Below are 121,896 nucleotides of genomic sequence, written 5' to 3'. Positions count from 1 at the left end.
CCCACTCCACCCCGGCCCACCCTCACACAGCCCTCCATAGAAAACATTGAAATATAGCAGGAGTAGGTCATTCAAGCCAGCACTGCCATTCAATTATGATCATCTAAAAAAATCTCCACCCTCACACAACCCCACCCACTCCGCCCGCACGCAGCCCCGCCCTCACGTAGCCCCGCCCCCACGCAGCCCCCGCCCTCGCGCAGCCCCCGCCCTCGCGCCCCGCCCACGCGCCCCGCCCTCGCGCAGCCCCGCCCTCGCGCAGCCCCCCCCCTCGCGCAGCCCCGCCCTCGCGCAGCCCCGCCTCCCTCGCCCACGCGCAGCCCCCCTCGCCCTCGCGCAGCCCACCCTCGCGCAGCCCCGCCCTCGCGCAGCCCCGCCCTCGCGCAGCCCCGCCCTCGCGCAGCCCCGCCCTCGCGCAGCCCCGCCCTCGCGCAGCCCACATGCAGCCCCATGCGCCCCCCGCGCAGCCCCGCCCTCGCGCAGCACCGCCCTCGCGCAGCCCCGCCCGCACTAAAGATCCGACAGAAGAGAGCGCTCTGCTATAGGTCTTTGCTGAACAGCAAAGATCTTCCAGTGCCAAACAGACGTGAGCAAAGACGTGAGGGTGGTGTGGAGTAAATAAGATCCTATAGCGAATTCTATAGCTATACGATCTTTGCTGAACAGCGGCTGCTGCCGGGCGGATATTGCCGTCGTCAAGGGGAAGTCTGTGGGCGGGCGAAAGAGCGGGCTCTGGCGAGCGAAAGCTCTTTGCTGGGGAGCGAAAGTCAAGACAGTCGGAGACGGCGTTCCCGCGAGCGGCAACGACTCTTCTATCTCCGTCCCGTACACATGGGCGGGCGAAGAGATGACAAACACAAGAAGGCTGCGGGTTTGCGAGCGACTGGATTACCGGGCCATGGGATCCCCCTCAGCGCAGTGAGTGGCCTCGACTCAGCCCCCCATCGCTTCCACCGCCTTCTCCACTTGCCTCCACCTAACTATCTCCTCTCTTGTGTTTATTCAAACAGTTGAGCCCCAACTTCCTCCACACAAACTCCACCAGTCATACTTGGCCCTTCAGTGCCGTGGCAGAGCTGATAGGTGAGTGAGTGTCAGTCCCCAGACTGTGGGCTGTTGCTTCAAATGTAGTTTATATCAAAGATCATAGAGCGGAGCTCTCCCCCCCCCCCCCCCCTCCCCCCCCCCCTCCTCCCCCCCCCCCCCCCCTCCCCCCCCCCCCCCTCCCCCCCCCCCCCCCCCCCCCCCCCCCCCCTCCCCCCCCCCCCCCTCCCCCCCCCCCCCCCTCCCTCCCTCCCCCCCCCCCCCCTCCCCCCCCCCCTCCCCCTCCCCTCCCCTCCTCCCCCTCCCCCCTCCTCCCCCCCCCCCCCAATGCATGGACTCTGCACTTGGGAAGGACTTGTTAGGACATGCAAAATGAATGGTAGAGTTCAAGAGAGTTTTGAGGAAACGAGGGATTTGCGGTGCAGATCTGTTGATCCTTGAATGTGTTAGCGCAAGTAGATAAGGGTGATGATGCTTCCCTTTATTTGTTCGATTACTGAATATAATTGCATGAATGTTATGGTACATTTATATTTTAGGGGAAAAAAAAGGTTAGGCTATAGCTGAAATACTGTGCAGTTCTGGTTGCCTATTAGAAGAATGCATGGGAGAGATTGCAGAGGATATTCACCAGGATGTTCCCATGGTTGGAATGCTGTCAGTTAAATAATAGTGTATAGTTACAGGACCTTCCATTAGTATTAATCTCACATTATGAATGGAAATGGTTTTATGGTGTTCATTTGTATTGAGCGTTTGACATTGTGAGTATCTTTACATGCTCAAAGCTCATGTTAAGTAAACTGGAAAGTTTATTTAGTGCCCAATGTTCTTGGTAGTAACGTCACAAACAAGCAATTTTGGAAGTGAATTTTTTGTATGTGCCCTGAGTAAGTACTGAGATGTATATTGTCTCGTGTACAGGTACTTCTTCTGCAACCTGATGCATTCCTAAATAACTCGGATTATAGAAATTTGCAGATAGACACAAGAGGCTCGAGTAACTCAGCAGGTCAGGCAGCATCTTTGGAGAAAAGGAATTGGTGATGTTTCAGATCGTGATCCTTCAGACACATTCAATGGGAGGAAAAGGGGGTTAGTGACCAGAGAGTTTCAGACTTGCAATAAAAAACGTTTTTCCTGCAAGATTGTTAAAATTCAAGGTATTTTTAATAGATATTTAAAGCTATCAATACGTTGCAAATGCTACTTTGCAAATGTCAATGCAGGCGATTGTTGTCAATTGTAATGACCACCAGCACAGTAATAGTTCTTCAGAGATGAGGGTATCTATAGAAACAGTACATTTTTCTCCTAGACATTTTTAAACCTAGATGGTTATATTTTTCTACTTGCCAATTTCTAAAATATCTTTTAAGTGGTTCTTCAGTTCCTAATTTAGTGCTCCAAATAATTTGGCCCGCATAATACAAATGTAATTTCCCTTAATTCCTCAGTCCTGTTATCCAATTAGTCATAGAATCTTATAGCGTGGAAGCTGCCTTCAGCTCAAGTTGCCCACACCGGCCGACATGTACCATCTACACTAATCCCACCTATTCTTATTTGGCCCGTATCCCTCCAAACCTGCCCTATTCACGTACCTGTCTAAATGTTTCCTAAACGTTGTGATAGTATCTGCCTTAACTACCTCATCTGGCAGCTTGTTACCTCGACAGAGACGCAATTTGTTTCCGTATAGTATCTCCGTCCCTACGGCGGCCTAACATCATGGAGTTTGCGGCCTTTCCTGGAGACTGACCCGGCGCTCCAAGCCACGGGAGTCTGGGGGACTCTAACATCGCGTAGCTTGAGATCACTTTGCCAGGGATCGAAGCTCCAGCCACGGGGCCTGTGTACTTTAACATCGTGAAGTCCGCAGTCTCTGGTCTCAGGGGCTTCGATCGTCGGCTGCAGGCACTTTGATCGCCCGACTGCGGATGGTTTGACTACCCTCACCGCAGGAGAACATAGAAAGAAGATTGAACTTTATTGCCTTCTATCTGAGGAATGTGGTGGATGTTTATGTTAATATTTATGTGGTTGTGTGTCTTGTTACTTTTCTCTTAGGATGGCGGTGACAATAAACTGATCGTGAAACCTATATCCACACCACCCTTTGTGTGGAAAAAGTCACCCCTCAGATTTCTATTAAATCTTTTCCCCTTCACCATAAACTTAAGTCCTCTGGTTCTTGATTCCCCTATGGGCGAGAGACATTGTGCGTTTAACCGATCTATTCCTCTCATGATCTGAACACCTCTCATCACTCCTCATCTTCCTGCGTTCCAAGGATTAGAAACCTAAATTGCTCAACCTCTCCCTATAGCTCAGGCCCTCGAGCGCACATCCTCGTAAATCTTCTCTGCATGTGTTATGAAAACATGCATTGTAGCATACCTGTAATGCCCTGATTGATCTCTGGGCTGTTCCTCACATTTGTACTTTTTGAGATGTAGTCGCCATTGTAATGTAGTTAATGTGTCAGCCAATTCTCCCATGTACAGCAACATGTTAAGGACCAGAATTTTTTCTAAATATTATACTTGTTGAACGATGATTTGGCCAGGACACAATGTGGAGTACCAGTCCATAATATTGTTGAAACTTGCTTTTGATTGCGCTTCGCTCCACATAGATTTTATTTCCCCCATAAGTTTTAATTATGTTGGATCATTGGTTTATTAACTAAATTTAATTTTTTGTTAATAAACCATGACCTGCGTGGGTTTTCTCCACGATCTCCGGTTTCCTCGCAAACTTCAAAGATACACAGCTTTGTAGGTTTAATTGGTTTTGGTAAAATTGTAAATTGTCCCTAGTGTGTATAGGATAATATTGGTGCGTGGGAATTGCTAGTCGTCGTGGACTCGGTGGGCCAAAGGGCCTGTTTCTGCACTGAATCTCTAAACTAAGAGAGGATTAATGTGTGCAATTGATGTACCTACCTGGACCTTTAAACATTGTTCAACAAAATGCCAGAAAATGGTAGAAATTAAAGATGTGGTTAAAGATGAACATGGATATTACAGTTCAAGGAAACCAGCAACATAGAATTATCTTGCATAGTGTGAGACAGTAACATATATTTGGTTGCTTGCAGACAGGCAGGCATACTTCCTATCTCCGGGGATATGCCTCTTAACTCCAGGGACCTGTGCTATACTCTGATCTCAGGTGCTGTCTATATGGAGTTTACATAGAATCCCCATGATGACTTGGTTCTCACCCACATCCTGACAATCTGCTGGTAGGTTTAATTGGCTGCTGTGAATTAGTCCTGAGTATGTGGTAAAAGAATTGAGGCTTGGGCTTGTGACAGAATGAGCCGTTGGCTATATTCTAAAGAGGTGGGATGTGATTGATGGAAATGCTCTGTCGAGTCATGATCACATTGAATGGCGGTCGGTGCTGGCTCGAAGGGCCAAATGGCCTAATCCTGCACCTATTGTCTATTGTCATTTCATTTTCATTGGTTCCCAACACATTGAAGGTGTGCGCGTAACCTGTGTTTCTATTTCTAATAATCCTTGATTCTCATGGAAATGTTATTTCTTGTTTTTTAAGCACTTTGGTACAATACATTATCGTATCGGTTAGACAGCACATAGTCTCACCGTTGAACTTTCATCCATTTTTCACATGTGAGGTTGTTAATAAAATGTTTCTAAATCTTTGTGTGAAGTGAATGGTTTCTTGGAACAATTAGAACTTGTAATAAAATGACGTGCAAAATGGGTTTATATTACTATATTTCTATTCATGTTGCTCTCGTTTTGCTTTTTAGATAATGCATATGATCCTGATGTAAACGCAAAACAATTGTGGATTGATAAGACCACAATAAAAGGACATATTTGCCTGATATTCCTTGACAATGGCCAGGGAATGAATCATGACAAGTTGCACAAAATGCTAAGGTAAGTTGTCTGTTGGTTATAAATTGAGCATTATTGTTTGCCGCTAGGTCTTTGCGATGGTGTTGCTGGGATATTGGAATGGTTTGTGTGGCTTTTTACTTTAGAAAACTAGAGAATCTCCAGCAATATCACTGTTGCTTTTGAGAGAATTGCTATCAGACCTGTGTACAGTGTGAAACTGCACATTTGTGATGCAATGTAAAGGCAGTCCTATGTTGTCCTTCAATCTCTGGCACTGAATTATGAAATGGCCTGTGAAATTCATGTGATACTGCAACATTTTACTTTACTATTATTTACAATTAATTTTGTCATGGAGTCACACAGCAGAGAAGAGGCCTTGGGCCCATAATGTTTATATTGTCCTGATACTAATTCAATTCATCAGCACTCAGTTCACTGCCTACCATGCCTATGTGATGCAAATGGTTGTCTGGATGTTTCTTAAATATGTGAGATTACTTGCTTCCCCTACCATCTCAGACAATACAGGTGGACTTCAACTACCCTCTAGGTGAAAGAGTTCTCCCTCACGCCTGTTATTCATCTGTAAGAGTTAATTGCTATTCTATAATTTGCTGCCTTATTGAACCATTTCTGTAATGAAAGAGCTAATTACTATTGCACTGCTTACTGGGATACTTGACTTTTTTTTTTTGTAGCTTTGTATTTCTTCTCTCGAGCAGGTTTTCTCTAGTAAAAAAGGACTAGCAGATAAGAGAGGCCAGTTAGGGAAGCCAGTACTGATAAGGAGACATACACAGACTAGCACAGAAAAAAACCCTCCATGATACGGGGCTGCCAACAATGGGTGAGAGTTGGGAGTGAGAAATTGCGAGAGACCAAGCCCGAGGGAGCGTAGTGACTGGGGAGGGGAGGGGAGGGGAGGGGAGAGGCGGGGGCGGGGGGGGGGGTCTCCTCCCCTTGGTACGGGGCTTTTACATCTTTTAGCTTGAAATTGTGCAATATGATGCATATTGTAGCGAGTCTTTTAACTTACACATGAATGCAATACATATGCTTTAAAGTGGATTAGCTATGAATAAGGTTAGACTAAATTACATTCCACAGTAGAGCCCAGGCTCTGATCAACACGTGCAGCACATGACTGATCTTAGTATATTCATGTATGGAAATCAGATTATAATCAAACACGGCCCATGTTGACCAACCTGGGTCTCACTGCACACCAGGTACTACTCCTGACCCTGACTCCAGTTTCATACCTTCTCTCATTCCTGACCCCGAGTCCAGCCTTACACCTGCCCCCTTCCCTTCCCCCCCCCCCCCCCCCCCTTTCCCTTTCCCCCCCCCCCCCCCCTATTCTACCCTGATCATTGCTGCTTACCTGCTTAGGTTCCCAGTGGTGAACACTCCCCTGGTCCCAGCTTTGACTGCACACCTAGTACTATTCCAGACCTTGACTCTGGATGCACACTTGGCCTTGCTCCTAGCCCCTCTGCACTGACAATATATCTGGCTCTCACATAAAGCCCCATATCTGACCCCCTGGACTTAACCTATTACGTTCAAGTCCACAGGTGCTTATCTAATGTGGTAATCTTTTATGGGGCACTTCACAGACCAAATTAACTATGACAAAATTTGCTACATCCATTGGCTTCCTTGTTATCTAACATGCTCGTTACTTTGTCAAAGAAGTCATCAATTGGTTGAACACAATTTATCATCCATAAAATTACACTCACTCAGCTGTATAAGTATTCTGTTACCATTTCTTTCGTTTTCCTAACAAACTGTCCTGAAGTCATTTTCACCCCCAATATTTTCAGTATTTTGCTCTCTTCCTCTCAGCTGGGAAGTCCAATAACTATATATTTAAGTAATATTATTCTATTAAATGTGATCTTGAGAGTACATAATATTTCTGTGGTATTCATAACACAACAATGATAAAAAATATCTTTGTTTTGATTGCACCTACCAACATGCATACATTATTACATTACAGTTAATATGAACAGAGGGCAAATTTTTGTTCCAATGCTCCCCATTCCCAATTACTTTTACATTGAAGTGATTGAAATCCAAGTGAAGTTTAAATGGCACTAGAAAAATAAAACCTCCATAATGGATGATATTCATTACGTGGTTGGTTGGAGTCAGTATCAGCACAATTACTATATTAAACTTTGAATCTTCAGATGTCCTGGTTCAAGCTAAAACTAAAAACAAATAATAATCTCCTCACACATTCCCCTGCAAGTATTTCTGTCACTCCTTTAAAATATTCCCCTTCTTTGAAAATATCGCATCTGAATCCGTTTCCATCTGATTAGAATTTCCGCTATAATTTAGAAGATTGAGGGGGGATCTTATAGAAACTTACAAAATTCTTAAGGGGTTGGACAGGCTAGATGCAGGAAGATTGTTCCCGATGTTGGGGAAGTCCAGAACAAGGGGTCACAGTTTAAGGATAAGGGGGAAATCTTTTAGGACCGAGATGAGAAAAACATTTTTCGCACGGAGTGGTGAATCTCTGGAATTCTCTGCCACAGAAGGTAGTTGAGGCCAGTTCATTGGCTATATTTAAGAGGGAGTTAGATGTGGCCCTTGTGGCTAAAGGGATCAGGGGGTATGGAGAGAACGCAGGTACAGGATACTGGGTTGGATGATCAGCCATGATCATATTGAATGGTGGTGCAGGCTCGAAGGGCCGAATAGCCTACTCCTGTACTTATTTTCTATGTTTGTATGATTACACTCCTTGAGGATGTTCATCTACGTGTTCAATTAATAAAACAATGAGATTGGGGACATTTCTATTCAACCTGTCAAAGGAATTTAGGTTGTGGGGGGGGGGGGGGTGGTTAGAAATAGTCAGTGAGGTAAACACACATAATAGTTGAGTGGCAGTGCAGCGTAGGCAGAGGCAGTGCAGCGTAGGTTCATGAGATTGATCTCTGGGATGGCGGGACTATCATGTGAAGAAAGATTGAAAAGACTAGGCTTGTATTCACTGGAGTTTAGAAGGTTGAGGGGGGATCTTATAGAAACATATAAAATTATAAAAGGACTGGACAAGCTAGATGCAGGAAAAATGTTCCCAATGTCGGGTGAGTCCAGAACCAGGGGCCACAGTCTTAGAATAAAAGGGAGATCATTTAAGACTGAGGTGAGAAAAAACTTTTTCACGCAGAGAGTTGTGAACTTATGGAATTCCCTGCCACAGAGGGCAGTGGAGGCCAAATCACTGGATGGATTTAAGAGAGAGTTGGATAGCGCTCTAGGGGCTAGTGGAGTCGAGGGATATGCGGAGAAGGCAGGCACGGGTTATTGATAGGGGACGATCAGCCATGATCACAATGAATGGCGGTGCTGGCTCGAAGGGCCAAATGACCTTCTCCTGCACCTATTTTCTATGTTTCTATGTAACTGACAATAGTGCTACCTTCCCAATATTTAACTGAAGGAAATATTGGGTTATCGGAGATGTATGTTGTGGCAGACAGCCTGACACCTTGCATGTAATTTTAATATTACACATCCAATCCCCCTGGATATTCCAGATTAATAAATTACGGTTTTGTCAACTAATTACAAATCGGGCTAATTACAAATCAATAACATTAGCCAAATCCGAAACCTGAAGGGTTGAGCATTGGGATCCAGACATCATGGACAACTGGCCTCAGTTCCCCGCTCACATCTGGCAGTGTTCTCCGTCTGAACCAGGGACCACGGAGCGTTTTTGAAAGTGGGGAGGCTGAGCGATCACTGATCACTGGCTTTGGGAGCACCTGGAGAGGGAGTGGAGCAACCGAGTGGAGAGAGGGTGTGGACGTGGGGTGTCCCTCCTCCCAGGGTAGGGACCTTTTGAAATTTGGTGTATTAAAATCATGTTTTAGTGCATTGTAGAAGTATGATTTCAATGTTTTTTGTATGAATTATTTTTAAGAGCTAACTTTTTAAGGGGAAACTTTATCCACACAAAGGACACAGGGACTCTCACGGCAGCGGCGCAACGCTTCCGACGCCGCTGATGGCCCGGGACTCTTGCACTGAGGCTGCTCCATGGCCGGAGTTGTAGTGAGCGACTCGCCAGCCCAGCAAACACTCGCCATCCCCGCTCCCCGTCCGCACCTGTCCCCGCCACTGCTTCTGATTACAACTCCCGTGGCCCATTCAGTTGATATTAGTTTTGAAATTTTCGGTGATCACATAATTTCTCACGACAGAGCGTGAGAAATTTGTGATCAGCGTGTGAATTTGGCAAAATGCGTGATTCTCACGCTCAATGCATGGGAGTTGGCAGCCCTGCCTCTTTATCCCAATCCAAGCTCAAGGGAAAATAAACCCAGTTTATCCACATGACTAATGGATTCCATTCCAGGCAACAACCCGGTGATTCTCTTCTGCACTTTCCCTGGTGCAATCCTTCTCTTCCTGTGGTGTGACGACTAGGATTCCTCACAATATTCCTCCTGTAGCCTATCGAATGCTTTGAGGTTGTACCAATTTCATTTTGCTCAAAGAGAAAGCCTCGGCTAATAATGTTTTGCATCTATATGCCTTCTTCGCCATCTATTAACCTGTGCTACCGTCTACAGACACAAAGTGCTGGAGTAACTCAGGGGAGTCGGGGAGCATGTCTGGAGAACATGTTGGGTCGGGCCCCCTTTTCTTTTCAGTTCAATTTAGTTTATTGGCAAGTGTACCGAGGTACAGTGAAAAGTTGTTGTGTGCTATCTAGTCAGCGGAAAGAATACATTATTACAATCGAGCCATTTACAGTGTATAGGTACATGATAAGGGAATGACGTTTAGTGCAAGGTAAAGTCAGCAAAGTCCGATTAAGGATAGTCGGAGGGTCACCAATGAGGTAGATAGTAGTTCAGACTCTGAAAGAGGATCCTGACCCAAAACATCATCCATCCCAGTTGTGGAGACGCTGGTATCGTTGTTTCGTTGTAGGACATTGATCATTCTTTTTTATTCTGGATTTTAATTCATGTGTTTTTTTTAAATATATAATTTATGATGCTTTAATAAGTGATATACTAAGATTTATTTTATGATTTTATATGCAATGTGTTTTTATGTAATGTTGTCCCTTGTCTGGACGTTGAGTCCGAAATAACGTTTATTATTATCCACGTTCTGCAGAGATGCAGCTTGACCCACTAAGTTACTCCAGCACTTTATGTCTTTATTGGTAAATCAGCATGTGGTTCTTTTTTTTTCTGCCATATCCCAGCTTCTTTGGACTTGTACAACAAATTCCCTTTGTTCTTCAATACTCTTCAGGGCTCTGCCATTCACAGTGTATGTCCTACCCTTATTTGTTGTCTCATAGTAGATTATCTCACACATGTCAAGTTTTATTTCCATCTGTCAAACCTGCATTACCCAATTTACCAGCTGATATCTTCTTTGACCATCAATTTCTGTTTCATTAAGGATATCAATATTGCAACCCTCTGCTGCAATACTTAATGATTTATTTGCATTTTATATTGTTTTGGGATTATCCAATCTTATTATTTAAAGTATTAAAAGTAAATGCATATTTTAACATGAATCCCTTTAAATATTTTGATTTTAAAGCACATTTTTTTCTTTCCAGCTTTGGATTCAGTGACAAAGTTACGGTAAAGGGGCACGCTCCAGTTGGACTTTATGGCAATGGTTTCAAATCTGGATCAATGCGGCTGGGAAAAGATGCAGTAGTTTTCACAAAAGATGGAGCAACCCGTAGTGTAGGCTTCTTGTCCCAGACCTACCTTAAAGCAGTGAAAGCAGAAAATGTGATTGTACCGATCATTTCCTACGGCCATAATATCCTTTTGTTTAACTGCTATCTTCATTTCAAAGATGATTCAATGTTTATGGTATTGTATTTTCCATGCATTTGTTTTCTGATTGTCTTCGTACCCACCTACAGTGGAGTGGGCGAGTGGGGCTGTTTCTGTGCTGAACTAGTCGCTAGGAAATGTGGAGCGACTGTTAGTGCATGTTTGACATCTCTGTGATATTTTACGATTGGGGAACAATGTGCTGCATGTTCATAAGTGACAGGAGCAGCATTCGACCCATCAAGTCTACTCCGCCATTCAAACATGTCTGATCTATCTCTCCTTCTCAAACCCAATCTCCTGCCTTCTTCCCATAACCCCTGACACCTTCATGACGCCCAAATTCATATGTTGTATATAGGTATGTTGCAAAGCCTACCTGAAGATCGCTGAAAATCTGTCCTAGCCCATGTGCGCGATTTTGGCGCCGTTTAGAGGGGGGCGGGTTTAAAACTTGATTTTCCCTAGGCTGTTCAAATCGAGGTTTTTCAGCCTAGTTAATTATTTACGAAAAATCGCTGGAAGATTCCGTAGCTGGAGCTATTTTTAGTTTTAAGGGCTTTCTTTACTTGTTATAGTAGGTTAAAAATTAACCTCTAAACCCGCGACCGCCGACAACGGGTCGGATCTCATACAGGGGAAAACGGAAGGTAGGCTGTTTATTTTTACGTTAAAAAGGGCTTCTTAAGATCCCTTTATACAAAGTTTAATGTTGCGAGTAGCTAATTTGGGCCCCATTATATCCCGCAGTATTTTTCTGGGCATTTGAGGGCACAAATCTACCGCAATGTGAACGTTCTAAACCAGCGCGTTCACAGGATCTCACTAGAAAGCTGATTTAAATGGACTTTAATTTACAGCAATTGAACACTAAATTCCTTCCATTTGGCCTATAAATTAATGTAAATGAGATTTAAAAATCATGTTTTATTGTGAATTATTTGTGAATATTATTTGGACACTTGGGCTATTTAAAAATTTTAATCATTTATTAAGAAATGGATAGATGTTTAGATCTAGTAATTGAAGTTTGAAATTAGCTCCAATTGGGTAACTAAGTAATTATGTGCTTTAATTTCAGGTCATCCAAGTAAGATTATTTTATATTTGTTTCAGAATGCTTCAATCTATGATAACTGAAAATTTCATTCGGTTCTCTTAATTTTCAAGAAAGTTATGTGCTTTTGACTGTCCACGATCACAGCTTTTTTGTTATGTCCATAGAAAATCAATAGGGAACAAGATGCCAATTTCCAAGTATGAAAATGGCCATAGCTTTTTAAATACTTGAGATATGAAAGTGAATTAGGTGTCAAATTAAACTTCTTTTTATGCTTTATCTGATGGGATAAATTGCAGGCTTGATTTTTAAAATCTCAAAATTTTGTAACATTGCTACTGCATATGAATTCTCATTCCGTCGACCATAATATTTTTGGCACATCAGACAATCAGTGACGTTGTTATTTAGTGCAATCCTGCAGTTTTCTCTTTTCCCTCGTCCTAGAGATGTGAGTCCTTGTTATTATGGTTTCATGCACAATGATTGATCTCTGAGTTAGATGGAGCTCTAGGGGCTGGTGGAATTGGGGGATATGGGGAGAAGGTAGGCACGGGTTATTGATTGGGGACAATCAGCCATTATCACAATGAATGGCGGTGCTGGCTTGAAGGGCCGAATGGCCTCCTCCTGCACCTATTTTCTATATTTCTGCACCTCCATAACAAGTCACCACTTCAATCGTATTGCATGATCGAAGTAGAAATTTTGTAATAAAAGTGATCAAAAGCTAAAAGATTTTATTTTTTGGATTTATAATTTTACAAGTTGCATATATGATAAAAAATTATTGTATTGGAACATTTCTCTTAATATTTACACTTCAACAGTTTGCCCATGTTACTAATATTTATATTCATTTGGATGATTGGATCATTGTTTTCTTCCCCAGGTGAAATGGGGCTGAAGAGAGATGTTATTTTCTACTTTGTTCTCGGTGGGGTTCAATTTCATTTGCATAGGAAGCATTTTCAATTTGAGAAATATTGTTAAATCTTCTTACAAGAAAGCAGCTCAAGGGATGGAATAGGGATTGGGATTTGTCTTGGGTCAGGCTGTCAATTTTCATCTATTATTTCATATTCCTTTCTTTAATATTCAAAGTTGTATGAAATGTTGGGCAGTGGATCTGATCCTAGGTGAAGTAACAAAATCACGTGAATTTAAAAAAAATCACGTAAAATATGTTTTTCTGAATTTGGTTTTATTCCTTAACGCAGTTCTCACAAAAGCTTTTAAATGAAGACATGCAATTAAGCTTGAACGCAATTTTGTCCCATTCTTTATTCAAAACTGAACAGGAGCTTCATGCTGAACTGGATGCTATCTCTGGAAGAAAAGGAACAAGGATTATCATTTGGAACATGAGAGGGTAAGAATGATTTTAAATGCATGCGACACATTTTTGCGGTAAGGAGATGAGAGCAAAGATAGGATTGAACACCTCTCGCTTGCCGTTGTAAGACACTCGGTTGTAGAATTCAATGTTTTGCTTAAGTGGGGGATTGTCTAACATTGACTTTGGCACCCAAATTCAGAAATTACAAAATCATTCCCTGCCCATGTAACCTTGCAAAAATCTTATTCAGAAAATGCCTTGGATTGCAATCTAAATTTGAAGAGTTATCCCATGGATTAGTCAAGAAATTACGTGATATGCCATTCACAGTGTGTGATAGACGCCTGGTTTACCTGGCCTTTAAAATTCTTAGGAAGGAACTGCAGATGCTCGCTTAAACTGAAAATGCTTGAGTAACTCAGCGGGACCGGCAGCATCTCTGGAGAGATGGAATAGGTGCCGTTTCAGGTCAAGACCCTTCATCAGACCCTTAAGGGTCTCGACCCGAAACATCACCCATTCCTTCTCTCCGGAGAAGCTGCCTGTCCTGCTGGCAGCATCTATCTTTAAAATGCTTAAACTGAAGTTTGTGTACTCAAAGTTTCATGGTGTTAATGTTAATTCTAGAACCAAGGATGGAAAGCCAGAGTTTGATTTTGATAGTGACAAGTATGATATCCGAATCCCTGAAGAAATTTTGAATGACAGCACGGAGAAGAAAAAATACAAAAGGCAGGATCGGGTGGATCAGTTTACGCCGGAAAGCGATTATTCATTACGGGTAAGTTCATTTCCCTTGCACACTTGCACATCATAAGTGGTTAAAATGGTGCAGTATCGTCATGCTTCTGCTTCACTTCTAATGCACAGTTTGGAATTTTCATGCGGCTGATACGGGAACACCACAATCTGAAAGTTCCTGACAAAGTTACATGTATCCTGACTTTATCACCTTTCTACCTCTCTGGTGACTTGATCGGACTTTGCTGGCATTACCTTGCACTGAACGAACGTTATTTACTCATTATGTATCTATGAGAAATGGATCAATTGGAATCATGTATTGTCTTTCTGCTGACTGGTTAGCACGCAACAAAAGCTTTTCACTGTACCTCGCTCGGTACTCGTGACAATAAACCAAACTGAGGTTTTCTCCATTGCTGGATCTAAGACTCTGAATTCACTTACCTAATAGTACTTCACATTAAGTTCAACAACACTAAGAAAATAACTCACCACTGCCTGGTTGAGGGAAATTAAGGATGTGGCAAATTGTGGTCTTCCAGCATCACCATCCTGTTACTGATTCAAAAAATCCATTACAAATAAACTTCTATTTGGGAAAAAGTTACCTCTTAATTAATTTTTATATATATTTTCCACTTGTTGGATTATTTTGCGTAAGAGTTTGAAATTAAATTAGAATTGAAATTCACTGACTTTATATTCCCATTAAAAAGTTGTAATTTTTTTAAAGCATAAATCTGAGATGATCGTTCAAATTGTTTTTATCCATCGTTGCATTTTATTTTCAGGCTTATTGTAGTATTTTATACCTGAAGCCACGTATGCAAATAATTCTTCTAGGAATGAAGGTTAAAACACAACTTATTTCCAAAAACCTTGCTCATATTGAACACGATACATACAGGCCATCAGCAGTTGTATCCTTTTTGAAAATATCTTTGAACTTTAGCATAGTCTATTGTGCATCCATTTAATGTAACATCTCTTAATCGGGAGCACATATTTTACAGTATTTATGTTTGTAAAATCACAGGTTATTGCACAGGTAGTAATTTACACAATTTAGTAATCTTACTTCACTGGCCTCTTGCTAGAGTTGTCCAATTTTTCCTTTTGTGCATCTGATGTCCCCTTGCATCCCATCCCCCTTCAGGGCCTGTCCCACGAGCATGCGACTCCATGCGGCAAGCGCCACCTAAAGGGCCTGTCAAAGGAGCATGCAACTCCATACGGCAAGCGCGACCTAACGTGGTCGCTTGAGCCGTACGGCCTCGCGGGGCCGGCCCCACTTCGATCACCGGAGCCGTATGTAGTTGTGCGGAGCTGGTCCCGACATCGCGCGGGGCTCCAAAAAAATTCCTCGCGGCAACGACCTGCACCACCTCGACGCTGTACGTCACGAGCGGACTTCGCTTGAACTTCATGTCACTCACTCTACCTCCGCGCGGCCCCCGCAGTCGCATGCTCGTTGGACAGGCCCTTTAGGTCGCGCTTGCCGCATGGAGTCGCATGCTCGTGGGACAGGCCCTTTCCCCTCCACTCTGCCCCGATGGTCAATTTCAGTTCCTAACTACTTGCTACGTTTTTCAAATATCCTTGGATCGCCCTTCCTCTCTTGGTTTCTATTCAGTTTCTATTCAATTTGCTTTGGTTCTTGAAAGTTAAGGGCTCTTCCCGCAACGGCAGAGGGGAAGCCACATTCACTGAAGAAAGGTGGCATCTCAGATATAGAATGCCTTACCTTGGGAGATGCGGTGGAGTTGGAGAAATTGAGACGTCTAATACAAACCAACTGACTCCCACAGCTGCTGTGACTATACATCCTCTCACTTTGCCTCTTGCAAGGACACCATCACTTACTCGCAATTTCTCCATCTCCTGCTGAGGTATCCTCTTTCTGCAGTAAATGTGGTTTCTCCCCAGATATTGAAGATGGAGCCATCACCTGTGTCTCCTCCGTCCCATAGAAGTGCTCTCGTCCCATCTCCCCCTCAGCTGGAACAAAGATATTCACCTGGTCCTCGCCTTTTATTCCATCAGTCTCTGCATCCAGCGCATTATTTTTTGGCATTTCCACCGCCTTCACTGGATCCCACCACCAGTCACATCTTTCCATCCGCACCCTTTTTTACTTTCCACAGACCATTCCTTCCTCGACTCCTTGATTCACTCATCGTTTCCCATCCATCCTGTGTCCACCCCCCACCCCAGATACATTCCCCTGCAATTGTATGAAATTAGGAAAGTGTCTCTCCACTTTCTCTCCTGCTACCATCCAGGGAACTCTTCAGCCCTTCCAGACTCAAGTTCGCCTCTTCCAACTTTATCTATTGCATTCAGTGCTCCTAATGTGGCATCCATCACACCGGAAAGACCAAGCATAGACCAAGCGACTATTTTACCGATCACTTGTGTTTTGTCTGCCAACATCTTAACCCCATCTTCCCATTCCCATACTGACCTTTCTTTCCTTAGCCCCTCTCCATTGCCAGATTGAGGCCACACATAAACTGGAAGAAACAGCACCTCGTATTCCTCTTGGGCAGCTTACAACCCAATGGTATGAACATTAAATTCTCCAGTTTTAATTAATACCCCTGCTAATTTCCTTTTTCCCCAGCCACAACCTCACCGCCCCCAAACTGGTAGGCAGACATTTCTCCCACCATCTCAAATGCAGAAGTTTCAAGATATTTAACACAATTCTCTGTGTCTAGTTAAGATATATGTACCCCTTTGCTCGAGTGGAGAGGGATTCCAGGAAAATGATAAGACGGGTCCCAGAAGTATGTGTGCTAAGTTTCATCAATATGGTGGGACACTAGTGTAATTTGAGGCAAAAATGCAGACTGTTTAGTGTTAACTCAAAAGAGCAAGAAAACGATTGTTGCCTATTTTTAATTTCCAATGTAATTATGACTGGACTACAGTTTCCTTAATGCTCTTTGAAGAAAAGAAACGTAAAAATAACGTTTGGCTTCAATTGGAGAAACAAGGAACATTATGGGATAATGATGTATCACAAAAACCGTTTGATTAAACCCTATGAGAGAGTTGGTTGTCAGCTTCTTGTGAGTGTATTCCGAAATTATAAGATCTATCATCGTTTAAAATTATTATTTACTTTTGACATCCAAAATCAGAATGGTTAAATTCAATTGTCATTTTCTTTTTCAGACAAATGATGTGGGAGTGGGTGTCATTGGAGTTATTGAATGTGACTTTCTCAAGCCCACACACAATAAGCAAGACTTTGATTATTCGAACGAATACAGGTGAAAATACATTTGTGTGTGAGCTACCTTTTCACAATATGTAATATGCTTAATCGTGCCTTAAAATTTAATATACACACAAATGCTTGAGTAACTCAGCAGGTCAGGCAGCATTTCTGGAGAAAAGGATTAGATGACGTTTCGCGGGCAGGTGGGACCAACGTAGCTGGGACATGTTGGCCAGTGTGGGCAAATTGGGCGGATGGGCCGGTTTCCATGCTGTATTACTCTGATTCTATTTCTCAAACTTAAATGAAAGTCTTGTGTTTAGTAGTGTTCGGGCATTCTCAGTTGACCATTAAATAGTACACTTTGTTTTAATACCATACCATGAAGACCATTTGCCCACCTGCGTTGATTTCATTGGCTGACATTAGTATTTGTCTTTCAATGCCTTGCCGATGTAAGTTTAGCTCTAAATGCCTCTTAAACATGGTAATTGGGCCTAATTTCATCACCATCTCTGGCCGTGCATTGCAGATATCAACCACTCACCGTGTTTTAAAGACAACTTGCCCGAAGGTCCCCTTTAAATCTATCCTACCATAAAGCTATATCCTTTTGATTTGGCTCTGTAGTTTAGTTTGTTTGTATATGGCTAGCTCAGTGTAATGCTGTATTGGCACCTTTCCTATTTTATATGTATTGGAAAGAACTGCAGATGCTGATTTAAAACAAAGATAGACACAAAAAGCTGGAGTAACTCAGCAGGATAGGCAGTATTTCTGGAGAGAAGGAATGGGTGACGTTTCGGGTCAAGACCATTCTTCAGACGGGTTAGGGGAAAGGGAAAGGAGAGATATAGACAATGATGTTGAGAGATCAAGAACAATGAATGAAAGATACAGTGCCCTCCATAATGTTTGGGACCAAGACCCATCATTTATTTATTTGCCTCTGTGCTCCACAATTTGATATATGTAATAGAAAAAAATCACATGTGGTTAAGGTGCACATTGTCTGATTTTAATAAAGGCCATTTTTGTACATTCACCCCCCCCCCCCCCCCCAATATATTTCAGGGCACTTTTATGTTTGGGACAGCAATTTTATGTTTTATATGAGTGGGGCTGTGTGAGGGGAAGATGTGGAGTGGGGCTGTGAGGGGGTGGAGATTTTAGGTTAGAGGGTACTGATTTTAAATGATCAGCCATGATCATATTGAATGGTAATGCTGGCTCGAATGGCCTACTCCTGCACCTATTTTTCTATGAGGAGCTGTGTGCGGGTGGGTTGGAGTGGGGTTGTGTGGTGATGTGAGGGTGGGGGTGGGGGCCTGTCTGAGGGTGGGGCGGGCCTGTCTGAGGGTGGGGGGGGCGGGCCTGTCTGAGGGTGGGGCGGGCCCGGGCGATCAAACCTCGCATCGGGGCTGGTCGAACCTTCCGTGACGTTGGAGCTCCCGACTCGGCCTCACCCGAAACTGCGAGCCCTTGATGGTGATTCTGCGGTGGGTGCGATCCCAGGCAAGAGATCCACTCTGATGTTAAGTCCGCGCCCTGCAACGGGGCTCACGACAGTCTGAGGAGGCCTCCAGCTCCATCGATGTTAGGCCGCAGAGCCCGGAGAATTAGATCCGAAAATTGATCACATCTCCGGGAAGGCAGGAACTTGAAAAAAAGTTTCCCCCCTCCCCCCTCCCCCCTCCCCCTCCCCCCCCCCCCCCCCCCCCCCACATAAAACAAACCGAAGAACATTAAAACAAAACTTTTTTTACAAACTAAAAATAACAACAAGAAAAAACGAACAGACTGCCGGCAGGGCTGCCATCTCCCCGGCGCCCCTGGTGGTCAACCTGCATTAAGGATTAAACACACCTGAACAATTACAAACGACTGTGAAGCCATGTGTCTCAAACATTATGGTGTCCTGAGATGGGGGAACTATGTATAAACACAGCTGTAATTTCTACATGGTGAAACCAAAATGTATAAAAATTGCCTTTAATAAAATCTGACAATGTGTACTTTAACCACATGTTTCTTTCTATTACAAATCTCAAATTGTGGAGCACAGAGGCAAATAAATAAATGATGTGTTTTCGTCGCAAACATTATGGCAGGCACTGTATGCTAAAAAACTAACGATGACAAAGAAAACAGGCCATTGTTAGTTGTTTGTTGGGTGAATATGAGAAGCTAATGCGACTTGGATGGGGGAGGGATAGGGAGAGGGGGTTACTTGAAGTTTGAGAAATCAATATTCATACCGCTGGGCTGTAATCTGCCCAAGCGAAATACGAGATGCTGATCTTCCAATTTGCATTTAGCTTCACTCTGACAATGGAGGAGACCTAGCACAGAAAGTTCAGTGTGGGATTGGTAAGGAGAACTAAAGTGTTCGTAGGCTCAGGCGGACTGAGCGAAGGTGTTCAGCGAAATGATCGCCCAGTGTACGTTTGGTCTCGCACAAGAGTTCACATCAAGAACAACAGATGCAGTAGATGAGTTTGGAGACGGTGGAAGTGAGCTTCTGCATGACCTGTAAAGACTGTCGGGGTCCCTGTACAGAGTCTTGGGAGGAGGTATAGGGACCGGTGTTGCATCTTCTGCGGTTGCAGGAGAAGGTACCTGGGGAGGTGGTTGTTCGGGTGGGAAGGGATGAGTTAATCAGGGAGTTGCGGAGGGAATGGTCTCTGGAAGGAGGAAAGGGGTGGAGATGGGAAGATGCCTCGGATGTCTATTTTATATGTATGTCATTCTGTTATCTCCGACAGCAGAATTTTCTGTAAATTGTTTGCATAAACTGATATACCACAATATATTAATAATTTTGGGCTATGCAGAGCGCACGCCTAAGAAACATTCCTATTATTGACAGTGTAATATGTTTTCAGTGGCATTTTGGTATTGCTGCACAACCTATATGCAAACTGAATATAAGACTGGAACTTATTTCTTGGAAAAGAATGTTAACATTTTTATTTTTAACTTAAAGACTGACTGTTAAGGCGATTGGTATGAAACTTTCTGATTACTGGAATGAGAAAAAGAATAGACAGCGTGACTTATCGAACGTTCCTGTTGAAGATTCTCTGTAAGTACTTGCAGTATTGCTGCAAAAATTCACGTCCTAATTTGACTTTAAGCTGCGTTATCATTTACCTCCAATGCTATTCGATAGCTTTTTTTGTAAAGAGTTTACATATTGTCGTTCTCTGGTGTGGGGGGGGTTTGTGCTGTGGCCATTTTCTACTCTTTGGGTGGCTGTGGAACTAGATTGACCATGTTGAATCTTTGACCTGCCAACTCCAAGTGAGAAGATCTGGTAAATGAGATGAAGCACTTTTATTTTTGCAATTCAATATTTCAACACGGTGGCACAGTGGTAAAGGTGCTGCCTTACAGCGCCAGAGCCCCTGGTGCGATCCTCACTAAGGGTGCTGTCTGTATGGAATTTGTACGTTCTCCCCATGGCCACGTGGGTTTTCTCCGGGTGCTCCGGTTTCCTCCCACAATCCAAAAACATACTGGTTTGTAGATTAATGGGCGTTGGTGACATTGCAGATTGTCCCTAGTGTGTAGGATAGTGCTAGTGTACGGGGTGATTGCTGGTCAACGTGGAGTCCGTGGGCCGAAGGGTCTGTTCTCTCTAAACTAAACCTTTTTAAATTCGTAATCTGATATTTTCTCAAACTTATATATTGTTTCATTTTTATTTATTTGTTTTTTTACAGGAAAGTCCCTGATCAAGTATGGGTTCAATGTGATGGCTGCTTGAAATGGCGAAAGCTTTCAGATATGGCAAACCCAGATATGCTTCCTGACAAGTGGTTCTGCGGTATGAATCCAGACACAAATTATAGGTAAACAGACTGACTTTTTGGTCTATCACGTGGATTTTTATCCTTTCACAGGCACATTGTATTGCACCTTTTGATCAACCAAATCCTGAAAGTTAAGATCTCATCTGCTGTACCAGGTACGGACTCCTATATATCGGCGAGACCAAGCGAATGCTTGGCAATGATTTCGCCTAATGCCTCCGCGCAGTCCACCTAAACCTACCTGATCTCCCTGTAAATATGCTCTTTTCAAGCTTACTCCCCAGTCTAGTTCAGTCAAAAACCACTGAGTCAAGCACTGGAACAAATTTATTTTTAGATTGAACAACAAATTCCCCTATACGACAACTAAACCACCGCGGGTTCGATCTTTGTATCTGCCTGGCCAAGTCCTTCAGCCTTGTGCAAGTAGAAACACTCCAAAAGGTCATGCACTTCCAGAAGATCTAAGATGGAGACACCTTTTATAGGTCCACAAACCTTGAGGGGCTGAACTACATAGGGGTGGTCTCCTTACAATCCAATCAAACATATTAATTACATCAGTACATTATTGACAGTTCCCCAAACCAATTAGAGTCTCCCATACATTGTTTCTAGGAGAAGCTTCTGGAAGGAAGCTAACCTAACTGAATAATGCAACATTTACCCTGGAACTCAAACAAACCTGCCAGGGCTTAACACTTTGGCCAATGAACAAACAGCAGGGTAACTGTCTCGCAACATTATTTACAATTTGTTTGCAGTAATCCAATCAACTTCATGCATTTTACACTTCTTTGGAGATCCTCTGCAAAAATCTCATTCATTCTGACAATTAAAGAGATACTTATACATTTCTTATCTGCAACTTTGATCTGGGACCTAGACTTACTGGCACCATTCTGCAGCTTGTCTTATTACATACATAAACACAGACTTGACCAAAATGGCCTTACAATGCATGAATCCTTTGCTAAATTTTGGTTCTGTTCCTGCTCTCTTTTGACCAGGATTTACATTCCTTCCTTTTGTCATATGGTAACCATCATTTATGATAACTAATTGTACACTGGTGACTGTTGCATTCTATCAAACATATTAACAACAAGATGATGATGTATCTTCCCAGAATCTCATCAAGCTTCCTGAGTTTTCATGGGCGTAGCATCATGATTCCTGTCGATGAGTCTTCACCTCCTGAGTTTTCGTGCACGCGAATCCCCTCCATCCATGTTGCCAATTCATTTGTGCTTGATTCACAGTAGAGTATAAAGTTCCTAGGAAAAACCTGGGATAAAGTAAGTTAGCAGTCCATACTTCCACTGATACTTTTACAGTGGTGAAGATATACCCATGCATTACTTTCATCTACTGTCAGCAGAAGGCCTCTCTCTGTACACTGCTGCTACTCAATGATACAATCCTTCCCACACTATGCTCTTAACTAAACAGTGGTCAGTTATCTCTGCAGTCAAATGGCGATTTCCAATGTACTCTTAATGAAGGTTCCTCATATGAATTTCAGCTGGGTTCAGTCCAGATTACCCTACAGGCGTGAGTCTTACTTAAATTAACCATGGGGAATGCTTCAATTCTGCCAAATTCAGTCTCGGCCTTTAATTTACTATTTTGAGTTATAGGGTCTGTCTTATCCCTTTTCGATCCACAGCTTGTGGTCGATAAGCACAATTCAACTCAATTTCTGTGGAATTCCCAGCTGTTTATATAATTTTCATCAATTTATTTCAATATGTTGTGGACCACTATTTTAAATCAAGCCAAATAGGAATGCCAAATCTAGGGACAATTTTCTTTACTCCTTGATAATAGTAGCTGCTTTATTGTCAAGGGTTGGATAAATTTCCCTTGATGTTAAATTTGCAGGAGTAGGAATACCATTATGAGGAGCTTTGTCTTTGTCTGTTGGCCTCTCCCAAATTGTAAATGTTAAAGGGACAGGACAGTATCACTTCTTTCTCTCTGTTTGTCTCTATCTGTGGGGAGCTACCTGGGTGGAAATGATGGTTACACATCCTACCTGAGCTGTGTCTTCTGCCCGTTCTTGAGGGTCCGCATGCCCTTTTACCTCACTCCACATATAATGGCGTTTTATAGGCAGCACTGTTCTGGAGGCACAACTCAACAAAAGTTTTACATTTGCTCCTATTCCTTGCTCCTACACCTCCTGCATAATAGATTCCTTCTCTTCTTTTCCTAGTGCCAATCTCAGTTCCTTTGAGTTATTTTTATTTTTATTTTGACACCAGCTACTTTGTCTCTTTTCTTTAATATTTTATTAATATAGTTTATTATATTTTATGCTCCTTTCTATTGGTGGGCTTTTCTTGATCCCAATCAGATACAATAATAGTAGTTTCTTGGAATTACTACCTCTTCTTTATAACTTCATTCTAGGTATTTGTAAGGTTTTTTTTCGTTCTGATTTTGAATCTGAGTCACTCACACCTCTTCAATAATTCACTCCTCCCTTTCAGTCTCCGAGGCTACCAAGATCGCCCCCGAACAATAGCCAACGTCTCCAAAGCGCTAACAGTCTCACACCTTTCTCAAACAATTGCACAATCAATCTTTCCAATCTACTATTCAATTGCTCTGTTCACTCGCTCTTTTCAACTCTCTTATCAGTTTCGTCTCATTCACAACCACTCATCCAACTCCCAATCTGTAAACAGTTCTGGAAGAAACCTCAATCTCCCAGATTAAGTTGCTTAATATTTAAATATACTTTTTAGCAGCAGTTTCTCCCACTCAAAATATATCAAATAAGGACAAATGAATGGAAGATATGCCTATATCTTCCGTTTCCCTTTCCCTTGACTGTCACTGAAGAAGGGTCTCGACCCGAAATATCACCTATGCCGCTCTATGATCTTTGCTTTTGTACGTCTATCCGCGCGTACGTTCGACGCGCACGCACGTAGATCGGTGCGGGCCAAGACCAGGAGCAGGGCGAAGGATGACATCAAACGGGTCATGGCAGCTATCGTAAAAGTCGACCAATTATCACCTAGTTCTTTTCTCCAGAGATGCTGCCAAATCCGCTGATTAACTCCAGCACGCTCATTACACTGCGAGAGGCATAACTGAAGTCGGGTCGGGTTTACTGAAACGCTCCGGTGCGTACTGAACGTCAGTCCATTGGATTTCGCAGGAGTGGACCATCTTGCTCTGCTCTAAGATCTTGCTCCGCTCTAAGATCCCAAACAAACCAAATTCTTATATATTCACTTTAACCCACTTTTACCCCAGTCTTACTCTTTACTAAAAATTACTTTCCCTCTCTCAGTTACTCTTCGCTATCAGGTACTAATCAACAATCAATCAGAGGGGGTACAAACTCCTGGTTGATCAGCCACGATTCGGAATCGATTTTACACAAACTTTATACACACTTTGAAGTTTTATACATACACAGATTAATCTGACAATATGTGCACACTTTATATTATAGTCCAGCACCTCAATGCGAGGTTCTATTAGGCAATTTCAAATCGAAGAATTTCAACTCACTCTGATCTGACCAATTAGCTTTTTAGTGCATAACTCGATTCTAATTCAAATTTGTTCGGATATAGAATTCTTGAATTAGGGTATTTTCAACCAATCCTATACTCTAACCACCGAGTGCCCGATACCTTTACGAGGGTTCTTCCCCCATCCTTTCTGAGATCTGAATACCTCAAACAGGCGTGGACTTAAACCAACATAGACTCACCCTGTCAAAAAGGCTTCTTGCTTTCCACGTGCTTGGCACTGGGTGTCAGTGTTTAACCTCTTCAGGCTGGCAGTCGATGCCGATATTTGGAGCGCGCTTCCAATCTGCACCCCCAGCAGCGGCGCAGTGCTTAGCCGCTTAACAGCCAGGTCATCTTGAAATATGCACTCAATTGGATACCTGATCTGGGCAGGTCCTCAAACCTCTAGTTTTATTTTTTTTTATATGGTATTATTTTTTTTGGTTTTTATCAGCAGCTGCAGCTACTAGCTATGACCAAGTTTTATGGGCCTTTAACAAAAAGGAGAGGGACTTTAACCTAACACTAGCAGAGCCTCTAACCCCAAAGGCACTTTTGCCCTCAGTGCTTGCTAGACTGTTCTACGATCTCGTCGGGACCCTTTCCCAAGCCCGTGAATTATCGATCTGCTCCGACTAGCGAGGTGACGAAAACAGATGCGAAAAACGCACCTTGGTGCCGATTTCTGCACTCGTGATCGGGAACAGTTCAATACCCTTAATCGCAAGCTTGTGTTTGGGGGTCCGTTGAGATCCCGGATGAGCCCCCAATGTAAATATGGTCTTCTCAAGCTTACCCCCCAGTCTAGTTCAGGCAAAAAAAGTCGAGCACTGGAACAACCAAACTTTATTTTTAGATTGAACAGCAAATCCCCCTATATGACACCTAAACCATCGCGGGTCCGATCCTTGTCTCTGCCTGGCCCAGCCCTTCAGCCTCGTGCAAGCAGACACACTCCAAAAGGTCACGCAGTCCCAAGCATTTCTCCAGAAGATCCACCTCGATCTAAGATGGAGCCACCTTTTATAGGTCCATGAACCTTGAGGGGCCGAACTACATAGGGGTGGTCTCCTTACAATCCAATCAAACATTCATTTCATCAGTACATTATTGCCAGTTCCCCAAACCAATTAGTCTCCCATACATGGTTTCTAGGAGAAGCTTCTGGAAGGAAGCTAATTTAACTGAATAATGCAACATTTACCCTGGAAATCAAACAAACCTGCCAAGGCTTAACACTTTGGCCGATCAACAAACAGCAGAGTAACTGTCTCGCAACATTATTTACAATATTTACAATTTAAAAAAAAATTTGTATACAAATAATAGTAAGCGACAATTTAATTACAGATTTCTTACATAGCTTCAATTTTTATAAAGAATGAGAAAAAGAGGCGATGCAAAAGGAAACTACCAATAACAAGATTGTATTTGTATTCATTTTATTGTCATTATCTCATAAGAGACAACGAAATGGATTTTCCTTACGGTCAAGTAACATAAAAAATAAATAATAAATAAATAAAACATTTTTTGTTTTAAAAAGCACAAACATAGAAGTCCACGACACAACATAACCCCACAGCGGCACCAAAGTTAAGGAAGGTACCATAGTCCAGCCAGCCTGCCCGCCGATCTTCCCAGATGTTCACCCGTGGTCGGGGCCTCCCGAGCACCCGGAGTCGCCGCCACTGGCGGCCCGATGCTCAGGCCCTCTCGCCGGGAACGATGGAACCCCGACGGAGAACATCCTCAGCGGCCCGGACCTCCAGATCAGCCACCTCCCACCGGAGTCCGCGGCTCCCAAAGTCCACAGGCCCAGCCGGGCGGAGTCACAGGACTCCGCGATGTTGGTCAACGTCGCCCGCGTTGGGAGCTCTGCGAACCACAGCTTCGTGATGTCGGTGCAGCAGGCCCAGCGCTCCGGAGCTCCAAACGGCGATCCCCGGTAAGGCATCGCCCGCACCGCGATGTATCCAACGCTGCGCTGCTGCTGGAGCTCTGGTCGGTCTCAGCAGGAAAGGCCGCGCCAATCCAGTAGGTAGGCCGCGTGGGGGAGGGTGACGTGACTCGAATAATAGTCGCATCCTCTCCAGGAAGCGACTGAAGGACGGTAACCCCCTTACTGCACCCTCTTCCCCCACATAAAGACATAAAAAAACACACAAAAAAACGCTCTTCAAACATAACAAAAAAACAAAAAGATGCCGGACTGAAGGCGGAGGCAGCTCGCAACAGTGCCACCGGATGTCCAATTGTGGAGTTAGATCCAGGAAATGTTGAGTATAACTATTCATCCAATCCCAAACTCGTGTTTCACCCCTGATTTTGTGTTACCAAAAGTGAACCAGTTCACTTTTTCAAAAAATCAATAAATGGAGACCATATTCTAACAAATAATTCTGGTTTGTCAATTAAGACAAACTCATTTTTTCCAAATACAAGATCTCAGTCATTTCCGTAATCCACATTTTAATTATGGGGGCTGCTGGTTTTTTCCAAAATTTTAGTATTAATTTTTACGCAGTTATTAAACTGTAATCAAGAAATTGTCTCTGACATCGTTAAGTTTGTGCTATGTTCTGATAATCCTAATATTATTAATTTGGGCTCTGGGTCCAGTTGCAGTAATCCAATCAATTTACATGCATTTTACACTTCTTTGGAGGTCCTCTGCAAAAATCTAATTCATTCTGTCAATTGAAGAGATACTCATACATTTCTTAACTGTAACATTGATCTGGGACCTAGACTTACTGGCACCATTCGGCAGCTTGTCTTATTATATACAGACACACAGACTTGACCAAAATGGCCTTACAATACATGAATTATTTGCTAAATTGTGGTTCTGTTTTGGTCAGGATTTACATCCCGGTTGCTAAACACTTTGCCACCCCCTCCCATTCCCACATTGACCTTTCTGTCCTAGGCCTCCTCCACTGTCAGAGTGGTATGAATATTGACTTCTCTAACTCAAACTAACCCATGCTTTCCCTCTCTGTACATCCCTTCCCCTTCCAAGTTCTCTGACCAGGCTGAACAGATTAAAATTTTATCAGTTTGCTTTGTCTTCACCTTTTCCTAGCTAACAATGATCTATTCTGCATTTTCCTTGATCTCATCTATTTTGAAGTCTCGTATTCACACCTTGCACTTCCTTATTTATGTATCTCCCTCTCCCCTGAAGAAAGGTCTCGACCTGAAACGTCACCCATTCCATCTATCCAGAGATGGTGCTCCAGCATTTTGTGTCTATATCTTATTGTTTAGGAAGTGGTTTTGAAAGTGATTACAACTAACACAAGTTTTTGTGTATTCATTGTTCTTTAAACAATTCACAGAGTTAGTTACAGGTGGATACATAGTTGAAAGTTGTCTTAAAAAAAAAAATGGTGCCCTGAAATTGGGGGACTATGTATAAACACAGCTGTAATTTCTACATGGTGAAACCAAAATGTTTTTTTTTTTAAATGGCCTTTAATAAAATCTGACAATGTGCACTTTAACCACATGATTTTTTTTAATTACAAATCACAAATTGTGGAGTACAGAGGCAAATAAATGATGGGTCTTTGTCCCAAACATTATGGAGGGCGCTCTGTTAGAAGTCTAAACTGAACATAGTTTGCATAAAACAGTCGGCATCCAAAATCGGAAGGTATGTCATTGCTTTGCATGAGCTCAGTCACTGTAACATCATAACATGACAACTCTTCTTTCAGTTTCTGTATACACTGTAATTTATCTTTACTCTTTTATTACTCTTTAATTTACTTTTGTTCCCTGTTTTTACATCGTTAGCAATTGCAGTGTCCCAGAGGAACCTGAAGATGATACTGACGATGGCCCCAGTTATTCGAAAAAACATAAAAAGCAGTAAGTTCCTCTCATTGATGAAAGATTAAGGTTGACACAAGGAACTGCAGATGCTGGCTTACAAAAAAACACAAAGTGCTGGAGTAACTCAGCAGGTCAGGCAGCATCTCTGGGAGACATGGATGGATAACGTTTCGAGTTGGCCTCCACCTTCTGTCTAGATCCCGACCTGAAATGTCACCCTTCCATGTCTCCAGAGATGCTGCCTGACTCGCTGAGATATTGCAATTATTACCTAAGTATTAAAAGATATGTAACATACTTCTGTGTATTCCAGAGAACAGAAGAAAAGTGGAAAAACTCAACAAATTGTGGATAAAACCAATCAGGTCAGATAACCTATTGTACGAGTCTTATCAACTTCCAATCTAAATTTGTGCAAACTGCTGTTAAAGATGAATATGAAATTGTTATTGTAGCTTCCAGGCGTATGAAATTGTCTTCATTTTACCCCTTTCCATTTAATGTACCCACTTAATGTATGCAAGAGTTATTTGGGATGCCATGCAAATTGATGATACCTTGCACGTACAATATATCCATGTCCCTTTAGTCCTAGTGTAATCATGTGCCTATCTAAAATCCACTATTGGCACCTTGGTGCTTCCCCCACCACCCCTGGCAGTGGGTTCCAGGCACCTTCCACTCCTTGTGTATCGTCCGCCTCTCATCCAAAACCTATGCCCTCAACAATTGGATATTTCCACCCTGGGAAATGTATTCTGTCTACCCAATCTATTCCTGTTATTTTATAAACTTCTAGCAGCCTCAATGCGCCAGAGGATATAATTGAAGTTGTGCCAATGTCTACTTATAGCTAATCCCTCAAAACTACTACTGCACCTTCTCCAACGTCTCCAGACCTTTTCTGTAATGGGGCAATCAGAACTACAGGTACATGCTATACTCCAAATGTGTCAGAAGCAAAATTTTATAAAGCTGCAACATGACTTCCTGACTCTTAAGCTCAGTGTCTCAACCGATGAAGGCAAACATAACATGCTCTGCATTTACCACGCTTTCTACTTGTATTGTTACTTTCAGAAAGCAATAAACCTGGACCCCATGATCCTTGTGTACATCAATGGTGTCAAAAGTCCTCCCATTAACTGCATTCTTTACCCTTACATTTGATTTCCCAGTGCAACATCTTGTACTTGATGGGGTTAAGCTCCATCTGCCATTTCTCCCCTTTCTTCATCCTTATCTATAACTAACCTGTATCCTTTGACAGCCTTCTTCACTGTCTGCAACTCTGCCATTTCTTTCCAACCCATCTGGGTTTTTGTCCAATTAATTATATATAAGAATAAAAATGACAAGCACCAGGGGTTCCAGCACTGATCTGTGCAGAACACCACAGATCACAAACCTTCAGTCAGAATAACACCCTTCCACCATTACCTTCTGTTGTCTATGGGTAAGCCCATCCTGACTTCAAACTACCAAGTCATCATAGATCTTAGTCTTCTGGATCAGCCTACCACAGGGAACCTTGTCATAGGCCCCTTGTTAAAATCCATGCAGACAACATCCACTGCCCTATCTTCATCAATCTTGTTCCTTAAATTCCTCAGAAAACAAAACCTCATCTAGTTTGTAAGACATGGACTGTGCTGCACAAAGCCATGTTGACTGTCCCGAATTAGACCATACTCTTTCAAATGCAAGTTAATCCTATCAATGAGAATCCCTACCATTGATATGAGACTCACTGGCCTATAATTTCCTGAATTACCCATATTTCCAGTCCTCCAGAATTTCAATTGGAACTAAAGAGAATACAAAGATCGTTGTCAAAGGCCCAACATTCTCTCCTCTGTTGTTTCACCCAATAACTTATGATAGATCTATCAGGCTCCAGGGACTTATCTGCTTTAATGCTCTTCAAGAGACCCAACACACCACATTTTTATATCTCAAGATGCTTGTGCGTTAATTTTTGATGATGTTTGCTGGAGTGTGGATGTGACCATTATATACTGAACCATTTAACCATTTATTGATAATCTTGTTTCATTATTGAAAGTGGTCCTTAAGAAACCATGCAGCCAATTTAAGGAACAGCTATGATCCTATCAATGAGAATCCCTACCATTGATATGAGACTCACTGGCCTATAATTTCCTGAATTACCCATATTTCCAGTCCTCCAGAATTTCAATTGGAACTAAAGAGAATACAAAGATCGTTGTCAAAGGCCCAACATTCTCTCCTCTGTTGTTTCACCCAATAACTTATGATAGATCTATCAGGCTCCAGGGACTTATCTGCTTTAATGCTCTTCAAGAGACCCAACACACCACATTTTTATATCTCAAGATGCTTGTGCGTTAATTTTTGATGATGTTTGCTGGAGTGTGGATGTGACCATTATATACTGAACCATTTAACCATTTATTGATAATCTTGTTTCATTATTGAAAGTGGTCCTTAAGAAACCATGCAGCCAATTTAAGGAACAGCTATGAGCAGCAATGAATGAGAAGAAATTAAACTAAATAGAGGTTTTAAATGGAACAAGATTATAAAGTTAATGATGTTATTGCTTTTCGATTCACAGCTAAACCTACAGAAAATAATTCAGAATTATGGTCGGGAAGCTAACGCTCTTCTAAAGGAACAGAAGAGGTTACATGCACGGGTATGGCCATTGAATATTTAATATATATCTATATTACTAAAAGTCTGATCTTGACCGCTTTTGGCTCGCTGTGGTGTGATTTCCGAGAGAACGCCGCCACCTACGGCCATCATTTTTGGCCACCTCGCTCAGAGCCCCCCTACGCCTTCCTGGACCAGAGGATTTTTCCCATCGATGAAAAATCAGAGATATTAATATTTTAAAATAATTTGCCATTCTCTCTGCTGCCCCTGCTGGAGGGAGGGGGAGGGACTATAAAACCAGGAAGTGGTGTGCCTCACTCAGTCTCTGCAAGATGGAGGAAGCCAGAGTGTCACGTGTCTCTGAGCTCTGAATAACACTGAATACATGTCTACTCAACTGTGAGTGCCCTTAATGTGGTTTGAGAATGAAAATATGGTTGGTTTGAAGTAAAAAGGCACTGCCTGCAAATGGTTGTTTGGGGGGGTTTGGGTTGAAGTAAAAAGGCACTGCATGCAAATGGTTGTTTGGGGGATTTGGATTGAAGTGAAAAGGCATTACCTGCAAATGGTTGCTTGGGGGGTTTGTGTTGAAGTGAAAAGGCACTGCCTGCGAACGGTTGTTTGGGATGGGGTTGAAGTGAAAAGGCACTGCCTGCAAACGGTTGTTTGGGGGGATGGGGTAAAAGTGAAAAGGCATTGCCTGCAAATGGTTGTTTGGGGGGTTTGGGTTGAATTGAAAAGGCACTGCCTGCAAATGGTTGTTTGTCTAAACTTGACAACTTCCTGTTTGTGGGGGCATGAACATCGAATTCTCCCAATTTTGTTAGTCCTTGCTGTCTCCTCCCCTTCCTCAGTCCCCCAGCTGTCTCCTCCCATCCCCAAGCCTTCGGGCTCCTCCTCCTTTTTCCTTTCTTGTCCCCGCCCACCCCCGCCCCTGATCAGTCTGAAGAAGGGTTTCGGCCCGAAACGTTGCCTATTTCCTTCGCTCCATAGATGCTGCTGCACCCGCTGAGTTTCTCCAGCTTTTTTGTGTACCTTAAATCCTGTTTGCACTATATTGATTTTAGATAAAACGCTACCACTTACGGCTGTGATTTTTGGCCATCTTACTCAGTCCCCCTCTACTCATCAGGTGCAGAGGATTCTTCCCATCAATGAAAAACAAAAGTGTTATTAGTGTTTTAAAAAATGTTGATAATCTCTCTCCTGTCAATCACGCCATGAAAGCCACACCTTTTCCGGTGGGAGGGGGAGGGATTATAAAACCCGGAAGTGTGGGTGTGGCTCAGTCTCTGCATAATGGGGGAGCGAGAGGTCACGACTCTGTCTGAGCTGGGAATGAACTGAACACACTGAATGTCTACTGAACTGTGAGTGATGTTTTGTGTGGTTTTATGGTGGTTTCACCCTGCTTGAAATAGTGTGAAACTGCATTTGAATGTGGTGGCCTTGCACCCTGCATGAAATGGTATGAAACTACATTTGAATTTGGTGGCCTTGCACCCTCCTTGAAATGGTATGAAACTGCACTTGAATTTGGTGGCCTTGCACCACGGATGAAGGCCCCGACCACGGATGAACACGGAGGGGAGGCTGTCTGGACTATGGTGCCATCCTCACCTTGGTGCCATTTATGTTATGTTGTGTCTTGGACTTTCTGTGTTTGTGCTTTTTTTAAATTCAATTTCAATTTTATTTTTAATATGTTTTATTATTTATTTATTATTTGTTTATTTATTGTGATTTTAATTTTTTTTTTTATGAATGATACTGCCTGTAAGGGAAATTCATTTCGTTGTCTCAAATTGAGACAATGACAATAAATTTGAATACAATACAATACAATACCCTGCTTGAAATGGTAGGAAAATGGATGTGAATTTGGTGGCCCTGCACTCTGCTTGAAATGGAATTTCAAGGAATAGCCATGAGTCAACTGCCAGCCCACCAGCCGTGAGTGAGCTGCCAGGACATTGGGCTTGAGGGACTGAGCTGCCACCCCAAGAATCCATTTGGCCCACAATGTCCATACTAGCCCTCTGGAGACCAGTAGTCCCTGCAGCCAACAACACCCATACTAGCCCCCTCTCCCCACTGGCCACCAATATTGGAATTGGTGGAGAGGTGGAATATTGTGTAGGGGGACCAGCCCTCCCATGTGGACATGGGACCCAACGGGTCCCACTTAGTAATGTGTAAATTCTTGCTTGGTTATAGCTGTATCTCCAATGTACTCTTTTTTTTCGGTGTGATCCTGAATATTTGAGCATGTGCTATTCATCCATAAAGTGCTTTGCAGGCAGTTAGAATCTTATTTCAGCAGAAAGTGGGAATACTCATTTAATTTCACCAAGGTCATGGAGGACCTTTGGTTGTATCCTGACTGCCAACTTTGGGATGATCAACTAATTCCACACAAAATAGGCGGCAGTCTCTTGATTTTTGCGATAATCCATAATCCTTGCTGTTTTGGTTGCTGAAGTCGGTTGCAAGAACTTTCTATGTCGCTTGTCTTCAGTTAATACAAGGATTACCACATCTTTTCCGATTAAATGGAACTAGATGAATAATCTGTAACTGGTTGCTGTCCAACAAGAGAACTGAACCACAGTTTAGTTTTTAGTTCAGTTTAGCGTGGAAACGGGTCCTTTGGCCCACTGAGTCCACGCTATCCGACACACACTAGGGACAATTTACAATTTTACCAAAACCAATTAACCTGCATACCTGTACATCTTTGGAGTGTGGGAGGAAACCGGAGTGCCCGGAGAAAACCAACACAAGTCACGGGAAGAATGCACAAACTCCGTGCAGACGGCACCCGTGGTCCGGATCGAACCCGGGTCTCTGATACTGTAAGGCAACAACTTTACCGCTGCACCACTGTGCCGCCATAGGTGATAAACCTCTTATCAACACCTTTATGAAATGCAAGAGCACTTTTAGTTATATAGCTAGATAATAATATATGGTTTTAATAGACTGCAACACGGAAATAGGCTCCCCATGGTGTAATGTGGGCATTGGACACTCGATGGCGGTTACTTTTTTAACCACATTTTCTATTTAGTTTAATTACTGTGCAACTTTTGGCACTGACGAGTTATGACTTCCTTATCAATTATATTTTATATAAATCTGTGCAAAATTTAATGTAGTTCCGAGACATGGGTCACAAAATTGATTTCTAGACACATTTTTGATGCTCGGCCCACAGCCTATTTGTCCTGCTGCTACTCTTTCCCAGCTTTATTTTCCGCTCTCTCTTCAATCAGTCTGAAAGATGGTCCCGACCCAGAATGTCACCTATCAATTTTCTCCAGACGCTGCCTGACCCTCCAGCTGAGTTACTTACTCCAGCACTCTCCTTTTTTGTAAACTAGCATTTGCCGTTCCTTGTTTCTACTCGGCAAAGAGCTTGCATGGTGTGAATGACCAGTTCCTATGCCATGTTAAATAAGAATGATCTGCATTTTGTGCCTTTCTTTGGTACACTAGCATCTGCAGATCTTTGTTATTGGTATAGTACATTCTCAGTTCAACATTGAATGGTCTTTGAATGTTTAAGTCCTCAAGTCTGTTGTACTTGAACCAATAAACCAGCTGGAGAAAACGAGTAGAATCCTTGACTTGTAAAAGATAGCTCATGGAGAAAACAGTTGTACTGCTTTTATTTGGGGTCAGTTGATCTATTTGTATGTTGTTAATTAACATGGGACTTATTACAATAGTTATCATATCGACCTGTTAACAATCATATGCAAAGGATTGAACACTGCCTTCCAACATTGTGGCATCCTGTTTCACTTGGCCTGTCATTACACTGAGGCTGGATTTGAAGACTTCTGCCAATTTCAGATGTGGTTAAATTTGAACTCTGTTTTTTAATTTAATGGTAGAATTGATATAAAAGTTACGTCTATTATTTTATTTAATAGATGTTAAGGCAGCAGTTAATCTGATGTTAAATACGTGGTTGATAGTGTTCTCATAATATATTTGTCTTTGTATTTGTCTTGCACAATGTTCAGCTTCAAGTGCCTGGGCAAAAGGATTCTCCGGAAACTGCTGGAGTATCTTCGAGTATACCAAAGATCACAATCTGTGTGGTTGGTGGAGAAATGAGTGTGAAATCTGATATGGAAGGCACTTCATCTCTTGCTTCTGTCTCTCCTTTAAGTAGTCTTAAAATTATGGATGTCAAATCACTGTCATCTCCACAAATATCAACTGATGGTGAAAGGTTAGTCACATTTTGAATGCTGTTCATATCATAGGACATTTCATAGCTGTAGAGTAAAACCCAAGTACTGTTTTCAATGGCATTTTTCTGGTCCAGTCACATTTAACTCCCCTTATTAATGCGAACAGTCATACAAAATGGAAACAATACTTTCTCATCCTTATCAACCAAGATGCCTATCTAAGCATCTCATTAGGTCCTTATCCCTGTAAACCTTTCTTATCCATATACATGTTCAAGTGTCTTTTAGTAGTTGTTATTGCCTGCCTCAACTACTTCCTCCGGCAGCTCGTCCAATGTACATATCACCCACAGCGTGCAAAAGGTTGCCGCTCGGGTTCTTATTAAATCATTCCCCTCTCACCCGCTGCACGGGTAGGTTTAAACTAAATAATGGTCGGGAGGTGGACTTAACAACATGGAAGAGTATGCGTGGAGTTATCAGGAAAGAGAGTGCAGGAAAGGTCACGGAAGTCTCCAGAAATAATAGGACAAAGTTTAAAAAGGGAGAAGAGAAGGGGACTATGAGGGCATGAGGGAGGAGCTGGCCAAGGTTGACTGGAAAGGGAGGTTACACAGAAAAGCTGGAGAAACTCAGCGGGTGCAGCAGCATCTATGGAGCGAAGGAAGGGATCCTATTGACTGGAAAGGGATCCTAGCAGGAATGACGGTGGAACAGCAATGGCAGGAATTTCTGGGCATAATTCAGAAGACGCAGGATCATTTTGTTCCAAAATGGAAGAAAGATTCTAAGGGGAGTAGAAGACAACTGTGGCTGACAAGAGAAGTTAGGGATAGAATAAAACTAAAAAAAAAGATATATAGCACAGCAAAGAGTAGCCAGAGGATTGGGAAACTTTCATAGGCCAAACGGGCAATAGGGCTGAAAAGATGAAGTACGAGGGGAAGCTGGCCAGAAATATGAAGAAGGACAGTAAAAGCTTCTTTAGATATGTTAAGGGAAAAAGAATAACAAAGTCAAATGTGGGTCCCTCGAAGGCAGACACGGGTGAATTTATTATGGGGAACAAGGAAATGGCAGAAGAGTTGAACAGGTACTTCGGATCTGTCTTTTCTAAGGAAGACAAAAACAATCTCCCGGAGGACAAAGGATCTAAGGGGGTAGAGGAACTGAAAGAAATTTTCATTAGGCGAGAAATAGTATTGTGTTGGCTAATGGGACTGAAGGATGATAAATCCCCTGGGCCTGATGGTCTGCATCCCAGGGTCCTCAGGGAGGTGGCTCTAGAAATAGTGGACGCATTGGTGATCATTTTCCAATGTTTAATAGATTCAGAATCAGTTCCTGTGGACTGGAGGATAGCTAATGTTATCCCACTTTTCAAGAAAGGAGCGAGAGAGAAAACTGGGAATTACAGATCAGTTAGCCTGACCGGTGGTGGAAAAGATGCTGGAGTCAATTATTAGAGTTAATAATGGGACATTTGGATAGCAGTAAAAGGATTAGTCCAAGTCAGCATGGATTTATGAAAGGAAAATCATACTTGACTAATCTTCTGGAATTTTTTGAGGATGTGACAAGTAAAATGGATGAAAGGGAACCAGTGGATGTAGTGTATCTAGACTATCAGAAAGCCTTTGATAAGTTCCCGCAAGGGAGACTGGTGACTAAAATTAGAGCACATGGTAGGGTGTTGACGTGGATAGAAAATTGATTGACAGACAGGAAACAAAGAGTAGGAGTGAATGGGTCCTTTTCAGAATGGCAGGCAGTGGGGGGGTGGATTGCCGCAAGGCTCGGTGTTGGTGCCGCAACTGTTTACCATATATATTAATTATTTGGAAGAGGGAATTAGGAGCAACACTAGCAAGTTTGCGGATGACACAAAGCTGGGTGGCAGTGTGAACTGTGAAGAGGATGTTAGGAGGTTGCAGGGTGACCTGGACAGGTTGAGTGAGTGGGCAAATGCGTGGCAGATACTGTATAATATACATAAATGTGAGGTTATCCACTTTGGCGGCAAAAACAAGGGGGCAGATTATTATCTCAATGGGGTTGGGTTAGGTAAGGGGAAGGTACAGCGAGACCTGGGTGTTCTTGTACACCAGTCACTGAAAGTGGGCGTGCAGGTACAGCAGGCAGTGAAGAAAGCTAAAGGAATGTTGGCCTTCATAACAAGAGGATTTCCGTATAGGAGTAAAGAGGTTCTTCTGCAGTTGTATAGGGCTCTGGTAAGACCACATCTGGAGTAGGTTCACAAGATTGATTTCTGGGATGGCGGGATTGTCATATGAGGAAAGATTGAAAAGACTGGGCTTGTATTCACTGGAGTTTAGAAGGATGAGGGGGATCTTATAGAAACATATAAAATTATAAAAGGACTGAACAAGCTAGATGCAGGAAAAAATTTCCCAATGTTGGGCGAGTCCAGAACCAGGGGCCACAGTCTTAGAATAAAGGGGATGCCATTTAACACTGAGGTGAGAAAAAATGTTTTCACCCAGAGAGTTGTGAATTTGTGGAATTCCCTGCCACAGAGGGCAGTGGAGGCCAAATCACTGGATGGATTTAAGAGAGAGTTAGATAGTGCTCTAGGGGCTAGTGGAATCAAGGGATATGGGGAGAAGGCAGGCACGGGTTATTGATTTGGGACGATCAGCCATGATCACAATGAATGACGGTGCTGGCTCGAATGGTCGAATGGCCTCCTCCTGCGCCTATTTTCTATGTTGTATGCATAAGGTTGGGTAAAATCAGGATGTTTGTGAGAGGAGGGGTGGTCAACACCGAATTGAATGTATCGTATTTGAAGATAGACACCAAGCCGGAGTAACTCAGGGGGTCAGGCAGCAACTCTGGAGAACAGGAATGGCGGTGCTGGCTCGAAGGGCTGAATGGCCTCCTCCTGCACCTATTTTCTATGTTTCTATGTAACCACATGTGATTTTTTTTCTATTACAAATCTCAAAGTGTGGAGTATAGAGGCAAATATATAAATGAAAGGTCTTTGTCCCAAACATTATGGAGGGCATTGTATTTATAAGGTTTATCTTCCAGTAGTGCAATTCAATAAACTTTACCTAACAGCGATCAATTTGAATATTTGATGGTAGGCTGGGAACTTCATTGAATTTGATTGAGGGCTCTGTATTAATACCAGTTATTCAGCAGAAATATGAAAAATAATGATGAAACAGCATGTAAGCATCTCAAGCAAAGAGAAAGGTTGGAATATTCTGTAAATTGAGGATATGGTACAAAATGAGATTATATATTTTACATATTTCAAAGTGAATGCATAAGGATTTCAAAATGATAACTAAATCTGAATTTACGTGCTTTGGTGTAGATATCCTGATGGATATCTACACCTCCCGCTGCCTTAACAGGGCAAAGAATATCATCAAAGACAGCTCCCATCCTGCGTTTGGACTGTTCGACCTGCTGCCCTTTGGAAGGCGCTATAGGTGCATCAAATCCAGGACAAATAGACTCAGGAATAGTTGCTTTCCGAAAATTATAACTACTCTTAATTCAAATTCACACATGCACTGACTTCACAGCCCAACACCCGGACTTCCATCTGTATATATGTATATAGCGCCGCAGAATTGTGCACCTATCTTCCCCTCCCCCCCTTCTCCCTTCTGTTTTTGTTTTTCTGTTTCTTGTTTTTTGTACTAAATTATATGTATGCACTGAGTACGAGCAGCTTTTAATTTCATTGTACATGTATAGTGACAATAAATGGCATATCTATATCTATATCTATCTTTGAAGCTTAAGTGTTTACATCCGACAATTGTTTTCCACTTTGCCGTATTAAGTGAGTGGTATAGTCCTGCAATTATTGTTGTTAATTTTTTTTTTCTAGTCCTAAACGAAAACTTGACTATAACGATGCAACTCCAAATCCAAAAAAACAAAAAAAAAATGATGGACGTTCACACGACATGTCTAAGAATGGTGATGCAGCCAGAGACCTCAGTTTTGAAGATGACATAATCCTTCTTGAAGAGAAAAGTACACCAAAGCATGAAGAAAATTGTGACTCGTCAAAGGTTAAAAAAGAGGACAGTGTGGACATGTCATGTTTTAACAACTGCAATGGTAATGATTTGCCCAGGAGTCGTGAAGCAATATCTTCAGCTACGCAAACAATGAACTTGAAAGTCTTTGTCAAGGAAGAGGGAACTACATCTCCAGATCAGAGCTTCTCTGGAGGTGCTACTGAAGAGAGAGTACAAATTCACCCGCCCCATAATGTCTCACTTTCTTGCTCATCAGAAAGTGTAGATGAAAGTAGCAAAATGATAAAAATCCAGCAAAACTTGAAATCCATGACCGAACAGAAGGACAGCTTGAAGGCAACAAATGAATTGTTAGAAAAGAAACTGAAAACGTCACAAAAGCTTCTTGAAATATCTGGTAATCACGCTAAAAAGGAGCTCTGCCACCAGTGGACCCAGTATGAGTCCATCATGGGGGATGAGACCGAGCGCGTGAAAGATTTCAACAACTTGAGCAATTTCCAAAAGACAGTCCAATACATGCTTGCACTGAAGGAAGTGGAATTGTTAAAGCAACAGAGCCAGGCATTGGTGAATCCCAAGCAGGAATGCTGCATAGAAAAAGAGGAAGACAAACAAGCCCAGCAGCTCGAGGACATGTCGCGGCAGCTAGATACCTGCAAATCAGAGCGGGATCAATTAAAGGATAAAGTAAGTGATTGAACTAAAAATGATAATATTATTGTGACTTACTGCTAGCAGAAAACTTATGTTGAAAGTATTATGTAACTCAAAAGTCCAAAATTGAATATTTTACTGAGGCATATTAGTTTATTTTACCACTTGTTAATTTTGTAATGTGTAAAGCGTTTTACATGTGGACTGTCAGCACGAAGATAAACTATATTTAATTATATTCAAAAATTCACATTTTGGAAAATGACTGCTTCAGTGCAGTATCGCTGATTGGTTTAGTTTATTGTCACTTGCACTGAAGTACATTTAAAAGGTTTTTGTTTTGTTGTTGGATACACTATGTATTTACAGGAACATCTCAGTCATACCTCAATTCAACGTTTAAAAATGCATTAATCTTCAATTTGTTTATTTTTGCCTTTTTTAAATTCTCCCTTAAATATCATTAATAAAACTTAACAGCTGTATCTGATTCGGCATTTGCTGCTGTAATCTGTTACATCAACTCGTGTAACTTCCCTCTTTGCAACTTGGATATCTGTCTTTTATTAATCCTGGGTTTACCATCTTCCTCTTATTACTGAAACTTCATTCAACAGATAAACAGAACTTAAAGAAAGATGCCGTTGTGTGTTAGAACATCCTTCTTTGAGGTGCAGAATTTGAATATAGGCATCTCGCATTTTACGCCAGGGTTCTGTTCTTGAAAAGCAGCGCGTAATCAAAAACATGCAAATTAACCTTTGTCACTACGCCAGATGTAAATTTGAGCATGTTTTCCAAAAATACGAGCGTGTAAATCGGGCTTTAGTGTTAAATGAACGTGCGTTATACTAAAAACACATAAATCGTGTCTCTGTACATCGTGGACAGCTCGATTGTAATAACGTGTAGTCTTTCCACTGCCTGGTTGGCACGCAACAAAAAGCTTTTCATTGTACCTCAGTGCATGTGACAATAAACGACATGCACATAAAACACAACGTGCCCGTATCAGAAATCAGACGGTGCATTCAATTGAGTTCTTTCTTTTGCTGTCGATCCTGTGGACTTTTATCCACCTTAACCACAGTCATGAAATAACAGTCATTGCTCATGTAACGAATGCTATAATTACTGGGAAAACATATACAGTGCCCTCCATAATGTTTGGGACAAAGACCCATCAGCCTGAAGAAACGTTGCACATTTCCTTCGCTCCACAGATGCTGCCTCGCGCGCTGAGTTTCTCCAGCATTTTTCAGCACCTGCAGTTCCTTCTTAAACACACATTATTTATTTGTTTAAGAAAGAACTGCAGATGCTGGAAAAATCAAAGGTAGACAAAAATGCTGGAGAAAATCAGCGAGTTGAGACCCTTCTTCAGACTGATGTGGGGGTAGGGGGAGCGGGAAGAAGAAAGGAAGAGGCGGAGACAGTGGGCTGTGGGAGAGCTGGGAAGGAGAGGGGAAGGAGGGATAAAGCAAGGACTACCTGAAATTGGAGAAGTCAATATTCATACCGCTGGGGTGTAAACTACCCAAGCGAAATATGCTGCTCCTCCAATTTGCGGTGGGACTCATTCTGGTCATGGAGGAGGCCCAGGACAGAAAGGTCGTATTCGAAATGGGAAGGGGAGTTGAAGTGCTGACCCACCGGGAGATCAGGCTGGTTAATGGGGACTGTGCGGAGGTGTTAGGCGAAGCGATCGCCAAGCCTGCGCTTGGTCTAAATTATTTATTTGCCTCTGTACTCCAGTATTTGAGATTTGTAATAGAAAACATCACATGTGGTTAAAGTGAACTGTCAGATTTTAATAAAGGTCATTTTGCAGCCATCTTTAGCTTATGCTTGTTTTGGGGGCTAGACCTCTTAAGTTTTCTCTTCAGCATATAAAAGGCATGCTCAATTGGATTCAGATCAGGTGATTGACTTGGCCACTCATGAATTGACCATCTTTTAGCTTTGAAAAACTCCTTTGTCACTTTAGCAGTAAGTTTGTGATCATTGTCTTGCTGTAGAATGAACTTCCGGCCAATGAGTTTTGAGGCATTTGCTCTTTTAAGTACTTCTTGGCAAACTGGAACCTGGCCATCTACTTTTGCGGCTAACTAGTGGTTTGCATCTTGCCGTGTAACCTCTGTATTTCTGTTCATGAAGTCTTCTGCGGACAGTGATCATTGACAAATCCACACCTGACTCCTGAAGAGTTTCTGATCTGTCGGACAGGTGTTTGGGGATTTTCTTCTTTATTATAGAGAGAATTCTTCTGTGATCAACAGTGGAGGTTTTCCTTGGCCTGCCAGTCCCTTTGCGATTAGTAAGCTCACCAGTGCTCTCTTTCTTCGTAATGATGTTCCAAACAGTTGATTTTGGTAAGCCTAAGGTTTGGCTGAGGTCTCTAACAGTTTTATTCTTGTTTCTCAGTCTCATAATGGCTTATTATTTGACTTTGATTGGCACAATATTGGTCCTCATGTTGATAAACACCAATAAAAGCTTCCAAAGGTGATGGAAAGACTGGAGGAAAGACTGGGTGCTGAGAGCTCTCTAATACCTGCATTAAGGAGGTAATTAAAAACACCTGTGAAGCCATGTGTCTCAAACATTATGGTGCCCTGAAATGGGGGAACTATGTATAAACACAGCTGTAAGTTCTACATGGTGAAACCAAAACGTGTAAAAATACCCTTTAATACAATCTGACAATGTGCACTTTAACAACCAGTGATTTTTTTTTCTATTACAAATCTCAAATTGTGGAGTACAGAGGCAAATAAATAAATGATGGGTCTTTGTCCCAAACATAGTGGAGGGCACTATTTTAATGTTAATGTCTGGTTTGGGACAAGTGGCTTTTAAGTGGCTTGTTTGGAAAATAGGGAAGGTTTATTCTACGGAGTGTCAGAATTGTGAATTTGGTCCCCTAATTTGAGGAAGGACATTCTTGCTATTGAGGGAGTGCAGCGTAGGTTTACAAGGTTAATTCCCGGGATGATGGGACTATCTTGTGCTGAGAGAATAGAGCGGCTGGGCTTGTATACTCTGGAATTTGGGAGGCTGAGAGGGGATCTTATTGAAACATATATTATTAAGGGATTGGACACACTAGAGGCAAGAAACATGTTCCCGATGTTGGGGGAGTCCAGAACCAGGGGGCACAATTTAAGAATAAGGGGTAAGCCATTTAGAACGGAGATTATGGGAGTATATTGTCTTTATATTTTATATTCTTGGTGTTTGTAATACTTGATGGTTAAATATCATCCTTTATCTATTATCCTTTGTATTAGCATTGCTCTGCATGTTTGGAATTGGCTTTGCTCTGCATGTTTGGATTAGCTTGTTTATGTTGGGATAAGACATTGGTGCAAGATAGTTGTGCTCGCCTTTTATATGTTTTGTTTATATACATTGAGGGGGAAGATGTTTGGGTTCTCCCCCTCGAAGCTAGCTCACCACTTAGCGTAAATTAGTTGTCACAGTTATATGACCTTTGTAACTTCGCTGAGATGACTAAGAGTGATAAAGGAGGCCTAAGATAGGGAAGTAAACATTGGGTTCTGCTAGCTTAGCACGTAGCATATATCAATTGTGACAATTATATGACCGTTGTAAATCTGTACGAAGCCCTAGCTCGGAGAAATAAGGGACCCAAGAAAGGGGAGTCATGTGATTTAAAAAGAGGTATTACGGAATGGAAAATAACTGGGAAGGAAGAAAAAAGTAAATGCAAGTGATTGGTTATTGCTGAGGGAATGTTTGCAAGTGATTGGGTAAGGAGTGATAAGGGAATGTGTGCAAGTGATTGGGTAAGGAAATGCACAGGGGGTGGGACATACGGAGTTAAACATGCCATAAAGAGGGACAGCTCTTTGTTTTGGACTGAACTCTCAAGTGATTTGCGCTTGTTCTAGCCTTAATCTGCAAATCAAGGTTTGAACTTCTTGAAGAATTCTCTGCGTCGCCTGAGCTAATTTTGAGTATCAGCAACCACAACAAGATGAGGAAACACTTTTTCCACAGAGTTGTGAGTCTGTGAAATTATCTGCCTCGGTAGAGGCCGGTTCTCTGGATACTTTCAAGAGAGAGCTAGATAGGGCTCTTAAAGATAGCAGAGTCAGGGGATATGGGGAGAAGACAGGAACGGGGTACTGATTGTGGATGATCAGCCATGATCACATTGAATGGTGGTGCTGGCTCGAAGGGCCAAATGGCCTACTCCTGCAACTATTGCCTATTGTCCATTGATATATTGAAGGTAGTTTTTTGTTCACGATTATACTGTAAATTCTTTAGCTAGATGCTGGTTATGATGAGTAAATAAATCGGTCTTTTACCAGCTGTAGGCCCTTGCAGCACTTGCTATAATCTTGTTTTAGCCGTGATGGTGCCACAGTCGTCTCTGGCTGTATGTTCCTGCCCTATTAATGGTTGGAAAATTGGCTGTGCTGAGCTCTCTTCTGACTTTCCAATCACTATTCTGGTTAAAAGAAAATGTTTCAGAAGTGTTCTTACGATAAGAACCGAAGTTTCAAAGCATGGTCAGTAAATAGTGGCCACAAAAATAAGGTGCTGCATTTGGAAGTAACCTTTACAAAGGTGAGATTACCTTCTGTTTTTTTTCCAAAGGTTGACCAACTGCAAAAAGAAAATGATGCATTTCAGTTGCACTGTGCAAATCTTTCGAATGAAGTTGAATGTTTAAAACAGGAAGTCACTGAAGCAAGGCCGAGCAAGTCTTCAGCAAATACTGGGTAAACATTTGAATACAGTGACCAATTTTTGTGTTTGAGGATCACACATGATAGAAGTTAAAGTTTCAAATTGATGTGTTGGAGTGGTTTCGTTTTTAGTTTAGAGATACAGCATTGAAATATGCCCTTCAGCCCATCGAGTCCTCACCGAGCAGTGATTACTCATACACTATTTCTATCCTACACCAAGGGAGTATTTACAGAAGCCAATTAATCGACAAACCTGCACTTTTTTGGAAAGTGGGAGGAAATCGGAGTAAACCCACGCGGTCATGTGGAGATGCTTGCTCGAAGGGCCGAATAGCACCCATAGTCAGGATCGAACTCGGGTCTCTGGCGCTGTAAGGCAGCATCTCAACTGCTGCGCCACTGTGCCACATATAGTGGCTGATGTTGGGATGTGGATGGCAAACGTTTATTATATAGCAAGAGTTAGTAGTACTTATCAAGGGTAGGCAGAGGATGTGCAAAAATTATGAATTAACTGGAGAGGGAAGGTTCAAGGTAAAGCACATTTACAAATGAGTTATGGGTAAATTATAATGCACAATGTGAAATAGCTTGAAGTTGTGCAGCTGTCAGAGCTGCTGCATTACAAGTTGGCTTTAAACTTCTGGTGCTGTCTTTGCGGAGTTTTTCAAATGATGTGTCGGTTTCCTCCACGTTTTCTGTTTCTTCCAATGATGGTAGATTCACTGGTCACTGTTGGATTGATTTATTAATAAGAATTGACAAATTAATAAATGCTTCAAGTTTGATTATTTGGACGTCAGCTCTGAGTTACAATGAGTTCCTCAGTTGAATGTTTTTTATCCATTTGCAAGTTCCTACTCTACAATCTGTATACATGTAAACCATGAATATTTCTAACATAGAATTATCTCCAGGGTATTTGTTATTCAAAAGTTTTTTTGGTTTGAGTATAGAAGCTGGGATGTAATGTTAAAATTGTACAAGGCATTGGTGAGGCCAAATCTGGAGTATGGTGTACAATTTTGGTCGCCAAATTATAGGAAGGATGTCAACAAAATAGAGAGAGTACAGAGGAGATTTACTAGAATGTTGCCTGGGTTTCAGCAACTAAGTTACAGAGAAAGGTTGAACAAGTTAGGGCTTTATTCTTTGGAGCGCAGAAGGTTAAGGGGGGACCTGATAGAGGTCTTTAAAATGATGAGAGGGATAGACAGAGTTGATGTGGACAAGCTTTTCCCTTTGAGAATAGGGAAGATTCAAACAAGAGGACATGACTTCAGAATTAAGGGACAGAAGTTTAGGGGTAATATGAGGGGGAACTTCTTTACGCAGAGAGTGGTGGCGGTGTGGAATGAGCTCCCAGTGGAAGTGGTGGAGGCAGGTTCATTGGTATCATTTAAAAATAAATTGGATAGGCATATGGATGAGAAGGGAATGGAGGGTTATGGTACGAGTGCAGGCAGGTGGGACTAAGGGGAAAAACATTTGTTCGGCATGGACTTGTAGGGCCGAGATGGCCTGTTTCCGTGCTGTAATTGTTATATGGTTATATGGTTATATATGGTTTGATGCCATTGAAAATAGGCCATGGTGGCGCAGCGGTAGAATCTGGTGCTGTAAGGCAGCAAGGCCCCTGTTCGATCCTGACTATGGGTGCTGTCTGTATGGAGGTTGTGCGTTCTCCCCATGACCGCGTGGGTTTTCTCCGAGATCTTCCTCCCATATTCCAAAGATGTACAGGTTTGTAGGTTAATTGGCTTGGGAAAATTGTAAAAAATTGTCCCTAGGATGTGTAGGATAGTGTTCAGGTGCGGCGATCGTTGGTTGGCACGGACCCGGGGCTGATAATCTAAAATCAATACCCCGTTCCAGCTTCTCCAAAACCATGCAAGAACGGTTCTCTCTACTGTTATTGCATCACACAGAATTATGTTACAATTAATATAGGAACATGTTTTGTCCTTTTTACAGTGCGGAACTCAAGTCTCTACGGATTGGTGTTGCACAGCTTCTGCAAAATATTATACCTGAACTGGACTTGAAACAAATAAATTACGAATCAAATGTTGTTGATGAGATTTTGGACCAGGTTATCTCTGCATCATGAAGATCATCTCCTGTTTTGCAATCAAGATGCAATGTGAAGAAATTAGATGGATTATATAACAAAGCCAATAGCCTTGATAAACCAGAGCTTAAAGTGAAGCAGACAATGCACTTCTGTCATGAAAATGATTTCTCTTCTGATCTAAAATGTTAATTTCCCGTCTGGTATACAGTTGCTGCCCCAGGAAGTCTATTGGAGCAGTTTGAAGCAAATGGAAATTATTAATTTGCAGTAAACAGTTCAAACTAGTATTAAAATATTCTTGGAGGAAAATAAATTGCAGGTGCTGGATATCTGAAAGCAGAAAAACAGTTAATATTTCAGGTTAATGATAAGTCGTTGGTCTGAAACAGTAACTATGCTGCCAGACTCGTTGAGTATTCCCAGTATTTCCTGTTTTTGTTGTTTTTTTTTTAACTGCGCGTGTAGTTCAAGAGTTTCAGTACATGTCATGCTTGCAATGCCGATTTGATTAGCTGCATTGTAGCTTGTTTTATTTCTCAAGATCTCGCAGAACTTTTACTGTAAATGGACATGGCATAATATTTAGTAAAGCTTGCAGCACAAAAGCAGATTAAGCCATTGGAATAATAATTGTAATCAACTGGTTCTTCCATTGGTAATGAATTTGCACTGCACAATCACTGTCGGGTGTCAGTCATCGAAGTTATTTTTGTATTGGAGAAAATGCAGTTGATGCACCGTGCAGAATGCCACAGTTAATTCCTTTCTGCAATTGAAACTTGTAAAACAGTGAAGAACTTGTACATATTTGTACATTTTGAAAAATAAATATTCAAATTTAGTTGATACAAACAATGTGCGGATATAAAGTGAGGTAATGTAACTTTTTTACCCGGTTGTTTTTCTTCAATTTCTTCATTTTTTTACATTTACTACAATATTTTTATTGTTCTGTGGGTTTGTAAACAATGCATGTACAATTGATTGCGGAACTGTTTACCATTTATGAACATTGTTAAACAAAGTTTACTTCAAATACAATATCGTGTTGTTCAGGGAAGATATATATATGTATAGTCAATATTCAGAATGGTAATGTATATCCTTTGTTTTTATTATTTCTTTTGTCTAATGTCTTTGTACTTGCTGGGAGCTCTTATTATCTCATCTTTAGCCTGTGGTGGTTCGAGGCTTTTTCATTTGTGGAATGTACCTCATCAGATTTCTCATTAACTGTTAACACTGTCATATCCAGTATTTCAATCTGGGTTTTCAGATGCTATCAGTATCAGTGGCTTGGCATGTTCATTCTTCCACGAAGCCATGAGTTTTCAGCTCAATAATTTGCCTTGACGCACATAATTTAACAATGGAAAAGCAGGTTGAGCAACTTTACTGATCAATATTTTTTACTGGAAGTCACCATGTTCTAAGGGCAGAAACAGGTTTTGAGTTCAGGCTCTCTCATGACTTGTCCTTGATTCAAGTATTAGAAACCAACCAGTGTCTAATATCGTGTCTCCCAATTAAAATTCAAAATCCTCAGTAGAAGCAACACAGAGGGTAATTCTATGTAATGTGTAGTATTAAATGGAATGATCATAAAATTTAACTTCAGTTTCGATTTTGGGTAGCCTATAAACTTTCCTCCCACGCACACAAATTGAAAATAATTTGTCATGCATGAATTATAAATATATTGATTTATCTCCTGCCTCAGATGCAGATAAAGGATGCTTTGTGTTGCTTGAGTTCCTTCAGTAGGTTACTGCACAATAGATGTCAAACTACTCCATGGCAGTTTTATATCCTATTCATCCTTATGAAATGGTTTCACATTGTTTTTTTCCAATATCAAATGGGAACAAAGTCTGTTTCACAATTTGTTTCGATGCAGTTTATTTATCTCTTTAAGACGTGGGAATCGCCATTTGAAAATTTCTAGAATGTTATTTGACTTTCGCGGACGGTATTGCCCTGTTATTTATGTGACCAAGATGATGACTGCTAACATTCAGCTTGAGTTTTGACATTATATGCCCTGCATTGGCTGAAATAGACTGTTCAGTTGTGACTGGCTTTCAAATGAACATACTGTAACTCAAGATAGACACAAAATGCTGGAGTAACTCAGTAGGACAGGCAACATCCGTGAAGAGAAGGATCTCGCCAGAGATGATGACTGGCCCGCTGAATTACTCCAGCATTTTATGTCTATCTTCTGTTTAAACCAGAATCTGCAGTTCCTTCCTACACATCCTGAAACTCAAGGCCTTATTTAAGCATGTCTACTCTTCAGGCAAATGGATCTCGGACTCTAACTATGTGCTATTTATAAGTTGAGTAGCAGGAGATATGGAATGACAGTGAAGGGTGATTCATCTTGGAAATAACCTCCCTCTGGAGCACTGTCTTCCCACTAATTACATGTACAAAGTCTTTACTCAACCTCTGTCATGCCCATCCAACCATGTTTCCATTTTGAATGTAAAGTTGGAAATGACTGTTTGTCATTTGTACTAATTTAGACTCTTAGATTTCTGCAACGGGCCAGGTTATGAACTTCAGTCTTAACTATTTCCTTTTGAATTTACAGAAGTTGTCTTAATATTTTATTAAATCAATTCAAGAATTTCTTGCTGATCCCTTGTTGCCCTGTAAAGATGCCACACTGGTCTACTGCAACTCAAGTGGTGGAAGTGTTCCAATGTTACAGTTGGTAGGGTGTTCCAGAACATTGTTGCAGCAACAATGAATGTCTGAAGGAATGATGGTCCATTTCCAAGACGGGATGACATGCACCTTCATGGGGAATTTGTAGATGAAGATGGTCTTTTACATCTGCTGACACTATTCCTCTATTTAATGGAAGTCCTGAATTAGTGGCACCAAAATATCCTTGGCAAGTTGCTACCGCACATTGCAAACGTGGCTATAGAATGAAAGACATGAAAAATAACCGGAATACTTCAGAAACAAAGGTTTAATTAAAAAGCAAAGTTATTTTGCCAGGCGGCACGGTGGCGCAGTGGTAGTGTTGCTGCCTTATAGCTCTTGCTTCAGAGGCCTGGATTCATTCCCGACTTCGGGTGCTGTCTGTATGGAGTTTGAAAGTTCTCCCCGTGACCGCGTGGGTTTTCTTCGAGATCTTCAGTTAGCTCCCACACTCCAAAGCGGTACAGTTATGCAGGTAAATTGTCTTTGTGCGAGTGTAAATTGTCCCTAGTGTGTGTAGGGTAGTGTTAATGTGCTGGTCGGTGCTGACTCGGTGTGCTGAAGGGGCCTGTTTCCGCGCTGTATCTCTAAAACTAAACAGCTACTCTGCCCACAAAGACGACAGTGTGAAGGTTCACTCGTGAATTGTTCAAATATTTCCTGACAAAGTTTTTTTCAAAGTCTATTTTGATTTGATTGGCTATATGGGAATTTCAAATCTATGTACAAATCTACAATGTAGTTTTCCTTAATGTTTTTTGATATTATTTCCAGTACATACAAATGTTCGTATGGTGTCAAGATTGAATTCTAAAAATCCAGCTAATGGATTGGAAAGCTGGGCTTTTTGGGCCTTGGTTTAGCATCAGATAATATCATGGACTTATTTTTCTCCAGAAGCAATTTGGTAATAAAAATGAACTGCAGATGCTGTTTTATACCAAAGGTAGGCAGAAAATGGTGGAGTTACTCAGTGGTCAGGCAGCATCTCGGGAGAATTCCTTCAGAGTTGTTGCCTGACCCATTGAGTTATTCCAACATTTTGTGCCTATCTTTTGCAATTTGGTAATACCTGGCGAACTCAAGGAAGGAAAATATTTAACAACTTCTGTATTTTGTGCAAGAGCTAGCTCAAATAGATTGGGTATTGGAATAAAAAACATTTAACAGAAGTTCCTTAAAGTATGCTATTGAAACTTCAATGTTTTGCACGTTTGCCACAAAAATGGTGGTGGTGTCGTCATGGTTGGGTGATACTTGCCAAGATGCTTCCTGTCCCGTTCTCCCCATTAAGAATTTTCAACCACTAACCACTTATCTTACGGTTGAGAGACGAGATGAGAAATTGCAACCAGTGTTCAAATTGTCCAGCTGCTAGTTTCAATTATTAAACAATGTTGACAGGAAATTGTGGTCAATTAATGTAATGCTGAGTTTTGTAATCAGAACTAAACATTGAGAGAGAATAGATCTGTGTCTGCTCTAGAGGCAATATAATTTGGCATGAATCTAATACCCAACGTGGGAGAGTTGAGGCGTTGGGATAGGCTAGAAAAATCTGACTTAGATATTCATATTCAAGTATCTGAGCAAGTAATGGGAAAGAAAAGTTAAATCTGAATATCACAAAATTAAACCATAGCACACAAAAGAATGCAGGTTTAAATCGCACATTGAGAAATCTGATTTATTCAATTAAAATGTATTTAATTAGATTCAATCTAAACACTGAGCTTTGGAAATATAGGAATATTACTTTATTGTTACATGTACCTGGATACAGTAGAATTCTTTGTTTTGCACACAATTCAGTAAAATCATTCCATAACTAATTGCTGATGTTGAGATCTACTTGCGCCCCCCCCCCCCCCCCCCCCCCCCCCCCCTAATAACCATATAACAATTACAGCACGGAAACAGGCCATCTCGACCCTTCTAGTCCGTGCCGAACACATAATCTCCCCTAGTCCCATATACCTGCGCTCAGACCATAACCCTCCATTCCCTTCCCATCCATATAACTATCCAATTTATTTTTAAATGATAAAAACGAACCTGCCTCCACCACCTTCACTAGAAGCTCATTCCACACAGCTACCACTCTCTGGGAGGAGGTGTGGCAGAACATTTCAATTCCAATTTGCAGACTTTCAAAGGCAATCTAATTTTACAAGAACTACAAGATATAACTGAATTTGATGCCTGTTTGAAATATGCTTGAAACGAGAATGGGCCGGAGCTTAACCCCAGAAAAAGGCGTTTTAACAATAGGGATGGTTTAAAGTGGGTATTGTAACTTGGGATAGGGTTGAAATGAGCAGCAGTGGAAATCTACACTGTAGCTGGTATTTTGACAGATTATGTCATGCATGTGCATGGCCAACACCAATCCTGTCTTAATTTTGATTTAGAAACAGAACTGCAGATGCTGGTTTATACCAAAGTTAGACACATAGTTCTGGATTAACTCAGAGGGTCAGGCAGCATCTCTGGAGAAATAAAATGGGTGACGTTTCGGGTCGGGACATTCCCGAAACGTCACCCATCCGTTTTCTCCAGAGATACTACCTGACCAGCTAAGTTACTTCAGTATTTTGTGTCTATCTTAATTTTGATTTCCCCACTTGGGGTGGCACAGATGAAAGCAACAAGTTGCAGAAAAGGGCATTTCCCTACAAACCTCTTAGCCCTTGCCCTCACATAAACAGAACTACAACATGCAGTGAAGGTTGAGATTTAAGAGGACTGAATGTTCTAAATTAAGAAAGTCGTCATGCTGCAATTCCATTCTAATCTTTTCCAACAGGTGTCGAAATCTTGACTCCTAATAAGACTCTTGACTCACACAAAACAGATGGTCGTCAGACTAACTTTATTTTACTTGCATACAAGGCCTAGTCAAAGGCTAGACTAACAACTCCAAAGATTAACAGCAATCACAGCATATTTATACATTCAAGTAAGCAAGTTTTATGTATTTATTACTTGCAATGCAAACCTTAACCTTGCAAAGTAACCTTAGATGCAGTTACAAAAGCAGATGAAGTAGTATCAGTAGTTACTTCCCAAGTGCTGCATTTTCCAAAGACAGTGTTGGCATAGTAACAAGAGTATTATTATCAGATGTGGCTTTTGCGTTAAATTAGCAATTAGAGAAGTGATTTTTCTGATATCCTGTACGTATGGTTCATGCTTGTCTTAAGCAACGAGTGCCCTTTGTGCTCCTTTCTTATGCAAGATGTCTCCTATTCTGCTGCCTATGTGGCTTGGCCTTATTTTCCATTAACCCTTGCAAACTATGTTGCTCATTTTTCTAACCTTCCCTAATGAATGCAGAATCTTTCACCCCTTTATTTACCAACTATTTAGCTACCTTTGCCTGAAAAATATTGTGACTGCTTTCACTGCCATTTGAAAAGTTCCACTCAACCGTCATTGAAGAAAAAAAGTCACCTACATTTACAGAAAAAAATCACGTGTAGAAGAGAAAACCTAATCATGAGCCAATGTTTCTCATTTTCCAGCTCTAGTAATCAACATACTTGGGTTCAGAAAGCAAATGTACTATTAAATCAACAGGTTTAAAAAAAATATTGCACACAAATTGCTTTCTATTTATTTTAACACCTCCTGTTTACTATTTTGTCTCTCGGACTGTAAAATAGCAACTTTAACGTGGACTAAGTGCATTACTGGATATTTAACATAGATCAGGAAATGCTGGAAACACTCAGTAAGTCTGACAGAATTAACATTTCTGGGACTTTCTATCAGAACTCGCGGTAGTTTGGAGAGTGAACGTGCAAAGTGAATTGTGATATATATCATGAGACCATTTTTATGCAACACAGTTATTCTGTCCTTTAGTTTTTACAGCTGATGCAAGGTCCGAATCTGAAATGCTAATTCAGTTTCACATTCTAGAGTTGCTAAGTGTTCTCAGTATTTTCTGTATATATTTCCATTTCAAAAATTTGCTGTTCAAAATTTTCAATTTAGTTTCAATTTCTGCACTGATCACTTTTGAAAAGTGGAATTTACAGTGTTCCAAGTCAAATCCCCACACGTCTCCAGTTCGCATTTTGTCCCAGTTTGATATCCAGATGCTCAAGCTTCTTTCAGGATATATTTTTTAATTTGTTCACTCTGATTCCTCAATGGCAGAATTATTTCAATTTGTTTTATCAGTGTTATTTGGAGAAGAAAAATGTAAATATCAAACTGTATACAAGTTTTACATTGGAAAACTAAACCTACTTCCTATAAGGTGTTCTATATCAAATTAATCCAATGATTTACACTTGGTTGCTGTAATCTAGATTATTTTCATGTATCTGGTACAAAATAGCTTTTTTCACGTCAGATCTTGGAACAAAATTCAAATATTCTCCCTTTGCAAAAAGCATTTGTGTTAAAAAAATGTTGGTACTTTATAGTGTTAGCAACTCCTGGGGGAAAAAAGCTTTAATTTCAGTCTTCTAAAATGTGCTTATTTAAGTAATGCTTTAAAAACAAAAGGTGAATTCTGAAGACTTTTTCATCCTTTCTCACCCACAGAAAGAAAGTGAATGTAATGGTGATATTGGGAGTGCATACAGCAGCTTCATAGTTTCATAATTCAACCACTGTTGGTGATGAATGTGTAATTAATATTAGCAAGTGGTAATTCATTGGTTCTCAGGTATTTTGACAAAGTGATGGTACCAATGTATTTGAATAAACTTGTGACATTTTTCAAAGTCTACTTTTTTACATTTTGGTTTGAAAAATTGAAATGGCCTTTCGCAAAATGCTTTGAATATATTTTTACTGTGTTGACTGTGTAATAGTTATCTTTCTGTTCTGTGACCTCCAATTCTTGAGAAAATGTTTAGCAGAAACTCTTGATAAAATAGAACCGGCGGGCATGAAGAGTTTTATCAATGCATGTAATATTAGTATATTTTTATAATTTGCTCATTATTGTAAAGAGAAACTAAAGAGAAAGTGATTAATTTAGTAACATCAAAACTTACATTTCTGCAGCTTTTTAATTTGAGACAATAAGGAGAGAATTGATCTCGTGTGAATGTAGACACAAAATGCTCAAGTAACGCGGAGAGACAGGCAGCATCTTTGGAGAAGAAATGAGTGACGTTTCAGGTTGAGACCCTTCAGACCCGATGTGACCCAAAATGTCACCCATTTTGTCTCTCCAGAAATGCTGCCAGTCCCGCTGAGTTACTCCAGCATTTTGTGTCTACCTTCGATTTAAACCAGCATCTGCAGTTCTTTCCTACTCATGTGAATATACCTGTATATCATTTTGTAAACAAGATGATTTTAAATTGAAAATTATGTACATAAACAGTTTTATACTTTGTCTTGCTGAATAAATTTCCACTTTTAAACTTTTGATAGTCTAATTACTGAATCTTGTATTTGGGACAGTTGGAAGAAAAATTATTTCCCACCTAGTTAAACATTTATCTGGAGGCACAAGAGACTAGATGCTGAAATCTGCAGCAATAAAGAGCTGCTTGAGGAACTCAGTGGGTCAGGCAACATCAATGGAGGGAAATGGTCAGTTGACGTTTCTGGTTTAAGCGTGCCATGCCAAACAGCGATTCCTGCACACTTAAACTATCCTACACACAATAGAGACAATTTACAATTTTACCAAGCCAATTAACCTACAAACCTGAACAAAGAAGGGCAGAGAATGAACTTTTTTTTGCCTTCCATCACAGTGAGGATTGTGGAAGAGTCGCTGTGGTGGACGTTTAGTTTAAAATTTATTTTGTGTGTTCTGTTGCTCTTTATTGGTATGATTGTATGGCAAATGAAATTCCTCGTATGTTGCAAAACATACTTGTCATAAAGTATGATTACGATATGATGATGAAATGCCACTTATCCATGTTCTCCAGAGATGCTGCCTAACCTGTGCAGGAAGGCACTGCAGATCTTGGTTTAGAAGATGTAGACACACAATGGAGGGCAGCATCTCTGGATAAAAGGAATGGATGACATTTTGGGTCGAGACCCAACTTCAGACTGCAGCATGTTGTGTCTATCCTGGAAAAAGTTAACTGTTTAGAGATACAGCATCTTGACCCGAAACATCACCCAATAATTTCTATCCAGAGATGCAGCCTATCCCGCTGAGCTACTCCAGCATTTTGTGTCTATGTTGCCTGACTTCCTGAGTTACTCCAACCCATTGTGTCCTTTCATGTGATAGGAGCAAAGACGTGAGACAGCAACTTCCACCACATCCAACAGGAGTGCATATTTTGGGTGGTCTTTTGAGCCATGGGGCAGAATAGTCCATTTGGCCCACCAAGTCTACTCTGCCATTCGATCATGGCTGATCTATCTCTCCCTCCTAACCCTATCCTGCTTTCTCCCCATAACCTCTGACACTTTATCTGTGCTTCTGTGTGGTTGTGCTGATGTATAGTATGTTTTCACTGGACTGACTGTATGTAATACATAAGAGTTTCACTGTATACAGGCACACGTGGCAATACAGTAGTAGGATCTTTGGTAGCATTGAACCATTGCCACCCTAGTGCCAGCGTGTCCCAGTCCCGGCCCCCAGGTGGCGCAGCCGAGCACCTACCCCCGGCTCCACTGGCAGCCGCTCCGCCATCTTGAATCCCGTTCTCCCGCCTCCCACGGACCCATTTATTGACGAATTCGCCGCATTTAATGACGAACCCGCCACATTTATTTAAAACTAACGCGAAAGCAACACCCACCCGCCGTGTGCAGGTCGCGGGAAATGTAAACGACGCCGCTCCAGCGGAAAAAAAAACCTTCCTGCAGCCAAGCGCTCTGGGCTGATTACTCTCTAAACCAAAAGGTAAATGAGACAAATAAAATCCTCCGGTTGTAGTCCGCTCCACTAAATTGTTTGTTTCCGCTAGGATAAAACTTTCCCCGTCTTTAGCGGGTCTGTGCTGCGCTGCGCGGTCGGGCACCGCCTGCGGTTCGGTTACTCGCCGGGTTGCGCGCTGTGGGAGGACCGCGCCGAGCGGGCGGAGGCCCATCTTGCCGGCCGGCCCACACCTCTTTCGTTGGCGGGGATCGCGCGCACGCCGGAACGTGACGTTGCAGGCGGTTGGAACCAAAGGTCCTATCGCGGAGCAAAGGTACGGGAGCGAGGGCAAGATGGTCCACTCGGCGAAAAAGCCGAAGTAGGTTATGGGTAATTTCTTTGCGCCATCTTGGGAATCGGCTTCCGTCATGGCGTCCACATCTACAAGTGTAGCTTACTGTTCTGCTATAAATTGCTCGAATCGCCAATGTAGGCGACCCGACCTGTCTTTCTTCAGGTTCCCCATTCAAAAGGAAAGGTGAGAAAAACATTATTACTTTCTGTTGTGTAGTAAACATATTATTTTGCCTGCCCGATCTCTCCCTGTAGCTCAGATAGTCGAGTCCTGGCAACATCCTCGTAAATCTTCTCTGCACTTTCTCACTGGTTGGAACCAAAGATCATAGAGCAAGAGCAAGATGGTCCACTCAGCGGAAACAGTCGTAGTACGTCATGGGTAATTTTTAGCACCATCTTAGGAACTGTCTTTGCGATAACGGCCATGGCCTCCACATGCTCATCTACAAGCGTAGCTTGCTGTTCTGCTATAAGTTGCTCAAATCGCCAATGTAAAAGACCCGACCTGTCTTTCTTCAGGTTCCCCAAGAACAACGAAAGGTGAGAAACAATTATTACTTTCTATCAATATTCTGTAGTGAAAATATTATTTTGTGTTATCCCATCAACGATCATGGGGAAACTAGGTTTATCGGTAGATGAGCAAGATATTAGAATTTTTTTAGTAGATCTAGAGTCTAGACTTGCCATTATAACAAAGTAGACATATTTCGGATGCAATAGACAAGCGCAGGCTTGGCGATCGCTTCGCACAACACCTCCGCTCAATTCGCAATAATCGGCTTGATCTGTCGGTGGCTCAGCATTTCAACTCCCCCTCCCATTCCGAATCCGACCTTTTTGTTGTGGGCCTCCATTGTCAGAGTGAGTCCCACCGCAAATTGGAGGATCAGCACCTCATATTTCGCTTGCGTAGTTTACACCCAAGTGGTATGAACATTGACTTCTCCAATTTCAGTTAGTACTTGCCAAAGATCCTATAGCAAGCAAGATAGTGCACTCCTGCTAAAACCAATGGGCTTATGTGTGGTACACAACTGAGCGGACGTCAGCCTTTTCGGCGGCCATTTCAGTAACCCGACCCGACTTTGTATATCTCTCTCGCAGTGAAATCAGCGTTTGTGTGTGTGATATAGTGTTAGATTCATGATTCATAATTCTGTTACTCTTTGTTAATGATTAATATGTTAATAAATTATAATTTTGTTAATATTCATTTTTAATGTTAAGGATTCAAAGCCCCGGGATTGGGATCGGACTGTGCAAGGGTGGAGGGGGTTCTGAGGGCAAAGAGGCTGTGCCCACACGGCAATGTAAAAGGGGAGACCTTTCCAATTCACGCTTCCCTCTTTCTGTCTCCGCTGTCCCTTTTCAAAATTAGTTGTTTATTTTTTCTGCAAAAAGAGTAGACTGGTCCGCAATTTGGGAGCTGGGCAGCGAGCATGATGGGGGAAGAAACCGAAGGGACGTCTGTTCTCAGCTTCGGGTCTCATGCCCGCTCTGTCCCGTCCCCCATCAGTGAGTCTCTTTAACGGGGCAGAGAGGCTGAGAGAAAATGAGTGAGGAGAAGATTTTTACCAAAGATCTTTGATTTTTATGAGGATGTTTCTGTAACTGGCTTCCGTCTCCGCATTAGTATCTTTGCTCTGCTATGGCGGACAAAGATGGCGGAGATGGAAGCCGGAAGATTATTCATGAACCTGCCCATGACCCTACTACGTCTTTTTTTCGTCGAGTGCACTATCTTGCTTGCTATATGGTCTTTGGTACTTGCTTTCTGATTCCTTCCTCTCCAGATCCCAGCTCTCCCACAGCCTACTGTCTCCACCTCTTCCTTTCCTTTCCCCCCCCCCCCCCCCCCCCCCCCCCCCATCAGTCAGTCTGAAAAAGGGTCGCCTATTCCATCGCTCTATAGTTGCTGCCTCACCCGCTGAGTTTCTCCAGCCTTTTTGTCTTCCTACAATAATAAAGTTATCAGTTTTTGTACTGCTGAACATTTTTGGTTTTATGCTTGTTGTAAGGCATGCATGGTAGTGCAAGAAGATTTTAATATGCTCTTCTACATTTAAGGTAAATTGACATATTAGAGGAAAAATGCATCTTCAATATACATGTCTCGCCCCACCCCTGAAAACAATTGCATTTAAGTGATATATCATCCATTCTGCACGTATGTAGTTATAATCAAATTTGTTCTTATAAGTTGATATATTCTCTAATTTCAGATGTCGACAGTGGGTCCAGAACACTCGTCGAGTAGATCTCCGACACCGAACAACGGAGTACTTGTCAAACAACTGCCGTCTTTGTGCTGAACACTTCGAACTTGAGCAGTTTTCCAACAAGCAGACCAAGAACAGGCTAAATTGGAATGCAGTTCCAACGCTCTTTGACATCCCTAATCCGCCGAAACGTCTGTCTACCCAACGCAGGTTACTCAAGAGGAAGAATGACAACCTCCCATCTTCACCAATGCTTTCAAAGCAGCAAAGAGGTAGGCCTATTTGCAAATACATTTTTCCTTTTCAAAATAACAATTATTTTCTCACTTTGGCTAAATTACAAATTTGTATCCTAACTGATGGAATTGGTAATGGTACAATATGTAATGGCATGTATGGTGCTTCTATTTTCATCTGTGAAATGTTCACAAAGCTATAATCACACATAAGGCTACACATTGGAGGCTTATAGAATGTGTACTTATATTTAATTCAAGTAAGAACATCCATTTAAAACTTCCTCAAGCATAATTTAGATAACATTTAAATGATTTAATGGGACTTCAAAAAATCAAGATTATGATTTTCTTGTGGTAGACTGAAATTGGTGCATCACATCTATTTTAAATGATAATTAGTAGTAAATGCTGATTTATGTACATGTATATGCTCAATTTTCATTTGTATACTTCTCATTTTTTTCCCCTTTCTCATTTCTTTAAGTCTTGGCAGTGTCACACAGCATAAAGACCGAACATTCTTACTGCTTAAGTGCAGACCAAATTCATGGTATAGATGATCCTCAAGTCATACCAAGTGTAAATTTCACCAGAGCTCTGAAGAGGGAAAGACAGCGTACTTTTCGCCTCAAAAAAAAAGTACAACAGATGGAACGATCAATGGAAAAGGTAACTAAAGAAAGTGAAACAATTAGTGACTTGATCAGAGGAGCAGGTGAACTTTTACAAGGACCAGCACTGTCTTTCTTTGCGTCACAATTGCGGAATGCGTCAGGACGTAGAAGAGCAAGAGCAAGATGATGGAGTTATTCAGACAAGGTAGTTGCCTTGTCTCGCTACCACCAGAGTCCCCGTGCATACCGGTTCTGCTAGCGCATTTTCACACTTTCATTAATTACATCACTGTGTAGTTGGTTGAGTAATATCGAAATGGGCCCTGGGTTTCCCCCTAAGGTCTTTGAAGTTTTGAAAGGCAGGGTAGTAGGAATGACAGAGAGGGATAAGTTCTGTGTAGTCTCGTTTAATGAAATAAGTATGTGTGCAGGCCTCTCATACAATATTACAGAAGGTTCAGTAGAGGGCTTTGAGACTTTGGATCCATAGGGAAGACGCCACGGCCTGCCAACCCTGCTCTCGTTTTCATGGTTAGCGGCTTGATGGGGAAATGGAAATAATCTTTAGGTTACAAACTGGAACCATTACTAAAGGGATGCTTACAAAAGGTGAAGGACACTGGACTGCAGCCGAAGGCCGTGGTTTGTGACTAAGGCTCAAGCAATGTTCGACTCCACACCCACTTGGGTGTGGCAGAAGATTATCCTTTCTTCGTCCATGGGGAAGCCAAGATCTATTGTGTACATGACCCACCACTTTAAAAAAGCACTAGGTCAAATCTGGAAAGGTATGTATTTGAAGTCAAGGGAGAGGATGGCAGTAAGAAACATATTAGATGGGCACATATTCACAACTTTTATGAACATGATTCGCAGTTGCCCATTAGAAAAGCCCATAAACTGACCAAAGGTCACTTTGTTCTAAACAGCTTCTCTAAAATGAGTTAACAAGGCAGCACAGGTGCTCAGCCATTTGGTAGCAGCGGGCATCTGCACATATTCAGCTCTTAGAAAGTTGCCTGGGGAGGCTGTACATAGGGTGGAGTTCATTGAAATAATTGAAAGACTGTTTGATTCATTTAACAGCAGGTTTTTCAAGGACCCCAAGAAGTTGAGGAGACCTATTTCAGAAAATTCTGCGCATACGTCATTCTTCGATCCGTGCTTGCCTGTACTCCAAAGCTTGAAAGTGCTTGGATCAAAAAATTGTCAAGGGATGGTGGCTTGCAATTTCGCAGCTGTGGCAGCACACGATGGAAAGCATAGACGTTTGTTTTCTGTTCACATCTCGGCTTAATCAGGATATTGTTGAGAATTTGTTCCCTACTATTTGGCGAAATTGCAAATTCAGAGACAATCCACCAGCGAAGGTGTTTTGATGTGCTTTTCGAATGGGTAAGGAAGCTGAGCTGATAAAGCCAGCCGTGAGTGCAAACTGTTCCCCCGATTCTGACCAATTTATCTTAACATTGCAAATACTGACAAAGAACAGAGTAAATAAACCATCTCCATCTATCTCCCATGCCAATACGACAAAACAGAACAATGCAGTCTGCAGCATTTCACTTGATCTCCCTGAAGAGAATACACTGGCTTACATCGCAGGTCACATTTGTTGCAGAATCTGCACTTTGCATGAACTGTCCTCAAAATGCCACACATGCAGGGATGTTCTATGACCTGATGCACCATTAGATGATCCTGCCCTCATATTCATCCATCATAAAGCATATGACACATGATGCGTGTTGACTTTGGTTCCTTGATGGTGCCTTCTGAATACTTTCTAGCGTTCTGTGAAGTGTGTGAGAAAGTGTTTCGCACAGAATGTGACAATGTCAAAATGACCAGGAACAACATTTCCTATTTGCTAAACCAAGCAAAACACAACATACAAGAATACAAGGACAAGAACTTGTGCAGCGAAGGAATCATGGCTAGAATTGTCTCAATCTTTGTGAGTGTTCACATACATTATGGACTCAAATTTAAGAATAGAGAACTGAAGGACATGACCGTTAAAAGGAAGTTTAAGAAAGTTCAAAAAGTGGGACATAAGTAAAGTACACATGTTGTTGCAATACATCCGATATAATATCTCTGGGTCAAGAACTTGACGTAGACATGACAAAAGACTGATTTTAGATATTGTTATAATGCATCATTGACCAGATATTGATTCATTGCACTAATGTAATATTTTATGCCAACTCTTTATTATGAATAGATTCAGTACCATCAGAATATCAAAATCATCACTGAAAGCACAGAACTTGTTTAATAATTTCAAAATACATATTATTAACCATAAACATAAACCATAAAGGTTGAATTGCTTTAAATCAATGTTGCTTCTAATCCAGGAGAAGGAACTTTGAGATCTATTTATCTCTATCTTGCCTCCCATACACTGCACAAAAGAGGGAGCTGGGGAAGAAGGATGGAGGGGAACGGGCAGAAACTGTAAAATAGAATAAAATCAGAGAGATTTATCAGAGAGATCAGAGAGCAATACATAGAAGTACCTACTGCAATACATAGAAGTACCTACTGCACTACATAGAAGTACCTACTAGAGAAGGGGTGGTGCTGGACCTCCTGTTAGGAAATGAGATGGGTCAGGTGGCAGAGGTATGCGTTGGGGAACAGTTCGGGTCCAGTGATCACAATACCATTAGTTTCAATATAATTATGGAAAGGGACAAAACTGGACCTAGGGTTGAGATTTTTGATTGGAGAAAGGCTAACTTTGAGGAGATGCGAAAGGATTTAAAAGGAGTAAATTGGGACAGTTTGTTTTATGGGAAAGATGTGGAAGAGAAATGGAGTCAATTTAAAGGTGAAATTTTAATAATACAGAATCTTTATGTCCCTGTTCGGTTGAAAGGAAATCGTAAAAATTGTAAAGAGCCATGGTTTTCAAGGGAAATTGGACACTTGGTTCGGAAAAAGAGAGAGATCTACAATAATTATAGGCAGCATGGAGTAAATGAGGTGCTTGAGGAGTATAAAGAATGTAAAAAGAATCTTAAAGAAATTAGAAAAGCTAAAAGAAGATATGAGGTTGCTTTGGCAAGTAAGGTAAAAGTAAATCCGAAGGGTTTCTACCGCTATATTAATAGCAAAAGGATAATGAGGGATAAAATTGGTCCATTAGAGAGTCAGAGTGGACAACTATCTGCAGAGCCAAAAGAGATGGGGGAGATATTGAACAGTTTCTTTTCTTCGGTATTCACCAAGGAGAAGGATATTGAATTATGTGAGGTAAGGGAAACAAGTAGAGTAGCTATGGAAACTATGAGGATCAAAGAAGAGGAAGTACTGACACTTTTGAGAAATATAAAAGTGGATAAGTCTCCAGGTCCAGACAGGATATTCCCTAGGACATTGAGGGAAGTTAGTGTAGAAATAGCAGGGGTTATGGCAGAAATATTTCAAATGTCATTAGAAACGGGAATAGTGCCGGAGGATTGGCGTACTGCGCATGTTGTTCCATTGTTTAAAAAGGGGTCTAAGAGTAAACCTAGCAATTATAGACCTGTTAGTTTGACGTCAGTGGTGGGCAAATTAATGGAAAGAATACTTAGAGATAATATATATAAGCATCTGGACAAACAGGGTCTGATTAGGAACAGTCAACATGGATTTGTGCCTGGAAGGTCATGTTTGACTAATCTTCTTGAATTTTTTGAAGATGTTACTCGGGAAATTGATGAGGGTAAAGCAGTGAATGTTGTGTATATGGACTTCAGTAAGGCCTTTGACAAGGTTCCTCATGGAAGGTTGGTTAAGAAGATTCAATGGTTGGGTATTAATGGTGGAGTAGCAAGATGGATTCAACAGTGGCTGAATGGGAGATGCCAGAGAGTAATGGTGGATGGTTGTTTGTCAGGTTGGAGGCCAGTGACGAGTGGGGTGCCACAGGGATCTGTGTTGGGTCCACTGTTGTTTATCATGTACATCAATGATCTGGATGATGGTGTGGTAAATTGGATTAGTAAGTATGCAGATGATACTAAGATAGGTGGGGTTGCGGGTAATGAAGTAGAGTTTCAAAGTCTACAGAGAGATTTATGCCAGTTGGAAGAGTGGGCTGAAAGATGGCAGATGGAGTTTAATGCTGATAAGTGTGAGGTGCTACATCTTGGCAGGACAAATCAAAATAGGACGTACATGGTAAATGGTAGGGAATTGAAGAATGTAGGTGAACAGAGGGATCTGGGAATAACTGTGCACAGTTCCCTGAAAGTGGAATCTCATGTAGATAGGGTGGTAAAGAAAGCTTTTGGTGTGCTGGCCTTTATAAATCAGAGCATTGAGTATAGAAATTGGGATGTAATGTTAAAATAGTACAAGGCATTGGTGAGGCCAATTCTGGAGTATGGTGTACAATTTTGGGCGCCTAATTATAGGAAGGATGTCAACAAAATAGAGAGAGTACAGAGGAGATTTACTAGAATGTTGCCTGGGTTTCAGCAACTAAGTTACAGAGAAAGGTTGAACAAGTTAGGGCTTTATTCTTTGGAGCGCAGAAGGTTAAGGGGGGACTTGATAGAGGTTTTTAAAATGATGAGAGGGATAGACAGAGTTGACGTGGAAAAGCTTTTCCCACTGAGAGTAGGGAAGATTCAAACAAGGGGACATGACTTGAGAATTAAGGGACTGAAGTTTAGGGGTAACATGAGGGGGAACTTCTTTACTCAGGGAGTGGTAGCTGTGTGGAATGAGCTTCCAGTGAAGGAGGTGGAGGCAGGTTTGTTTTTATCATTTAAAAATAAATTGGATAGTTATATGGATCGGAAGGGAATGGAGGGTTATGGTCTGAGCGCAGGTATATGGGACTAGGGGAGATTATGTATTCGGCACGGACTAGAAGGGTCGAGATGGCCTGTTTCAGTGCTGTAATTGTTATATGGTTATTAAGCAGGGGGAAAACATTTTAAAAGAAAAATAACAAAAATATGTGAATTGATAGATGAGTTACTTTCTGCATTTTTATGGTATCATCACACATACTGTTTCACCACAACACTGATTACACTGCGAGAGGCATAACCAAAGATGATAAAGCACCGTACGGCGCTTTATCATAATTGGGCATAACGGCGGGTTTTGTTTCCTAAAATGGCTGACGTTCTGCTCCGTTGCATACTACACTTCATTGTATGTGATTGCGTATGAGTGGTTTATCGTGTGCCTGCGGTGCTTTATCATTTTTGGTAGCATTTGCAGTTCCTTGTTTCTACTCGGTAAAGAGTTTGCAGGGTGTGAATGACCAGTTACAATGCCATACTAAATATGAATGATCTGCATTTTGTGCATTTCTTTGGTAACCTAGCATCTGCAGATCTTTCTTATTGGTATAGCAGATTCTCAGTTCAGCATTGAATGGTCCTTGTATGCTCTAGTCTGTTGTTCTTGAACCAATAAACCTGCTGGAGAAAACTATTAGAATCCTTGACTTGTAAAATATAGCTCATGGAGAAAACAGTTGTACTGTGTTTTAGGGGGTCAGTTGATCTATTTGTATGTTGTTAATTAACATGGGACTTATTACAATAGTTATCATATCGACCTGTTAACAATCATATGCAAAGGATTGAACACTGCCTTCCAACATAGTGGCATCCTGTTTCACTTGGCCTGTCATTACACTGAGACTGGATTTGAAGACTTCTGCCAATTTCAGATGTGGTTAAATATGAACTCTTTTCTCTTTAATGGTAGAATTGATATAAAAGTAATGTCTATTATTTTATTTAGTAGATGTTAAGGCAGCAGTTCTGTTCTGATGTCAAATACTTGGTTGATACTGGTTTCATAATATATTTGTCTTTCTATTGCACAACTTTTAGGTTCAATTGCCAGGGCAAAAGGATTCTCCGGAAATTGCTGAAATATCTTTGAATATACCGAAGATCATAATCTGTGTGGTTAGTGGAGAAATGAGTGTGGGATCTGATCTGGAAGGCACTTCATCTCGTACTTCTGACTCTCCTTTAAGTAGTCTTAAAATTATGGATGTCAAATCACTGTCATCTCCACAAATATCAACTGATGGTGAAAGGTTAGTCACATTTTGAATGCTGTTCATATCATAGGACATTTCATAGCTGTAGAGTAAAACCCAAGTACTGTTTTCAATGGCATTTTTCTGGTCCAGTCACATTTAACTCCGCTCATTAATGCGAACAGAGTCATACAAAATGGAAACAATACTTTCTCATCCTTATCAACCAAGATGCCTATCTAAGCATCTCATTAGGACCTTATCCGTCTCAACCTTTCTTATCCATGTACATATTCAAGTGTCTTTTAGATGTTGTACCTGCCTCAACTACTTCCTCCGGCAGCTCGTTCCATGTACATATCACCCACAGCGTGAAAATGTTGCCACTCAGGTTCCTAATAAATCATTCCCCTCTCACCCGCTGCACGGGTGGGTTTAAACTAAATAATGGAGGGAGGTGGAGTCAAAAACATGGAAATGTATGCGTGGAGTTAACGGGAAAGAGAGTGCAGGAAAGGTTACGAAAGTCTCCCGAAATAACAGGACAGAAAGTTTAAAAAGGGAGAAGAGAATAAGGTTCAGTAAAATCAGGATGTTTGTGAGAGGAGGGGTGGTCAACACCGAATTGAATTTATTATATTTGAAGATAGACACCAAAAGCTGGAGTATCTCAGGGGGTCAGGCAGCAACTCTGGAGAGCATGAATGGGTGACTTTTTCGGATCAAGACCCTTCTTCAGACTGTTTATGGAAAAGTGAAGCGAAAAATATAGACGTCATTATATTTGAATGAGCATAGCATAAGGAACAAAGTGGATGAGCTTGTAGCACAGTTGGAAATTGGCCGGTATGATGTTGTAGGCATTACGGAGATGTGGCTGCAAGAGGATCGGAGTTGGGAGCTGATTATTCAGTGTTATACGTCCAATCAGAGAGACAGAAATGTGTGCAGAGGAGGTGGGGTAGCTCTAATGGTAAAGAATGAAATTTAGTCAGCGAGGAGTGACGTAGGATCAGAAGATGTCGAATCATTGTGGATGGAGTCTAATGGGAGTTATTTACAGGCCCCCAAACAATAGCCAGGAAATAGGGTGCATCTTATATCAAGAAATAAAATTGGCATATAAAAAAAGCAATGCTCCAGTGGTCATGGGAGATTTCAATATGCAGATAGACTGGGAAAATCAGGTTGGTACTGGACCCCGAGAAAGGGAATTTGTAGTGCCTCTGAGATGGATTCCTCGAGCAGCTTGTAATGGAGCCCATCAGGGAAAGGGCAATTCTGGATTTAGTTTTGTGTAATGAACCAAATTTGATAAGGGAGCTCGAGGTAAAGGAACTATCAGGAGGTAGCGACCACTACATAATAAGTTTTACGCTCCTATTTGAGAAGGAGAAGAGGAAATCGGATGTGTCAGTATTGCAACTGAGCACATGCGACTAAAGAGGCATGAGGGAGGAATCTTAGAGGATCTCTCTGAGGTACCACAACAGCAGTAATGCCAATGGTGATTGGTCTGTGTTGTGAGTGTGGTATTGGCTCTAAGACTAGTTTTTTGCTTTGACATGTTATTCAGACACTTGTAAAGGCCAGGTCTGGTCTATTTGATGATAGGCTGGGAAAATCATTTAATTTGATTGAGGGCTCCTAATTAATACCAGTTATTCAGCAGAAATATGAAAATTAATGATGAAACAGCCCGTAAGCACTTCAAGGAAAAAAGAAAAGTTAGAATATTGTGCAATTTGAGGATATGGTACAACCCAAGATTATATATTTTAACACAATTAAAAATGAGTGCTTAAGGGGCCTGTCCCACTGTACGAGGTAATTCAAGAGCTCTCCCGAGTTTCACCCTGATTTGAACTCGGAGAATGTCAATAGCGGGTACGTAGGAGTTCGTGGATGTCTCGTAGCGGCTCGTACGAGTAAAAGGTGACAATTTTTTTTCATCACAAGTATTTATTTACTCGTGAATTTTTTTCACAGTGTTGAAAAAACTTCACGAGTTTACCGGATTTCCCGAGTACCTACTGTTAGCATTACGAGTCGCTACAAGACATTCATGGATCCGCTACAGACATTCTCCGAGTTCGAATCAGGGGAAAACCCGGGAGAACTCTTGAATTACCTCGTACAGTGGTTCAGGCCCTTAAGTATTTAAAAATGAGAATTAAATGAGAATTTACTTGCTTTAGAGGCTTAATTGTTTACATCCAACAATTGTTTTCCACTTTGCCGTATTAAGTGAGTAGTATAGTCCTGCAATTATGTTGTTAATTTTTTTTTCTAGTATTAAACGAAAACTTGACTGTAACGATGTAACTCCAAATCTAAAAAAACAAAAACTAAATGATGGAAGTTCACACGACATGTCTAAGAATGGCGATGCAGCCAGAAACGTCAGTTTTGAAGATGACATAATTCTTCTTGAAGAGAAAAGTACACCAAAGCATGAAGAAAATTGTGACTTGTCAAAAGTTAAAAAAGAGGACGGAGGGAGTGTGGACAGGTCATGCTTTGTCATTAACAACTGCAATGGTAATGATTTGCCCAGGAATTGTGAAGAAATATCTTCAGCTGAGCAACCACTGAACTTGAAAGTCTCTATCAGGGGAGAGGGAACTGCATGTCGAGATCAGAGATTCTCTGGAGGTGCTACTGAAGAGAGAGTACAAATTCACCCGCGCCATAATATCTCGCTTCCGTGCTCGTCAGAAGGTGTAGAGGAAAGTAACGAAAAGATAAAATGCCTGCAAAATGTGCTGAAATTCATGACCGAACAGAGGAACAGCTTGAAAGCAAAAAATGAATTGTTAGAAAAGAAATTGAAAACGTCAAAAAAGCTTCTTGAAATACCTGGTGATCACGTTAAAAATGTGCTCTGCCACCAGTGGACCCAGTATGAGTTCATCATGGGGGATGAGACCGAGCGCGTGAAAGATTTCAACAACTTGAGCAATGATCAAAAGACAGTCCAATACGAACTTGCACTGAAGGAAGTGGAATTGTTAAAGCAACAGAACCAGGCATTGGTGAATTCCAAGAAGGAATGTGTTGCTTGTAGCATAGAAAGAGAGAGGAAGACAAACGATCCCAGCAGCTCGAAGGCATGTCGTGGCAGTTAGACACCTGCAAATCTGAGCGGGATCAATTAAAGGATAAAGTAAGTGAACTAAAAAGGATAATATTAATGTGTTTTACTGCTAACAGAAAACTTATTGAATATTTTGCTGGCATATTAGTCTATTTTACCACTTGCTAATTTTGTAATGTGTAAAGCGTTTTACATATTAACTGTCTGAACTAAGATAAAGTATATTTTAATTATATTTGAAAATTAAAATTTTTGGAAATGACAGCTTCAGTGCAATAATGCTGATTTAGTTTAGTTTATTGTCACGTACACCAAGGTACATTTAAAAGTTTTTTGTTTTGTTGTTGGATACACTGTATTTACACTAACATCTCAGTCAAACCTCGATTTAACGTATAAAATTCCGTTAACCTTCGGTTTGTTTATTTTTTGTGATGTTAAAATTCTCCCTTAAATATCTGTCTATCTACAATACAATACAATACAATACAATACCAATACAATACCTTTATTTGTCATTTGAACCTCACATGAGGTTCAAACGAAATGTAGTTTCTGCAGCCATACAATAAAAGAACCAAAACACACACCAACACTATTCACATAAACATCCATCACAGTGGCTCTCCTCCTCACTGTGATGGAAGGCAAAGTTCTTGTCTCTCCCCTGCATTCCATTTCCCTCCCGAAGTCGAGGTCAAAGCCCCCGGCGGGCGCTAGTCCGCGGCAAATTAAGGCCGCGCCGGGCGTTGTAGGGCCCCCCTCCAGGTCACTCTCAACCCCGCAATTCGGGCGGGAGAAGTCGCCGCTGCCGGTGCCCCGCAAAGCAGCCTCCCACCGGGGATCCGCGAGCTCCCGGTGTCACCATCCACCGGAGCCGGGCCGCATCAACGCGCCACCGCCGCTCTCCACGCCCCGAAGCCGGCCAGCTCCACGTAGGTAAGTCTGCAGCAGCTCCACAGCAGCTCCACAGCAGGCTCACAGCAGGCTCCACAGCAGGCTCCCCAGCTCCACAGGCTCCGTGACTTGAGCCTCCAGGTCGTTCCGGTGGAGGCCGCTCCACGGCGCTAGGCCCCAACGGCAACGGAGATCCGACAGGGAAAAGGTCGGGTCTCCATGCAGGGAAGAGATTAAAAGTTTCCCCCACCCCCCACATATACACATTAAAAAAAAACGCTAAACCGCTACAAACTAAACCCTCAACAGGACAAAAAAACACAGACAGACTGCAGAGGCCGCTGCGACACCGGTCGCGCCGCCCATCACCAAAGGATTTTCTATCCTTATCCTTATAACTATAAAACTCTGATCTAGGATGTGTATGTGTGTGAGTGTATTTATTTGTTTGTGTGTGATCACATCTACTCGAAAAAAAGACGCGCGAACGATCCGGTAGAGATTTGCCCCCTGGAGTCAAAAATCACCTTTTCTGAAAATTTCCTACTTTATTTCTTGAGTTACTAATAAAAATGTTCACAAATCCAATCCAACTTTGAATTCGAAACCTCTGATTTTTTTTGGGGGTTTTTCCCGCTGATGACGTTATAATGGATCTGCCTGCGTCTGTTCGCGCAGCGACTGATGTCAACTCCCACCTCTCCCTTCTTCCCCCGTTGTTCAAAAGTCGCCCTGTCGAACTCACGAGAGCTTTGGTCAGCATACGCTCGCACCTCAGCTCGGGTTTCCCGAGAACTCCCAAGAGCTCTCGCCTCCTTACCCTCTCTCAAGTGCCTTTCGCTGATGACGTGACAATGAGAGAGCTAGAATTTCGAGAACATTCTTCAAATCCTTTACCAACAGTCATTCTCACTTTGTGAACAAAGCTTCATGCTGACTTCCAAATCTTTAAAGATAAGAGTCCGATTGAACTTCATTGTTTTGGTTTAACTTCGAAAATTTTAATACTTTAAAGTTGAATTTATTGTTCTTTAAAACAGTGTACTAACTCATAAAGATAACATTTAATTTCAAAGACTGCGTATTTTTACATGCGATTTTAACTGCTGTTCCGCTCCGCTCCCCTCTCCCCCCCTCCCCTCTACTCTCTCTCCCCTCTACTCTCTCTCCCCCTACTCTCTTCCCCCCCTCGCTCTCCCTCCCCCTCTCCTCCATGCCTCCCCCTCCTCTCTCTCCCCCTCCCTCTCCCCACCCCTCTCCCTCCTCTCCCCCTCGTCTGTCCCCGCTCTCTACCCGTCTCCCTCTGTCTCTGCCCCTCTCTTTCTGTCTCTGCCCCCCTTCTCTCTGCCCTCACTCTCTACCCCCTCTCCCTCCATAGCTGCCCCCCTCTCCCTCCATAACCTGTGAGTTGGGGGCTACGGGTCAGTGGATAGGGCGGGGATGGGGTAAAAGGAGCCAATGAATAATATTAATATAATATCAAGGGGGGTGGTTAGTGTGTGTGTGTGTGGTAGTTTGTGTGTGGGTAGTTAGTGTGTGTGACGCAGCAGGCCGCCCCCCCCCCCCCCCCCCCCGCAACCCCGCGTTGAGGGGATGGGACCCAACGGGTCCCACTTGGTCTAGAATATTACTAAAAGTCTCGTCTTGTTGCTATCTATCTATGTGTATGTGATTTGGGACCTACGCCAAAACGGTACACGGTGGCGCAAAAATGTTTGCACCACCTTACTCTTTGTCCTGCGGTCGGTCCCATGAAGTTTCGTTCAGATTTATGTTATATTTCACAAGTTATTCATAATCTTTAAGTTTAAAAATTCAAGAAGAATTTAACAGCTAAATCCTTGCTGGCCCAGCTTGCAACAAAGTTGCATGCAAAGTCCTCGAAGCAAGAGGAGGGGGAGGCAGTGCTGGGGATACATCCTGCACAGTTGGGGGCTATGGGTGAGTACTGGAATATGGGGGAACGGGTGAGTGGTGAAATATTGCGTTGGGCAACGGGTTGCCTTGGAGACCAGGCCTCCTGTGTGACAGGGACCCAGTATCATATATCTATCATATCATATATTTATTAAAAGTATGATCTTGTACGTGTGTATATGTGTGTGTATATGCGGTTGTCTTTACATCTTCGCAAAAACACTACGTGGTAACGATTACATTTTTACATATTCTAATTGACATTTTTGGCGTCGAGGCAGAGTCACCTTCACTGAACATTTTGTGTTATTTCTTGACATTACTGATTAAAAGTAAGTAAGAAGTTTAAAAACATCAAAAGACTTTGAATTTAAAACAACCAGCTTTCACAGATGACATCACAATGGCTCGGCTAGCAGTGATCAGCTTCACTGAAGATTTTATCCTATATTTCATGTTATTTGCGATTAAAGGTTTAAAATTGCCAGCTTTCACAAGATTTTTACATATTCTGATTTGCACTTTTTCCCTCTAGGCAGAACACCTTTACAGAACATTTTATGCTTTATTTCTCGACTTGTTACTGATTAAAGTTTAAAAAAATCAAAATACTTTGAATTTCAAACAGCCAGCTTCAACTGATGATGTCACAAGGGCTCGGCTAGCAGTGATCAGCTTCACTTACGTTCGGAAACGGCTTGAGTTGGAAGATCACGACTCCATGGGAACTACGGGTAGGGAACGGGTGCATTGACGGAGCAGAACCAACGGGTCTGCACTTGGTCTAGTCATATACTTATTAAAAGTCTGATCTTGTACGTATGTATATGTGTTTGTCTTTACATATTCGCAAAAGCACTAAGCAGTAACAATAACATTTTACCATTTTTCTGATTCACATATTTCCCTTCTAGGCCGAGATCACTTTATCTGAAAATGTTTTGCTTTATTTCTCGACATTACTGATTAAAAGTAAGTTTAAAAACATCAAAGGATTTTGAATTTAAAACGACCAGCTTTCACTGATGATGTCACACTCAGCTCGGAGTCGTCTCACACACCGAATCTTCCACGTGCTTCGAGTGACGTCACCCCCTCGACCCCTCCTCCTCCCGTTTATTCCCACACATCCCCCCTCTCTTATTCACAATCCCCCCCCCCCCCCCCCCCTTTCCCCCCCCCCCCCCCCCCTTCCTCCCTCCCCCCCTCCCCCTCCCTTCCCCCCCCCCCCCCTCACCCCACCCGTACCGCCGAAAACCGCCCCCCCCCCCCCCCCTGCCCGGAGATGAAGTCAGGGTATGGACTGGAGACTGCGGCGGCCCCGAACTGACAGAGAAGAATCAGAGACCCCAGCTCCAAGGCAGCAAACCCCCCCCCCCCTGGGTTATTCTCACACCACCCGAGCCCTTCTCTACTCACATCCACCCCTCCCCCCATATTCCATTTCCCGCTCTCAGACCGCCGAAAAATACGCCGCCGATGGAACAAAGATGGAGTCGGGGCCCGCCCGGTGTTATGACCCCATGTCAGGGTTATGGACCCCCCCCCACCTGGGTTCTTCTCACCCCACGCTGCGGGTTGGCCGAACTGACCCAGAAGAACACTCAGAGACCCCCCAGCTCCCGGGCAGCAACACCCCCATCCTCTACCCCACTCCCTTTCCCCCCTCCTTCTCCATCCCCCCTATCTCCCTCTCTACCCACGCCTGCTGAAAAAATGCATGCCGGGTGATGATGAAGAAAACATTCAACTTCAGAGACGAAGTTAAGGGCCAGGACTGGCAGAAATAGACTGCACTTGGGACTTTGATTTCACACCCCCCCCAAGATAGACACAAAATGCTGGAGTATTCACAGCCCCATATCCGCACCCTCGCCAGAGATGCTGCCTGGCCCGCTGAGTTACTCCAGCAGCATTTTGTGTCTTATCTTCGGTATCTGCAGTTCCTTCCTACACATACTGTAACTCAATGCCTTATTTAAGGAAGTCTGCACTTCAGGCAAATGGATCTCGGACTCTAACTATGTGCTGTTTATAAGTTGACTAGCAAGAGATATGGAATAGCAGTGAAGTGTGATAACTGGAAATAACCTCCCTCTGGAGCACTGTGTCTTCCCACAAATTACATGTATAAAGTCTCCACTCTACCTCTGTCATGCCCATCCAACCATGTTTCCATTTTGAATGTAAAGTTGGAAATGACTGTCGCCATTTGTACTAATTTAGAGTCATAGATTTCTGTAACGGGCCAGGTTATGAATTCCAGTCTTAACTATTTCCTTTTGAATTTGCAGAAGTTGTCTTAATTTTTTATTAAATCAATTTATAAAATTGAAGTGATGCCAGCACTGCTGCATTTCTTGCTGATCCCTTGTTGCACTGAAAAAATGCCACACTGGTCTACTGCAACTCAAGTGGTGGAAGTGTTCCAATGTTACCGTTGGTAGGGTGTTCCAGAACATTGTTGCAGCAACAATGAATGTCTGAAGGAATGACGGTCCATTTACAAGACGGGATGGCATGCACCTTCATGGGGAATTTGGAGATGAAGACGGTCTTTTGCATCTGCTGGCATTATTCCTCTATTTAGTGGAAGTCCTGAATTAGTGGCACCAAAATATCCTCGGCAAGTTGCTACTGCACATTGCACACGTGGCTATAGAATAATGATGGTGCGAGAAAATTGGCCAGAAGGACAAATGATTTGGTCAAAATTGGATGGGATTAAATCCAACTTAAGCTTTCATAGCAATGGGGAATAATGTTTCACCTAAGATATTACGAAAGCATCTGAAAAAAACATTCCTTTCTGCAGATGAATTCAACCAATCCTATTTATTCAAAATGCTGCAGTTACTCCAGCATTTTGTGTCTCCCTTCGATTTAAACCAGCAGCTGCAGTTCTTTTCTACACATCCTACCTATTTATTAAAATCTATTTTAAAGTATTGGATGGTATTGATCATTTATAATGGCTTAACCTTTGATACATGTTTCTCCACGTGGAATAATGAACATAGAAAATGTGTTAATCCAGCACCTTTTGCTTGGATAGAGAAATAGCTGCTGTTTATTTGCATTTCCCAATAAAATATGAAATGCATTTGAAGATTATTATTAAGAATCATGCATACTTTAGCTGAATTATTATTCTTTAGCAATTTGACATAGTTATAGATGTAATGTTTACATGAGCATGAATAATAGTCTTGTGAAATCGATTGGCCTATATTCTTGGTAGTATTGCTCAGAAACATAGATTTATATTGATGCAGATAGAGTCAAGAGTCAGGTGAGTGGGCCTCAGTCCACTCACCTGCCTTCCTCCGGCCACAACCCCCATCCTTGCCATGTGTTCACCATCCCCACTGACCTCCCCATATCTGATACCGAATGGTTTGTTCTCAGCTGAGACCTCACCTTTGTCCCCCTCCGTCCCTACCTCAATGAGTTCCGCGCCCGCCACGATGTGCAGCTCTTCTTCCGTCGCCTCCGCCTCAAAGCGTTCTTCCATGGGAAGGTGTCCTTGCCCCCCATTGACGACTCCTTCTCCCGGACTGCCCCTCATGGCCATCTTCCAGCTTTAGACCTTTTTATTTTAAACTGCCGGCGGGACATCAACCGCCTCAACTTCTCCACTCCCCTGTCTCACTCTAACCTCTCCCCCCCTGAACGTACAGCCCTCCACTCACTCTGCAACAACCCAGAATGGTTGATCAAACCCGCCGACAAGGAAGGTGCCATGGTAGTCTGGCGCTCTGATCTCTACAAGACTGACGCCACGTGGCAACTCTCAGACACCTCTTCCTACTTATCCTTGAACCATGACCCCACAGACGAGCACCAGGCCACACTCTCTAGCACCATCACTGACTTCATCAACTCTGGCTCCCTGCCCTCCCAAGCCTCTAACCTCATCGTTCCCCAGCCCCGCCCCGCCCGATTTTACCTTCTCCCCAAAATTCCACAAACCTGACTGTCCTGGCAGACCTATTGTTTCTGCCTGTTCGTGTCCTACCAAACTTATTTCCACATACCTCGACTCCATCCTATCCCCCGTGATTAAATCCCTACCTACCTATGTTCAAGACACCTCACATGCTCTTCGTCAATTCCAGGACTTCCGTTTTCTAGGCCCCCATTCCCTCAACTTCACCATGAATGTCCAGTCACTCTACACTTCCACCCCCCACCAGGAGGGTCTCAAAGCCCCGTTTTCTCCTCGACCGGAGAACCAACCAATCCCCATCTACTGATACTCTCCTCCGCCTAGCGGAGCTGGTCCTTACCCACAATAACTTTTTGTTTGACTCCTCCCATTTCCTCCAAATACAAGGTGTCGCTATGGGCACGTGCATGAACCCTAGCTTTGCCTGCCTCTTTGTAGGATACATCAAACAATCCTTGTTCGAGACGTACCATGGCCATATCCTTGAACTCTACCTCCGCTACATCAACGACTGCATTGTGCTACCTCGTGCACCCACACACAACTCACTGACTTCATCCATTTCATCACTAACTTTCATCTGGCACTCAAATATACCTGGACCATTTCCGACATTTCCCTACCATTTCTTGACCTTACTATCTCCATCGCAGGTGATAGACTACTGACCGACATCCACTATAAACCCACTGATAAAGAGCATGAAGAAGGGTTTTGACCCGAAACGTTGCCTATTTCCTTTGCTCCATAGATTCTGCCTCACCCGCTGAGTTTCTTCAGCATTTTGGTCTACCGAAGAATTAAGAGTGTTTTATTGTCATATGCCCCGGATGGGACAATGAAATTCTTACTTGCTGCAGCACAACAGAATATGTGAATATGTAAACATTGTATATAACAGGAAAAAAAAGAAAACGTTCAATCAATAACAAATATAGTGCAAATAACAAATAATAATAGTCTTTTGCAGTTCAGAGCTCATAGCTTATTTGTTGTGTTTAATAGCCTGATGGCTGTGGGGAAGTAGCTGTTCCTGAACCTGGGTGTTACAGTCTTCAGGCTCCTGTACCTTCTTCCTGATGGCAGTGGTGCGATAAGTGTGTGGCCAGGATGGTGTGGGTCCTTGATGATTTTGGCTGCCTTTTTGAGGCAGCGACTACGATAGATCCCTTTGACGGTGGGGAGGTCAAAGCCGGTGACGGACTGGGCAGTGATCACAACTTTTTGTAATCTTTTTAGCTCATGAATGTGTTAAAGTTGGTGAGACTTGATGAGTAGAATAAATCAAAGTCAAAAATCTCTGTGAATAGCCTTTACTAGGTCACCAAGGTTTAACTGTGCATAGTTCCTTGAAGGTGGAATCTCATATAGATAGAGTGGTAAAGAAAGCTTTTGGTATGCTAGCCTTTATAAACAGAGCATTGAGTATAGAAGCTGGGATGTAATGTTAAAATTGTACAAGGCATTGGTGAGACCAAATCTGGAGTATGGTGTACAATTTTGGTCGCCCAATTATAGGAAGGATGTCAACAAAATAGAGAGAGTACAGAGGAGATTTACTAGAATGTTGCCTGGGTTTCAACAACTAAGGTACAGAGATAGGTTGAATAAGTTAGGTCTTTATTCTCTGGAGCGCAGAAGGTTAAGGGGGGACCTGATAGAGGTCTTTAAAATGATGAGAGGGATAGACAGAGTTGATGTGGACAAGCTTTTCCCTTTGAGAATAGGGAAGATTCAAACAAGAGGACATGACTTCAGAATTAAGGGACAGAAGTTTAGGGGTAATATGAGGGGGAACTTCTTTACGCAGAGAGTGGTAGCGGTGTGGAATGAGCTCCCAGTGAAAGTGGTGGAGGCAGGTTCATTGGTATCATTTAAAAATAAATTGGATAGGCATATGGATGAGAAGGGAATGGAGGGTTATGGTATGAGTGCAGGCAGGTGGGACTAAGGGGAAAAAATAAATTTGTTCGGCATGGACTTGTAGGGCCGAGATGGCCTGTTTCCGTGCTGTAATTGTTATATGGTTATATGGTTACGGTGAAATAGAAAAAAACAGCCAGTGATGTGCACAGAGAGTCCACACCAAAGGCTGGCGCTGTTCAGACTGGCGATACAGAGGATTTACACACATCTTTATACTCCTAAAACAGCCATAAGCACATGGTTAATAACAAAGAGGCTTCAGTTAAACACAATGGACCCCCTCAGTTACATTGGAGAAGAAACAAAGTATAAACTATTAGTCTGGGAAACAGAACAGCTGCAAAGGTAAGAACAGGCAAGGTAGTGCTTGTGGGAGATTTCAATTTTCCACACATAGACTGGGAAACACATTCTGTAAATGGGCTGGATGGGTTGGAGTTTGTAAAATGTGTGCAGGATAGTTTTTTTTGCAACAATACATAGAAGTACCTACTAGAGAAGGGGTGGTACTGGACCTCCTGTTAGGAAATGAGATGGGTCAGGTGGCAGAGGTATGCGTTGGGGAACAGTTCGGGTTCAGTGATCACAATACCATTAGTTATTAATATCATTAGGTATTAATGGTGGAGTAGCAAGATGGATTCAACAGTGGCTGAATGGGAGATGCCAGAGAGTAATGGTGGATGGTTGTTTGTCAGGTTGGAGGCCAGTGACGAATGGGGTGCCACAGGGATCTGTGTTGGGTCCACTGTTGTTTGTCATGTACATCAATGATCTGGATGATGGTGTGGTAAATTGGATTAGTAAGTATGCAGATGATACTAAGATAGGTGGGGTTGAGGGTAATGAAGTAGAGTTTCAAAGTCTACAGAGAGATTTATGCCAGTTGGAAGAGTGGGCTGAAAGATGGCAGATCAAGGAGTTGAGCAGATCAAGAAGACAGAGTTGACGTCCAAGAAGACCAAGGAGCTTCCAAGAAGACCAAGGAGCTCATTGTAGACTTCAGGAAGTCCAGAGGCGGCACACACACCCCCATCCACATTAACGGGACGGAGGTGGAACGTGTTTCTAGCTTCAGGTTCCTGGGAGTCAACATCTCCGATGACCTCTCTTGGACCCACAATACCTCTACTCTGATCAAGAAGGCTCATCAGCGTCTCTTCTTCCTGAGGAGACTGAAGAAGGTCCATCTGTCTCCTCAGATCCTGGTGAACTTCTACCGCTGCACCATCGAGAGCATCCTTACCAACTGCATCACAGTATGGTATGGCAACTGCTCTGTCTCCGACCGGAAGACACTGCAGAGGGTGGTGAAAATTGCCCAACGCATCACCGGTTCCACGCTCCCCTCCATTGAGTCTGTCCAAAGCAAGCGCTGTCTGCGGAGGGCGCTCAGCATCGCCAAGGACTGCTCTCACCCCAACCATGGACTGTTTACCCTCCTACCATCCGGGAGGCGCTACAGGTCTCTCCGTTGCCGAACCAGCAGGTCGAGGAACAGCTTCTTTCCGGCGGCTGTCACTCTACTAAACAACGTACCTCGGTGACTGCCAATCACCCCCCCCCCCCCCGGACACTTATTATTTATTTTTTATTCAAATCGTTTGCTATGTCGCTCTTCAAGGGAGATGCTAAATGCATTTCGTTGTCTCTGTACTGTACACTGACAATGACAATTAAAATTGAATCTGAATCTGAATCTGAGATGGAGTTTAATGCTGATAAGTGTGAGGTGCTACATCTTGGCAGGACAAATCAAAATAGGACGTACATGGTAAATGGTAGGGAATTGAAGAATGTAGGTGAACAGAGGGATCTGGGAATAACTGTGCACAGTTCCCTGAAAGTGGAATCTCATGTAGATAGGGTGGTAAAGAAAGCTTTTGGTGTGCTGGCCTTTATAAATCAGAGCATTGAATATAGAAATTGGGATGTAATGTTAAAATTGTACAAGGCATTGGTGAGGCCAATTCTGGAGTATGGTGTACAATTTTGGTCGCCTAATTATAGGAAGGATGTCAACAAAATAGAGAGAGTACAGAGGAGATTTACTAGAATGTTGCCTGGGTTTCAGCAACTAAGTTACAGAGAAAGGTTGAACAAGTTAGGGCTTTATTCTTTGGAGCGCAGAAGGTTAAGGGGGGGGCTTGATAGAGGTTTTTAAAATGATGAGAGTGATAGACAGAGTTGACGTGGAAAAGCTTTTCCCACTGAGAGTAGGGAAGATTAAAACAAGGGGACATGACATGAGAATTAAGGGACTGAAGTTTAGGGATAACATGAGGGGGAACTTCTTTACTCAGAGAGTGGTAGCTGTGTGGAATGAGCTTCCAGTGAAGGTGGTGGAGGCAGGTTTGTTTTTATCATCTAAAAATAAATTGGATAGTTATATGGATGGGAAGGGAATGGAGGGTTATGGTCTGAGCGCAGGTATATGGGACTAGGGGAGATTATGTGTTCGGCACGGACTAGAAGGGTCGAGATGGCCTGTTTCCGTGCTGTAATTGTTATATGGTTATATAGGCCTATTCTTCTTACAGCTTGCTGGTATCAGTATTGGAGTTCCAGACGCCCGGGAACGTCCCTTATCTCTATTCTCATTGAGTGGCTGCAGAGTGGAATGTGAGCCATGTGGTCATGTTTTGAAATTTGTATATATAATAACTGTATTTCCTCCCATAATTTAAGAGCAAAGCAATACTATGCTCCAGATCTGCAATATTTGTATTTTTAAATAATACTAGACTAAGTGCGACCCGTTGGGTCCGTCACATGGGAAGCCTGGTCTCCCCCAACGTTGTGGGAGTGCGGTGTGGGGGAGGGGTGGGCGTTAGGGAGGGCGGGTGGGGAGGGGGGGATGTGGGGTGATGGGGGAGGGGTGTGGGGAAAGGGGGTTATGGGGAAGGGGGGGTATGGGGCAGGGCTGCCAACTCTCACGCATTGAGCGTGAGAATCACGCATTTCGCCAAATTCTCACGCTGATCACAAATTTCTCACGCTCTCGTGAGAAATTCTGTGATCAATGAAAATTTCAAAACTCATATCAACTGCATGGGCCGCGGGTGTTGGAGAGCCGGGGCTGAGAGAAGGATGAAAGCAGAAACAGCGGCAGGGACAGATGCGGACGGGGAGCTGGGGCTGGCGAGTGTTTGCTGGGCTGGTGCGTGTTTGCCGGGCTGGTGAGTGTTTGCCGGGCTGGCGAGTCGCTCGCTGCAGCTCCGGCCATGGAGCAGCCTCAGTGCAAGAGTCCTGGGACGTCAGAGGCGTCAGAAGCATTGCGCCGGTGCGGTGAGAGTCTGCAGAATTCGCCCAGGGGACCGGTATGGATCAGGCTGCGGCTCGGTGCATCCTGGAGGATAACCAGAGGCTGCTGGAAGTAAGTACCAAGCACTGGGTAGAAATGGTGGAAGATAAAATCCTTAAAATGGGGGTAGTTGGAGAAAGCGTCCTGCTTGCCTGTTAGATTTTCACTTTCTGTAACTGCAGGAAAAATGTTCCCGATGTTGGGGGAGTTCAGAACCAGGGGTAGGCCAGTTAGGACTGAGATGAGGGCAAACTTTCTACACGCAGAGAGTTGTGAATCTGTGGAATTCTCTGTCACAGAAGGCAGTGGAGGCTTGGCTGTTTTGAAGAGTTACATTTAGGTCTTGGGGCTAGCGAAATCAAGGGATATGGGAAAAAACAGGTTTTAGATAAACAGCTATGATCATATTGAATGGCAATGCTGACTCGAATGGCCTATTCTTGCACCTATTTTCTATGTTTCTATGCTTGAGTATATGGTAGTATAACTCGACCACTTGATTTTGAAGCATCCATGCATGGTGGAGGTATAATGTAGTCATAGAGTGATACAGTGTGAAAACAGGCCCTTCGGCGCAAATTGACCACACCTGCCAACGTGTCCCAGCTACACTACCTGCTTTTGGTCCATATCCCTCTAAACCTGTCCTATCCATGTATCAGTCTAACTGTTTCTTAAATGTTGGGATAGTCCCTGCCTCAACTACCTCCTCTGGCAGCTTGTTCCATACACCCACCACCCTTTGTGTGTCTTGTATGGGGGGTGGTGAGGGGGGGGAAAGGGGGAACCGCTTTCGGTCGCCTCCTCCACGAGAGGCGACTTTTTCCATGTCGCCTAACACCATGGATTGGTGCTGCCTTTCCCGGAGTCGGGACCAGAGCTTTAGCTGCGGGCGCAGCGTGGACTTTCACTGGTAGATGTTGACGGTTGCGTCTGTAAATGGCTCCATCCGTGTTAACCAGGTAGGAGCACGGTTCTTTGGCAGGGCTGTGGATGTGACCCAGATGGCCGTAGCCCTTGTTGGTTTGGAAGCGAACCACCTGACACAGCCCAAGCAGCAAGTCTTAAAAACAGAAGGTACATTCCTATGGATGTCTGGACTCGAGAACCAACAACTGTTATCAGCTCCATGAAAGTTATTGGTGTATTGTATAGAACAATGTACGCAAAACATAATGCCCATTTGAACTAATCTCATGTAATCCTTATGTGTAATCCTTCTGAAGAAGGGTCTTGAACCATTACCACCGAGGGACACTGACGATGGCAGCCTCGCCAACAGTCTGCCTGTCTTTTTTTGTTATTTTTAGTGTTGTAAAGGTTTGTGTTAATGTTCTCTGGTTTTATGTGGGAGGTGTGGAGTGGGGAGGGGGTCGGCGGAAACTTTTTTTTCAATCTCTTACCTTGCCGGAGATGCGATTGTTTTCCGGGTCATATCTCCAGTCGCTCTGCGACCTAACATCATGGCGCTGGAGGCCATGCTCGGGACTGACTTTGAGCTCCACCATGGGGACGTGGACTCACCATCGGAGCCTGCGATCCCTTTCCTGGGATCGACGCTCCAACCACGGCCTGCGGATTTCACCATCGAGGAGCTCAAGTAGAGACCGATGTCGGGAAGTTCCAAACGATGCAGAAGGTTTTCACCAGCTGCGACCCAGGGTCAGATCGCCCGACGTGGGGGAGCTGAGATTCCCCCCCCCCCTCCCCCCATGCGGGAGCTTGATCACCCCAGTGCGGAGGTCTCGACCGCCGGCTACGGCAGCCAACATCCTCCCGTCAATGTAAGGCTCGAGGCCCCCGACCGCGGGAGAACAAAGGGAAGAGATTGAATTTCTTTTCTCCTTCCATCACAGCGAGGAATGTGGAGGAGTCGCTGTGGTGGATGTTTATGTTAAAATGTATTTTGTGTGGTCTGTTGCTTTTTATTGGTATCGATAATAGACAATATGTGCAGTAGGCCATTCGGCCCTGCAAGCCAGCACCGCCATTCAATGGGATCATGGCTGATCATCCCCAATCAGTACCCCGTTCCTGTCTTCTCCCCTTGACTGTATGGCTGTATGATTTATTAACATAAACACTTAACACTTGGCTAATAAAGTATGATTATGATGATGTTTAAATGACAAAAATGCTAGAGAAACTCAGCGTATATATCTATGGATATATATATATAATGATGAAATGTTACTTATCCATGTTCTCCAGAGATGCTGCCTAACCTGTGCAGGAAGTCACTGCAGATCCTGGTTTAGAAGATATAGACACAAAATGTAGGCAGCATCCCTGGATATGGGTGACGTTTCGGGTCGAGACCTGACTTCAGACTGCAGCATGTTGTGCCTATCCTGGAAAAAGTGAACTGTTTAGAGATACAGCATCTTGACCAGAAACGTCACACATTCCTTCTATCCAGAGATGCTGCCTATCCGATGAGCTACTCCAGCATTTTGTGTCTATGTTGCCTGACCTGCTCAGTTACTCCAGCCCTTTGTGTCCTTTCATAAGTGATAAGAGCAAAGATGTGAGACAGCAGTTTCCATCACATCCAACATGACTATATATTTTGGGTGGTCTATAGAGCCATGGGGCAGATTTCACTGTATTGACTGTATGTAATACATAGAGTTTCACTGTATACAGGTACACGTGGCAATACAGTAGTAGCATTGAACCATTGCCACCCTGGTGCCAGCGTGTCCCAGACCCGGCCCCCAGGTGGCGCAGCCGATCACCTTCCCCTGGCTCCGCCGGCAGCCGCTCCGCCATCTTGAATCCCGTTCTCCCGCCTCCCACGGACCCAATTAGTTCAAAGTTCAAAGTAAACTTTATTGTCAATTGAAATAAATTGGATTGAAATTGTGTTTCCCCATACTCCAAATGTGCAAGTAATAATTATAACACAGACGGACAATATACCAATAAGTTATTGACGAATTCTCCGCATTTATTGACGAACCCGCCGCATTTATTTCAAACTAACGCGAAAGCAACACCCACCCGCCCTGTGCAGGTCGCTGGAAATATAAACTACGCCGCTCCAGCGGGAAAAAATGCTCTTTCTGCAGCCAAGCACTCTGGGCGGATTACTCTCTAAACCGAAACGTAAATGAAACAAATAAAATCCCACCGCTTGAAGTCTGCTCCACTAAATTGTTTGTTTCCTCTCGGATAAAACGTTTCCCGTTTGTAGCGAGTCTGCAAATCGGCGTCTCACCAGGTAGTGCGCTGTGGGAGGACGCGCCGAGTGGGCGGAGGCCCATCTTGCCGGCCGGCCCCCTCCCCTCCCCTCTCGTTGGCGGGGAGAGCGCGCGCGGGAAAGCGACTTGTTGCAGGCGTTTGGAACCAAAGATTATAGAGGATAATTTTAAATACAAATGCAAATGTTACATCTCCCCCTTCAACTTTGGGGTTTCATTTATGTGTACGTCCACGGTATATAAATCAAGAGTCAAGTCAAGTGTTTTATTGTCATATGTCCCGGATGGGACATTGAAATTCTTACTTGCTGCAGCACAACTGAATATGTGAACATAGTACATAACGGGGGAAGAGGAAAAAAAAGTTCAATATATAACAAATATAGTGCAATAATAATATTGTCTTTTGCAGTTCAGAACTCAGAGCATATTCGTTGTTCTGTTTAATAGCCTGATGGCTAAGGAAGAAGCTGTTCCTGAACCTGGACGTTACAGTTTTCAGGCTCCTGAACCTTCTTCCCGATAGCAATGGTGAAATGAGTGTGTGGCCAGGATGGTGTGGGTCTTTGATGATTTGGGCTGCCTTTTTGAGGCAGGAACTACGATAGATCCCTTCGACGGTGGAGAGGTCAAAGCCGGTGATGGATTGGGCAGTGGTCACAACTTTTTGTAGTCTTTTCTGCTCCTGGACGTTCAAGTCAGAATGCAACCAGTCAGAATGCTCTCTACCGTGCACTTGTAGAATCCGAATTTCCGCAATCTTCTCAGGAAGTAGAGTCGCTGATGTGCCTTCTTTATAATTGCATCGGTGTGCTGGGTCTAGGAAATATGCACGCCCAGCGATTTGAAGTTTTTGACCCTCTCCACCATCGTCCCATTGATGTAAACAGGATTTTGGGTCCTCAACCTTCCCCTACCAAAGTCCACAATCAGTTCCTTGGTCTTGCTGATGTTGAGAGCCAGGTTGTTTTGCTGGCACCATTTGGTCAGTCGGTCGATCGCACTTCTATACTCAGACTCATCCCCATCTATGATTCTTCCAAAATCATCCCCACCTGTGATTCGTCCAACAACATTGGGGTCGTCGGCAAACTTGATGATGGAGTTTGCATTATTTCCAGCTACGCAGTCATGGGTTGCATTATTTCCAGCTACGCAGTCATGGGTATAGAGTGAGTACAGCAGGGGGGGGCTGAGCACGCCGCCTTGAGGTATTCCCGTGCTAATTGTTACTGAGGATGAAGTGTTTCAGCCAATTCGAACAGACTGTGGTCTGTGGGTGAGTCGAGGTCCAATTGCAGAGGGATGCGCAGAGACCCAGTTCCGTGAGCTTGGTAACCAGCTTTATTTATTTAATCAAAAATATTTATTCAAATATTAAAATTATATTTACAATACAATAAAACAAAACAGAACCCACCACCATAATACAAGACAAACAAATATACTAAGTAAACTACTAAACAACTATATTGCAGAATGCTCTCTACCGTGCACCTGTAGAATCCGAATTTCCGTAATCTTCTCAGGAAGTAGAGTCACTGATGTGTAATTACATCGGTGTTGCAATGAACAATATAACTATATTGCCATTTTGTCCAGGATACATTCAACCCCCTTCGGTGCCCAGCAGTCCCGGAAATCTCCCAGGTTTTCTTTTTATTAATCAAAAAATGTATTCAATTATTAAAAAATAATATTTACACTACAATAAAACAAGCCAGAGCCCACCACCATAATACAATACAAACACATATCCATAGTAAACTATTATACAATTATGATACAATCCTTATTGAGGATACATTCTACACCCTGCGGAGCCCAGCGGTCCCAGAACTCCCTCAGGGGGGTGCCCCTAGACAGGGCGCATTCCCTTTCTAACCACAACCGGGCACGGACGTATCCCTGGAAAAGGGGCAGGCAGCCGACTCGAATAGAGCCCTCCACCGTCTGGCAACTTGACTCGCGGATGGCCAGCTTGGCCAGGCCCAGGAGCAACCCAACCAGGACAACTTCAGCCCTACCCTCTCCCTACGCACAGGGTGTCCAAAGATGGTGGGTGAAAAATGCAACCAGAAGGCAAGGAGCAGCCCTTTTAGGTATTCAATTGATAAACAGCTTGGAAGGGGTGATGGTATTAAACCCTGAGCTATAAACAACAGTAAGTGTTTTTATTGTCCAAGTGGTCCAATGCAGAGTGGCGAGCCAGTGAAATTGCATCCTCCGTTGACTTGTTCTGGCGGTATGCAAACTGCAGTGGGTCCAGGTTCTTGTCGAGGTAGGAGTTGATGTGCACCATAATCAACCTCTCAAAGCACTTCATCACCACAAACGTTAGTGCCACTGGTTGAGTCATTGAGACACATCACGTTACTCTTCTTGGGCACCGGTATTATTGATGACCTCTTAAAGTAGGTGGGAACCTCAGACCTCAGAATTGAGAGTTTGAAAATGTTCACAAAAACTCCCGCCAGTTGGTCTGCACAGGTCTTGAGAATTCGACCGGGTATACCATCAGGTCCAGGCGCTTTCATAGGGTTACCCCCCTGCAGGATCTTCTGACGTCGGCCTCTGACTGTAATACCGTCAGGGCGAATGGGGGCTCGGGAAGGCACATCAGTGTTCTCCCTACCGAACTGTGCGTAGAACGCATTAAGCTCGTCAGGGAGTCAATAAAGTACCACTAAATCAAAAATGACAATTAAGTGCCATTAAAGCGATTTAGATTTGGCTTCATTTAATTCTGCAGAACATTTGTACATTTCCCATATATTTTCCGTCAATACTCTTTAGCATTCGATTTAAATTCTGCCTATGAACTTTGATAGGTTTTGCGCCCCGTCTGGGAGACTTGCTCCGGCGTTTGGCTACAGGTGGCCTATCCCCGGCTACAGCGGTCTATCCTGGGCTACAGGGTCTGTCCTGGGCTACAGGGCTCTGTCCTAGGCTACAGGGCTCTATCCTGGGCTCAGGGCTTTATCCTGGGCTACAGGGCTCTGTCCTGGGCCATAGGGTCTATCCTGGGCTACAGGGTCTGTCCTGGGCTACAGGGTCTGTCCTGGGCTACAGGGCTCTGTCCTGGGCTACAGGGCTTTGTCCTGGGCTACAGGGCTTTGTCCTGGGCTACAGGGGTCTGTACTGGGCTACAGGGCTCTGTCCTAGGCTACAGGGGTCTGTACTGGGCTACATGGTCTATCCTGGGCTACATGGTCTACCCTGGGCTACATGGCTATACCCTGGGCTACAGGGTCTATCCTGGGCTACATGGTCTACCCTGGGCTACATGGTCTACCCTGGGCTACAGGGTTTATCCTGGGCTACAGGGTCTGTCCTGGGCTACAGGGTCTGTCCTGGGCTACAGGGTCTACCCTGGGCTACATGGCTCTACCCTGGGCTACAGGGTCTGTCCTGGGCTACATGGTCTACCCTGGGCTACAGGGTTTATCCTGGGCTACAGGGTCTATCCTGGGCTACATGGTCTACCCTGGGCTACAGGGCTCTGTCCTGGGCTACAGGGCTCTGTCCTGTGCTACAGGGTCTATCCTGGGCTGCAGAGTCTGTCCTGGGCTACAGGGCGTTCTTTCCGCAGCCAAGCGCCATGGGCGGATTATTACTCTCTGAACCAAGAAGTAAATGAAACAAATGAAATCTCACCGCTTGGTCTGGTCCGCTCCACTAAATTGTTTGTTTCCTCTAGGATAAAACATATCCCGTTTGTCGCGGGTCGGTGCCGCGCTGCGCGGCCGGGCACCGCCTGCATTTCGGTGTCTCGCCGGGTGGCGCGCTGTGGGAGGACCGAGCCGGGCGGGCGGAGGCCCATCTTGCCGTTGACCCCTCCCCTCTCGTTGACGGGGAGCGCGCGCGAGAGAAAGCGACTTGTTGCAGGCGGTTGGAACCAAAGATACGAGAGCGAGAGGCCCGGCGAAAAGGCCTTAGTACCGATTGGGGAAATATTTAACGCCATCTTGGTAACCTGCTTCGCGATTACCGTCATGGCGTCCAGAGGCACATCTGCAAGCTCAGCTTACTGTTCTGCGATACATTGCACAAATCGCCAATGTAGACGACCCGACCTGTCTTTCTTCAGGTTCCCCAATAACAAAGAAAGGTGAGAAATAAACGTACTTTCTGTCGATATTATTCTGCCGTGAACATACTCTTCTGTTCTCCCATCAACGGTCATAGGTTTGTCGGTACATTAGTAAGTTATGGGGACCTTTTTTTTTAACCACTCCGGCAAAGGTATTAGGGCATTTGGTGATTAGAAAAAATAGGCGAATACATTTTGGGGGTCTTGTTTCTCTCTCAAGTTTTAATGGGAACATAAAGATGGTTGCTCCCTCACTCTCCCCAATCCAGGAAACCTGGCTATGCTAATGACATATAGTAACAACAATTTAGAAGAATATCATGTATTACTTAATAAAGATTACTTAATATTACTTAATAAAGATTTTTTTAATGATCTAGAATTACCACACTAATAAAGTTAGTGCTTGTATACTGCTATACATTTTTGGTTTTGTTATTGTTGTAAGGCGTGCATGCTAGTGTCTTAGGTCCAAAAGACGATAGAAAATACTAAAAGGGTCTATGTAAGAAGATTTTAATAAGCTCTTCTACATTTAAGGTAAATTGACATATTAGAGGAAAAATGCATCTTCAACATATAGGGTGATTTCACGAAAGGTCACTGGAGCGTAGATCCGCACCCACGTGACCGAAAATCTCAAGTGGAGGACATGCTATACATCCGGTACATACAAGATACAAGATACAAGATACATTTAATTGTCATTTGGACCCCTTGAGGTCCAAACGAAATGCCGTTTCTGCAGCCATACATTACAAACACATAGACCCAAGACACAACATAATTTACATAAACATCCATCACATCGCTGTGATGGAAGGCCTAATAAACTTATCTCTCCACTGCACTCTTCCCCCCCCCGATGTCAGAGTCAAAGTCAAAGCCCCCGGCTGGCGATGGCGATTGTCCCGCGGCCATTAAAGCCACGCCGGGTGGTGCGAGGTCGCACACCGGGTCTTGGTGTTAGAGCCCCCGGCGTGCGCTCGCAGAGTCCTGCGGCCATTCCGAGCCGCACGGGGCGGTGATGTCAGGCCCCGCTCCAGGAGCTCTTCAACCCCGCAACTCGGGCGGGGGAAGTCGCCGTTGCGAGAGCCCTGAAAAGCGGTCTCCCTCCAGGGAGCCACGGGCTCCCGGTGCCTCCGTCCACAGACCTGCCGTTGGAGCCTCCGACTCTCCGGTAGCAGCAGCAGCAGCAGCGCTCCTCCACCGCTCCACCCGCTCCGGACTCGGCCAGCCCCGCGACGGCGACGGTGAGTCGTAGCACCAGAGTCCCCGGCTTCTTCCTGTTGGAGGCCGCTCCCGAGACATGTTAGTGAATGGGAAAACACGCACTTTCACACCCGTTAAAAACATCGAAAATGGCCAGTTTTTGAGCTGCAATTTACTGTGCCAGTCGGGGTGACCGTGAGGCACAGCTACCTAAATTTACAGTCCAAAAAAAAGATAGAAACCAAGGTAAATTCAAGAGGGAGCTGAAGGTGCAAATCCAGCGGAAATGCTTATGGGACATTTGCCGTGGAGATTTAAAGATCCAAAATATCGGGAATTATCGCGTTTGCTCGCTGCATTTCATCAAAAGTAAGGCATTATTGACTTTTTTATCTTTATTGATGAAATGCAGCGAGCAAACGCGATAATTCCCGATATTTTGGACCTTTAAATCTCCACGGCAAATGTCCGCTGTTCACTTCCGCTGGATTGGCACCTTCAGCTCCCTCTTTAATTTACCTTAGTTTCTATCTTTTTTTTGGACTGAAAATCTAGTTAGCTGTGCCTCACGGTCACCCCGACTGACACAGTAAATTGCAGCTCAAAAACTGGCCGTTTTTGATGTTTTTAACGGGTGGGAAAGTGCGTGTTTTCCCATTCACTAACATGTACCGGATGTATAGCATGTCCTCCACTTGAGATTTTCGGTCACGTGGGTGCGGATCTACGCTCCAGGGACCTTTCGTGAAATCACCCTATAGGTCTCTCCCCACTACTGAAAACAATTGCACATGTGATATATTATCCATTCTGCAGGTATGTAGTTATAATTACATTTGTTCTTATAAGTTAATCCAATTAGATATTTTCTGTAATTTCAGATGTCGACAGTGGGTCCAGAACACTCGTCGACACGATCTCCTTCACCGAACTCCAGTGTACTTGTCAAACAACTGCCGTCTTTGTTCTGAACACTTTGAACTTTACCAGTTTTCCAACAAGCGGACCAAGAACAGGCTAAATTGGAATGCAGTTCCAACGCTCTTTGAGATCCCTAATCCGCCGAAATGTCTGCCTACCCAACGCAGATCACTCAAGAGGAAGAATGAGTACCTCTCATCTTTACCAAAGCCTTCAAAGCAGCAAAGAGGTAGGCCTATTTAAAATAACATTTAATTTCTCACTTTGGCTAAATTACAAATTTGTATCCCAACTGATACAATTGGTACTGGTACATAATAGCATGTATAGTACTTCTATGTTCATTTGTGAAATGTTCACAAAACTATAATCACACATAAGGCCACACAGTATAGGCTAATAGAATGTGTACTTGTATTTAATTCAAGTAAGAACAGCCATTGAAAACTTCCTCATGCATAATTTAGACAACATTTAAATGATTTAATGGAACTTCAAAAAATCAAGATCATGGTTTTCTTTTGATAGACTGAAATTGGTGCGTCACATCTATTTTAAATGATAATTAGTAGTAGATGCTGATTTATTTACATGTATATGCTAAATCTATTTCATTTGTATACTTCTCTTTCCCTATCTCATGATTTTTTTTGGCAGTGTCAGACAACGTACAGGCCGAACATTCTTACTGCTTAGATACAGACCAAATTCATGAGAATGAACCCAGCAGTGCTTCTCCACCTCCTGATACAGATGATCTTCAATTCCCACCAACTGGAAATTATGGCAGAGCTCTGAACAAGGAAACACAGCATACTTTACACCTCATAAAAAGAGTTGAACAGTTGAAACGATCAATGGAAAAGGTAACTAAAGAAAGTGAAACAATTAGTGACTTGATCAGAGGAGCAGGTGAATTTTTACAAGGACCAGCACTGGCTTTCTTTGCGTCACAATTGCAGAATGCGTCAGGACGTAAAAGAGGAAGACGATGGAGTTATTCAGACAAGGTAGTTGCCTTGTCCCTCTACTACCAAAGTCCCCGTGCATACCGGTTCTGCAAGCGCATTTCCACCCTTCCATTAATCACATTACTGCGTAGATGGTTGAGTAATATCAAAGTGGGTCCTGGGTTTCCCCCTAAGGTCTTTGAACTTTTGAAAGACAGTGTAGCAGAAATAACAGAGAGGGATGTTCTGTGTAGTGTCCTTTGATGAAATTAGTGTGCGTGCAGGCCTCATACAATATTACAGAAGATTCAGTGGAGGGGTTTGAGGACTTTGGATCCCTAGGGACGACGTCACGGCCTGCCAACCATGCTCTCGTTTTCATGGTTAGGGGCTTGATTGGAAAATGGAAATAATCTTTAGGTTACTTTCTGTCGCGAGACACCACAACGGCTGACAAAGTGGAACCATTACTAAAGGGATGCTTACAAAAGGTGAAGGACACTGGACTACAGCCAAAGGTCGTGGTTTGTGACCAAGGTTCAAGCAATGTTCGACTCTACACCCTCTTGGGTGTGACAGAAGACATCCTTTCTTCATCCACAGGGGAGCCAAGATCTATTGTATGCATGACCCACCACACTTGTTAAAAAACACTAGGTCAAATTTGGAATAGTATATATTTGAAGTCAAGGGAGAGGATGGCAGTAAGAAACGTATTAGATGGGCACATATTTGCAACTTTTATGAACATGATTTGCAGTTGCCCATTAGAAAAGCCCATAAACTGACCAAAGGCCACTTTGTTCTAAACAGCTTCTCTAAAATGAGAGTTAAGAAGGCAGCGCAGGTGCTCAGCCATTTGGTAGCAGCGGGCGTCTACGCGTATTCAACTCTTGGAAAGTTTCCTGGGGGGCTGTACATAGGGGGGAGTTCATTTAAATAATTGATGGACTGTTTGATTCATTTAACAGCAGGTTTTTCAAGGACCCCAAGAAGTTGAGGAAGCCTATTTCAGAAATTCTACGCATATACGTTGGCGATGTTACAAAGCTTACCTTCTGCCACTGGCTGTGTGCTGGAATTTGGCGCCTTTAAGGGGGGGGGGGGGGGGGGGGGGGGGGGGATTAAAATGCGGTTTTCTCCTGCTTATCGGAGGCGGCTTTTCTCGGGCTGCTAAGCTGCTGAAGGACAATCGTTCCGACTTCAGTTCCCGATTTTTTTAATTTATTTAGTCGCGAGTCAATTCAATAATTATATTAAAATAAAAAGCGGCTTCTAACACCCTCAATGCCTACGGACGGATCGCATGAAGGGGACAAAACATAATGTAAGTAGTTTATTTTACATATAAACCTGTTTCTCGGGATGACTTTAATCTAATTTTCATTTGCGTAAATGTGATTTGGGCCCAATACGGCCAGCAGTGTTTTTCCTGCCGATATGGGGTTCAAATTCACTGCAAATGCAACGTTCCGATCGATCGCGTTCCAGAAAAACTCACTCGCAAGATGATTTTAATGCTCTTTTTTTGGACAATCATTGCATGAAAGCATCTAAATCGTCTATATTTTGTGTTATTGTCTACACATAGTCAATATTTTTAGACTAAATATCAGTTTTAGTCCCATGTATTGTGCAAAAAAATAATAATTTAAATTATATTGAGTGAATGTTTCTAGATTAATTTATGGGAATTAAACATTAAATTCCTTCCATCTGGGATATAAATTCATGACAGTGAGATTTAAAAATCATGTTATATTGTGAAATCTTGTGTGAATGGGATTAGTTTGTTATTTGGATACTTAGGCTATTTAAAAAAAAAAAAAATCATTTTCTTAAGAAATGGAATCTACAGGACATTGTTAATAGGAAAGTAGTGGGCAGAAAGGCATGTCTTGTGTGTTTTGAAGAGCAAAAACTTGTATTTTACAATGCCAAAATTGAAAAGTTGAGGAAAAACAAGTTGTACAGAGTTGCTTATTGTTTACAATCTGAGGAGTATGATGATGCTACTGATTATGATATGCCAATGTACCAGCTAGGAACTGATCTTCTCCATAAAGACTTGGTCTATTGCTAGAAATTATAATTTATATACCCATCTGTTACGGATTTACAGCATATAATACAAAAATATTAAAGTTCTGATCTTGAGAATATCACATTTTTGAATTTTCAGGGCAGTCTGGGTGTTTATTACTATTTCCGTCACAACGGTCAATTTTGTAATTAACTACAATTAGGTAATTAACTCATTATATGCTTTAATTTCAGGTCATCCAAGTGAGATGTTTTATATTTGTTTCAGAATGCTTCAATCTAAAATAACTGAAAATTTCATTCAGTTCTCTTGATTTTTAAGAAAGTTATGGGCTTTTGACTGTCCTCAATCACAGCTTTTGTCAATGGAAAAGCAATAGGGAACAAGATGATAATTTCCGAGTATGAAAATGGCCATAACTTTTTTAATACTGAAGATATGAAAGTGAATTAGGTGTCAAATTAAACTTTTTATGCTTTATCTGATGGGATAAATTGTAGACTGGATTTTTAAAATCTCAAAATTTTGTAACATTGCTACATACGTCATACTTCGATTCAAGTTTGCCTGTATTCCAAAGCTTGACAGTGCTTGGATCAAAAAATGTGTTGTTTCTCAAGGGATGGTGGCTTGCAATTTCTTACATTTCACAGCTGTGGCAGCACATGAAGGAAAGCACAGACGTTTGTTTTCTGTTCACATCTGCTTAATCAGGATATTGTTGAGATTTGTTCTGTATTATTCGGCGAAAGGGCGGATTCCGAGACAATCACATCTCGCAGAATCATGAACTGTCCTCAAAATGCCACACATGCAGAGAAGTTTTCCTACGACCTGGTGCACCATCAAATGATCCTGCCCTCGTATTCATCCATCATAAAGCATATGACACATGATGTGTCTTGACTTCGGTTCCTTGATGGTGTCTTCTGAATACTTTCTAGCGTTCTGTGAAGTGTGTGATAAAGTGTTTCGCACTAATTTAACAATGTCAAAATGACCAGGAACAACATTTCCCATCTGCTAAGCTAAGCAATACACAACACACAAGAATACAAGGGCATGAACTTGTGCAGCGAGAGAATGAAGGCTAGAATTGTCTCAATCTTTTTGAGTGTTCACAAACATTATGGACTCAAATTTAAGAATAGAAAACTGAAGGACATGACCGTTAAAAGGAAGTGTAAGAAATTAAAAAAGTGGGACATGAGTAAAGTACACATGTTGTTGCAATACATCCAATATAATATCTCTGGGTCAAGAACTTGACGTAGACATGACAAAAGAATGATTTTAGATATTGTTATAATGCATCATTGACCAGATATTGATTCATTGCACAAATGTAATATTTGATGTCAACTCTTTTTTATGAATAGATTCAGTACCATCAGGATATCAAGTTCATAGCTGAAAGTTCAGAGCTCGTTTAATAATTTCAAAATACATGTATAATTAAACCATTAACATAAACCATAAAGGTTGAATGCCTTTATCATGTGAGAAATGAGACATGTGAGAAATGAGACAAAGAGAGAAATAGAGCGTTGGTTTAAATCAATGTTGCTTCTAATCCAGGAGAAGGAACTTAAAACAGTAAAAAAATAATAAAATCAGAGAGATTAAGTGTGGGGAAAGCATTTAAAAATAAAATAACTAAAATCTGTGAATTAATAGATGAGCTATATTCTGTATTTTTATGGTATCATCTCACATACTGTTCCCCCATAACACTGACTACACTGCGAGAGGCATAACCAAAGATGATAAAGCACCGTACGGCACTTTATAATCTTTGGGCATAACGGCCGCGTTGCAAGGTGGTGGGGTTTGCTTCCTAAAATGGCGACGTTCCGCTCTGTTGCGTACTACACTTCATTGTACGTGATTTTGCATCTTGCGCCTACGGCCCTTTGTCATCTTTGGTAGCATTTGTAGTTCCTTGTTTCTACTCGGTAAAGAGCTTGCATGGTGTGAATGACCAGTTCCTATGCCATACTAAATATGAATGATCTGCACTTTGTGCCTTTCTTTGGTAAACTAGCATCTGCCGATCTTTGTTATTGGTATAGCACGTTCTCAGTTCAGCATTGAATGGTCCTTGTATGTTTAAGTCCTCAAGTTTGTTGTACCTGAACCAATAAACCTGCTGGAGAAAACTAGTAGAATCCTTGACTTGTAAAAGATAGCTTATGGAGAAAACAGTTGTACTGTTTTTTTGGGGGTCAGTTGATCGATTGGTATGTTAATTAACATCGGACTTATTACAATAGTTATCATATCGACCTGTTAACAATCATATGCAAAGGATTGAACACTGCCTTCCAACATTGTGGCATCCTGTTCCACTGGGCCTGTCATTACACTGAGGCTGGATTTGAAGACCTGCCAATTTCAGATGTGGCTAAATTTGAACTATTTTCTCTTTAATGGTAGAATTGATATAAAAGTAATGTCTAATATATGTCAAGGCAGCAGTTATGTTCTGATGTCAAATACTTGGTTGATCGTGTTCTCATAATATATTTGTCTTTCTATTGCACAACTTTTAGGTTCAACTGCCCGGGGAAAAGGATTCTCCCGAAACTGCTAAAGTATCTTCAAATATACCGAAGATCATAATCTGTGTGGTTAGTGGAGAAATGAGTGTGGAATCTGATCTGAAAGGCATTTCATCTCGTACTTCTGTCTCTCCTTTAAGTAGTCTTAAAATTATGGATGTCAAATCACTGTCATCTCCACAAATATCAACTGATGGTGAAAGGTTAGTCACATTTTGAATGCTGTTCATATCATAGGACATTTCATAGCTGTAGAGTAAAACCCAAGTACAGTTTTCAATGGCATTTTTCTGGTCCAGTCACATTTAACTCCACTCATTAATGCGAACAGTCATGCAAAATGGAAACAATATTTTCCCGTCCTTATCAACCAAGATGCCTATCTAAGCATCGCATTAGGTCCTTATCACTCTAAACCTTTCTTATCTATTATCCATATACCATATAAGTGTCTTTTAGATGTTGTACCTGCCTCAACTACTTCCTCCGGCAGCTCGTTCCATGTACATGTCACCCACAGCGTGAAAAAGTTGCCGCTCAGGTTCCTATTAAATCATTCCCCTCTCACCCGCTGCACGGGTGGGTTTAAACTAAATAATGGTTGGGAGATGGAGTCAACAACATGGAAGTGTATGCATGGAGTTAACGGGAAAGAGAGTGCAGGGAAGGTCACGTCAGTCTCCAGAAATAACAGGACAGAAAGTTTAAAAGGAGAAGAGAATAAGGTTGGATAAAATCAGGATGTTTGTGAGAGGAGGGGTGGTCAACACCAAATTGAATGTATTATATTTGAAGGTAGACACAAAAAGCTGGAGTAATTCAGGGGGTCAGGCAGCAACTCTGGAGAGCAGGAATGGATGACGTTTCGGGTCAAGACCCTTCTTCAGACTGGTTATGGATAAGTGAAGTGAAAGATATAGACGGCATTATATTTAAATGCGCGTAGCATAAGGAACATAGTGGATGAGCTGGTAGCACAGTTGGAAATTGGCAGGTATGATGTAAGTAAGTTTTATTTATATAGCACGTTTTAAGTCAACTCGCATTGACACCAAAGTGCTTTACATAAATTAAATAATAAGTTTCCATATAAACCATAGAAAAAGGGACTTCCGGTGGCGCTATGGAGAACTAAGTCCAGCGCCAACCAGCTCCGTACCGAGGAAAACAAAAAACGGGAGAAAAATCGGGACCTACCTGCAGCGATCGCAATCTGAAACGGCAGCCTGCGTGACGTCATCAGGCCTGCGACTTAAGGTATGTCGCTACAACACACCCCCCCCCGTGGAACAACAAAAAAATCGGCTAAAGGAAGACCCCAGATGGAAGAGGAAGGCCCTACAGAAGCCTCGGCCTCAGTTACAACGATGGCCCAGGAAGATCCTCCAAGGAAGATTAAAGGGGGGAAAAAAGGGGAAATGGAAGATCTTAAAATCTTTCTGGCTGCTGAAATGAAGACTTGTCTGGCTGCTGAAATGAAGACTTTTAGTGAGAAATTTCAAAAATCACTAGACACCTTCAAGGTAGATTTTAGAGCAGAAATGCTCGTTACAGTTCAACAAATGTTTGAAAACTGGAAGAGGACGAGGGAGGAAGAGGTCAAAGACCAGATGGAAGTGATGGAAGCCAGACTCGTTTCGGTGGAAACAAAGGCTCAAATAGAGGTGGACCCCATTCGCCAAGAACTCGATCAACACAGAATAGCGATAACCGAGCTTGAGAAATGCGCGATGACGAGTGCAGAAACAGTAAATCAGCTCCTTACTGAAAACCAACGCCTCACAAACATGGTGAGCAAATTAAATGATAAATGTATCGATCTGGAGGGGCGTCAAAGACGAAAGAACCTAAGAATTGTAGGGGTGAAGGAAGGAAGGGAGAAGGAAATGGGTACTCGGGATTTTGTGGCAGACCTACTACATACAGTCCTAAAATTGGATCACAAACCTCTACTCGGCCGAGCCCATAGAGCGCAGCGACGTCGTACTCAAGATGATGTCCATCCAAGACAAATTATTGTAAAAGTCCTACAGGATCATGAATTTGATGAGATAATGAAGAAAAGTGTTCGGAGCGGTCAACTGTTTTTTGAAGGCGAGAGATTTAGCATCTACCGAGATTACTCGACAGAGGTCTTCAAGAAAAGAATGCTGTTCAACGAGACCAAAAGAATATTGAAGAGTGTACCGGATTTGAAATACAGCCTACTCTATCCCCGCAAAGCTAAGAGTCACCTACAATTCCAATGTGTTCTTTTTTACAGAGCACGAAAAAGCACTCGAATACGCCAAGGTAGTTGGTAACGTGCCTACAGACTGAAGAACCCACACCACTCCTTAGGAGCCAAGGACTAAGATGACCATCAGATCTAAAAGGACCTTTAAAATTCGTTCAAGAACTTTATAGACACTTGGAAATCGAAAATGATGGAGGACACTGGACAAAAACTGCGATTTTTCGAGGGTTTTTCCCTCTTTTCTCTCTTTTTTGTTTTAGCTCTTTTTAGGTTACTAATCATTACTATTATATGTAAATTCATATTTAACTATATAGGTAACAACTAATACTTATTAAATATCCTTATTTCCACTAAAATTATTAACATTATTAATTCTTATAAAAGTTAATACGGTATAAGATGGATAACAATGATCAATAACTAATAGTCTTTGATAAATGAAGAAAGGAATTACATAATATAGTATATAGAAAGATATGTAAGAGGTAAATCAACCTATATGATAATTATGATTGACGGGTTTCCTTTTCTTTTTTTCGCTCTATCTTTCAATTTAAAATCATTTTGCTGTCTTGAACCTTTCTGCAGGGTTACGTGTTGACACTAGTATACATGTGGGTATGCATACATATATATATATATATACGTGTACGTAGGTAGGTGTATATATATTGTGTGGGTATAAGTATGACTAGGTAAATAAGTTTGATACTCCCAAAGAAGTTGATTGAATGTTAAATATAATTTCCCTTTTTTTTTTTTTTTTTTTTTTTCTCTCCTCTTCCTCGGGCACGGAGCTGGGAATTTTCTCATTTTACAAAGGCTACGGAAGTCTTTAGAATTCTAGCCACGTTAGTGTGGCTATCACTAACTACACTAATTGTAGATGTAGTTCTTTTTTCTTCACCCTACACTAACCAACCCTATCACTTTTCTTTCTTTAAATACTTCTTTAACTCAAGGTTTGAATGGAAAAACAAGACCAAGGCAAGGAGATATGATCGGAAGAATGATGTATTTGAATTTAAATTCATCTATCTGAGGTTTGGGAGCAGGGTCAGGTTCTATGTGTTGTTCCTTCTACCCGATTATAGACCACCACAAAAGCAATATGCAAGATGCTAACATGACAAGAAGGGGTCAGGGAATAACATTTTGTAGTTGGAATGTCAAGGGAATCAATGAACCAATTAAGAGAAGTAAAGTTTTGGCACACCTAAATCAAATCAAAACAGATATAATATTTCTTCAAGAGACACATCTTAAAAAGGAATCACAACACAGACTTAAAGCTAAGTGGATCGCTGAATCATATCATTCTTCTTTTTCCCACAAGTCAAGAGGAGTAGCAATAGTAATTCGTAAAGGAATTCCTTTTGCGACCTCCTCAATAATAGTGGATATGGATGGCAGATATATTATAGTGGTTGGAGAGTTAAATGGTGAAAAAGTGATCCTTCTAAATGTTTATGGGCCTAACTTCGATAACCCCACTTTTTTTAACAAAACATTTAATAAAATTCCTGAATTTGCACAATACAAATTAATAATTGGAGGAGACTTCAATTGTACATTAGACCCATACTTAGATAGATCATCAAGGCAAAAAAAATCAACATCCAACTCAAGTGTTTTTTTAAATTCATTTATTAATACCACTAATATTAAGGATATCTGGAGAATAGAAAACCCAACCGGACGGGAATATTCATTTTATTCACCAGTACACAAAACATACTCAAGAATAGATTACTTTTTAGTTGATTCTACGTTTATTCCATTTACTTATAATTCAAAATATCATAACATTATAATCTCAGATCACGCACCGGTAACATTCATGATTAAATTAAATGGAATGTCCGAGAAACAAACATATTGGAGACTTAACCCGCAAATCTTGAACGAAAGATCATGCCAGGAATATATTATTAAACAAATTCAAATATTTTTTGAGGTAAATGACAACCCTGACACACCTGCTTCTCTTATGTGGGAGACGTTCAAAGCGTATGTTCGAGGTACATTAATCTCTGCCCAAGCATTTTATAATAAAGAAAACAGGATTAAACAAAAAGCACTGGAAAGTGAAATTAAGCAACTAGATACAGAAAACGCGAGAACGCCATCTACGTTAAAACATAATAAAATTGCTGTACTGAAATATAAATTAAATAAAATGTACTCAGAACAAGTAATAAAACTTTATCAAAAAACCAAACAATTACATTTTGAATTTGGAGACAAACCACAAAAATTATTAGCACGCCAGCTGCGAAAAATGGAAGGGGAAAAAATAATTCATAAAATTAGAACAGAGACAGGAGAATTATTAAAAATGCCCAAGGATATAAATGATAGATTTCTACAATACAATACTATCATAACCTTTATTCAACTAAAACTGTAGCACAATCAGAAGGAATAGCAGATTTTTTAATAAAATGTAATTTAAAAGGTTTAGATTCAAAGGATAGAGAATTATTAGAAAGGGAAATTACGATAAAGGATATTGAGGAGTCTATTGGCTCTCTTAAAAATGGTAAGGCAGTAGGGCCAGATGGTCTAGGTTCAGAATTTTACAAGAAATTTCATGATTTGCTGTGCCCACGCTTGCAAAGACTATATGATTATATCTACACCCAACAGAAACTCCCAGATACCTTAAATGAATCTATAATAACGCTTATTCCTAAAGCTGATAAAGATCCGGAAGATCCGGGATCATACAGAGCAATTGCACTTCTGAATACAGATCAGAAAATACTAACTAAAATACTAGCACGTAGATTAAGTACAGTGATGAATAAATTAATACACCCTGACCAAACAGGCTTTATTCAGAAACGGTATTCATATTATAACCTAAGAAGATTATTTAATATTATATATACCAAGAGAATTATTAATGAAGATTTAGCAATAATCTCACTTGACGCTGAAAAAGCATTTGATCAGGTCGAATGGCCTTATTTATTTTCGGTGATGGAAAAGATGCAGCTAGGGGAGAAATTTTGCACATGGATAAAACTGCTATACACAAATCCTACGGCCAGAATACTTACCAACCAAAGACTGTCATCTAAATTCAGTCTATCTAGAGGGTGTAGACAAGGATGCCCGTTATCTCCATTACTATTTGCACTTGCAATTGAGCCACTTGCAGAAAGAATTAGGGGGCATCCGGAAATATATGGGTATAACAGTAAAGACACAGTGAATAAAATTTCTCTATATGCAGATGACGTATTAATTTACATCACAAAACCAGAAATTAGTATCCCAAACCTATTAAAACTAATAAACCAATTCGGTGCACTTTCAGGATACAGAATAAATTGGAATAAAAGTGAAATTATGCCAATAAGGGAACATAACAAACAGATAATACAACAATTCCCATTTAAAGTAGTAAATGAAAAATTTAAATATCTAGGTATCTATGTAACTAAGATATATACATCATTATTTAAAGCAAATTTCCCCCCATTATTGAATAAATTACATAAGAATATCCAATACTGGAAAACATTACCTATTTCAATGGTTGGTAAAATTAATGCCATAAAAATGATTTTTTTACCGCAAATATTATACCTTTTTCAGACGATTCCGATATACCTGGCAAAAAACTTCTTTAAAAAATTGGACTCTATTGTTAATGATTTTATCTGGGATTATAAGAATCATAGGATAAGCAAAAGACACCTGTGTAAATCAAAAAATAATGGAGGCTTGGTTTTACCTAACTTTTTGTTTTATTACTGGGCAGTTAATATTAAAAATATGAACTTCTGGTTGGGAGAAATAGACCAGCAACCAGACTGGTTAAAACTGGAAAGGGAAGATTGTATGCCTTATGATATTGGTGCGATATTATTTGCTACGTCTAAATTAAACAAGAAAATTTATAAGGAAAACCCTATAATATTTAGTGCTATAAAAATTTGGAAACAATTAAAAAAGACATTAAAATTAGATAACTTATCTCTTTTTCTTCCAATTGTGAATAACTCATTGTTTAAGCCTTCATGTTTAGACGGGGGTTTTACACAATGGAAGAATAATGGAATTAAAAATATAGGACACCTTTACAAAGAAGGCTCTTTTTTGACATTTCAGGAGTTGCAACAGATTTATGGACTTCGAGGAAATGATTATTTCAGATATCTTCAACTCAGAGATTATGTTAAATCGAATTCTAAAAATTTTCGAAATAGAAACCCAGAGATTCTAGATGAATGTTGGAATAAGCATCCTAATACAGAAAAATTAATATCTTATATATATAATATCTTATTAGATAGTGACATTCCTTTGACGGACTTACACAGACAAGCATGGGAAAAAGAATTAAACCAGGTAATAACGAAAGACACTTGGGAAGAAAGTCTACAACACATACATCAATGTTCACTAAACGCGAGACATTCTCTAATACAATTTAAAGTAATACATAGGTTACACTACGCCAAAACAAAATTACATAAAATTTTTCAACATATCTCACCTATATGTGATAAATGTCAACATTTAGAAGCTACGTTATCGCACATGTTTACAAACTGTACAAAAATTAAAAAATTTTGGGTAAATATTTTTAGTATAATATCCAAAGTAATCAACACACAACTGGAACCCAACTCAAAATTAATAATATTCGGAATATTAGAATCAAATCAAACACTTAGAATAACACAAAGAAACTTTATCGATTACAGTTTAATAACAGGAAAAAAATTAATCCTAAAATTTTGGAAAGGCCCTACGGCCCCCACAATCAAAATGTGGATTATAGAAATGACGGAGACCTTAAACATGGAAAGAATCAGATTTTCCCTGTTGGATAAACAGGAATTATTCGTTGGAACATGGTCTCCTTTTATTGATTATTTAAAGGGTCAGAACAGTTCAGCACAGGAACCTGACTAGCACCCGGACTAAAGATTGGATGAAATGCTATACTTCGAAATGTACGAACATATCTCGAATGATGTTTTTAAACTTTAACAAATTTTTCCATTCTTCTTCAACTACCTCTTTCACTCCTTTTCCTTTTTTTATTTTTTATTTTAGTTTTCTTTTTCCTTCTCCCCTCTCTCTATTTCACCTATCCCTTTAGCCCTATCTAGTTATAAAAAAAAAATGAAGAAAAATGCAAAAAGTATTGGAGACAATGTAATAATAACTGACAATATCATCAATTTAAAAATGATGTAATAATGATGTAATAGATGTAATAGATCATGTACCTATCTCCAATAATAAAAAATTAAATACAAAAAAAAAAAAAAAAAAGAAAAAGGTTTAAAAAAATGAATAAAATGGACACAACACATTATAGAGTTCAACACAAACGTCCCCCCCACAGCAGAATCAAAAATTTCCACTGTGGGGAAAGGCACCAGAAAGTTAAGTCCTCTTCCTCTGTGAAACACCCGAGGTTGGGGCCCATTTGTGGCCTTGCAGCCAGTCCGATGATTTTCAGGGCCCTCTTGCCGTGAAGATGGAACTTCGGCGTCGGGTGAAACATTCCTCAGCGGCTTGGAAAGTCTGGATCGGCTGCCTCCCTGGAGACCGGGGCACTCGTAGTCCTCAGGCCGCGCCGGTTGGAGCTCCGACCCTGGTGAACTCGATCCCTGGCTCTGCGGCGCTCCAAACCCAACGCCACCCACGGCCGGAAGCCCGCAGCCCCAGCTCCGCGATGTTGGGAGTCGGCGGCCACAGCGCTCCGGAGCTTACCTCACGGTGACCCGGTAGGCATCGCCTGCTCCGTGTTGGTATCCCAGCGCTGCGCCACCGCCGCCGAAGCTGTAGTCCCAGCCGGTCCCGACAGGAAACGCCGCTCCATTTTCGATGGTAGGCCACGAGGATGGGGCGAAGAAGCAGCTTGGAGGGATGCTGCCTCTCCGACCAGGTAGGTTACTAAGAAATAAAGTTTCCCCCTTCCCCACCCCCACCCCCCACATAGAAGACCTCCACTAACATTTTTTAACAGGACTTAAAATCAAATAAAATAAAAAAGATATAGGCATTACGGAGACGTGGCTGCAAGAGGATCGGAGCTGGGAGCTGAATATTCAGCATTATACGTCCAATCGGAAAGACAGAAATGTGTGCAGAGGGGGTGAGGTAGCTCTGTTGGTTAGGAATGAAATTCAGTCTGCGAGGGGTGACTTAGGATCAGAAGATGTTGAATCATTGTGGATGGAGCCTAATGGAAGTTATTTACAGGCCCCCAAACAATAGCCAGGACATACGATACAACTTGGATAAAAATTAAAGCGAACCAGTATAAAAATTAAAGCGAAGAAGTACAACGTAGCAAAGATGAGCGGGATGCAAGAGGATTGGGTAATGTTTAAAGAACAACAGAAGATAACCAAAAAGACAATACGGGGAGAAAAGATGAGGTACGAAGGTAAGCTAGCCAAGAATATAAAGCAGGATAGTAAAAGCTTCTTTAGAAACATAGAAACTAGGGGCAGGAGTAGGCCATTCGGCCCTTCGAGCCTGCACCGCCATTCAATATGATCATGGCTGATCATCCAACTCAGTATCCTGTACCTGCCTTCTCTCCATACCCCCTGATCCCTTTAGCCACAAGGGCCACATCTAACTCCCTCTTAAATATAGCCAATGAACTGGCCTCAACTACCCTCTGTGGCAGAGAATTCCAGATATTCACCACTCTGTGTGAAGAGGAAAAAGTTAGTTCAGACCAAAGTTATAACCATATAACAATTACAGCACGGAAACAGGCCATCTCGGCTGAGGAATTGAATAACTTTTTTGCATCAGTCGTCACAGTGGAAGACACCAGCGATGTGCCTGAAATTCAAGAGAGTCCGGGGTTGGACGTTAGTGGAGTGGCTATTACCAGGGAGAAGGTGCTTGGGAAGTTGAAAGGGCTGAAGGTGGATAAGTCACCTGGGCCTGATGGACTGTACCCTAGGGTTCTGAAAGAGGTGGAGGCATTGACAGTAATATTTCAAGAATTAATAGAGACAGAAGGGGAAAATTGCCAATAATACCCCGGTGCACAACAAGGGAGCAAAGCAGAATAGTGGGAACTATAAGCCAGTTAGTCTGACCGGTAGTTGGTAAGATTTTAAAGTCCATTAAAAAGTATGAGGTTACGGAGTACTTAGAAGTTCACGATAAAATAGGCCGAAGTCAGCATGGCTTTGTGAAGGGGAGGCTTGCTTGACAAATTTGCTGGAATTCTTTGCAGAGGTAAATCGCAGGACAGACAAAGGAGAGTCAGTAGATGTTATTTTCCTAGATTCTCAGAAAGCCTTTGGTTAGATGCCACATGGGAGGCTGCTAAGAAAGATGAGAGCCCACGGTTTCAAAGGGCAGATACTAGCATGGAAAGCAGGTTGGCTGAATGGCAGAAGACAAAGAGTGGCAATAAAGGGGGCTTTTTCTGGTTGGCTGCCAGTGACTAGCAGAGTTCCACAGGGGTCAGTGCTGAGGCTGCTACTCTTCACGTTATTTATATTAATGATTTGGACGAAGGGATTGAAGGCTTTGCGGCCAATTTTGAGGATGATATAAAAATAGGTGGAAGGGCAGGTAGTGTAGAGAGAGCAGGGACTCTGCAGAAGGACTTGGACAAGAGTGGGCAGAGAAGTGGCAGATGTAATATAGTGCAGCAAGGTGTGGAGTCATGCATTTTGGTAGTAGGAATAAATGCGTAGACTATTTTCTAAATGGGGAAAGAACCAGAAATCAGAGGTGCAAAGGGACTTGCAAGTGCTGGAATCTGCAAGTCGAATCGGTAGTAAAGAAAGCAAACTCAATGCTAGCCCTTTAAGAGGGCTTGTATACAAAAATAGGGATATAATACTGAGGCTCTATAAGGTGCTGGTGAGGCTGCATTTGGAATATTGAGCAATTTTGGGCACTATATCTGAGGAAGGAGTGTCCAGAGGAGGTTTACAGGAATGATCCCAGGAATGAGTAGATTAACCCATGATGAGCATTTGTCGCACTGGCCTGTACTCGCTGGAGTTTAGAAGAATGAGGGGGGACTTCATTGACACATACAGAATAGCGAAAGTGGATGTGGAGAGGATGTTTCCACTAGTGGGAAAGTGTAGGACTTGAGGTCATAGGCTTAGAATTAAAGGACGTTCTTTTAGGAAGGAGATGATGAGAAATGTCTTTAGTCAGAAGGTGGTGAATCTGTGGAATTCTTTGTTACAGAAGGTTGTGGATGCTGTCAGTGGATATTTTTATGATAGAGATAGATTTTTGATTAGTGCAGGTGTCTGATGTTATGGCGAGAAGGCAGAAGAATGGGGTTCGGAGGGAGAGATAGATCAGCCATGATTGAATGGCGGAGTAGACTTGATGGGCCAAATGGTCTAATTCTACTCCTATCACTTATGACTTTTAGCCAATGCCCTCTAGTTCTTAATTCCCCAACCCTGGGAAAATGGGAAATCAAGAACCTCACTCTATTTGTGTAAGAAAGAACTGCAGATGCTGGATTAAATTGAAGGTAGACACAAAATGCTGGTGTAACTCAGCGGGATAGGCAGCATCTCTGGAGAGAAGGAATGGGTGATGTTTCAGGCCGAGACCCCTCTTCAGACTGATGTCAGGGGAGTGGGCGGGACAAAGAAAGAACGTAGTCGGAGTTCGAGAAGTCAATGTTCATACTGCTGGTGTGTAAACTACCCAAGCGAAATATGAGGTGCTGTTCTCCCACCAGTCTTACTGTTGTCTTTCTGCTGACTGGTTAGCACGGAACAATTAATTACAATTAAAACACAAAGTACTTGTGTTGCAACACCAGGATAAGCGCTCAACCAACAAAACCAAGCCCAAAGTAAAGTCTAAACTGATTATACAAAGTTATGCTAACTGTAGCAAACTGTACCTCGGTACATGTGACAATAAACTAAACTAAAAGTTTCTCATAGCCTTTTTTGTCTTCTCTTCTCTGGCTTTTGTCCACCCATCTGCCAGTTAAATTGCCCCTCACCTCTGTTCACATCACTTGCCAGCCTTTATCCCGTCCGCACCTCTCTTCCCACTTTCTGCGCCCACTACTACAATCAGTCAGAAGAAGGGTTCTGACGTGAAACAGTGCCTATCCATGTTCTCCAGAGATGTTGCCTGATCTTTACTCCGGAATTGTGTGTCCTTAGATTTGGAATTTTGCTTGACAGGAAATCAATTGCACTTGCTGTATTGATCAGTGAATAAAAAACTACAGTCATGAGAGCTCCCAACTGCTGTCCCTCATCTGTATATAATGTTTATCTTCCAGTAGTGCAATTCAATAAACTTTACCTGACAGTGATCAATTTGCATATTTGATGATAGGCTGAGAACATTATTGAATTTGATTGAGGGCTCTGTATTAATACCAGTTATTCAGGAGAAATATGAAAAATAATGATGAAACTGCATGTAAGCACTTCAAGCAAAGAGAAAGGTTGGAATATTCTACAAGTTGAGGATATGGTACAAACTAAGATTATATATTTTACACATTTCAAAATGAGTGTTTAAGGATTTTAAAATGAATTAAATGGAAACTTACTTGGTTTAGAGGCTTAATTGTTTACATCTGACAATTGTCTTCCACATTTCCGTATTAAGTGAGTAGCATAGTCCTGCAATTATTGTTGTTTTTTTTCTAGTACTATACCAAAGCTTAACTATGATGATGTAACTCCCAATCCAAAAAAACAAAATCTAAATGGAAGTTCACATGGCGTGTCTAAGAATGGTTATGCAGCCAGAGACCTTAATTTTGACGATGACATAATCCTTCTTGAAGAGAAAAGTACACCAAAGCCTGAAGAAAATTGTGACTTATCAAACGTTAAAAAAGAGGACAGAGGGAGTGTGGACATGTCATGCTTTGCCATTAACAACTGCAATGGTAATGATTTGCCCAGGAGTCGTGAAGCAATATCTTCAGCTACGCAAACAATGAACTTGAAAACTTCTGTCAAGGAAGAGGGAACTACATCTCCAGATCAGAGCTTCTCTGATGGTGCTACTGAAGAGAGAGTACAAATTCACCCGCCCCATAATGTCTCGCTTCCGTGCTCGTCTGAAAGTGTAGATGAAAGTAGCGAAAAGATAAAAATCCTGCAAAGTTTGTTGAAATCCATGACCGAACAGAGGGACAGCTTGAAGGCAAAAAATGAATTGTTAGAAAAGGAACTGGAAACCTCAAAAAAGCTTCTTGAAATATCTGGCAATCACGTTAAAAAGGAGCTCTGCCACCAGTGGACCCAGTATGAGTTCATCATGGGGGATGAGACCGAGCGCGTGAAAGATTTCAACAACTTGAGCAATTTCCAAAAGACAGTCCAATACGAACTTGCACTGAAGGAAGTGGAATTGTTAAAGCAACAGAGCCAGGCATTGGTGAATCCCAAGCACGAATGTGTTGCTTGTAGAATAGAAAGAGAGGAAGACAAACGAGCCCAGCAGCTTGAGGGCATGTCGCGACAGTTAGACACATGCAAATCTGAGCGGGATCAATTAAAGGATAAAGTAAGTGTTTGAACTAAAAAGGATAATATTATTTTGTTTTACTGCTAATAGAAAACTTATGTTGAAAGTATTATGTAACTCAAAGTCCAGAATTGAATATTTTACTGAGGCATATTAGTCTATTTTACCACTTGCTAATTTTGTGATGTGTAAAGCGTTTTACATATGGACTGTCTGCACTAAGGTAAAGTATATTTAAGTATGAATGAATGAACGAATGAATACGTTTATTGTCATTGCACAATACTGTGTAACGAAATTCCATTACATCTCCTCCGGTTAAAAAAAAATACAAACACGACAACCATTGACACATATGTACACTTATTAGTAAAATAATAAATAAGTATTTAAAAAGAATTAAAAAGAATTTGGCGGCATTCCTTGGAATTACATTTTGCTTCCCCAGAGTTCTCTGTTGGAATTAAGCTCTTTTATCGCACATGGGTAGAAACTATTTTTTAGTCTACCGGTGCGAGCCTTCAGAGACCTGAATCGCCTCCCAGAGGGTAGCAGAGTGAAAAGGTGGTTGGCAGGGTGGGATGTGTCCTGCTTGATATTTGTGGCCCGGCGCAAGCATCGGGCCCTATATATATCATCCAAGGAGGGCAGTTGAACGTTTGTAATGCTCTGTGCAGTTTTTATAATTCCCTGCAGCGCCCTCCTCTCAGCCACAGTACAGCTAGCAAACCACACCAGGATTCCATAGGAGAGGATACTTTCCACGGCGCATCGGTAGAAGGACAGCAGCAGCGGCTGTGAGACGTTTGCTCTCCGCAGAGACTTCGGGACTCGGCACACAACCTTGTGGCGCTCCTGTGCTGAGCGTCAGGACTGGGGAGTAATTGGGCCCCATCCTGACAGTCTGTGGGCGGTCTGTTAAAAAGTCCTTAATCCATCCGCATGTGTTTGCATTAACACCCAGATCAGACAGTTTGTCCACCATTCTGCTAGGGATGATGGTATTAAATGCAGAACTAAAATCTACAAATAACATCCTCGCATATTAAATAAAATCTACAAATAACATCCTCGCATATGAGCCAGGACGCTCCAGATGTGTCAGTGCAGAATGTAGAGCTATGTTGATGGCATCCTCCGTTGACCTATTAGCTCTATATGCAAACTGATGCTGATCCAGGGTGGATGGGAGTGAGGACTTAATGTGGGCCAGGACCAGCCGTTCAAAACACTTCATCACCGTTGAAGTGAGAGCAACAGGTCTATAGTCATTCAAGCTGGTAATGGATGTTTATTTGGGTACAGGGATGATGGTAGCAGTCTTAAAGCATTTAGGGACAGTGCACGTTGACAGAGAGAGGTTAAAGATGTTGCTAAAAACCTCCGCTAACTGGTCTGCACAGTCCCGCAATACTCTCCCTGGGATGCCATCTGGGCCAGCAGCCTTCCTGGGGTTGACCCTGCGGAGTGTTCTTCTGACGTCCTCCGTACTCGCAGTGAGTGCCAGGTCGTCAGTGCTGGGTGTGGTTGCAGGTGCAGGCTCTGCCTCATTCAGCTCAAAATGGGCGAAAAAGTGGTTCTCAGCTAGCGAGTTGTTACTGCTGCTGATGATCGCCCCCCCCTTGCCCTTGTAGTTTGTGAGTTGCTGAATGCCCTGCCAGACACGCCGAGGGTCCCTCTCGTTAAAATACCCCTCTAACCTTCTTCCATAGGCTGTCTTTGCCTCTTTAATGGCTCTCTTTAGTTTAGATCTGGCAGTGCTGTACAATTCATCACTGCCAGATCTAAAGGCTGAGTTGCGTTCCCTCAGCAGTTTCCTGACATCCCTGGTCATCCATGTTTTGTTGTTTGGATAGCACCTGACCTCCCTGTCGACAGTGACGTTGTTGATACAGTTCTGTATATAGAACATGACTGTGGATGTGTATTCTTGTACGTCCTGATTTGCAAACAGGTCCCACTCGGTGTGCTCAAAACAGTCCTGAAGTTGGGCGGCTGCGCCCTCGGGCCAAGTCTTTATGTTTCTCACACTGGACTTGGTTCTCATAATGTGAGGTCTGTATGCCTGGGTGAGAAAGAGTGATAGATGGTCAGACTGGCCGAGGTGAGGGAGAGAGGAGGCTTTGTATCCATCCCTAATGTTGCTGTACACGTATAATTGAAAATGTAAAAGGTACATTTAAAAGGTTTTTGTTTTGTTATTGGATATACTGTGTATTTACACTAACATCTCAGTCAAACCTCAATTCAATGTTTAAAAATCTGTTAACCTTCAGTTTGTTTACACTTCCTTCTCGAGGATGTTCTGAAGTCGGTTTGTGATATCTTGAACCCTGGCACCAGGGAGGCAACAGACCATCCTCGTGTCTCGCCTGTCGCCATAGAATCTCCAGTCCGCACCTCGGACAATGGAGTCACCCACCACTATAGCTCTGCCTGACGTCGGTCTCGCCAGTCGAATCTCATTGCTAGGATTGGAGCCACCGACCTGTCCCCGCTTGGACTGGAAGTGTCATCTGCCCCGACAGCTCCCAAAAAGGTGTACCCGTTTTCATTTGGCACAGCCACTGGGGTGTCCTGCACTCCACGGTTACTCCCCTTTCTCCCAGTCAGCCACCTTCGCTTTTCCTGTATCTTTGGCATGACAATCTCACTGTAGGTCCGGTCCACAAACTCTTGTTTTCCCAGTTGGCCCAGAGGTCATCCAGCTGCTTCTCCAGTTCCCTAAAGACTTGCACTTTACTCACAAGGTACTTTCCTCGGCAAGGCCGCTCCCCTAGAGCAAACCTTGCTTATATTGGCTGATTGATTGCCTAATTCACCAATTTACCAATTTGCGAATTAAATTCCTCAGCCAATCCCCGCACTCCCCGCTGCCGATTAGGTCTTGCCGCACTTTTTAAACGGTCTTTCCCTGTCACTCACCATCTTACTCAAGGATTTTCAAGCCAATACTCCATTCTCCCTGCTTCTGCTTGCTGTTTCTCCGAGCTCCACGTAAGGACTGGATCTTGGCGCTCTTTTTAAACTGTCTTTCCCTGTCACTCACCTTCTTTCTCACGGACTTTATCTGGGGATTTATCTACTGTAGGCCTTTACAGCACTTGCTATAATCTTATTTTAGCTGTGATGGTGCCACAGTCATCTCTGGCTGTATGGTCCTGCCCTAGGTTGGAAAATTGGCTGTGCTGACAGTTCTGCTTTTCCAATCACTATTCTGGTTAAAAGAAAAAGTTTCAGAAATGTTTGCGATTTCTCTTAAAGTTTCAAAGTATGGTCAGTATATAATGGCCACAAAAATATAGTGTGACATTTGGAAATAACCTTTACAAAGGTGAGATTACCTTCTGTTTTTTTTACAAAGGTTGACCAACTGCAAAAAGAAAATAATGCATTTCAGTTGAACTGTGCAAATCTTTCGAATGAAGTGGAATGTTTAAAGCAGGAAGTCACTGAAGCAAGGCCGAGCAAGTCTTCAGCAAATACTAGGTAAACATTTGAATACAGTGACCAATTTTTGTGTTTGAGGGTCAAACACAGAAGGAAGTTAAAAATACTTTCAAATTCATGTGTCGAGTGGTTTAGTTTAGTTTTTGTTTGGAGATACAGCATGGAAACGCCCTACAGCCCATCGAGTCCTTGCTGAGCAGTGATTATTCAATTTTTATTGTACACACTAGGGAGGATTTACAGAAGCCAATTAATCGACAAACCTGCATTTATTTTGGAATGTGGGAGGAAACCGGAGAAAACCCACGCGGTCACGGGGAGAACGTACAAATAGCACCCATAGTCAGGATCAAACTCGGGTCTCTGACGCTGTAAGGCAGCATCTCAACCGCTGTGCCATCGTGCCACTTATAGTGGCTGATTGTCGATGTTGGGATGTGGATGGCATGTTTATTAAAATAGGATGGATTGTGAATCAACAGATTCAAAGGTGGGGCTGATGTATAGCAAGAGTTAGTAGTAATTAGCAAGGTCAGGCAAAGAGAATGTGCAAGAATTCTGAATTAACTGGTGAGAGCAGGTTCAAGGCAAAGCACATTTACAAATTAATTTTGGGTAAATTAGCACAATTTGTTAAATAATCATAGCTTGAAGTTGTGCAACTGTGGAAGTGGTGGAGGCAGGTTCATTGGTATCATTTAAAAAATAAATTGGATAGGCATATGGATGAGAAAGGAATGGAGGGTTATGGTATGAGTGCAGGCAGGTGGGACTAAGGGAAAAAAGTTGTTCGGCACGGACTTGTAGGGCCGAGATGGCCTGTTTCCGTGCTGTAATTGTTATATGGTTGTATGGTTAACTGTTAGAGCTGCTAACGCTGAGTTCAAACATTTGGTGCTGTCTTTGTGGAGTTTTTAAAGGTGATTTGTCGGTTTCCTCCACGTGTTCTGGTTTCTTCCAATGATGTGCAAATTGGTAGATTCACTGGTCACTGTAGGATTGATTTATTAATAAGAATAGACAAATGAATAAATGCTTCAAGTTTGACTAGTTGGACGTCAGCTCTGAGTTACATTGTGTTCCTCAGTTGAATGTTTTTTTATCCATTTGCATGTTCTTTCTCTACAATCTAAATTACATGTAAACTATGAATATTTCTAACATAGGCCATTATAATTACCATGGTATTTGCTACTCAAAAGTTTTTCTTTGGATTGATACCATTGAAAATATGCCATGGTAGCGCAGCGGTAGAGACCTTTGTGCGACCTTGACTATGGGTGCTGTCTGTATGGAGGTTGAACGTTCTCCCCATGACTGCGTGGGTTTTCTCCGAAATCTTCCTCCCACATTCCAAAGACATACAGGTTTGTATGTTAATTGGCTTGGTAAAATTGTAAAAAATTATCCCTAGTATTTGTAGGATAGTGTTAAGGTGCGGCGATCGTTGGTCGGCAAGGACTCGGTGGGCCGAAGGGCCTGTTTCAGCGCTGTATCTCTAAACATAGAAAATAGGTACAAGAGTTGGCTATTGGGCCCTTCGGCCCTTCGAGCCAGCACCGCCATTCAATATGATCATGGCTGATCATCCAAAATCAATACCCCGTTTCACGCTTTTCCCCCCGTATCCCTTGATTCCCTTAGCCCTAAGTGCTAAATCTAACTCTCTCTTGAAAAAATGAACTTAAATTATATTAATGCAGATTTTACTGCTATATAACACTGGAATAATTAAATATTTGATCTGAAAAACAAAAGATTTTTACAGTTGCACCTTGCAATAGATTTAATTGGAGCATTCCTTCAGTGGTAGCTTCTCCAAAACCATGCAAGGACGATTCTCTCTACTGTTATTGCACCACACGGAATGATGTTACAATTAATATAGGAACATGTTTTGTCCTGTTTACAGTGCGGAACTCAAGTCTCTACGGATTGGTGTTGCACAGCTTCTGCAAAGTATTATACCTGAACTGGACTTGGAACAAATCAATTACGAATCAAATGTTATTGATGACATTTTGGACCAGGTTATCTCTACATCTTGCAATCAAGATGCAATGTGAAGAAAGTAGATGGATTATATAACAAAGCCAATAGACTTGATAAACCAGAGCTTAAAGTTAAGCAGACAATACACTTCTGTATTAAAATGATTTCTCTTCTGATTTTACATTAGATCTAAAATGTTCATTTCTTCACATTCGCGTCTGGTATACAGTTGATGCCCCAGGAAGTCTATTGGAGCAGTTTGAAGCATGGAAATGGAAATGATTCATTTGCAGCAAACAGTTCAAACTGGTATTTAGAATATTCTTGGAGGAAAAAAACTGCAGGGGCTGGAAATCTGAAGGCAGAAAAGCAGTTAATATTTCAGGTTAATGATAAGTCATTGGTCTGAAACAGTAACTGTGCTGCCAGATTCGCTGAGTATTCCCAGTATTTCCTGTTGTTTTTTCCTCACAATCTCATAGAACTTTTACTGTAAATGGGTATGGCATAATATATTTTTTTATATATATATATATATCACACACACATTTATTTATATATACACACACTCACATATATACTAGGACAACTGCAGACCTGTTGGGTCTGCTCACCCATCCCGTTCCCTACCCGTAGCCCCCACGGGATGTGTGGTCCTCCAACTCAAGCTGTTCCCGAACGTAAGATTCCAGCACTCCCCTTGACTTCCTCAGCAGAGAGACTGAGAGAGAAGGAGGAGAGGATGGAGAATCAATTTTAGACATTTTTCATCTTTTTCTGCAGATCACAGCAAGGAGGAAAGTCTTTCCTGGCCTGGATCTCACATGGTGCTAATGAAGGGAGTGAGATAAATACTGAGCTGAGGTTTAATACCTGCAGGGGGAATACTTACTGGTGGGCCGAAGGGACTCCTGGGCTAGTACAGGCCTAATTGTCCGATGGGGCTCTTTTTTAAAAAAAATTAAAAAATCTGAGTGAAATCTCAGTGACAGGCACGTTTTCTGGACTTTTCCTGGTCTGGCACTGGCCTTTTGTGCCAAAATGCTCCTCCTGGGCTAATACTGGCATTTGGGGCAAAGGGGGCCGGTTTCTTGGCTAATAGGGGCCTTGTGGCCCAAAATTAGTGGTTTCTGGCAGGCCAAAGAACTCATTTAATTTCCATTGCAATTTCAAGCACAGGACAGGCCAAACAGCTCATTGCATTTTCACTTCACTTCCATTGCAGTTTCAAGCACATGGCAGGCCAAACAGCTGATTGCATTTTCATTTCCATTGCCATTGCAGTTTCAAGCACAGAGCAGGCCAAACAGCTCATTGCATTTTCATTAAGAGCTAACAAATCATTTCTTATAAGTACATTGCAGACTCACAGTTCAGTTGATTCACAGCTTAGAATGAGAGTCGTAGCCTCTCCCTCGCGATCTTGCAGTAACTGAGTCCTGTCCAGGCATCCAGGGTTTTATAGTCCTGCCCCCCCCACCTCCTCAGAAGGGGTGTTACCTTCATTGCAGTGATTGACAGGCGAGAGGATCTCAAGGTTTTTTAAGCACTCATAACTTTTTTATTTTTCATTGATGGGAAAAATCCTCGGGACCTGCTCAGCGGCGGAGGACTGTGAGTAAGATGGCCAAAAATCATAGCGATATATGTTAGCATTTTTTCTAAAATCAATATATAGTGCAGGCAGGAAGTGGTCAAGATGAGACTTAATTATATAAATATTATTTTTACATATATATATATATATATTTTTGTACATTTTGAAAAATAAATATTCCAAATTATTTGATACAAACAATGTGGGTATATGAAGTGAGGTAATGTAACTAGACCAAGTGCAGACTCATTGGGTCTGCTCCCCCAACGCACCCATCCCCTACTCGTAGCCCCCATGGGAGGCGTGGGGGGGCAGAGAGGAAGGGGGGTAGAATTTGAGCGGTAGGGGGTGTCATCACAGGGGTGGGCTGGTTCCCAAACGCAATATTCTCTCGCTCCTGGCTGGCGGCTCCAGGCAGGGCCCGAGTATGGGGGGGGGGGGGGGGGGGGTGACATCAAGAAGACAGCCATTTTTTTTCAAAGTATTTTCAGATTTTTGAACATTTTCATTAATAACTCAAGAAATAAAGCATGAATTTTTCAGATGTCGATTTTGGATTCCAGGGGGAAATTCTCTACCAGAATATGTTTCATATTTTTTGACATTTACTGCAATATTTTTATTCAGTGGGTTTGCAAACAATGCATGTACAGTTGATTGTGGCATTGTTTACTATTTATGAACATTGTTAAACAAAGTTTACTTCAGTTACAATATCGAGTTGTTCATGGAAAATATATATATATATATATATATATATATATATATTAATATTCAGGATATTCTAAATATTCTCATCTTTAGCCTGTGGTGGTTGGAGGCTGTTCATTTGTGGAATGTAACTCATCAGATTTCTCCTTAACCGTTGTCACATTGTCATATCCATTATTTCAGCCTGCGTTTTCCGATGCTATCAGTATCAGTGGCTTGGCATGTTCATTCTTCCACGAAGCCATGAGTTTTCAGCTCAATAATTTGCCTTGGTGTACATAATTTAACAATGGAAAAGCAGGTTGAGCAACTCTTTACTGATCAATATTTTTTGCTAGGTCACCATGTTCTAAGGACAGAAACAGGTTTTGAGTTCAGGCTCTCTCATGACTTGTCCTAGATTCAAGTATTAGAAACCAACCAGTGTCTAATATCGTGTCTCCCAATAAAAATTCAAAATCCTCAGTAGAAGCAGCACAGAAGGTAATTCTATGTAATGTGTCGTATTGCATGGAATGATCATAAAATTTAACTTCAGTTTCGATTTTGGATAGCCTATAAACTTTCCTCCCATGCACACAAATTGAAAACAATTTGTCATGCAAGAATTATAAATATATTGATTTATCTCCTGCTTCAGATGCAGATAAAGGATGCTTTGCGTTGCTTGAGTTCCTTCAGTAGGTTACTACACAATAGATGTCAAGCTACTCCATGGCAGTTTTATATCCCGTTCAAATTCAAACTTGTGAAATGGTTTTACATTGTTTTCTTCCAATATCAAATGGGAACAAAGTCTGAGTTTCACAATTTGTTTTGATGCAGTCTAGTTATCTCTTTCAGACGTGGGAACCACCATTTGAAAATGTCTATGATGTTATTCGACTTTCGAGGACGGTATTGCCCTGTCATTTATGTGACCAAGATGATGACTGCTAACATTCAGCTTCAGTTTTGATATTAAGCTGCCCTACATTGGTAGAATAGACTGTTCTGTTGTGACTTTGACTTTCAAGTGAACATACTGTAACTCAAAAGTAGACAAAAAATGCTGGAGAAACTCAGCGGGTGAGGCAGCATCTATGGAGAGAAGGAATAGGCGACGTTTCGTGTGGAGACCTTTCTTCAGACTGATGGGGGGGCCGGGAAAAAGAAAGGAAGTAGCAGGAGACAGTTGGACTGAGAGAACTGAGAAAGGGGAGTGGAAGGAGGGAGGAAGCAAGGGCTATCTAAAATTAGAGAAGTCAATGTTCATACACCTATGGTGTCGACTACCCAAGCGAAATATGAGGTGCTGTTCCTCCAATTTGCGCTGGGCCTCACTCTGATAGAAGGCCCAGGACAGAAAGATCAGATTGAGAATGGGAGGGGGAGTTGAAGTGCTGGGCCACCAAGAGATCAGGTTGGTTAAGACCGACTGAGTGGAGGTGTTCAGCGAAATGATCACCGAGCCTGCGCTTGGTCTCGCCGATATTGAGTAGTTGACACCTGAAACAGCGGATGCAGTAGATGAGGTTGGAGGAGGAGGTGCAGGTGAACCTCTGCCTCGCCTGGAAAGACTGATTAAGTCCTTGGATCGAGTTGAGGGGGGAGGTAAAGGGACAGATGTTGCATCTCCTGCGGTTGCAAGGGAAAGTACCTGGGGAGGGGGTGGTTTGGGTGGGAAGGGACAAATTAACCAGGGAGTTATGGAGGGAACGGTCTCTGCAGAAAGGGAAGGAGATGGGAAAATGTGGTCAGTATTGGGATCCTTTGGGAGGTGGCGCATGTCGGAAGATTATATGTTGTATGCGACGACTAATGGGGTGGGACAAGGGGGACTCTGTCCTTGTAACAAATTGGGAAAGGGGGAGTAAGAGCGGAGCTGCGGGATCTAGAGGAGACCCTGGTGAGTGCCTCATCTATAATAGAAGAAGGGAACCCCCGTTCACTGTACAATGAGGACATCCCTGATGCCCTGGTCTGGAACACCTCATCCTGGGCACAGATGTGGCATAGGCGGAGGAATTGGGAGTGGGGTCAGTGAGGTCATGGTCCAAGGTCTGGCCCGCTGAGTTAATCCAGCATTTTGTGTCTATCTTTGGTTTAAACCAGCATCTGCAGTTCCTTCCATACTGTAACTCCAGGTCTTATTTAAACAAGTCTACTATTCAGGCAAATGGATCTCGGACTCTAACGATGTGCTGTTTATAAGTTGACTAGCAAGAGATATGGAATGACAGTGAAGGGTGATTCATCTTGGAAATAACCTCCCTCTGGAACATTGTGTCTTCCCACTAATTATGTGTACAAAGTCTTTACTCAACCTCTGTCATGCCCAATCAACCATGTTTTCTTTTTGAATGTAAAGTTGGAAATGACTGTTGCCATTTGTAGTACAAATTAGACTAATTTAGATTTAGTCTATATCTAACAGTTTACTCTGAGATTTCTGTAACAAGCCAGGTTATGAATTCCAGTCTTAACTATTTCCTTTTGAATTCACAGAAACTGTCTTAATTTTTTTATTAAATCAATTTATGAAATCGAAGTGATGCCAGCACTGCTGCATTTCTTGCTGATCCCTTGTTGCCATGAACAAAATGCCACACTGGTCTACTGCAACTCAAGTGGTGGAAGTGTTCCAATGTTACAGTTGGTAGGGTGTTCCAGAACATTGTTGCAGCAACAATGAATGTCTGAAGGAATGACGATCCACTTCCAAGACAGGATGACATGCACCTTCATGGGGAATTTGGAGATGAAGACGGTCTTTTGCATCTGCTGACATTATTCCTCTATTTAGTGGAAGTCCTGAATTAGTGGCGCCAAAATATCCGTGGCAAGTTGCTACCACACATTGCACACGTGGCTATAGAATAATTACAGTGTGAGAAAATTGGCTAAATTATTTGGCCAAAATTGGATGGGATTAAGTGCGTAGATTTAAGCTGTCATAGCAATGGGGAATAATGTTTCACTTAAGATATTATGGAAGCATCTGAAAAAAACATTCCATTCTGCAGATGAATTCAACCAATCCTATTTATTCAAAATGCTGGATTTGCTCCAGCATTTTGTCTCCATTCCATTTAAACCAACATTTGCAGTTCTTTCCTACACCCTACCTATTAATTCAAATGTATATTAAAGTATTAGATGGTACTGATCTTTTAAAATGACTTAACCTTTGGTACATGTTTCTCCATGTGGAATAATGAACAAAGAAAATGTGTTAAACCAGCACGTTTTTTTTGCTAGGATAGAGAAATAACTGCTGTTTATTTGCATTTCCCAATAAAATATAGAATGCATTTGAAGATTATTAATAGGAATCTTGCATACTTTAGCTGAATTATTTTTCTTCAGCAATTTGACAGTTATCAATGTAATGTTTATTAACAAGGCTCATTAACAAGAGCCTTGTTAACTTTGCGAAATCGTTTGGCCTTTATTCTTGGTAGCTATTGATACAAGTATTGCTCAGAAACAAAGATTTATATTGATGCAAATAGATAAGGGATTTGTACACGTTATTCAGTCAGACCTCAGTTTGGCTATGTGATAACTTTTAAAATTTCCTTTGTGATCTCGCTGTTCTGCAATTCAGCCTCTGTCTTACCAATTTGTAAATATATATATATATTTTTTACACTTCCAAAAAGTGGGAAGGAAACGTTTAAGTGGCTGCAGAGTGGAATGTGAACCATGTGGTCATATGTTGAAATTTGTATGTAAAATAACTTTATTTCCTTCCCTAATTTAAGAGCAAAGCAATACTGCTTCAGATCTGCTTTTTTACTTTGTATTTGTGTGTGTGTGTGTGTATATGTATATATATATATATATGTATGTATATGTATTTTGCACCCCCTTCTAACTGAACGATATATATAAAAAGTAACCGCATTACTTGAGAAACAAAGGTTTAATTAAAAAGCAATGTTTTGCCAGGCAGTATTGTGGCGCAGCGGTAGATTTGTTGTCTTATAGCTCTTTCAGCGCCGGAGACCCGGATTCGATCCTGACTTCGGGTGCTGTCTGTACCGAGTTTGTACGTTCTCCCCGTGAGTATCAGATAATATCATGGACTTATTTTTCTCAGGAAGCAATTTGGCAATAACAAGGAACTGCAGATGCTGTTTTATACCAAAGGTAGGCTGAAAATACTGGAGTTATTCGTCGTTTCAGGCATCATCTCAGGAGAATTCCTCCAGAGGTGCTGCTTAACTGACTGAGTTATTCCAACATTTTGTGTCTATCTTTAGCAATTTGGTAATACCTGGCAAACAGCAGTCAAAATGAATTCAAGGAAAACATTTATCAACTTCTGTATTTTATGCAAGTGCTAGCAGAAATAGATTAGGTATTGCAAAAAAAAATAATTTAACAGAAGTTCCTTAAAGTATGTTATTTAAACTTCAATGTTTTATGTTTGCCACAAAATGGTGGTGGTGTCGTCATGGTTGGGTGATACTTGCCAAGATGCTTCCTGCCCCCTTCTCCCCATTAAGAATTTTTAACCATTTACCAATTATTTTACGGTTGAGAGATGAGATTAGAAATTGCAACCGGCGTTCAAATTGTCCAACTACTAGAGTTTCAATTATTAGACAAAGTTGACAGGAAATAGTGGTCAATTAATGTAATGCTGAGTTTTGTGCTCAGAACTAAACATTAAGAGAGAATAGATCTGTGTCCGCTCAAGAGGCAGTGTAAATTGGCATGAATCTAATACCTAACGTGGGATAGACTTGTATCTGAGCGAGTAATGGGAAAGAAAAGGTAAATCTGACCATCACAAAATTAAACCATAGCATGCAAAAGAATGAAGGTTTAAATCACACATTGAGAAATCTGTATTTATGCAATTAAAATGTATTTAATTAGATTCAATCTAAACACAGAGCTTTGGGAATATAGGAATAGTACTTTGTTACATGTACCTGGATACAGTAAAATTCTTTGTTTTGCACACAATTCAGTAAAATCATTTCATACATAAGCACAGTAGCAGATAAGTGCCACCTAACTAATTGCTGATGTTGGGATTTACTCTTGCGCCCCCCACCCCCTCGCCTAATTAGGAGGAAGTGTGGCAGAACATGTCAGTTCCAATTTACAAACTTTCAAAGAGAATATAATTTTACAAAAACTACAAGATATAACTGAATTTGACAAGAATGGCCAGAGCTTAACCCCAGAAAGGTGTTTTAACAAAAACAAGGATGGTTTAAGAGTGGGTATTTTAAGATAGGATAGGGATGAAATGAGCAGCGGTGGAAATCTACACTAGCTGGCATTTAGTCAGATTATGCTGTCCTCTTTGTAGAGTGTGGTTTTGCAAATAAAGTCTGGAGAGGTTTGCAAGGATCCCTGTCACGATTGATTCCGAACAGCTCCGTCACAGAGGACACTGTGATTTATGGACTGTTCCCAGAGACGCATTAAGAGACTGACATCGAGTCCTGCTGGAAAGTCATCAACTCGGTGAAAGATGCTCTTTGGTCTGCCCAAGCTTTGTTGACCTCCCAGCGGAGCGGGATGTCCATCGGGGGATGTTGGCAGACCGCACGAGTACGTGCTGAGGGACGCACTGAAGCTCGGTGCAGCCAATGCCAAGGCTCTGTGGGGGAGGACCACAGCCTAAGGTCCTTCCACTGCTGAACATGGGGGGCAGGGTGTGGTGGAGTCACTTCTCAAAATAAGGGAAGGGATTCGACGGCAGTG

General features: G+C 42.1%; 3 protein-coding genes across 5 annotated transcripts; all 3 read left to right on the top strand.

The window, feature by feature from the left end:
* The first annotated feature begins 521 nt into the window (after positions 1-521).
* On the top strand, positions 522-48,411 carry LOC129703023 (MORC family CW-type zinc finger protein 3-like). The gene is made up of 18 exons (XM_055645192.1): positions 522-918; positions 1,011-1,083; positions 4,832-4,964; positions 10,552-10,764; positions 13,069-13,212; positions 13,807-13,960; positions 14,715-14,843; positions 16,878-16,997; positions 17,104-17,201; positions 20,136-20,234; positions 20,875-21,003; positions 28,305-28,379; positions 28,657-28,708; positions 30,943-31,023; positions 35,018-35,229; positions 39,066-39,912; positions 44,509-44,633; positions 46,578-48,411. The coding sequence occupies exons 1-18, from the start codon at positions 832-834 to the stop codon at positions 46,711-46,713; spliced, it is 2,907 nt and encodes a 968-aa protein (XP_055501167.1). The 5' UTR covers positions 522-831; the 3' UTR covers positions 46,714-48,411.
* Positions 48,412-55,628: 7,217 nt separating this feature from the next.
* On the top strand, positions 55,629-72,363 carry LOC129703024 (uncharacterized). Of its 3 annotated transcripts, none has more exons than XM_055645194.1 (7): positions 55,629-56,239; positions 56,804-57,091; positions 58,777-59,045; positions 59,497-59,681; positions 65,482-65,693; positions 67,930-68,802; positions 72,083-72,363. In XM_055645194.1, exons 2-6 carry the CDS (start codon positions 56,976-56,978, stop codon positions 68,762-68,764), a joined length of 1,617 nt encoding a protein of 538 aa, XP_055501169.1. In that variant the 5' UTR covers positions 55,629-56,239; positions 56,804-56,975; the 3' UTR covers positions 68,765-68,802; positions 72,083-72,363. The 3 variants fall into 3 exon arrangements, with proteins under 3 accessions (XP_055501169.1, XP_055501170.1, XP_055501168.1); XM_055645195.1 differs by lacking the exon at positions 55,629-56,239 and adding an exon at positions 56,511-56,528; XM_055645193.1 differs by lacking the exons at positions 55,629-56,239; positions 56,804-57,091 and adding an exon at positions 56,553-56,732.
* Positions 72,364-82,438: 10,075 nt separating this feature from the next.
* LOC129702495 (uncharacterized) lies at positions 82,439-114,060 on the top strand. Its single transcript, XM_055644222.1, has 9 exons — positions 82,439-82,510; positions 86,806-86,964; positions 87,082-88,040; positions 90,116-90,384; positions 90,813-91,021; positions 95,702-95,913; positions 107,609-108,476; positions 111,802-111,926; positions 113,800-114,060. The coding sequence occupies exons 1-9, from the start codon at positions 82,439-82,441 to the stop codon at positions 113,951-113,953; spliced, it is 3,027 nt and encodes a 1,008-aa protein (XP_055500197.1). The 3' UTR covers positions 113,954-114,060.
* Positions 114,061-121,896: the final 7,836 nt, after the last annotated feature.

This window comes from Leucoraja erinacea, chromosome 13 (genome assembly GCF_028641065.1).
Source record: "Leucoraja erinacea ecotype New England chromosome 13, Leri_hhj_1, whole genome shotgun sequence".
In the NCBI taxonomy this organism is placed as follows: Eukaryota; Metazoa; Chordata; class Chondrichthyes; order Rajiformes; family Rajidae; genus Leucoraja; species Leucoraja erinaceus.
The sequence above is the reverse complement of the archived record's forward strand: the minus strand, read 5'-3'. Positions and strand labels throughout refer to the sequence as shown.

Excerpts from the sequence above, each read along its gene's own strand:
- LOC129703024 (XM_055645193.1), top strand. The coding sequence starts at position 56,581 with ATGGGTAATTTCTTTGCGCCATCTTGGGAATCGGCTTCCGTCATGGCG. Across the intron at positions 59,046-59,496 it reads GCTTTCAAAGCAGCAAAGAG|TCTTGGCAGTGTCACACAGC; the intron begins GTAGGCCTATTT and ends CATTTCTTTAAG. Across the intron at positions 59,682-65,481 it reads TGGAACGATCAATGGAAAAG|GTTCAATTGCCAGGGCAAAA; the intron begins GTAACTAAAGAA and ends CACAACTTTTAG.
- LOC129703023 (XM_055645192.1), top strand. The coding sequence starts at position 832 with ATGGGCGGGCGAAGAGATGACAAACACAAGAAGGCTGCGGGTTTGCGA. Across the intron at positions 31,024-35,017 it reads AGAAGAGGTTACATGCACGG|CTTCAAGTGCCTGGGCAAAA; the intron begins GTATGGCCATTG and ends CACAATGTTCAG. Across the intron at positions 44,634-46,577 it reads AAGTCTTCAGCAAATACTGG|TGCGGAACTCAAGTCTCTAC; the intron begins GTAAACATTTGA and ends TCCTTTTTACAG.
- LOC129702495 (XM_055644222.1), top strand. The coding sequence starts at position 82,439 with ATGCGGGAGCTTGATCACCCCAGTGCGGAGGTCTCGACCGCCGGCTAC. Across the intron at positions 82,511-86,805 it reads GCCAACATCCTCCCGTCAAT|GTGGCCTATCCCCGGCTACA; the intron begins GTAAGGCTCGAG and ends GTTTGGCTACAG. Across the intron at positions 108,477-111,801 it reads GGGATCAATTAAAGGATAAA|GTTGACCAACTGCAAAAAGA; the intron begins GTAAGTGTTTGA and ends TTTTTTACAAAG.